Source organism: Eschrichtius robustus, chromosome 1, assembly GCF_028021215.1.
Source record: "Eschrichtius robustus isolate mEscRob2 chromosome 1, mEscRob2.pri, whole genome shotgun sequence".
In the NCBI taxonomy this organism is placed as follows: Eukaryota; Metazoa; Chordata; class Mammalia; order Artiodactyla; family Eschrichtiidae; genus Eschrichtius; species Eschrichtius robustus.
In genome coordinates, this window is record NC_090824.1 from 194,387,729 (window position 1) to 194,531,907 (window position 144,179).

Genomic DNA, 144,179 nt, shown 5'->3' on the forward strand with positions numbered 1-144,179 from the left:
CACCCACTTTCCACAGCCTGCACCTAGACATCTAGGCACCAGGCCTCTACTCCTCAGTACACGTATCTACACCCAAGTCCCTGGTGCTTCTGTTCCAGAATTATTATATACCGCCTCTATGGCCAAACCAAAGCTACTATTCCCTCAAGGTTTGGCTCTGTATTAGGAGAGAGACAGAGCCCTTTCCACCTAAAGCCGTCTTTCTTAGCCCAGTGCCTGAGGTGTTTACCTAATCTTATAACCGACTCTATTTCAAATTTCATCCATCAAGATTCATTTGGGTTACCCAGTATCCTCATTTATTGGAGTATGGGATCTGCAGATAATGTGTTACTTTAGTCCATATTCATCTCTTATCCTAGTTGTACTAGGTATTACATTTACTGAGGACAAGTGGAGGAAAGTTTTAGAACACCAGCAGTTTAAGAGAAAAATAAGATCATGACATTTCACTTCCTCAAATGAGTGAAGATTGTAATGGATTGCAAATAGCTATTATATTGAATAACAATTCAACATACCACTCTGAAGTCTCAACTGTGTTCCATAAACTGTTACTAGAATTACAGATATGAATAAGATCTGGTTGCTGCCTCTGAAAAGCTGAAAACTTATTGCAGTGATGATTAACATTGTAAGTGGGGTCTCAAGCCCAATTCTGCTGAAAACTGTTGCCCCATCCCACAAAACGTTGAATTGTTTGAAAGCTTGAACATTTTAAATGTAGTTATATTTTTCTATTGCCAATTGATTTGTGTACCGTCTCCTTTATAAAGTTAGTATTTTTGGTTGATCAGGATCCTGACTCATTTGCTGGCAAGTGAGGAAGCTGATAATCAGTAATAATGATTAGAATACCCACCACTGGGAATTCCCTGGCGGTCCAGTGGTTAGGACTCGGCGCTTTCACTGCTGGGGCCCAGGTTGAATCCCTGGTCAGGGAGCTAAGATCCTGTAAGTCGCTGGGCATGGCCGGAAAAAAAAACAAAAAACAAAAGAATACTCACTATTTATTTACTTTGCACCAGAAAATTTATGCATAATATTTAGTATTCTTACAACCCACTTCTCGGGTGAAGAAAACAATATAGAAACCAAGGAACTGATTCAAGGATTCGTAGTGAGTGGTGGGACGTGTGTCAGGGGTCTACCCTGCCTTCAGAAACATCCATTATGTCATCTTCTGGCTCCAGCTTCTTGCAAGGAAATAATCTGTGTTTCAGTTAGAATTTTGGAATTTTGCCATGGGAAAAAAATGGTACTCACTTTCTAGGATTTGTAAAAGTAAGTAGATAAGAAGTGTGACAGAAAACAAATAAGACCACATAAGAAATGTAGTAAATAAAGAGAAACTTTTCTTTTTCCAGAGCAATGTGATTTTGACATGGCGTATTTCCCCTATTAAATTTTAACAAGATTATATGTGTATTTATAGGCAAAATGTTTTAATTTAACTCTACATGACAGCTGGAAATTGCTCACATTTGCTCTTTTGCTCAAAATATTTGTTTAGAATTAGTCAATTGATTTAATATGTAACATCAGTTAGTGTGAACAAGAAAAATAGTGCAGTCGACAGGGAAGAAAATATTATTGTGTAATGTGACCATTGTGTTGATAGAATGAGTTAGTGTTCTTCAGTAGAGACGTTTCGTGTTAACTCTGATGTGGAATATAGTGAAAAACATTGTACTGTCAATCTTATACTCAGATAAAAAAACCTTTGTAGCATAACAGGTTTTTTTAATTCGTGCTTAGAAAATTAAGTCACATACCTTGATATGATACATACTATGTTACATTACAGTGAGTCATGTAATGTATTTTCTTCTTATGGTTACAAATTCTGGGCTGGTATAGACTTGGTTGTGTGGTGCAGGTGCCTTCCAGGTGCATAAAGGAATTCCGTCATCTTCATGAGGAAGCAGTGGGCAGAAAAGAACAAACGTTAACTTGATCATCTAGTATGATCAAAAGCTAGATATAAAGCTAGAAGGCTTTATATTTAAGATCTTATTTAGTATGTACAGTAATGCTTCCTAAGGTCTTGTGAATGAAAATGAGTATCATTTTCATCTCCATTTTACATATCAAATGCATATAACATATTTAAGTAAATTGTCCAAAGACATGCTGGGAGCAAATATTCGAAGTAAGACCGGGTTCCTCTTGTGTCTCACTGTACTGAGTGTGCAAGCTCATCCCTATTTGCAGGTGTAGGTGACCTTGACTGTTCTCTGGGCTTCGTGCCACTGTGGTTCGCTGGCATTCAGGAACAGGGTCACCAGAGATGGTTAAGCCTGCCTTGTGCCTCAACCCTGCCATGTTCTGACTGTGTGGTTACGGGCAGTAAGTTCGTCTCTAAACCTCAGGAACTGAACCTATACAACAGGGAAACTTACACCATAGGGTTGTTGAAAGGTCACAGCTGATTCAGAGACACTGTAAAAAATGGTTCCTGTAATTATAACGTAAAGACATTGAGAAAATGATACTGGGCACATGGTAAGAACTAATGAAAACTTTACCCACAGTGTGACTAATTTTTTCTAATTGCCCTCTTCTTGTTTTTTTTTTCCTGATTATTACCGATAATCTTTATTCTGGGGACTTAAGCAAGTGAAAATGTTTTCAGTCAACTATTATTGAGTGTACCTCACTTTGCGAGGTAGGTATAATTATTCCCATTTTATAGCAGAGGAATTAGGATTCAAAACATTGAGTGGACTGGAGAGAGTCGATAAATGCTTGATCAATGAATAAATAAGTGAAGTAAGGGACAGAGCCAGGATTTAAAACCAGATTTTATAAGCTTAAGTCCAGTGTTCTTTTTGCCTTATTGTTTGTCTTCCTGGAAAGGATTGGGTGAGCCTAAGCCACCAATGGTATCCTGTGCTATTTATTCAACAATTAATGCTTGATTTTGAAAGAAGAGAATTATGTTGGTTTCATTAGCCTTTATTTAATGATAGATAAAGGATGAGTGTACCTTTTGCTTAGCCTATCATTTATAGGCTATCCTTAAAATTATTCCCCTATCCTTCAGATTATTTTTAGATATAACTGACGTAACATTGGATTAGTTTTAGGGATACAAAATAATGATTCCATATATGTGTATATTGCAAAGTGATTACCACAATAAGTTAACATTAATCACCATGCATAGTTATAAATTTTGTTGTTCTTGTGATAAATTTTACCTCTTAGCAACTTGCCAATATTACAATACAGTATTATTAACTATAGTCATCATCCGGTATGTTACCTCATCAGGACTTACTTATCTATTAATGAGAAGTTTGTACCTTTTGACCCCATTCACCCATTTCACCCACTCCCCACCTCTGGCAACCACCAATCTGTTCTCTATATCTATGAGGTTTTTTCCCCTCCAGATTCCGCTTATAAGTAAGATCATACGGTATATGTCTTTCTCGGTGTCACTTATTTCACTTAGCGTAATGTCCTCTAAGTTCATGCATATTATTGCAGATGGCAAGATTTCCTTCTTTTTCATGGCGGAATAATATTCTTTTATGTAATACCACATTTAAACAATTCATTTATCTGTCAGTGGACACGTAGGTTGTTTCCCTGTCTTGGCTTTTGTAAGTAATGGCGCAGTAACATGGGAATGCAGATACCTTTTTGAGAGAGAGATGAAATTTCCTTCGAATACATACCCAGAAGAATTAGTGGATCATAAGGTAGTTCTATTTTTAGTATTTTGTGGCACCTCCATACTGTTTTCCATAGTGGCTGTATCAATTTACATTCCCACCAACAGTGCCCAAGGGTTTCCTTTTGTCCATATCATCTGCAACATTTGCTGTTCGTTGTATTTTGATAATAGCCATTCTAACAGGTGTGAGGTGATACCTCACTGTGGTTTTGATTTACATTTCCCTGATGATTAGTGATGTTGACCACCTTTTCATGTACCTGGTGGTATTTGTATGTCTCTTGCAAAAATGTTTATTCAGATCCTCTGCTCATATTTTATTTATTTATTTTTTTGGGGGGCTGTGTTGGGTCTTCGTTTCTGTGCGAGGGCTTTCTCTAGTTGCGGCAAGTGGGGGCCACTCTTCTTCATCGCGGTGCGCGGGCCTCTCACTGTCGTGGCCTCTCTTGTGGGGAGCACAGGCTCCAGACGCGCAGGCTCAGTAGTTGTGGCTCACGGGCCTAGTTGCTGCGCGGCATGTGGGATCCTCCCAGACCAGGGCTCGAACCTGTGTCCCCTGCATTGGCAGGCAGACTCTCAACCACTGCGCCACCAGGGAAGCCTCTCTGCCCATGTTTTAATCAGACTTTATTTTAGGTGCATGAGATCTTTATATATATATATATATATATATAGGTTGAACCCTTATCAGATATACAATTTGCAAATATTTTCTCTCATTGCCTTTTTGTTTTGTTGATGGTTTCCTTTTCTGTACAGAAGCTTTTTAGTTTGATGTAGTCCCACCTTGTCTATTTTAGGTTTTGTTGCCCTTGCTTTTGCTGTCAAATCCAAAATATCATCACCAAGACTGATGTCAAGGAGCTTACCACCTATTTTCTTCTAGGAGTTTTACGGTTTCAGGTCTTACATACAAGTCTTTAATCCATTTTTTAAAAATATTTATTTATTTATGGCTGTGTTGGGTCTTCGTTTCTGTGCGAAGGCTTTCTCTAGTTGTGGCAAGCGGGGGCCACTCTTCATCGCGGTGCGCGGGCCTCTCACTATCGTGGCCTCTCTTGTTGCAGAGCACAGGCTCCAGACGCGCAGGCTCAGTAATTGTGGCTCACAGGCCCAGTTGCTCCGCGGCATGTGGGATCTTCCCAGACCAGGGCTCAAACCCCTGTCCCCTGCATTGGCAGGCAGACTCTCAACCACTGCGCCACCAGGGAAGCCCTTTAATCCATTTTTGAGTTAATTTTTGTTTCTGGTGTAAGGTAGTGGTCCAGTTTCATTCTTTTGCATGTGAGCTGTCCAGTGTTCCCAGAACCTTTTACTGACAAGACTGTCCTTTCCCCACTGTATATTCTTGGCCTCTTTGTTGTAATTAACTGACCATAGATTGTATAGATTTGTTTCTGAGCTCTCTATTCTGTTCCATTGATCTGTGTATCTGTTTGTAAGCAAATACCATATTGTTTTGATTACTATAGCTTTGTAATATAATCGGAAACCAGGAAGCATGAAGCCTCCAGCTTTGTTAAGATTGCTTTGGCTATTTGGGGTCTTTTATGGTTCCATATACATTTGAGGATAGTTTCTTCTATTTCTCTGAAAACTTCCATTGGAATTTTGATAGGAATTACATGAAGTGTAGATTGCTTTGTGTAGTATGAAATGTTGAATGTTATTAATTGTTACAATTTGTGAGCCTAGAACATCTTTCCATTAATTTGTGTCTTCAATATCTGTCATCAATGTCTAAAGTTTTCGGTGTACAAGTCTTTCACCTCCTTGGTTAAATTTGTTCCTGGGTATTTTATTATTTCTGATGTGATTGTAAATGGGATTGTTTTCTTAATTTCTCTTTCTGTAGTTTATTAGTATATAAAAATGCAACAGATTTTTGCATATCAATTTTGTATCCTGCAACTCTACTGAATTTATAAGTTCTATCCGTTTTTTGGTGGAGTCTTTAGGGTTTTCTATATATATCATCTGCAAATAGTGACAATTTTACTACTTCCTTTACAGTTTGGATGCCATTTATTTATTTATTGCCTAATTGCTCTGGCTAGGACTTCCATTGCCATGTTGAATAAAAGTGGCAAGAGTGGGTATTCTTGTCTTGTTCCTGATCTTAGAGGAAAAGCTATTAATTTTTTTTTACCAATGAGTATGATATTAGCTGTGGGCTTGTCATGTATGGTCTTTATTATATTGAGGCATGTTGTTCCCTCTATACCCAGTCTGTTGAGAGTTTTTTTTTTTTTACCATAAATGTATGTTGAATTTTGTCATTTGCTTTTTCTGCCTCTATTGATTTTTGATTATTGTTTCAATCTCCCTGCTAGTAATGAGCCTGTTCAGATTTTCTCTTTCCTCATGATTCAGTCTTGATAGGTTGTATCTTTCTAGGAATTTCCATTTCTTCTAGGTTGTCCAATTTGTTGGCATACAATTGTTCATAGCAACCTCTTATGATTCTTTGTATTTCTTGGTACAGTTGTGTCTCCTTTTTCATTTCTGATTTTTTTTTTTTTTAGTCATCAATTTTATACACATCAGTGTATACACGTCAATCCCAATCACCCAATTCATCACCCCCCCCCCCCCCCCCGCTGCTTTCCCCCCCTGGTGTCCATACATTTGTTTTCTACATCTGTGTCTCAACTTCTACCCTGCAAACCGGTTCATCTGTACCATTTTTCTAGGTTCCACATATATGCGTTAATATATGATATTTGTTTTTCTCTTTCTGACTTACTTCACTCGGTATGACAGTCTCTAGATCCATCCACGTCTCAACAAATGATCCAATTTCGTTCCTTCTTATGCCTGAGTAATATTCCATTGTATATATGTACCACAACATCTTTATCCATTCATATGTCGATGGACATTTAGGTTGTTTCCATGACCTGGCTATTGTAAATAGTGCTGCAGTGAACATTGGGGTGCATGTGTCTTTTTGAATTGTGGTTTTCTCTGGGTATATGCCCAGTAGTGGGATTGCTGGATCATATGGTAATTCTATTTTTAGTTTTTTAAGGAACCTCCATACCGTTCTCCATAGTGGCTGTATCAGTTTACATTCCCACCAACAGTGCAAGAGGGTTCCCTTTTCTCCACATCCTCTCCAGCATTTGTTGTTTGTAGATTTTCTGATGAAGCCCATTCTAACTGGTGTGAGGTGATACCTCATTGTAGTTTTGATTTGCATTTCTCTAATGATTAGTGATGTTGAGCATCTTTTCATGTGCTTCGTGGCCGTCTGTATGTCTTCTTTGGAGAAATGTCTATTTAGGTCTTCTGCCCATTTTTGGATTGGGTTGTTTGTTCTTTTAATGTTAAGCTTCATGTGCTGTTTATATATTTTGGAGATTAATCCTTTGTCCATTGATTCGTTTGCAAATATTTTCTCCCATTCTGAGGGTTCTCTTTTTGTCTTGTTTATGGTTTCCTTTGCTGTGCAAAAGCTTTGAAGTTTCACTAGGTCCCATTTGTTTATTTTTGTTTTTATTTCCATTACTCTAGGAGGTGAATCAAAAAAGATCTTGCTGTGATTTATCTCAAAGAGGGTTCTTCCTATGTTTTCCTCTAAGAGTTTTATAACGTCAGGTCTTACATTTAGGTCTCTAATCCATTTTGAGTTTATTTTTGTGTATGGAGTTAGGGAGTATTCTAATTTCATTCTTTCACATGTAGCTGTCCAGTTTTCCCAGCACCACTTATTGAAGAGACTGTCTTTTCTCCATTGTATATCCTTGCCTCCTTTGTCATAGATTAGTTGACCATAGGTGCATGGGTTTACCTCTGAGCTTTCTATCTTGTTCCATTGATCTATGTTTCTGTTTTTGTGCCACTACCATATTGTCTTGATTACTGTAGCTTTGCAGTATAGTCTGAAGTCAGGGAGTCTGATTCCTCAAGCTCCGTTTTTTTCCCTCAAGACTGCTTTGGCTATTCAGGGTCTTTTGTGTCTCCATACAAATTTTAAGATTTTTTATTCTAGTTCTGTAAAAAATGCCATTGGTAATTTGATAGGGATTGCATTGAATCTGTAGATTCCTTTGGGTAGTATAGGCACTTTCACAATATTGATTCTTCCAATCCAAGAACATGGTATATCTCTCCCTCTGTTGGTATCATCTTTAATTTCTTTCATCAGTGTCTTATAGTTTTCTATATACAGGTCTTTTGTCTCCCTAGGTAGGTTTATTCCTAGGTATTTTATTCTTTTAGTTGCAGTGGTAAATGGGAGTGTTTCCTTAATTTCTCTTTCAGATTTTTCATCATTAGTGTATAGGAATCCAAGAGATTTCTGTGCATTAATTTTGTATCCTGCAACTTTACCAGATTCATTGATTAGCTCTAGTAGTTTTCTGGCAGCATCTTTAGGATTCTCTATGTATAGTATCATGTCATCTGCAAACAGTGACAGTTTTACTTCTTCTTTTCCAATTTGTATTCCTTTTATTTCTTATTCTTCTCTGATTGCTGTGGCTAGGACTTCCAAAACTATGTTGAATAATAGTGGGGAGAGTGGACATCCTTGTCTTGTTCCTGATCTTAGAGGAAATGCTTTCAGTTTTTCACCATTGAGAATGATGTTTGCTGTGGGTTTGTCATATATGGCCTTTATTATGTTGAGGTAGGTTCCCCTCTATGCCCACTTTCTGGAGAGTTTTTATCAGAAATGGGTGTTGAATTTTGTCAAAAGCTTTTTCTGCATCTATTGAGATGATCATATGGTTTTTATTCTTCAATTTGTTAATATGGTGTATCACATTGATTGATTTGCGTATATTGAAGAATCCTTGCATCCCTGGGATAAATCCCACTTGATCGTGGTGTATGATCCTTTTAATGTGTTGTTGGATTCTTTTTGCTAGTATTTTGTTGAGGATTTTTGCATCTATATTCATCAGTGATGTTGTTCTGTAATTTTCTTTTTTTGTAGTATCTTTGTCTGGTTTTGGTATCAGGGTGATGGTGGCCTCATAGAATGAGTTGGGGAGTGTTCCTTCCTCTGCAATTTTTTGGAAGAGTTTGAGAAGGATGGGTGTTAGCTCTTCTCTAAATGTTTGATAGAATTCACCTGTGAAGCCATGTGGTCCTGAACTTTCGTTTGTTGGAAGATTTTAATCACAGTTTCAATTTCATTACTTGTGATTGGTCTGTTCATATTTTCTGTTTCTTCCTGGTTCAGTCTTGGAAGGTTATACCTTTCTACGAATTTGTCCATTTCTTCCAGGTTGTCCATTTTATTGGCATAGAGTTGCTTGTAGTAGTCTCTTAGGATGCTTTGTATTTCTGTGGTGTCTGTTGTAACTTCTCCTTTTTCATTTCTAATTTTACTGATTTGAGTCTTCTCCCTTTTTTTCTTGATGAGTCTGGCTAATGGTTTATCAATTTTGTTTACCTTCTCAAAGAATCAGCTTTTAGTATTATTTATCTTTGCTATTGTTTTCTTTGTTTCTATTTCATTTATTTCCGCTCTGATCTTTATGATTTCTTCCCTTCTGCTAACTTTGGGTTTTGTTTGTTCTTCTTTCTCTAGGTCCTATAGGTGTAAGGTTAGATTATTTATTTGAGATTTTTCTTGTTTCTTGAGGTAGGCTTGTATAGCTATAAACTTCCCTCTTAGAACTGCTTTTGCTGCATCCCATAGGTTTTGGATTGTAGTGTTTTCTTTTGTCTTTTGTCCCTAGGTACTTTTTGATTTCCTCTTTGATTCTTCAGTGATCTCTTGGTTGTTTAGTAACATAGTGTTTAGCCTCCACGTGTTTGTGTTTTTTACGTTTTTTCCCCTGTAATTCATTTCTAATCTCATAGCGTTGGGGTCAGAAAAGGTGCTTGATACGATTTCAATTTTCTTAAATTTACTGAGGCTTGATTTGTGACCCAAGATGTGATCTATCCTGGAGAATGTTCCATGCGCACTTGAGGAGAAAGTGTAATCTACTATTGTTGGATGGAACGTCCTATAAATATCAATTAAATCTATCTGGTCTATTGTGTCATTTAAAGCTTCTGTTTCCTTATTTATTTTCATTTTGGATGATCTGTCCATTGGTGTAAGTGAGGTGTTAGTCTCCCACTATAATTGTGTTACTGTCGATTTCCTCTTTTACAGCTGTTAGCAGTTGCCTTACGTATTGAGATGCTGCTATGTTGGGTGCATATATATTTATAATTGTTATATCTTCTTCTTGGATTGATCCCTTGATCATTATGTAGTGTCTTTCCTTGTCTCTTGTAACATTCTTTATTTTAAAGTCTATTTTATCTGAGATGAGGATTGCTACTCCAGCTTTCTTTTTTTTTCCGTTTGCATGGAATATCTCTTTCCATTCCCTCATTTTCAGGCTGTATATGTCCCTAGATCTAAAGTGGGTCTCTTGTAGACAGCATATGTATGGGTCTTGTTTTTTGTATCCATCCAGCAAGCCTGTGTCTTTTGGTTGGAGCGTTTAATCCATTCACGTTTAAGGTAATTATCGATATGTATGTTCCTATGATCATTTTCTTAATTGTTTGGGTTTGTTTTTGTAGGTCCTTTTCTTCTCTTGTGTTTCCCACTTAGAGAAGTTCCTTTAGCATTTGTTGTAGAGCTGGTTTGGTGGTGCTGAATTCTCTTAGCTTTTGCTTGTCTGTAAAGCTTTTGATTTCTCCATCGAATCTGTATGAGATCCTTGCCGGGTAGAGTAATCTTGGTTGTAGGTTCTTCCCTTTCATCACTTTAAGTATATCATGCCACTCCCTTCTGGCTTGCAGAGTTTCTGCTGAGAAATCAGCTGTTAACCTTATGGGAGTTCCCTTGTATGTTATTTGTTGTTTCTCCTTTGCTGCTTTCAATAATTTTTCTGTGTCTTTAATTTTTGCCGATTTGATTACTATGTGTCTTGGCGTGTTTGTCCTGCATGGGACTCGCTGCGCTTCCTGGACTTGGGTGGCTATTTCCTTTCCCATGTTAGGGAAGTTTTCGACTATAATCTCTTCAAATATTTTCTCCGGTCCTTTCTCTCTCTCTTTTCCTTCTGGGACCCCTATAATGCGAATGTTGTTTGCATTTAATGTTGTCCCAGAGGTCTCTTAGGCTGTCTTCATTTCTTTTCATTCTTTTTTCCTTATTCTGTTCCGCGGCAGTGAATTCCACCATTCTGTCTTCCAGGGCACTTATCCGTTCTTCTGCCTCAGTTATTCTGCTATTGATTCCTTCTAGTGTAGTTTTCATTTCAGTTATTGTATTGTTCATCTCTGTTTGTTTGTTCTTTAATTCTTCTAGGTCTTTGATAAACATTTCTTGCATCTTCTCGATCTTTGCCTCCATTCTTTTTCCGAGGTCCTGGATCATCTTCACTATCATTATTCTGAATTCTTTTTCTGGAAGGTTGCCTATCTCCACTTCATTTAGTTGTTTTTCTGGGGTTTTATCTTGTTCCTTCATCTGGCACATAGCCCTCTGCCTTTTCATCTTGTCTATCTTTCTGTGAATGTGGTTTTTGTTCCACAGGCTGCAGGACTGTAGTAGGTCTTCTTGCTTCTGCTCTCATTTCTGATGTTTGAGTTCTCTTTTTCTTGGTGAGTCTAGCCAAATGTTGTCAATTTTGTGTATCTTCAAAAACTAGCTTAGTTTCAATGATCTTTTAATTGTCTTTTTAGTCTACTTTATTTCTGCTTGATCTGTTATTTCCTTCCTTCCACAAACTTGGGATTCATTTGTTTTTTTTGTCTTTGAGGTGTAAAGTCAGGTCGTTTATTTGAGATCTTTCTTGTTTCTTTACATCGGCATTTATCAGTATGAACTTCCCTCTTAGAACTGCTTCTGGTGTCCCATAAGTTTTTGTGTGTTGTATTTCCATTTTCACTTGTCTTAATTTTTTATTTCTCTTTTGTATTCTTCTTTGACCCATTGGTTGTTCAGTAGCATGCTGTTTAATATCCACATATTTGTGAATTTTCCAGTTTTCTTCTTGTAACTGATTTCTAGTTTCATACCGTTGTGGTCAGAAACAATGTTCGATATGATTTCAGTCTTATTAAATTTGTTAAGACTTGTTTTGTGGCCTAACATCATATATCCTGGAAAATGTTTCATGTTAGCTTGAGAAAAATGTGTATCCTGTTGCTTTTGGATGGAATGTTCTGTATATGTTAAGTCCATCTGGTCTAACATGCAGTTTAAGTCCAATGTTTCCTTTTTGATTTTATGTCTGGATGTTGTATCCATTTATGAAAGTGGATTATTAAAGTCCCCTACTGTTGTTATACTGATGTCTACTTCTCCCTTTAGGGCTGTTAATATTTGCTTTATATATTTAGGTGCTCCTATGCTGTGTGTAATTTACACATTATATCCTCTTGTTGGATTATCATTTTATAATTACCTCTTGTCTCTTATTACAGTCTTTGTCTGGAAGTCAGTTTTACCTGATCAACATTTAGTTACCCCAGGCTTTTTTTTGTTTTCCATTTGTGCAGAATATCATTTCACATCCCTTCACTTTTCAGTGTGTCCTTACAACTGAAGGGAGTCTGTTGCAGGCAGCATGTAGATGGGTCTTGTTTTTTGTTTGTTTTTAAACCTATTCAGCCATGATATGTATTCTGATTGGAGAACTTAGTCCATTTACATTTTAGGTAATTATTGATAGGTATGTACTTACTGCCATTTTGTTAATTGTTTTCTGGCTGTTTTGTAATTCGTTTTTTTCCTTCTCTTGATCTCTTCATTTGTGTTTTGATGATCTTCTGTAGTGATATGCCTAGATTCCTTTATCTTTTGTGTATCTATCTATTACAGGTTTTTGCTTTGTTGTTACCATGAGGTTTAAATTTATAACAAGTCTCTTTTACGGTAGTAACAACTTAAGTTTGAATGTACTCTAACTCCAGTCTTTTTAATATCTGGAGAATTTAAAGCAATGTTTCCCTTTTCTTTTTTGGTGTTAATAATTTATTTCTCATTTTGTTCTTGATCAGTTTTGTTAGGTGTTTTTATCCTTTTTTTATTAGTTCCCCCCACCCCCCCACCCCCCCACCCCCCGAGAACTAACTTCTGGTGTTACTGACGTTTTTTGTATTACATATCTGCTTTCTGTTTCATGGGTTTCTCGTTTTATCTTTTATTCTTACAATTCAGTGGTTTTTAGTATATTCTGTTGTGTAACCATCACCACTATCTATTCCAGAACATTCTTATCACCCCAAAAGAAACCCCTATACCTTGGCAGTCATTTCCCAATTCTGTTCCTCCACTCTGTCCCCATCCTAGGCTCTTGTGACTGCTAACCCCTTTTCTGTCTCTGTGGTTTGCCTATTCTGGACATTTCACATAAATGGAATCATAATGTGTGGTCTTCTGCAACAGGCTTCTTTCTCTTAGCATGTGTTCCAAGTTCATCCATGTGGTTGTACATATCAGTAATTCTTCTTAATTTTCAAATAATTTTTCATTGTATGTATATACTACATTTATCTATCCACCCATTGGTTAATGGACATTTAGGTCGTTTCCATTTTTGGCTAGGATGAATAACACCACTATAAATATTTAAAGAAAAAATTTTGTGTGTATATATGTTTTGCTTCTCTTGGGTGTATACCTAGGAGTGGAAATGCTGGGTCATATGCTCACCCTTGATTTAACTTTCTGAAGAACTGCACTACTGTTTTTCTAAAGTGACTTCACTATTTTATATCCCCACCAATTTAAGATTTCCATTTCCTCCACATCTTTGCCAACACTCGTTACTATCTAGCTTTCTGATTTTAGACATCCTAGGGTAGGTAAAGTGGTATCTCATAGCTTTTAATTTCCCTAATGACTAATTTTGTTAAGCATGTTTTTGTGTTTACTGGCCCTTTGTATATCATCTTTGGAGATATATCTCTTCAAATCATTTGCCCATTTAAAAATATTTTTAATTTATGTGTTGTATAAGATTTTTTTATATATTCTGGATACAAATTCCTTATGAGGTATGGTTTTCAGGTATTTTCTCCCATTCTGTGGGTTGTCATCTCACCTTCTTGACGGTGTCCTTTGATACACAAAGGTTTTAATTTTGATGAAGTTCAATTTATCTTTGCTGCTGCTGTTGTGTTTTTTGTATTCTAAGAAACCATCATCTAACCCATTGTGATGAGGATTGTTTTTTTCTTTTATAGTTTTAGCTCTTACAGTTAGATCTCTGATCATTTTAAGTTAACTCTTACACATGGTGTGTAAAGTCCAAATTTGTTGTTTTGCATGTCAGTATCTCTTTTTATCTCATTATTTACTTTACTTTCAGTTTCTTGTTTTTGAGATGAAAGCTTAGCTTTCTAATTTCCAAACTTTCTATTTTTCTGCTGTATTTAAAGTTATACATTTCCCTTTGAGCACTGCTTTACTTACATTCCACAATTTTTACTATGTACTATTTTCATTATCATTCAGTAAAAAATATGTTCTAATTCCCACTGCAATTCCACTTTGACCCTTGGGTTATTCAGAAGTGTGCTGCTTAATTTCTAGACTCTTGGGGACTTTCCAAGTTTGTTTTATGGTCCAGCATATAGTCTGTTTTGGTAAGTGTCCCACTTGGACGTGAAGAGAAAACGTTATCTGCATTGTTTGTTTGATGTCGTGTGTGAGTGAGATCAAGCTAAGGCCCCAGTCGTGCCAGTCATGTGAGTTAAGAAACCTACAGTTTCCCAGCTGGGCCTCCAGATTGAGAGGCAGATAAGCCATGCCCACTGTATTCTGTTCAAACTCCTGAGCCACAGGCTTTGTAAAATGATTATGTTGTGGAATTTTGGGATGGTTTGCTATGAAGCAACTCTAAGGAGAAATGACTATATTGTAGGCTCAATGTTTGAGAAGAATCTATGCTTTTTCATAATCCTTATGGAATTTAGGACCAGAGTTAGGGATTAATTCTAGTATAATGTGTTTTACAGCCATTTGGTAATAGGCAAGATGTACCAAAAATACATTTTACAGCTGTAATTGTAGTAGCTAGTATCACACTCCTGAACACAGTGCTACCAAAAGTTGTTGTATATAAAATTTTGTGCTTTTTTCCTATGCTAAAATCTAATCATTGTAATTGTTAATGTCTATAAAAATATAAATAAAACCCCCAAGAGACTTATAGAGGAAACACATATTCAACTATACTGTTGAAGGTAAAGTTCAGTTCTGAAATTCATAAGAGGATATCTTGTTGGCTTCTCAAGTGAAGGAAAGAAAGTATTTTCTGGCTATTCACATTTCAAATTGCTGGGCAACAAACCTATCAATCAATCAATCAACATATAGTAAATCTCTCTCAGAAATGAACAGGATGGGGCTTCTGCAACTTTGTCCGCTGATGCAGACAGCTGCCCGTCAGGTTCTGGTGCTCCTGGCTGTCTGAGTTACAGAGGTCCTCGGTAAGCATAAGGTTTGGTCTCCCTTTTGAGGGGTCGTGTGCGTCCAGTAGGCGTCTGTTCTATGCTGTGCTCTCAGGGTTACTGGGCAGAATCATTTAAAAGTATTTGTTTATTTTGAGCCATGAATGTGAAAAATCAAGGATATGGTTGAAGGAAAAAAAGTGTTTATTTAGACCATCCACTAGGATCATAATAAATAATGCAATATACTAATGTAATAACAGATGTTCTCATGCATTTATCACATTTAAAATATACAAGAAAGCTGGCTTACAGGGCTGTTGGGACAAATTTGGAAAAGTGTATTTGGCAATACAGTGAAAGCTGACAGTCTTAAGACTATATCAGATTCTCTTTCCTCTATATGTCTGTGAATAAATGGTAATGTTCCCTTATAGCTTCTACTTTTTATAAACATGCCAGAGCTAAGCCAATTGTCAAAGATCCAGGTTGACAATTCGTTATTTATCAATGTTTCTAATGGAAACCAGATTTTTAGAAAATAACAAAGATAAACTCTTTTGCATTTCAGTGTGGAGGCTGATATATTGCATGCCAGAATCATTTAAATAAACTGTGCCTGAATGAAATAAAACCCCAAAGTAGTTTATAAATAGTAACTTTGATACTCAGTATTAAAATGTTATAATATGATGTTTGATATATGACCAAATTATCTGACTGCAACAGTGATAAACTTTGATTACAGCTTAGTTTTGCTAGTAAATTTCACATAAAGAGTTTAAATAGGGTAACCTTTAACTTAAAGCTTTAAAACAAATAATTTAAACATATCTTAAACACTGAAAATGTGTTTTCAATTGTTATTTACAGTCAATCAATGATACCAGTGTATAGCTTAATTGAGCCAACTGCCAGTCTTTCATCCCTCTTTCAACATCTGCTATTACAATCTTCCTTATAAATACTTCGGCAAATCAGTTTAGTGAAGGAGACCGATCTGTGGTCCAGAGTAATTCAATGTATGGCCATTTGGTTTGGAGACAGCGTTTAATAGGAGTGTCATCTGTCTGTAGCATGGGATCTTCAAAACCCATAACAACTGCAGTTCCTTCCACATACATTACCTGTTGAACAAAATAAAGCCACCAAGGTCAATCAATCAATATTCTTAGCAAAGTCTTGTGAGGGATACAGAACTTTTCATAGGCTAGCAAACAGGGCACTGTGTACTGTTTCATATGGAACTTTATATCTAATTTTATTTTGATAGAAATTATAAGCTAGAATATCTGCTAATGTGAAAATAAATCTGGAAACGAGATGGTGAAACAATTTTAACTACTAGCTGAATTTAGACTGTAAGAAAGATCATGATTTATAAGAAGTGTATGCAAATCCCAAGAACATACTATTTCTGATAAAAGAAAAATCATTCTTCCAATAATATATACCCCTTGAATCAATTTACAATTTTCTTTTCCTATTGCTTTAATATGGAGGCACTCAGCTATATATTCTGAGAAGGACTTTATTTTCTACTTTCAATTTAAATGTTGAATTTCCAGAGCTGCAAGCAAACTGGATGTTTGTCAATGAAATTTTCCATTACTGTATTAAATACTTCTGAAATGCTGTTCATGAATGTACTTTGTTCTGCATGAAATATCATGGAGAAAAAAAATTAAAGGACATCAGGTCAGAAACAAAAATCTCTATATGTAATGGCAATGACTATTAAAAAGATACACTGGCAGGTGGATATCAGAAAAGTTTTACTCTGATTTCTTCAAACAACTTTTAGAAGTCATCTGTGAAGTAACATACTAACTAAAGCCCTAACTCATTATAAGCGCCCACTGTAGACATTAGAGCATTCAGTCATGAATTTCGCTTTGTACCAAGAGAAATTCTAACTAACTGCGTAATTTAAAAGGAACAGATACAGATGACTGCCCTCTTCCAAAGTATGTGTAATGATTTTTACACTCAGTGGCTGATACACATGATTGTAATTACATTCTTCCAAGATAAAAGCTATAAACTATTTGACCAAGGAGCCAAGAGAAACAACTTGATTAGCCTTAAGCTGGAGTCTCCTTAAATAACATTAAATATGGGAATATTTTCTATCACTAGGCCAGATAATTTGGTTTCATAAATCTCCTTTTTTAGGAGGCTCTAAAGACATACTTTAATGTGAAACGAATACTTTTACTTTTTTGCATCTTTACTTTGGTTGCTGTATTACTTTCTAGTTTCGATGGAATAAATTTACTATTAAAACTGTAAGTCATGCTTTTCAGCTCTCCAGAGCAAAACTTTTTTCTGAAAAATTGTCCACGAAGAACACCCCTTGCTCATGGTGTTAGAGCAGACCTGCTTGGGTGGAGTACCCCGACCTGCCTGTGTGGCCGCCCTGGCCTGTGGCCCCTGGTGGGTCACATTCCCCTCCGCTTGGCCAGCCTTCTCCTGTTGTCTGTTTCCTCAGATATTTTTAATAGTACCCTTACTCTGTGGTCTACCAGATTTCTAGCTCCTGAGTAACTTTATGTTATACCTCTGCAACTTAATGGCATACGTGCTTCGTGTTAAGAGTGCTTACGTACTACTGTCATGTTAATAGTTCATCTTTGATTTCTGACCTCTTTGTTAGTATGTCAGACGCTTGTCATGAGCACGACTTGAAAACTTACTATATACAGGTAGCGTGGCCAAGCAGACCAAGGACACGATTGGGAATCAGGAACTCAGTTCCAATCCCTGCTCTGCCAATGACTTGCTGTGTGACCCTGGGTGAGTCACTTAATCTCCCTGTCTCAGAGGCCTCATCTGGAAAATACGGATAATATTTGACTGACCTACCTTGCAGGGATTGTGTAGGCAAGTAACTAAGTAGTGACTATAAAGTACCTTCTGTTACAAGGCTACATAAAACTTCAAAATCTAGAGGAAGCACTCATTTACACATATTAGAACAGAGCATACAAGTTTGCTTATTGACAATTTGTATCTTGCTATAGATATCAGTAAATCATTTTACTATGAAAAAGATCTTCAAACCTAATGTAATAAAAGTTCTAATATATATTGTTATGAAAATAAAAGTAAATTTTAGTCACAGGTTTAGATCTGCTCTAACTAAAATTATGCATCTAATATACATTATGATCTATTATTTTCTCTAGCCATCCTCGATTTAGATACATATGAAACCAGCATGGGTATTTCAAATTAAAAAGGCACGTTAGCCACCAAATGTAAAATAGCTAGTGGGAAGCAGCCGCATAGCACAGGGAGATCAGCTCTGTGCTTTGTGACCACCTAGAGGGGTGGGATAGGGAGGGAGACGCAAGAGGGAGGAGATATGGGGATAATATGTATACGTATAGCTGATTCACTTTGTTATACAGCAGCAACTAACACAACACTGTAAAGCAATTATACTCCAATAAAGACGTTAATCGTTTAAGGTATTAAAAACGGAACCACTTGCTTCAGGACAGTGGGGCCAGCTGCTGGCACTGGAAGAAGACACCGCTACCACAGTATTTCAAGAGACTGGAGGCCATTCATGAGGGAAGTAAAATAGGGGTTCAGCACCAACGGTCTCTACGGTACCTTCCAACTCAAAAGCCAGTGGGCGCTCCCCACTGTGAGGAGTGAGTCTGTAGAGGCTACCGGGGGCGGCCCCGCTCTCTGGAACACAGCACACTCAATTACCACTTTCTCTCATCATTTGTTCAAGTCTTCCTTTACTCCCCTAGTACAGTTTTATAGTTTATTATTTATTTTATTTGTATAAATACTTGGTTTTTTTGTTTGGTTTCTGCTTTCTGAGATTTAAAAGTTATAGTAAAATAAAGGAATAACTTAAACTTCCGTATTCCCACACACACAAAAAAAAGGCATGTTAGGCTTTAGCTATATCTACTGTGACTGTTACTGGCATAAATGCACACATAGGAGCTATATCTTAGGTGTAGACAAGGCTCATTAATCAATCAAAGAGGGTGAATTGGCGAGACCAAAGTTTTGATTTAAAGCGGGTGAGTATATCTGGACGTGAAGCACTGATGTGCCTTTGTCCGTGGAGCAAAGCATAGAGGGTGAGCCGCGGGCTCTGAGGGGGACGCCCTCGGCTCCCGTCCCAGCTCCGCCGTTTCCCAGCTGCCTGACTGCGGCAAGCTGCTTACCTCTCCCATGCGTCAGTTTCCTCCACTTTGTAAAAGGGGGATATACAGGCAATACTTACTTCATGGGATGGTGTTCAACTTCAGATAAAACAAAGTGCTTAAGACAATTCCAGGTAAATGCTCAATAAATGCTAGGTGTTATGGATATTAATTTAAATCCTTTAAAATATTTTTCTAAATCAAAAATCTCACTCTTACCCCTTCTTCCTCCGTTTAAATGGATCAGTAACTTTCAGCACACTAAACTTGATTTAGTTAACATCTACAACACCCAAGGGTAACAACATGTATGTAGATGGAGTTATCCTGTCCCAGTGAAAGTACTGCCCCAAAATTCCAATGAAGATCTCACTGAGTCCAGGTCTAAAATATGCTCTGATTACTAGTAAAGAGACGCCTCGAATAATCTCCTTCCTTAGGTAGCAAGTTTTTGGGAATCAAACATTGTCATATACTCCTATATTTTATCAAGCCAGGTGAAGACAAATTACAACGTGCGTTATCATACCTTTTCATTGTAATTTGATTGCTTCAGTCCATTGTAGTGGTAGACAGTAAAAGACTCTGGACCACTGGAACCCTGTTATAAACAAAGAACAATTAAAACTTTAAATCTTTATATCAGGCAATTTCTAATTAGCAACTGAAAGTAAAATGGAAGTTTCTTAATTCCACATCCTTTGATTACGGAATCATCTGACAAAGCAAGATACTTAGACTTACGCAGTTAACTACCATAAAACCTAAAAGCTGAAATTTGCTTCTGGGGAAGAGACAGGAAATTGGGGGAGTGCTGATTTTTATCATAAGCCCTTCTACAGTTTATATTTTTAAATACGTGCATGTATTACTGTAATTTTTTTAAAAAAAGGACACGGTTCTAAAATGCAAAACAATTTCCTAAACTGTATCTCTGCTTTTTTTCTGCTTATAAATAATTTGTTCCTCTCAATAAATACAGAAAAGCAGTGATACCACTTTCACTCAGATTACAAACATATGCACCAATACTTCCAATTCGGTCCATAGTATCAAATTGGGGGTTTCCATCCCCACAAAAATATCTTCTGAATATTGTAAACTTTAACTGTGAAAAGGAAACATAGTGCTTAGAGACTTAAACAACATTCAATAGAGAAAGGAAACTGAATAAATCATTATACTAACAACTTCCAGAGAAAGTGATCATGTCGTTCCCACTGTTCTAACTTTGGTTCTCAGTTCGGTAAAGCTCACGTTCACCTCTCTGAACGTAGCCTTGAAGGCCGTTAACGGTCGGGCCCCTGCAGGTGCCTGACTCCCAGTGATTGATTCCCTTTAGTGCCTACGGCTGAGTCTCCCCGTGCCCATCCCCCTTAAGGATCCTCCTGGTCACATCTGATTGTGACAAAAGTTGGGCCAGTGTCCCTCCTTGGAATTTTTTCCAGTTGGAACCAAGAGAAGAAGCTCCTTTCCAACGGGCAGGGATGAGACTCCTTCCAGCCCCAGAGGCTCCTGGCACCACCTTCCAGGCGCTGCTTCCTCTGTCCTTCCGTTGCTCCGAGCTACTCCTCCCACTTCCTATCTTTCCGGCCCACGTCAGGCAGTTCAGGCTGGGATTTGCAACCAAGAATCCTAAACGACAGGACCTAACCTACCCTTCCAGTCTTATCTCCAACCTCTCACCTTCCTGAATTCTGCTTGAGACAAGCACATTCCTCATCTTCCCATGAAGAGACCTTTGGTTGTTGGCTCTTCGCACATCTGTGATTTTTTTAAAACTCTTTTCTCGTTTTTCAAGATCTGGGGTAAATCTTACTTTGTAAAGTTTGCCTTAAATACACTATTTGGGTTCCTTATTACTTTGGGATCTTTCTAACAATTGTCTCAATTAATTTGTGAATCATATACTACACTTTGCATTATCTCTTCAGTTGTTATTTTGAAAGACTGTTTACATTTTTAACTGTTTTCAACTTTTCATGTCTAAAATCTAAGCTCATAATTTTTTGTATCCCCTTCAAATGCTTTACAAAACAGAAAAATCTAGAATTTATTCAATCATCTTAATTGTATACATGAGTCAGTGCAATTAGTCACTTAGATAATTTGGCTGTTGATTTTCAGAGTTAGTTAATATACTTTAACTTACAAAATAAATATTTTACTACAACTGAATACAATTTACATCTCCAGTTCTAGTAACTAACAACTGATATAAAATAAATAGCAACAAAAGGTAGTGTAAAACGGTGGTTAAAGTACTTTGTCTCTTTGCTTAGATACCCTACACTGGATCCTGAACTGGCCTCGTGCTAGCAGTATGACGTTAAGCCATTTTCTTAAGTTCTCTAATCCTCCGTTTCCTCCCTGACAAAATGGGGGAAAAATAACACCTAACGTATAAGGCGCACGGTGCCCGGGTGCAGAGAACATGCTTAATAAGCGGTAGCTGCTCCTGCGAGCCTTCCCATAAACCGTGCTGGTATCTGATGAAATGATCACAGTACACCTGGCTAAATCATTTGGGTGAGTGGTAAAACCCTGCACTCAGATAGGAAGACAAGCCAGGTGCAGGCTGTAGAATTAGCCAATGACACAGACATAACTTGAGCATACTGGGACGGCTATAGATCCTTATAAGTCAGCTCCCGTCACAGCCAGTGGAAGGCACGTCCCAGCATGAAGCGGCACAGCTCCACTCCAGTAAAAGGCTTTCCTTTTACTCAACTAAAATCCTCCTCGAACTTAGGGGCACTGGTAGCAGTTCGCACTACATACAGGCTCCTTTACCTTCTTTGCTAGTGTTTAGAAAGTTCTAAAAAGATACATACCAATCTATTAACAGCAGTCACCCGAGAGAAGGAAAATAGGGGTGGGAGTGGTTTAAGAGAATCTTTCTCCTTTTACTCCACAAACTTCTGAATTTGAATCTTCCTTTAGAAAAATAATATCAATGTGTCTATATTGGTGTATATACTCTCTTCCACCACCCCTCTTCCCCAATCAAAGTTTTGCGTTGCTATATTGGAACACACAACTCTTCTATCCTCTCTGTTGGGAAAGTATTTGCATGATAATAGTGCTTTATTAGTCTAATATCTGCATGTTAGAACATTTTTAACTAGTAGAAAAAAAATGCTGAAACAATCATAATATGATCCTCCCAACAGAACAAAACAATAACTATATTTCTTCAGCTATGTTACCTGATCAGGAAAAAATTCTTGAAGAAATGGACCCAATAATATGATTCCTAATCCTTCTGGATCTAATTTATTCTTCATGAGATTTATACTACGGGGAGAGAAAAAAGAAAAACAGTGGATACCAATGAAAAAAAAAAGCTTATTTTTCTCCTTTCATGATTAAATTACTAGTACTGTAACACATTTGACTGCCAAAAATCCTGACAGCTGTTCTTTTTAGACCCTTAATGACAAATACACAGGATGACATCTAATTTGCCAAAACTTGGTTATTTTTAAACCAGAGTAATCTGTTACTATTTAGAATTTAAATTATGATGATGACTTTGGAATATTGTTCCTTATTAGGTAAAGTAACTTAAAAACCCAGGCTTGTAAAAACAGGCTTATAACCTCCCAAAGGCACATTCTCTTTGCTTCATAGCTATGCCTGAATTTAACTATCAAAGGAGCCATTTAACTTAAAATAAACTTTTTTTTTTTTTTAAGCCCAAAGAGAAAAAGAAACAGCATCAAAAGCAGTGGTACATCAGATAATCAAAAACATCTAAAAAGCTTACTATCAAGAACCAAATGAGGCGGAGGCATAAAATTCTTAGACAGTGTAAACTGAAGGTTAAAAAAGGTAAGATATCTTAATTGTCAAAGAGCTGAAGTATAGGTGTAGCCAAGGTTGCTGAAAGGTACTATGTGTGACTAGAAAGAAGGTGGAGAAAAGTGGACTGCAGTTTGAAGAGAGTTTTAAAAATGAAAATGGTCTTTTCAGAAAATTTTCATTCTCCATGTTATCTTTCAAACTATAAATGTCAGGTTAAATACAACTTATTATTGAGCCTTGAATAACATGGGTTTGAACTTTCAGCACAGGTCCACGTATACATGGATTTTTTTTTTTTCAATAAATACATGTACCATAAGTAAAATCTCTTCCTTATGATTTTCCTAATAATATTTTCTTTTCTTTAGCTTACTTTAAGAATACAGTAATAGAATATATATAACATACCAAATATATGTTATAGACTGTTTATGTTACTGGTAAGGTTTCCAGTCAACAGTAGGCTATTAGTAGTTGAGTTTTGGGGAAGTCAAAAGTTACACAGGGATCTTCACCTGCGCGGGGGTCAGTGCCCCTAACCCCTGTGTTGTTCAAGGGTCAACTGTACAACATGCAAAGGATATGACGCTTTAATGGGTCTGAGTAATGCCAGGAGGTTATGACATGAAACAGAGGAAGGCAAGGTCATATTATATTTAATATAATTTATTAATCCTTGATAAGGCCCTGTTAGTTTATGGGCCATCACATATTATAAATGTGACTAGACCAAAGGACCGAATAAATAACTCAGTGCAATCTTTCAGCTACTTCTAGAAAAACAATTTGACTCTACTGTGCTAACTTTAAAATTCAGGGTATGTTATGTATTCTGATGAAACAAGGAAAATTAAGTAGATGACATATAGGCATCTACGTAAGAATCTGAAACAAAAAAACCAACTTTGCCTTTTTTTTCCTCCTTCCCATCTTAAGAATTGTTAGTAACCAAAATGACCTCAGTTCAATTCCCTTTTGCATATTAGAGCAATGTAAACAAGGTCTCCACTTGGTAATCAGTTGAGAAGAAATATGGTAGTTACTATTATACCATTTATTGGACTAGTTCAACTGTCTCTGAATTTCTCCTCTTTAAGTTAAGTTGGAATCAACAATTATGTCTACTAAGTAAGGGTAACATCACAGTGCTAGGTACTGACATTCAGACATACTAATTCAGATGTGATTAGTTTGCAAATGTTTATATGTATTTCTTACTTTCGAAGAAAACACACCCTAACTATTTATTTAAAAACAAACAGAACAGGATCAAGTTCTAAAAACTGTGTAACAATATGTTTTATGCTGCTTTTGCTGAATCCTTTCCTTAAATGTTTGTAAGCGAAAGTTTGTTCATTGTCAGATACATTTTCAGAAGGGGGAAATAACAAAACAAAACAACAACTGTGCAGAAAAAGGAAAAGTTAGTGTAGATCAAACGTGATTTTTAAATCACCTATATTTGATCAATCTATTATATATTTGATTACCAGATTTGATTAAAAGATCTATCCACTTAACCAGAGAGATATTTTCCCATGGATAATAAAGATCCCAAATTTATGCAAGAAGTTATAGATGTAATAATGTACATTAACGAAGACAACGACTGATATTAGTGTTAGGCAATACTGAAAATTATATTCTGTAACATACTGGGGCCACTTACAAAGGTTTCAGATCATTTAGAATGTTCAGGGTCTTTAAGACTGAATGTCAGAGGCCTGCTGGTTATTTAAGCAGGATGACTAGCAATATAGACATTCTACATAACTGTCACTACTTTAGCTGAAGGTACTAAAGACATGCACAAAATTTCAAAATATGGAAAAAGTTTCAGTGAGAAAAAACATATTTAATATGGAGAAAGGCATTTATATTTTTAGGACCCTTTTTTTAAAAACTAGACCATAAGTGCAGAGTGGGAAAGGAAGCTCATTTTAGGTAAGTCAAGTCTCTGCTATAATACTGATTGGTCTGACTGCTTCCTAAATCGTTGCTTAATATAAAGTGCTATGCTTCATATATACATAAACGCTTAGATTTTTTTAAAAAAGAGGCAATAATGTGTGTATAATGTTTTACACTTAACAGAATCAGAGTTGGTTAAATAATACTTTGTATGTAGCTTACTATTCAGGATCTGAAACAAGGTCCAATGCTTTCATCACATCTTCTAGAAGTGAATCAGGTATGAATCCATTATCTGGAAAAGAATTACAGAAACAATTTGGATTAAGTTTACTTCAAGAAATGCTATTATTGCTGCTCAGACAGACTCCAGCGAAGAATCACATAAGAGGGATACAAAGAATTAAGAAACAGCATATTAAGTTTATTTTGGGCACAATATTGTTATTAGGTACTCTCTTAGTTTTCTTGGGCACATAGGCAAAGATTTATTTTCAAGGTTAGTTTTCTAATACAAAAATGAACCACATGACTTCTCCCTGAGAACTCCAAGGAAACCTGAAAGCCAAATTACTTCTTAAACAGGCTTACAAATTTAAATGATACAAATTTTTTTCTACTTAAGTTTCTAACAGTTAGTTATCCAATTAAAATAAACCTTTACCAGTAAATTCTTTTTTGTCGCAATGTTTGTTATTTTAGCTTCTTGCAAGAATGTTCATGATCCATTGTTATTTAGATCTCTGACAATATACGGTCAAGAAAAGATATCTCTCGACTTAAATCAACAGACCTGATTTAAATAAAAGCCATAGATTTAATAGGGAAAAAAATTCAAAGTTGGAATGCAGAGTAGAATCAAATGTTGATGCAGAGTAGTTTATGGAAAATATTCCTTTTCTTGGGCTCGATGAGGAAATAGCATTGGTAAATGGCCCAAACTCAGATGATGCAATAGAACGTGACACACACAAAAAGCTTGTAGGGCAGTTTGAAATCACAGTACTTATAAACAAGCGACTTGTTGATTCCCTTAAATGTACAATGCCTGACTTCCTCTACCCATTTATTCTTTCCTGAAGACTGTGTCAGCTTTAAATCAACTTCCAACACAATAACCTTTTCAGGGATTAGGATAATTAAAGAAAAAAGAAAAAAAATCTTGTCCTGGAGGAGGAGATGTCCAAAAGCCCTGCTTCTATAATCAAACTATAAAGTGTAGTTGCTCTTCCTGCACATAGTGTGTCCTCTACCAGCAAGGAAATAAAGAAGTTATGATTTTTTTAAAAGTCTTTTCTTAAACCTCATAAGCACATGCTTACCCATGTGAAGACAGATTGGCCTTGACTAAAAGGCTAAGAATCATTTAGGATAATTAAAAATTATCCTAAATATAATTTTAGAAAGTGAACATTTAGAATAATTCCAGTTTGTCAAGTTACCAATAATTGAAGGTACAGAGAATAAAAAAACTTGTTTGAAGGCACCTGTGAAAAATATTCAAGCTTTGTAAGCCTAAGTTTGATAAGTTTGAAAGGTAGAAAATTACTCATTTTGCTTAGTTAGGTCACAGCTAAAAGCTTAGCATTTCCAAGTGTAAAACAGGCTTGATCTGGCTACTGGTAACCAGGAACAGTTATCTGGATAGGTTTCTATGTTTATGGGCTATCATGTGTATCCACTTGACAGAAGCAGTGTGTATTACAATATTCTTCTGAAGCACTGAATGGCAGGCAGCCTTCTCTCTTCTTACTGTAACCCGAGACGCAGCTCCCATCCCCAGAAAGGGCTAATGGGCTGTATACAGACACAAACAACAACTAGGAAAACAACACAATGACCTCTTTAACTCAAACGTGATTAACCTCAAGCTTAAACATTCCAACACATTTTTAAGGGGTCTAAGAGATTTACAACCTGTAAACACAGACATTCTGGAGTACAGCAATGACTACACCAAGCCAGTGACTCTAGTTTTTGTACATACAGTATTTTATAACTGGAGACTGCAGAATCATTTTTTTCAATACCTCAAAGACTTTTAATACACCCAAGATTAGAAGAGGAGATTTGGAATTACTTACCTTTTTAAAACACTGATTTTGAAATTACTTTATTCTTTAATAATCATACCTGTCAAGACAAATTCTTTAGAAAAAGCAGCCTTAAGTCTAAGCAGATCGAAACTCAACGCCATCTAGTATTTAGTCAGCTGGTTCCTCAGAGAATATGGAAACAGAGACACAGTGATAAGAAGACCTCAATACCAAGAGCAGAGGAAATCTGAGCGTACAATTTGTTGATTGCTCAAGCCGACCTAAGAAGCACCAAAGGAAAAAGTAGAACTTGAATGCATCGGTAATTTAACCACATGAATATAAAATGGACTTGTACAGGCTTTCAAGCTCAGAAGAATGGGGAGGATGGGCGGGGAGGGCAAGGGGGCATTGCCCGCGGTTGTGACGGAACGCAGCTACGGTGTCAATATTCACATACAGTTAAATTGTGTTTAAGACGTTTGAAAAGGAGGACAAAAGCTGTTCGTTTATAAATTTAAAAAAGAGGGGTTTTTTTTGTTTCTTTAAAACCCAGTAAACAGATGGCAAGAAGCGCCCAGCTCCTAGAGCTCGGGAAGAGGAACTCTGCGCAGAGCAGCGCTGGGTAGGGGTGCAACGGTGAAGTGAGTTAGCAGTTTGCTGGGTAGGGGGACCAGTTCAGAATGGTGAAGAAGTCGAGCTGGCCTCGAAGGAGAAGGAAGGACCCATCATGATTCCCGTTGGGAAAGACGGGGTGGGGGGAGACTGGCAGGCCTCCTAGCAGAGGCACCAGCTGAAGGGAGAGCTGCAGGAGATAGCAGGTGTCAGGAGGCCACAGCGGGACAAGAAACAGCGTGAGAGGAGATGGGGACCCAGCACTGGGGACAGTAACGTTTTCAAACCCCTGCAGGTGAGAAAGAGTACAGTTCCTTAGGAACAGAGGAGACAATCAAGATCAAGTTGAGGAGAATTTAAATGCTGTTGGTTTTAGTAAAAAATTAACAAATTATCTTATTTTTACTCAATGTTGTATCATACTTTACCTAGCTATTATTATTGACGCTTATAATAACATATCCCTACAATTTAATAGCACTCTTAGTGAAAAAATGTATGTGGCTTTTGCCCGGAGGCAAGGTTAGGACATTTTCGTAGTTGCGCTTGCACTGGTGTCTCCCTGCTGCTTCGTGCCTCTGGCCCCGTGAACGGAGGCCATGGACAGCAGGAATGCCATGACCCGGGGGCCGAGCACGGTGCTTGACACAAGTAGCTGCTCAATAACGTTTGTTACAATTATTCAAGCTAATCCTAACTTCAGATTTAAACAAACTGCTCTGTTCAGGCGCCATGGTTCAACCAAAAACAGCTTTGTGAATTGTACCTATGAAGTTTACAAAGAAATGAGTAGCTGCTTTATGGCCTGTCCTACAGAACCACTTCAATTATGTGATGGGAAAGTTGCAAACCAAACCAAACATGGTGCACAGGATACAAAAAAACTATGGCTGGGGCAGCAGGAAACAGTGAAGAGAATGGTACAGCAAGGCGAATGGCAGTGACGGAAGGGACGCAAAGGTAGAGAGAAGATGACGTGATTTAAAAGGAAGAGAAAAGACAGAATTAAACAAAAGGCAACTTCTAGATAATGTCTAAGGATGGGTGTATACTAAACTATCTACAACAAGTAAAATTAGTCTTAAAGAGTAAAAAAATGTACCACACTGAAATCATTCAGACAAAAGATGCTGTCAATATATTTTAGCAACCTAAAAAGAATACAAGGGCTCTTTAAAATCAAAATATATACTCCTTGTCCAAACAGGGTTGATGAAGTCTACAACGGGGCAGAGTGAAGAAAGAGAATAAGAGGGAGAGAGAGAGAAGAAAACAAAACAAACCTCATTACGGGTGATGCTAAAAATTTCAAATACCATCTGTGTAGAATTCAGTTCTTTGGAGATTACTGAATAAGCTCTATGCTACACAGTTTTGGATTTTTTTTCTTTTTTAAACAACAGTATGGTCAACTTATTGAGTACCTGAATAATGATGTAAAGTAGATACAAAGGCCATCTTACAGCTGAGGAAACTGAAGTTAAGGAACTTGCCCAACATCACACAGCTGAGTTTACAGAGGTGGGATTTAAATCCAGGTTGTCTGATACCCACTGGAATGCTTTTAGCATTTTAGAAAGCCATTTTCTGATACCTGGAGGCACTCCAAAGTTCCTCTCTTGTCCAGTATCTTTGATCACACTGATCAATTTACCTCTGTCCCTACTCTTTCATTATTTTTAAAAATTACTATAAAAAATGTATCTGAATACAAACCAAATATCCAAACTTTCCCCCACAAAAGAGATGTAAAAAACAAAATGAAACAAAACAAAACATAAAAACACCACCCCCCCCCCAACCCAAATCCCCAGGAAACAAAACTATGGACTTTCTCTGAAGCCCATACGTAACACTTTATAGAGGACCAGTACTTGATTCTCTTTAGGATCTGAGCACACACACTAGTGTTCATTTCCATTCCTGAATTTGGGATTCTTCATTAAAGGGACCACGTAATTAGAGATGGTATGTCAAGGTCCTGCTTGAAATTAAAATTCTGGAAGTATTACAAAGGAGAAACTAACAGCTAAAAATATATTTTTGAACTTATTTTATATGTATGCTTGGCATCAAAATAATTATTGAGCTCCTTAGATCCTAAAGACTCTGAAGTAGAGACTAACTGCTCAGTGGGAATGACAGTCAATATCATATCCGTATTCCAATAAATTAAAAATAGTTAAAAGTAGACAAAGACAAAAAGATACCCTCCTTGTACATTTCCTTTCTCAAGAAACTCATTCGCATCCAATTTCAATTTCAGTTCTAAAATTCTCACTAAAGAAACTAATGCAGAGGGATCCAAAAAGGCAGATTACAGAAAAGCCATACGTTTGGTTTGAGAATGGTCTGTAGTGGTTACACTGGGTGTAAAAGGATGCTTGATATCTTGGACAATCATTTCAAATCAAAATTAAGCAGCACTATAAAGACCTGACTGGAAACTCCGGAAAGATACCCAGTTTATCCATGTCATCTTACATACTTCATCCTATAATGTATTCCACTCTAGAAGGAATCCTCCTCTCATACAGTAACTATTATCAATATGGGTAGAAACATGTCACCTAATATATCTTGAAACAGAGCAGACATTTACACATGTATGTGTATACCACTTCACGACCACTCTCCACTGGGATATGAGGTATAGAAAAGGCAAACATCTAGAAGCGGGGTGAGAGATGGCAGGGGAAAAAAACCAAATACTTTAAATAAATCCTTAAGAGGCGGGTATGCCACAGGAAATCGCCCGACTCATTTTCTGAAATATATTTCTTTAAAATATAAATCCAAGCCTTGACCGTTAATTTCCTTGATTATTCCAATAACCACTTGCCTCTAAGCATCACTTCTCTTTAGTAAACGCTACCTAATTATTTTTCTTGTGTCCTGTCTTTCCATTCAAGTCAAACACTTTGCTGGCTATTCCTTGTATATAAATTTCTATCTCCTACCTCGTGTTCATGGGTATCATTTTCTCTTCTTTGTGCTTCCATTTGCCAACGTGATCGTACCTCCTCAGGTCTTCAATGATAGCTCTCTAGCTAATCTCAGTTCACTTTGATCACATTTCTTTTAATCTTATATTATTTATATCAATCTTATTTTCATTTTAACTTGCTACAGTTTCCAAAAACTGTACTTGATTAAGTTTGATCCTAACTCAAAATATATTAAAAGCATTTAGGAATAGAAATGATTTATTTCCTATCTTTTCCATCAGAGGATTCATATTGGTAAGAGAATGACTGTATTTGTCACCCTCCATGACATAGTTCAATGTGCTGCATATCCCAATGATTCCAGCTGAAGTTGTTAACTTACTATAAGACGAATTTCGTTCAGTGGTGGGAAAATATAAAGAAGTAAATTACTTTTACTTCTAAAGACTTAGAATGAAATGTTATTGGAATGAAATGTTATTGGAAGTTTAAAAGATTATTAATTCCAAGAAGAAAGCAACATTTATTTTTCTTAAGGTAGGGAAAAGGCACAGTGGTAGAAGCTAACTGAAGGTTAACTCACCAATACCAGCACCAATTAACTTGAGGTGTAGAGAGAGAGGAACTCACATTTATAAAGTACCTACTATGTGTTAAGGACTGGGCAGGTGCTTTCTACAATGCTATTCATTTAATCTTCATAAGGACTCTCAAGAAACAGGTGGTTATTATCATCTGATATATAAGAAAACAGATTTATAGACTGAAAAGTAACTAAAGTTATATGGTTACTAAGATTCCGAGAATTTGTATGACTGAAATTTTCAGAGATGGAAAGAGTAGATCTCCAAGAGTTAAAAATTTCAAGACAGAAGAAAGTGTATTTATAAAGATAACTGAGTCCATTCAGGAGTTGATAAGGATTAACCCAACAACGTAGGCTCCTTCATGGTAATTTACAGTGGAACGTAAGGCATGGCTCAGTTTTAAAGTTATACTGGAAAAGTCAGTGAGCTAGCTATCATAGTTTAGTCATAACCATTATCGAAGTACATAAATGCAAAGACGATTAAAATAACCTAGCTAACAATGACAGAGTTGACATTACAGTGACATATATGTGAACTTTTAAGACAACCTTTGTTAGTGCGGTAGAGAAGCTAATAAGCTCAGGCTCAAAAGAGCATCCTAAAGATGATTTTTCTTATCCTCCTTCTGTATTTTCTTCTGGCACAATCAATTATACAGAAATATTCTGGGGAGTGACGTCAGCAAGATGGAGGGCTAGGAGACCCCAGCTCATGTCTCCCACACAAGAAACCAACAAAAACAATAAACAAACAGCACAAACTGAAGAAAACAGCCCAGGGAAAGTACTGGGCTAGAAAGCAGCAGCAAAAAACCCTGTGGAGCTCCAAAATAAATCAAGGATAACTGCACAGGACAGTACAGAAGTGTACTACCTGAGTCAAGCCATTACCCAGTCAAGAGCAGCCTGGCACCCGGAGGGATGGCCTCAGAGGAAGTTCACCACACGGGGAAAAGGAGAACCCCTGCAGGCCTCTCCACTGGGGACATGTGCAGCCTTTGCTGCAGTGGTCTCCTACCAACATCGCTCCCAGCTGACGGAGCTGCCCACAGTGCTCCCCAGGCCCTGCACCTACTCCCAGAGGCTAGAGCCGTCGCTGCAGGAGACCTGCCCTCAGGGACCCCAGTCTCTCTGGAATGAGGTGCGCCTCAGCACCTCACCATATGCAGGACTGGAGCTCTGGGCCTCACCCATGGTTTCAGGGTCATGGCTTTGTCCCACCATTACCAGCACAGTGTCTGCTGCCCTGGGCCCCGCCTACTGGACACCAGGTTACAGCTCTGACCCGTCATCCTCAAGGATGCTCCATCACCCCCCATCCCAGGTTGAGGCTCTGACACGTCACTGCTAAGACCAGGCTGCAATGCCCTGAGCCCCGCTCCTGATGCTCGGCTTTAACACATCAGCATTGCAGCCGTGCTGCTGCTGCTGCCTCGTGACTGCCGCAGGGGGCCAAAAGTGAGACTCTGACCCACCATGCCCAGTCTATGCTGCTACTGCAGCCTGGGCCCAAGCCACCAGCACAGCTTGTCATCCCAGGGCCTGTGCCGCTGTCGCACACCCCCACGCCAGCGAGCCGCTATGGGGAGCCCCTGAAACTCAGGTCCCAGGTCCACGGAAGAGCTGTACGTATGTATACCGCAGACATCAGTGCCACATCTGCAGCAAGTGCACCTGTACCTCAGGACTACTGTGGTAGCTCTGTATGCACCAGAGCCTAGGACCCTGGCTCTGATACTATACTGCTCCACAAAGGACCCCGAATGAATAGCCAAAACGATCTTGAGAAAAAAAGAACAAAGCTGGAGGTAGCACACCTCCTGATTTCAAACTATATTACCAAACTATAGTCATCAAAACAGTATGGTATTGACCTAAGAACAGTCACACAGATCAAAGGAACAGAACAGAGAGCCCAGAGATAAACGTGCACTTAAATGGTCAATTAATTTACAACACAGGAGCCATGATGTACAATGGAGAAAGGCCAGTCTCTTCAATAAGTGGTACTGGGCAAACTGGACCACTATCTTACACCACACACAAAATATGATCTATTTTGAGTTAAGACTTGAATGTAAGACCAGAAACATTAAAATTCGTATTATGTAGCAAACACAGGTGGTAAGCTCCATGACATCACTCTTGGCAATGACTTTTTGGATTTAACACCAAAAGTGGGGGAGTAGGTGAAATGAGTGAAAGGTGTCAGAGGTACAAGCTTTCAGTTATAAAATAAGTGAGTCATGGGGATGTAAGGTACAGCATGGTGACTATAGTTAATAATACTCTATTGATTATTTGCAAGTCTCTAAGAGAACAAATCTTAAAAGTTCTCATCACACACATAAAAAAATTTGTAATTAGGTATGGTGATCAATGTTAATAGGCCTACTGAGGTGATCATTTTGCAATACATAAAAATACCAAATCATTATGTTGTGCACGTGAAAGTAATATAATATTAAACATCACTTACACCTGAAAAAAATAAAAATCCTGTAGTGGTGGTGTGTAAATCACTTTGAACTCTACCATACAGGCCAAGAGACAAGGGTTAAAAATAACTCTATCTACAATATTATGTTAATGGATACACAATAGAAAGAGATGTATACTGGGACATCAAAATAAATTATGGAGGTCACGTAAATGCATTGAACTTTCTTATGTAATTGAAGTTAAGTTGTTGTTAGCTTAAAATAATTATAAGACTAAGATGTGTTACAAAAGCCTCATGATAACCAAAGAGCAAAAACCTATAATAGACAGACAAACCATAAAGAGAAGAGAATCAAAGCATACTACTATAAAAAAATCAAGTCACAAAGAAACCAAAAGAAGAAGAAAGAAACTACAGAACCACAAAACAATTAATTAATTAATTAACAAAGTGGCAATAGTAATAAGTCCTTACCTATCAACATTTACTCTAAATGTAAATGGTTTTATTTCTCCAGTCAAAAGACACAGAGCGGCTGAATGGATAAAAGAACAAAACCCAACTATATGTGAGTCTATAAAGACTCACTTAAGCTTAAAGGACATGGACAGGCTGAAAGTGATGAGACGAAAAAGATATTGCATACAAATGGAAAACAAAAGAGAACTGGGGTAGCCATCCTTATGTCAGACAAAATATCTTCTAATCAAAAACTGTAACAAGAGACAAAGAAGGTCATTATGTAATGATAAAGGGATGAATGTATCAGGAGGATATAACAACTATAAACATATATGCACCATATATTGTAGCTCCTAAATGTATTAAATGATTATTAACAAATCTGAAGGGAGAACAGAGAGCAATGAAATAAAGTAGGGGACTTCAATACCCCACTTTCAACAACAGTTTGATCATGCAGACAGAAAATCAGTAAGGAAATAATGGATGTGAATTACACTTCAGACTGCATGTACCTAACAGACATATACAGAACACTCCATATACCAGCAGCAGAATATGCATTTCTTCTCAAGTGTACATAAAAGATTCTCCAGGATAGATCACATGATAAGGCATAAAACATGTCTTAGCAAATTTAAAAGGACTGAAATCACACCAAGTATTTTTTCCTACCACAATGACAGGAAACCAGAAATAAACAACAGGAAGAAAATGCAAAATATATGCAGATTAAACAACATGCTCCTGAACAACCAATGGGTCAAAGAAGAAATCAAAAGGGAAACCAAGAAATATCTTGAAACAAATGAAAATGGAAGTACAATGTATCAAAACCTAGGGATGCTGCAAAAGCAGTTTTAAGAAGTTTATACTGATAAATGCCTACATTAAGAAACAAAAAAGACCTCAAATAAACAACCTCACGTTACACCTTAAGGAACTAAAAAAAGAAAAACTACAACGGAGATATATGAAATAGAGAACAGAAATATAGAAAAAAGCAATAAAACTAACAGCTGACTTTGACAAGATAAACAAAACAGAGAGAATTAAAGAGGAGACATTATAACTGTTACCACAGAAACACAAAGAGTCAGAAGAGACTGCTATGAACAATAACACCAACAAATTGGACAACTGAGAAGAAACTGATTAATTTCTAGAAACATAAAACCTACTAAAACTGACTCATGAGGACAAAGAAAATCTTAATAGAGCAGTAACAAAAAGGAGACTGACAGTGTAATCCAAAACCTTCCAACAAAGAAAAGTCCAGGAACAGATGGTTTCACTGGTGAATCTACGAAACAACTAAAGAGGAATTAATGCCAATCCTTCTAAAAATCATCCAAAAAATTAAAGATGAGGGGATACTTCCAAATTCACTTTGAGACCAGCATTACTCTGATACCAAAGCCAAATATGGACACTACAAGAAAAGAAAACTGCAGATCATAATCCCTGATAAATACAGATACAAAATATTAGCAAACTGAATTCAACAGCAGATTAAAAGGACCATACACTATGAGCAAGTGGGATTTATTCCAGGTATGCAAGGATGGTTCAACATATGCAAATCAACAGATCTGATATACCACATTTATAAAAGAAAAAAATTGTATGATCATGTCAATATGCAGAAAAGGCACTTGATATAATACAAAATCCTTTCATAATAAAAACACTAAAAAATATGGTACAGAAGGAATGTTCCTCAGTGTAATATACAACAAACCTACAGCTAATATCATACTCAATGGTGAAAAGTTAAAATCCTTTCCTATGAGAACAGGAAACAGACAGGATTGCTCACTTTTGCCATTTCTATTCAGCATATTATTGGAAGTCCTAGCCATAGCAATTCGGCACAAAAAAGAAATAAAAGGCGTTCATACTGGAAAGGTAAAAGTAAAATGATCTCTGTTTGTGGATAACTTGGTCTTATATATAAACCCTAAAGACTCCACTAAAAGCCTGTTAGAAAAAATGATTTCAGTAAATTTGGAGGATACAAAATCAACATATTGTTATCAGTTGCATTTCTATACACCGACAAGAACTATCTGAAGTGAAATTAAAAAAGCAATTGCATTTACGATAGCATCAAAAACAATGAAACGCTCAGGCACACGTTTAACCAAAGAGGTATAAGACACTGAAAACTGTAAGACACCGATGAAAGAGATTGAAGAAAACAGAAATAAATGGAAGGATACACTGTGCTCATGGATTATATCAAGAATTAACAGTGTTAAAATGTCCACACTACCCAAAGTGATCTACACAGTCAATGCAATCCTTACCAATATTCCAATGACATTTTTCACAGAAATAGAAAAAACTATTCTAAACTTTATTTGGAACTGCAAAAGATACTGCACCGCCAAAGCCATCTTGAGAAAGAAGAACAAAGCCAGAGGCATCATGTTACCTGATTTCAAGCTATATTGCAAAGCTCTAATAATGAAAAGAATGTGCTACTGGCATAAAAACAAGCACATAGCCCAGTGTAACAGAATAGTAAGCCCTGACATAAATTCATGAATATATGGTCAGCTAATTTTTGATCAGAGTGCCACGAACATACAATTGGGAAAGGATAGTCTCTTCAATAAATGGAGTTGGGAAAAAATGGATATCCACATGCAAAAGAATGAAACTGGACCCCTATCTTACAGTATTCACAAAAAACAATTTGAAATGGATCAAAGACTTAAATGTAAGACTTGACACTGTAAAGCTACGAAAAGAAAATGTAGGGACAAAGGTCCTTGCCATTGGTCTTGGCAGTGATTTCCTGGATAAGACAGCAAAAGAACAGGCAGCAAAACTAAAATAAACAAGTGGGACTGCATTAAACTAAAGAGCTTCTGCACAGCAAAGGAAATAATAAAATTGAAAAAGCAACCTATAGAGTGGAAGAAAATATTTGCAAGCCATATATCTGATAAAAGGTTAATACACAAAATATATATAAAGCAAAATAGATAAAGACCTCAAGAGCAAAAACATAAATAATTCAATTAAAAAGTTAGCAATGGACCTGAATAGACATTTTTCTAAAGAAGACATACAAATATGGCCAATAGGTATATGAAAAAATGTTCAATATCACAAATCATCAGGAAAATGCAAATCAAAATCACAATGAGGTATCACCTCACACCTGTTAGGATGACCTTTATCAAAAAGACAAGAGACTGGACTTCGCTGGCGGTCCAGTGGTTAGGACTACGTGCTCCCAATGCAGGGGGCACGGGTTTGATCCCCGGTCAGGGAAGATCCCACATGCCACATGGCATGGCCAAAAAAAAAAAAAAAGACGAGATTAAATGTTGGTGAGTTCGTGGAGAAAGGGGAAACCTTATGCACTGTTGGTGAAAATATAAAACGGTATCTCTATTAAAGAAAACAGTACAGAGATTCTTCAAACAATTAAAAACAGAACTACCATATGATTCAGCAGTTCCACTCCTCGGTATATATCTGAAGGTAGTGAAATCAGTAGTTCAAAGAGATATCTGCACAACCACAATCACTGCAATATTATTCACAACAGCCAAGCTATGGAAACAGCCTAAGTGTTTGTCAATGGATAAAGATTACAGTGTGTATGCTTGTGTACACACACACAATGAGATATTATTTAGCCATGACAAAGAGGGAAATCCTACCTTTTGTGACAACATGGATAAACCTTGAGGACATTATGCTAAGTGAAGTAAATCAGACGTAGAAAGACAAATACTGTATGATATCACTTATATGTGGAATCTAGAAAAGCTGAATTTGTAAAAACAGAGTAGAGTGGTGGTTACCAGGGGCCTGAGGTAGGTTAATTGGGGAGATGTTGTTTAAAGGTAGAAACTTGCAACTAGTAGATAAATAAGTTCTGGAGAACTAATGAACAGCAATGGTGATTATAGTCAACAATACTGTATTATAAACTTCAAAATTGTTAACAGACCAGATCTTAACTGTTTTCACCACAAAAAAGAAGTAATTATGTGATGTGATAGAGGTGTTATACCTAATGCTAAAATAGTAATCATTTTGCAATATATAAATATATCAAAGCAACATGTTGTGTACCTTAAAACTTCCAGAATGTTATATGTCAATTATATCTCAATTATTAAAAAAAGAAATATTCTGAAATATTTATTCATTTGAATAAATAAATAAATGACTTAAGCTCTTTGAAAAGTTATTCAAGAGGTGGTATTTTTCCCTGTTTAACACCATCAGAGGTCAAGATTCAAGTAATCATAACTTTAGTACGACAAGAAACACAAAACCCTTATACCATGTGAAAATATGATCACTGAATTTTCCTATTTCTTTTGGTTCCCGTTTTCACCATTTCCTATTTAAAATTTTCAAGAAATACAAGCTACATTTCTTTCAATAATCCCATAACTCTTTAAAAATAAAACTCAGGGAAGTATCAATATATTTCAAACATATGAAGATATAAAACACAGAGTCAATGTTAATAAAAAATAAAATCTTTTACCTTCGGGATCGTAAGTTTGAAAAACTCTTCTGGCTTGTTCTGAAGGAGCCTCAGGGGCAACTAAAGCCATATCCTGAAAACATGAAAAAGCATGCTATCAACGAGCTACAATATCATGGCATTGAAAATAATGACTGATAGTTTTGCTTTATATTACTGTCCAAGTAAAAAATCTAACTGGAAGCATACTCTAGTTTTCAAATATTTAAAAGTTAAATCCAGAGATATGACAGCAAACAATTACATAGGAATGCATTTGAAATTTACTACTTTAGGAAGTATGTTACATCAATACCTAGGCACAGATCAATAATCAAGTTCTGCATGTTCAGAATTTTAACTTTTATTGAAGGAAATATCCAAAAGGCGGATTTCTTTTTCCCATAAAACTAACTCTCTATCATGACTAGTTTCTTTACAAAGTAAGCAATATTACAATTTACCAAAAATAAGCACAAAATTCACTGTTATCTTGGACTCTTCACAAACCTTTACTCCACATATATTAACTATTATGAAACTCTACACTTGACTGACATGAAACTAGAATCTAGGTTCTAACTGTTTTCCTCTATTCATAAATCTGGTCCAAGCATCTGCCTGGAATTGTGTTCACTCACACACACCTCATCAGAGAACAAGTTTCCAAGCATCCCTTTTTACCATCTTGAATCCTTTTTAAGAAGCGGGTATAAATGGAACATATCTCAACATGATAAAAACTATTTATGACAAATCCACAGCCAACATAATACTCAATGGTGAAAAGCTGAAAGCCTTCCCGCATATAAATTAATGCACTTAGAACACTCCCTCAACACCATACACAAAAATAAACTCAAAATGGCTTAAAGACTTTAATATAAGACATGACACTATAAAACTCCTAGAAGAGAACATAGGCAAAACATTCTGACATAAACCATAGCAATGTTTTCTTAGGTCAGTCTCCCAAGGCAATAGAAATAAAAGCAAAAATAAACAAATGGGACCTAATCAAACTTATAAGCTTTTGCACAGCAAAGGAAACCATAAAGAAAACAAAAAGACAACCTACAGAATGGGAAAAAATATTTGCAAATGATGCAACTGACAAGGGCTCAATTTCCAAAATATACAAACAGCTCATACAACTCAGTAACAGAAAAACAAACAACCCACTCAAAAAATGGGCAGAAGACCTAAATAGACATTTCTCCAAAGAAAACATACAGATGGCCAACAGGCACATGGAAACCTGCTCATCGCTAATTATCAGAGAAATGGATTCAGAACTACAATGAGGTACCACCTCACACTGGTCAGAATGGCCACATCATTAAAAAGTCTACAAATAATAAATGCTGGAGAGGGTGTGGAGAAAAGGGAACCCTCCTGCACTGTTGGTGGGAATGTAAGTTGGTACAGCCACTATGGAGAACAGTATGGAGGTTCCTTAAAAAAACTAAAAATAGAGCTACCATATGATCCAGCAATCCCACTCCTGGGCATGGATCTGGGGAAACCCATGGTTTGAAAGGATACATGCACCCCAATGTTCATAGCAGCACTGTTTACAATAGCCAAGACATGGAAGAAACCTAAATGCCCATTCACAGATGAATGGATATATATATATATACACACACACACACATACACACAATGGAATACTACTTAGCCATAAAAAAAGAATGAAATAATGCCGTTTGCAGTAACCTGGATGCACCTACAGATTATCATACTAAATTAAGCCAGAAAGAGAAAGTCAAATACTGTATGATATCACTTACATGTGCAATCTAAAATATGATACAAATGAACTTATTTCAGAACAGAAACAGACTCACAGACACAGAAAACAAACTTATGGTTACCAAAGGGGAAAGGGGGTGCGGGAGGGATAAATTCAGAGTTTCGGATTAGCTGATACAAACAACTATATATAAAATAGATAAACAACATGGTCTTCTGTATAGCATGGAGAACTATATTCAATATCCTGTAATAAACCATAATGGAAAAGAATATGAAAAAGAGTATATATATTTGTATAACTGAATCACTTTGCTGTACACCAGAAACTAACTCAATATTGTAAATCAACTATACTTCAATAAAAAAAAAAAAAAGAAGTCGTGGGGTATAAAAGTTAAAAAGTATTTAAACTGCTGTTTCTCTGTGGGAATACATTTTTGTAAGAAATGTACTAATTAACTTTTGTCCTAATCATCCCACCCTTACCTCAAAGATGAAGGAATAAACTCTAAGAGTCGATTAGAGTAGTTCCTTTTTAAAACTTAATTAATTAATTAATTAATTTTTGTCTGCGTTGGGTCTTCGTTGCTGCATGCAGGCTTTCTCTAGCTGTGGTGAGTGGGGGCTACTCTTCCCTGTGGTGCGCGGGCTTCTCTTGTTGCAGAGCATGGGCTCTAGGTGCGTGGGCTTCAGTAGTTGTGGCACACGGGCCAGTAGTTGTGGCTCATGGGCTCGGCAGTTGTGGCTCGCGGGCTCTAGAGCGCAGGCTCAGTAGTTGTGGCACACAGGCTTAGTTGCTCTGCGGCATGTGGGATCTTCCCGGACCAGGGCTTGAACCCATGTCCCCTGCGTTGGCAGGCAGATTCTTAACCACTGCGCCACCAGGGAAGCCCCTAGAGTAGTTCTTACTGGGCCATGCCTGAACACCTCAATAGTATGTTCGGTTCATATAGGAGTAGAAATCAAATGGGTACGGGAATCAAAACAATGGAATATATACAAGCTCCTACACAGTTTTAATGTGTTAAAATAAATGATAAAATACTTTTTAAAATGTTATTTTATGGGCTTCCCTGGTGGTGCAGTGCTTAAGAATCTGCGTGCCAATGCAGTGGACACGGGTTCGAGCCCTGGTCTGGGAAGATCCCACATGCCGCGGAGCAACTGGGCCCGTGAACCACAACTACTGAGCCTGCGCATCTGGAACCTGTGCTCCGCAACAAGAGAGGCCATGACAGTGAGAGGCCTGCGCACTGCGATGAAGAGTGGCCCCCACCCGCCGCAACTAGAGAAAGCCCTCGCGCAGAAACGAAGACCCAACACGGCCAAAAATAAATAAATAAATAAATTAATTAATTAAAAAAAATAGAACCATCTTTAAAAAAAAATCTGTTATTTTATAACAGTAAAATTTGGTAATGTACAATTATTTCCCTTTTACCATCCCGTGTTAGCAACTTTTAGGGTCTCCTTTTCGTGCATTTTCAATGTTATTTTGTAGCTAATACACATGTCAAGGGACATGCTTTCATCTGGTTCAACCTTCAATGCCTTTCTGATTTTATGATCCAGTCCTTTATTGCTGGACACTTGGATTGTGTCTAATCTTTTGCCATAACCAATGCTGCACCAAATAAACTTGAACATGTAATTTCATACATGAACAGTAGTATCTGCAGGACAGAGTTCCAGAGTAGGATTGCTGGGCCAAAGAAAGAAGGCATTTAAAATTCTCGTAGAATACTGCCAGATTCTTGGGTTAAATTTGTTCATTTAACCTATTTTTAACAATATTTCTTAAAGCGCTTTTCTTTGTCCAATACATCACCAGGACAGTCTTAGCTCTATAATTACCTTTATACCAAGGCTAGGATTGCAGCGTCAGCTCTCAGATTTAGGGAGCAATTACTAGCACAGGACTATCGTTATTATTACTCCTTAGCTTCTTTTACCACTCCCAAACCTGAACTGCAAACATTTCTACATGTATTCCAGAATAAGCTTTAGCCCCATGAACTATTTCCAACTCTCCTTTCTTTTTTCAATTCTTCCCTTTAGAATGGCTGTTGGAACTTGTGGATGAGTACTGTCACTGAAATTCTCATGGAGGAGAAGATATACAGCTGTAAATGAGATTTTACGCAAGGGGGAACACTTGGAGACACAAGATGAAGATATAGTCATTCTTCCTATTCACCATCTGCTGCATTTCAACCTTTATTACTAGTAAGTGATGAGGCACAGTTTGAAATGAGTTTTAAAACACTACTTCAAAATTTCTAAATATTAAGTAAAAGTATGATCTAAACAGAAGGAAAGGGAATATTGTTTTTCTTGGTCAAAATAAAACAAACACTCTTTTGGGGGAAGAGGTGGCAGAGAATATAAATGAAGCATCATTTTAATCTTCCTACAAAGTGAAGTTTTGGAAAATTACTACCATTTATAAAGTTGGGGGAACAAGGAAGATTCCATTTTTAGCCAGAGAAAAAGGTCCGCATCAAATTCTCCAGCATTAAAGATTTCAGAAAACGCAAAAAAAAAAAAAAAAAATTAACGTGAACGACCTGATGCCTCATCTCTAAGTTCCAAGTGCTACAAATAAAAAATATACTATGCTTCTGTAGAAAAAAATTAAACTTAATAAAATGTTTACTGCTTATCATCTGCCTCTGGTTATGAACATATAAAAAAATCAGGCTTCAGAGAATGTGTTCTTAGCTCTTGTTTGAATAGGCCTGGCCTGATATAGAAAGATCAGATGAAGCCTAGGGAAAACTCCTGGCATACTCTGGTTTAACAGGTGTTCATTTAGAGTAAGGGTTGCCAGATGTTTTCTGTAATGGGCCAAAAAGTAAATATTTTTGGCTTTGCAGGCCATAACATAGCATGATAATACAATGCATAGGCAGCAAGATGGTACAATATATAAACAAATGCACATGGCTGTGTTCCAATAAATTACAAAATAGGTGGTAGGGCTTGATTTGGCCTGTGGGCCATAGTTTGCTGACCCATGATTTAGAGAATATATTATATTTTTTCCCCAAATGCTCTAACACTTAGTAAACATGCCTTCTTTTGACACATCTGCAGATATAATGATATCTTAATCACCTTACTAGGTTTTACAAAGATGATATTTTAGGTCTCATCTGAGAGAGAAAAGAGGGTAGGACGTTCTAGCTGGCAGGAACAGAATCATGAGAGGCAGAAAGATGTGAATTAGCGTAGCACAAGGGGAACTGAAAGAGCTGAAGAGGACTGAGAACTGTGAGAGGCAAGGAGTAGTTAGGCAGGGAAATCAGCTTTGATGGGAGAATGAACTGACTCTGAACATGCAGAGTTTGGAGGTGATGCACACGTCTGTCTGGATACCTAGAAAGATGACTGACGTTGCAGTCCACACAACACTGGTCATCTAAGCTTGGTAGGCTTGGATTAGTATAAATGCAAAGTGAGGGACCTCCCTGACCCTACATTCCCCCAAATCCTACCTCCTTTCCTACTATTTTAAACAAGGTTTGACTGTGAAAAATAGTGAAAATATTCAATTTTTAATACTCTTAAGTTTTATCAAGCTTCACAGAGAAGTTCTTACTGTTCATTAAGTAACTGTTCTACTTCCACGAATAGGCTTTACATTCATGACTTGAATGTTCATGTTTAGCCTTTCATATCAAGATAAGCATGCAAACATAGTATAGTGAAGATGGTCTGGGGAGAAATGATTATTTCAGCTGGTACTGTACCTGATCCCAATTTCTGCTTCCATCTTAATCTCCTAGCACAACGAGTATGGTTCAGCCATACTGAACCAATTACTGTTCTCCAAATATAGCACGAAGTTTCCCATCCCACATCTCTTGCCTTTTTGCTTACTCTTTTCCCAAGACTAGACTACATTCTTCATTTCATCTAAGTCTAATACACATCATGTCCTTTAATTCAAGTATCATCCCTCTGCACACCCCTCCCCTCTTTCAGTCTGTTTCACACTAGAATAATAATTTGTTTGTTTTCCTAAGGGACAGAAGTAGCTAAAAGCTCGGGAGACAGAATCCTTGCTTTAGCCAGTAGGTGTTATTTTTCTCTGGCCCCAGAGTATAAAATGTAGATGAAAACGGAACGTATTTTACAGGGTTGCATTGAGGATTGAATGACAAATGCATGTAAGATGCTTATCATAGTGCCTGATACGTAGCAAACACTCAGTAGAATTACCTAGTAAACTATTATAATGTATTATTATTATTATTATTTTTGGCCGCACGGCGTGGCATTCGGGATCTTAGTTCCCCGACCAGGGATTGAACCCGTACCCCCTGCAGTGGAAGCGTGGAGTCTTAACCACTGGACTGCCAGGGAAGTCCCTATAATGTATTATTAATCCTTGCATTTCAACAGTACTTAGCACCATGCCCAGTGTTTGCTCTACTAGGTACTGGGGGAAAGCAGATAAATCCGGTAGTACCCCTGATCACAAGAAGGTAGAAAGTTTAAAGAAATTACAGGAGCATAAGGGAGTAAGAGAATCAGCAATCACATCACAAAAGATGTCAAGCAAGGCTGGACCATGAATGCTGAGCAGGATTTTGATCACAATCTGGGCAGATGATAACATAAACAACAGCACAGGAAAACAAACAAAATCATAAACTTGTTAATACTTACTATCATACATTAAGTATATGCTATAAGGCCTTTTCTGCTACCCACTCCATTTGCTACAATTATTTTCATCAATTCTAGACGGCCAGGTAGAGATGTGGACTCCTCAATGCTGATTCTAATGAAAACTCATGGACTTGACTCATAACAGAACGCCTTTAGGCCTTTATATCAGCGATACTTTATCTTGTTTGGACAATTATTTGGGTTCTACTGTAACAAAAAGTTATAAGAAACAAATTCAAATGGAAAGAGGGACTAATTTCAGTAAGCTGGGTGACATCACTGACATGACTGAGATAACTAAGAGAAAAAAATTCATAAAAACCAATACAGAAACATGACAAGTTATGAAAATTAATACTTTAGCTCTTAAATCCATTTCCTTTCTGTAGCAGATAAGGCATGAAATTTAAACAAATGCACAAACTCTAAAATTTACTTCGGATAAATGGCTGGGATGACTAAACCGCATTAATACATAGGAAAACCCTCCTATTTTACAAAATGCCCAACTGTGAATCTAATGATATTCCAACTCCCAAGACTTTTACACAGTAATTAAAGATACAAAGAAGTGAATTTTCTTTATAATAAATAAGATCTATAAAGCATCATTTTACTTCGTTTCCTTAAAACTGTGTGGATACATGTAGAGGAATGCATTAATGGTAAAGCTGAGCTGTCCAACTTTTGAACACCCTAAAAAAGGGCTCTATCGTGTAACTGCAGTCGTCTTGCTAAAGTTACGCCGAGGAGTGACACACAAAGGAGCTTGCTCTGTAGACAGAATCCCGTCTAGATTCCCAGGAGCAGATACCGCTGTAAAAGCAGTCTGCTCATGCAGCAACAGTTAAAAGTTTTGTTTCTCCTTTGCACTGAATTCAGTTTCTCTATATACTGTGCCTTTAAACAGAAGTGTGTTTTCATGTGTTCTTATCTAAAAGGAAAACTGCTTTGTCATAGGAAAGGTCAAAGGTGACACTCTGTATACACATGCAAAGAGTCCTTTCATAACCATAAAAGAGAACAAAAAGGAATGTAAAACTCATCTTCCCAACTTCAAAAGAAAGTCTGAAACGGATTACCAAGGAAATCAGTCACTGATCTTCTGAAGATGAAATGAGATGTTACAGGTAGGTTCCAACTACCTTTATGTTGGATCAGCAGCTGTCCTCCCAGAGATTCAAATGCACAAAACCAAAAACGACAAATTTATTTGTCTAACATTTTATATATATAATTCCAATAATATTAAAGTATCATATTTTCAAATTTAAAGGCCTCGTCTTGAATTTGCATTGAAAATTAATTCCGTAATTAGTTCCAATTCAAGGGGAAAATATGAAAGTGACCCAAGTAATTTAATCTTAGGCCCCAAATATAAAAAAGGAAGTCAATGAGGCAAAGGAAAAAATGATGATTAGAGAGAAGAAAAACATAACAGGACAAATGTCCAAATGTTCTATCAGGTAATATTTGAGCATTTAAAGTATATTAACATGTCTCAGTATGAAAAGGCCTGGCTTCTAAAAGGAGAAAAGATTTAATATATTATAAAACAAATGTTACACCATCTTGTTTTAACAATAAAGTTCTAAATTCCTTAAGCATCAACTATTCAAAATCATTTCTTTTACCTGTGCAGGAGATCTGCAAGTTTTCAACTAACTCATGAAGAGTACCATGGTATATCTGCATACCCTGCCCATGCACACAGGGCTCGCTCCCTCACAAGGTACAGATCCAAAGGTTTTATTCTGCCATAGTTCAGAAGGCCTGCTTGGAACACCCTCTATCCTACTTAATAGAAATTGTTTCCTTCTTTGAAGAAGTCCGTTTATGTACACTGTACTACAATTCACCTCACCGACATCCTTTCCCCCCAACAAAGGTCGTTTTATTGTAAGACCATAAATACAACACTGAGATGAAATCATTTAAGCAACTGATCCTCCCTAACCATTAAAAGGATGTCTTTTTGCCTTGGCATCAACCAACTGGGAAATAATGTTGCAAGAATTCGGAGGCTAGGGGGTGCTGAATTTCGGGCAGGGGCTTTTGGCGATTTAAGGAACCAAGTGGAACCTTCCTCTTCTCCCTGGGAATGTCCCACTTTTGGACAAGAACAGACAGGTAAAAAGAACAACATTTAAACAGCTCAGTTTTAGATTTTATTACTTCGTAAAAATGTTTTTTTTTTTTCTGTTCCTTCCCTCCATTTGTAAAAATCTTTTTTTTTTTTTTTCTGTTCCTTCCCTCCATTTGACATCAGTAAAAGTTTTAAACACCACAAAACTGATTTGGCTGTAAATGGCAAACGGTACCAAAACGAAATGAAACCAAAAATCCAAAGGACAAACAGAAAAAAAGCCTAAATAAACCCTCAAGTTTGGTCTTGGGGGTTTACATATCACAAGAACCGTCAACTCAACCCCCATGCAACGTGACTCCTTGGATAACTGCTGGGTCCACACCAATGACACAGGAGACCAGAAACAACGTCTTTTGTTAATTAACACAGCAAGGGTGACACTAGGTAACTTTTTTTCTTAAATACAGTACACTGTACACAGGTCCCAAGAAAACCCTGCATAAGCCCCTTGTGGAGACTTGAGCCAAAGCACTGGCTGTTTATAAAAATATTGTGTTGCTACAGAAGTATAAATTAATGCTACTGGTATTAAGAAATATCAAACACATAAAACTTATAACGATTAAGAAAAATATTTATTAGTACCTGTAGAAAACTCTGGCCTAAAAAAGATTTTTTTGTGTGTGTTTTGTTTTTTTGTAAATTTTTTTTTGTATTTTTTTAAGATGACTTGAGTTTCTTGCACTCAGAGAGAGACACAGTCAGCTGTGCCTATGGCATTGCCTAGAACGTCTTAACTGCTGAGAAAGGCTGGGGGTGCACACGCATGGGTACTGAGTGGGGCCCGGGAGGGAGGGGCACCAAGGCTTTCCCAAGATTCACCTGATGTGAAAGAATCACTGGTGCGAAGTCACGGGGAAAAGAAAACGGCAGGATCATCACAGAACAACTGAGAATAATTTATGCTTTTTAAATAATATCTCTGCTTCAGGTGGTTGCACAAAATGATTTCCTGATGCTTGGCATCTGAATGGCCCTGGACACACTGCCCGGCGGGGCTGGGAGCCTCCAGCCCCGTGCCAGTCCGCGAGCTCGCTCACCGCTTTGGAACCCGGCCCCCCGGCTGGGTGGGAGGGAAGGGTCCCAGGTAGGGACCGGCTGGCACCTGGGTTGCTGGAGGAGCCCCCCTTCCGGCTGGCCTCAGACCCCATGGTCTCTTGCCAACCTGGACTTCAGGAAGCGCCACAGGGGTCCCAGGCCCCTGAGGTTGAGGACCAGGCCGGGCTGTGCCCCTTTCAGGAACTTTGGTTCGAAGAGTCAAGGTGCCCGGTGGGATGCGTGGGTGGGGAGGACCCCCATGGGTCCTGATGCTGACACCCAACTGCAAACTTAGCAAATCCTTCTCTGTACAGGAGCTGAACCTTTAAAGCATCGCCCGTGGTGGTGGAGGGGCATGAATATAACAAACGGCAACCCGCTGCCCTTCACCCTCATCAAAGCGGGAGCAGGTGCCTCTTCGCACAGAAACCACAGCGTCCCTCCAGGGGATGGCGGGGCTCCACTGACCACGATTCTCAAACGCAAATGAGAGAGGAAGAGAAACAACAACAACAAAATCCTCCAGAAACCCTGAAAAGGGGAAACTAGGAGGGAAACAAGAGGGAACACACTGCATCACTGGTGCACCGTAACTGGCCTAGCAAACACTAGCCACAGTGAAGAGGGGGCAGGCCCCTTCCCAGTTCTCCCACTGGCCCGGCTGGATACAGGGGGCTGAGGCGGGGCTGGCGGCGCTGAGACAGGAGCCCCCCAGCCACTGTCTCCAGCGGACAGCCTGAGCCTTACTTAGCCTCCTGGTTTCATCTAAACCAGCAGCCTTTCTAGAGGCCCTCCCTCACGTACGTCCCAGGGACAGAGGCGCTGCCGCTGTGCCCAAGGCAAGGGCAGAGCTATGAACTTGTGCGGCTCAGTGGGCAGGAGGAGACCGCCGGCCGAGCTTCGGGTGCCTCCTCTTCCCGCCTCTGCAGGCACATCCATCGTCACGGCAACACCCAAGTACGGTCCCCTTCTGGGCCATGGCTCACAGGACCTCCCTTCTCCTTCTGCAGCCCAGGTTCATTCCAAACCTTTCTTGTGAACCTGTGCCCCCAAGAGTGCATGCTGCATCCCTGACGGCTCTTCAGGTGCCCACTTTCCAAGGGGTCTAGTCCAAGTCCAGGCGCAAGCCTAGGGGACCCCTGAAGGCAGAGGGTCTGCTTCACAGTGGAAAACACGCCTTGCAGAGTTTTTCTCTGGTGCTTCTCGAAAGTGCAGGAGAGAAAGGAGCAAACTGAAGGAGAAGACGCTTGCCAGCCTACAGAGCTGGTGTCAAAAAAGTCCTTCCCAGAAATCTGGAGATGCAGAACGTCTCTACTGTGTCATTGGACTGTCCTCTCTTCACCAGGAAACCTTCTATTGCGGGTTTTGTGAAACCCCTGCTGCTTGATGACTGAGTTCCTAAAAGGTCCCTGCAGTTAGATTCTGTGCTTTTCCCCCTCAATATTAAGTAGAAAACTCCTATTTACATAGGATAGCAAGCTACATTTTTTTCAACCACATTCTCTAAAATACATCAGAACACAATATCATATTTTTTGCTTCACACAGATGTTAAGATTAAAAAGATGACCGTGTCTACATTGGATAGAAAAGTTGATTTATAAAACATGGCAGAGTTCAATTTAAAACTTTAAAGATTACATAGAGAAGATGGTCATAAATTATCTGAAGTTTTACAACCTGTTCATAAAGGTTATTAAATTTATTTTCAACATTGACATTCAAATAAAACTCAATTGTGAAAAGTCTCTCCCAGTCCTACAAAATGTGTTCAGTGATTCTCTATGGGTCAAGAAGACGGTTCCAATGATATAAAAATAAGTTCTGGGCCATTGGACATCTCAAATATCAAGTGATTTTATTAAGTAAACACATTGGCACTGAAATTTAAAATGACAAACTTATACCTCTTTTTAAAAAATTGTAATTACTTAGACTCCTAAAGATAAACTGTTCATCTCAAAAAGAAAAACCAAAACAGTTATTTCACTGAATAGAAACAATTTTCTTACCCATCCTCAAACCATGAAGGCAAATTTTAAATATGATGGCGTATATAATGTGACAATGTCTACTTACAAATACTCATCAAAATTGTTTTTATTCACTAATCTGGAAAAAGAATCTGTGTATGTTATATGTATTTAAGTTGATCAGGCAGAAGAATAAAAGCAAGTTATTCTGTTTTTGTCTCCATATAGGATACTGCATGCATTAACTGTTATTTCTTGATTTATAAGATTAGGGATCTATTGAATAATTTTTTTTTAACAACTTTATGGGAGTATAATTGCTTTACAATGGTATGTTAATTTCTGCTTTTATAACAAAGTGAAACAGCTATACATATACATATATCCCCATATCTCCTCTCTCTTCCGTCTCCCTCCCACCCTCCCTATCCCATACCTCTAGGTGGTTGTCTCCCTCCCACCCTCCCTATTCCATCCCTCTAGGTGGTCACAAAGCACCGAGCTGATCTCCCTGTGCTACGCGGCTGCTTCCCACTAGCTATCTAGTTTACATTTGGTAGTGTATATATGTCCATGCCACTCTCTCACTTCGTCCCAGCTTACCCTTCCCCCTCCCCGTGTCAAGTCCATTCTCTATGACTGTGTCTTTATTCCTGTCCTGGCCCTAGGTTCATCAGAACCATTTTTTTTTTTTTTAGATTCCAGATATATGCGTTAGCACACGGTATTTGTTTTTCTCTTTCTGACTTACTTCACTCTGTATGACAGACTCTAGGTCCATCCACCTCACTACAAATAACTCAATTGCGTTTCTTTTTATGGCTGAGTAATATTCCGTTGTATATATGAGCCACATCTTCTTTATCCATTCATCTGTTGATGGACACTTACATTGCTTCCATGTCCTGGCTATTGTAAATAGAGCTGCAATGAACATTGTGGTACATGACTCTTTTTGAATTACGGTTTTCTCAGGGTATATGTCCATCAGTGGGATTGCTGGGTCATATGGTAGTTCTATTTGTAGTTTTTTAAGGAACCTCCATACTGTTCTCCATAGTGGCTGTATCAATTTACATTCCCACCAACAGTGCAAGAGGGTTCCCTTTTCCCTACACCCTCTCCAGCATTTATTGTTTGTAGATTTTTTGATGATGCCCATTCTGACTGGTGTTAGTTGATACCTCACTGTAGTTTTGATTTGCATTTCTCTAATGATTAGTGATGTTGAGCATCCTTTCATGTGTTTGTTGGCCATCTGTACATCTTCTTTGGAGAAATGTCTGTTTAGGTCTTCTGCCCATTTTTGGATTGGGTTGTTTGTTTTTTTGATTTTCAGCTGCATGAGCTGTTTTGAAATTTTGGAGATTAATCCTTTGTCAGTTGCTTCATTTGCAAATATTCTCTCCCATTCTGAGGGTCCTCTTCTGTATTGTTTATGGTTTCCTTTGCTGTGCAAAAGCTTTTAAGTTTCATTAGGTCCCATTTGTTTATTTTTATTTCCATTTCTCTAGGAGGTGGGTCAAAAAGGATCTTGCTGTGATTTCTGTCATAGAGTGTTCTGCCTATGTTTTCCTCTAAGAGTTTTATAGTGTCTGGCCTTACATTTAGCTCTTTAATCTCTTTTGAGTTTATTTTTGTGTCTGGTGTTAGGGAGTGTACTAATTTCATTATTTTACATGTAGCTGTCCAGTATTCCCAGCACCACTGATTGAAGAGGATGTCTTTTCTCCACTGTATATTCTTGCCTCCTTTATCAAAAATAAGGTGACCATAGGTGCGTGGGTTTATCTCTGGACTTTCTATCCTTTGACATATGTTTCTGTTTTTGTGCCAGTACCATACTGTCTTGATTACTGTAGCTCTGTAGTACAGTCTGAAGTCTGGGAGCCTGATTCCTCCAGCTCCATTTTTCTTTCTCAAGATTGCTTTGGCTATTTGGGGTCTTTTGTGTTTCCGTACAAATTGTGAAACTTATTGTTCCAGTTCTCTGAAAAATGCCATTGGTAGTTTGATAGGGATTGCATTGAACCTGTAGATTGCTTTGGGTAGTAGAGTCATTTTCACAATGTTGATTCTTCCAATCCAAGACCATGGTATATCTCTCCATCTGTTAGTATCATCTTTAATTTCTTTCATCAGTGTCTTATAGTTTCCTGCATACAGGTCTTTTGTCTCCTTAGGTAGGTTTATTCCTAGGCATTTTATTCTTTTTGTTGCAGTGGTAAATGGGAGTGTTTCCTTAATTTCTCTTTCAGATTTTTCATCATTTGTGTATAGGAATGCAAGAGACTTCTGTGCATTAATTTTGTATCCTGCTACTTTACCAAATTCATTGATTAGCTCTGGTAGTTTTCTGGTAGCATCTCTAGGATTCTCTATGTATAGTATCATGTCATCTGCAAACAGTGACAGTTTTACTTCTTCTTTTCTGATTTGGATTCCTTTTGTTTTTCACCAGTGAGAACGATGTTGTCTGTGGGTTTGTCACATGTGGCCTTTATTATGTCAAGGTAGGTTCCCTCTATGCCTACTTTCTGGAGAGTTTTTTAAAATCATAAATGGGTGTTGAATTTTGTCAAAAGCTTTTTCTGCATCTATTGAGATGCTCATATGGTTTGTATTCCTTAATTTGTTAATATGGTGTATCACACTGACTGATTTGCATATATTGAAGAATCCTTGCATTCCTGGGATAATCCCCGCTTGATCATGGTGTATGATTCTTTGGATTAATGTGCTGTTGGATTCTGTTTGCTAGTATTTTGTGGAGGATTTCTGCATCTATGTTCATCAGTGATACTGGCCTGTAGTTTTCTTTCTTTGTGACATCTTTGTCTGGTTTCGCTATCAGGGTGATGGTGGCCTCGTAGAATGAGTTGGGGAGTGTTCCTCCCTCTGCTATATTTTGGAAGAGTTGGAGAAGGATAGGTGTTAGCTCTTCTCGAAATGTTTGATAGAATTCACCTGTGAAGCCATCTGGTCCTGGGCTTTTGCTTGTTGGAAGACTTTTAACCCCAGTCTCAATTTCAGTGCTTGTGATTGGTCTGTTTATATTTTCTGTTTCTTCCTGGTTCAGTCTCAGAAGGTTGTCCTTTTCTAAGAAATTGTCCATTTCTTCCAGGTTGTCCATTTTATTGGCATAGAGTTGCCTGTGTAATCTTTCATGATCCTTTGTATTTCTGCATTGTCAGTTGTTACTTCTCCTTTTTCATTTCTAATTCTGTTGATTTGAGTCTTCTGCATTTTTTTCCTGATGAGTCTGGCTAACAGTATATCAATTTTTTTAATCTTCTCAATGAAACAGCTGTTAGTTTTATTGATCTTTGCTATTGTTTCCTTCATTTATTTTTCATTTATTTCTGATCTGATCTTTATGATTTCTTTCCTTCTGTTAATTTTGGGGGTTTCTTGTTTTTCTTTCTCTAAATGCTTTAGGTGAAAGGTTAGGTTATTTGAGATTTCCTTGTTTCTTGACGTAGGATTGTATTGCTATAAACTTCCCTCTTAGAACTGCTTTTGCTGCATCCCATAGGTTTTCGGTGGTTGTGTTTTCATTGTCATTTGTCTCTAGGTATTTTTTTGAGTTCTTCAGTGATCTCTTGGTTATTTAGTAGCGTATTGTTTAGCGGCCATGTGTTTGTATTTTTTACAGTTTTTTTCTTGTAATTGATAGCTAGTCTCACAGCATTGTGGTCGGAAAAGATACTTGATATGATTTCAGTAGTCTTAAATTTACCAAGGCTTCATTTGTGACCCAAATATGATCTATCCTGGAGAATGTTCCATGAGCACTTGAGAAGAAAGTGTATTCTGCTGTTTTTGGATGGAATGTCCTATAAATATCAACTAAGTCCATCTTGTTTAATGTATCATTTAAAGCTTGTGTTTCCTTATTTATTTTCATTTTGGATGATCTGTCCATTGGTGAAAGTGGGGTGTTAAAGTCCCCTACTATGATTGTGTTACTGTCAGTTTCCCCTTTTATGGCTGTTAGCATTAGCCTTATGTATTGAGGTGCTCCTATGTTGGGTGCATAAATATTTATAATTGTTATATCTTCTTCTTGGATTGATCCCTTGATCATTATGTAATATCCTTCTCTGTCTCTTGTAAAAGTCTTTACTTTAAAGTCTATTTTGTCCGATAAGAGAATTGCTACTCCAGCTTTCTTTTCATTTCCATTTGCATGGAATATCTTTTTCCATCCCCTCACTTTCAGTCTGTACGTGTCCCTAGGTCTGAAGTGGGTCTCTTGTAGACAGCAGATATACAGGTCTTGTTTTTGTATCCATTCAGCCAGTCTATGTCTTTTGGTTGGAGCATTTAATCCATTTACATTTAAGGTAGTTATTGATATATATGTTCCTATTACCATTTTCTTAATCGTTTTGTGTTTGTTATTGTAGGTCTTTTCGTTCTCTTGTGGTTTCCTGCCTAGAGAAGTTCCTTTAGCATCTGTTGTAAAGCTGGTTTGGTGGTGCTGAATTCTCTTAGCTTTTGCTTATCTGTAAAGGTTTTGATTTCTCCTTCGAATCTGAATGAGATCCTTGCTGCATACAGTAATCTTGGTTGTAGGTTTTTCCCTTTCATCACTTTAAATATGTCCTGCCACTCCCTTCTGGCTTGCAGAGTTTCTGCTGAAAGATTAGCTGTTAACCTTATATGGATTCCCTTCTATGTTATTTGTTGTTTTTCCCTTGCTGCTTTTAATATTTTTTCTTTGTATTTAATTTTTGATAGTTTAATATATGTCTTGGCGTATTTCTCCTTGGATTTATCCTGTGTGGGACTCTGCGCTTCCTGGCCTTGATTGACTATTTCCTTCCCCATATTAGGGAAGTTTTCAACGATAATCTCTTCAAATATTTCCTCAGTCCCTTCATCTTTCTCTTCTTCTTCTGGGATCCCTATAATTTGAATGTTGGTGCGTTTAATGTTGTTCCAGAGGTCTCTGAGACTGTCCTCAATTCTTTTCATTCTTTTTTCTTTATTCTGCTCTGTGGTATTATTTCCACTATTTTATCTTCCAGGTCACTTATCCGTTCTTCTGCTTCAGTTATTCTGCTACTGATTCCTTCTAGAGAACTTTTAATTTCATTTATTGTGTTGTTCATCATTGTTTGTTTGCTCTTTAGTTCTTCTAGGTCCTTGTTAAACGTTTCTCGTATGTTCTCCATTCTATTTCCAAGATTTTGGATCATCTTTACTATCATTACTCTGAATTCTTTTTCAGGTAGACTGCTTATTTCCTCTTCATTTGTTTGGTCCGGTGGGTTTTTACCTTGCTCCTTCATCTGCTGTGTGTTTCTCTACCTTCTCATTTTGCTTAACTTACTGTGTTTAGGGTCTCCTTTTCGCAGGTTCGTAGTTCCCATTGTTTTTGGTGTCTGCCCCCAGTGGGTAAGGGTGGTTCAGTGGGTTGTGTAGGCTTCCTGGTGGAGGGTACTGGTGCCTGTGTTCTGGTGGATGAGGCTGGATCTTGTCTTTCTGGTGGGCAGGACCACATCCAGTGGTGTGTTTTGAGGTGTCTGTGAACTTAGTATGATTTTAGGCAGCCTCTGTGCTAATGGGTGGGGTTGTGTTCCTGTCTTGCTAGTTGTTTGGCATAGGGTGCCCAGCACTGTAGCCTGCTGGTCGTTGAATGGAGCTGGGTCTTAGCGTTGAGATGGAGATCTCTGGGAGAGCTTTTGCCGTTTGATATTACGTGGAGCTGGGAGGTCACTGGTGGACCAATGTCCTGAACTCGGCTCTCCCACCTCAGAGCCACAGGCCTGACACCCGGCCGGATCCCTGACACCTGTCAGCCACATGGCCGGGATCAGCTCCACGGACCGTGGGGGCCTTCAGGGGCACCCAGGCACCAGGGGCGGACCATCCTCCCACAGCAGCCTCCAGGGTATGGCCCATGTCAGACCACCGGGATCTACTGAATTCTTGTGATCGAAGACAACTTGGCACACTTAAGTCCCCTTTTCCCCCTTTATCAAGTACCAACATGCTTATATCACAATGTGAAATAAATCTTCAGTGTTTTCTGCTAATTTATTTCTTTAACAGCAATCTATAGAGCACGAGCACTGTGCCTGACACTGTTCTTGGTGTTAGGAAACAGAAACAAAACAGACCAAAATCCTGCTGTCATAAAGCTTACTAGTGAGACAGGTAATACATAAAACAAATAAGTAAGATATATAGTATGTGCCTAGTAACCAGGATTTATTAAAATCTTACATTTCAATAAAAAGACAAACAACCCAATTCGAAAATACACAAGGGACCTGAATAGACAATTCTCCAAAGAAGATACACAAATGGCCAAAAAGACATAAAAAGATGATCAACATCATCAGTCATGAGGAAAATGTAAATCAAACCACAATGACCACTTAGCTGCAACTAAGAGTCCACATGCCGCAACTAAGAAGTCTACATGCTGCAAATAAGAGCCTGCAGGCCGCAACCAACACCCAGTGCAGCCAAAATGAATAAATATGTAAATATTTTTTTTAAAAATCTATTTTTGAGGGAATTCCCTGGTGGTGCAGTGGTTGGGACTCCGCACTTTCACTGCCAATGGTGTGGGCTCAATCCCTGGGCAGGGAACCAAAATCCTGCAAGCTGCCTGGTGCAGCATGGCCCCCCCCAACCCCGCCAAAAAATCTATTTTCGAGAATGAGTGCGAGAGAGAATGTTAATGAAAAGGGGGAAAGGATGGAGTTGAACTTTTAGAAAAGGTGGCCAGAGAAGGCCTCACTAAGGAGGTGACACTTGAATGCTGACCTGAAGGTAGGAAGGAATCCTTCATACAGACATCTGATGCAAGATCCTAAAGGGAAGAGCAGGGGCAGAGGGCTTGCCTCACTTTTGAGGCAGAGGAAAGGCCACCGTGGCCAAGCAAGACAGGAGGGGAGAGTAGCAGGAAATGGGATTAGAGGGCAACAGGGAATCTGATTAGTGGAGGAAGGGCCTAGGGGGTCATTCTAAGGACTTTGACTTTTACTTTTAGTGAAAAGGGAGCCAATGACGTGAAGTGACTTACATTTTAATGGGCTCATTTTAGTCATGAATTGAGAAGCTACTACAGACCCATGAAGGGCCACAGCATGGTCTAGTCATCAGTTAGGAAGCTACAGCAATGATGGAGGAAAGAGAATTCTCCAATTTGTCTTTCAATTCTTTCAGTAAGTTTTCAGTTTCTCTTTCGTCCTTCAAATGTTCTGTCCTCATGGCCTCCATAGTTTCATGGATATAATAACTTCTCTTATGGTTTTTGGTTTTCTGAAGTTTTGTTTTGATGCCTTCACTGTCTCTTAATCTTTTCGGTTGCTTTTTCCTTATTTGCTCTTATTTCTGTTTTTCTTTTTCTTTTTTTTGGCCAAGCCACTTGGTTTGTGGGATCTTAGTTCCCCAACCAGGGACTGAACCCGTGCCCCCTGCAGGAAGAGCGTGGGGTTCTAACCACTGGACCACCAGGGAAGTCCCTGATTTCTGTTTTTCACGTTAGCATTCCTCAAATGTCTGATGATCCTTGGTGGTCTGCTAATATGTGGAAAAACTAAAAAGCACTGTCTGTCTGGGCAGGACTTGGAAACCTCACTGTGGGATTATTTGGTTGGGCCGTTTCATTGCAGTATCTTGACCTGGTCAATTTGGCCAAAGAAAAATAAATTGCTTTAATCATGAGTGGGTACATTCAACAAGTGCAAAGCTGCTGAGATCTAATCATTAAAAACACACATCTCATGAGGTTTCTCACCCATCATCTATCCGAGCCAATCTATCACCAAGTCCTGTTAGCTTAACTGAGGTATAAATCTCTCAAATTTATATACAGTCGATCCTTGAACAATGCAGGGGTTAGGGGCGCTGACCCTCAGCACCATCGAAAACTCACATTTGTAACTTATAATCGGTCCTATGTATCCATGGTTCCTCTGTATCTGTGGTTCTGCATCCATGGATTCAACCACCTGGGGATTCAACCAACTGGGAATTGTGTAGGATTTACTATGGAAAAATAATCCGTGTGTAAGTGGACCCGCTCAGTTCAAACCTGGTGTTGTTCAAGGGTCAGTTGTACTTCTATCCATCTCTATCATCATTCCCCTGGACCAAACTACACTCTTTGCTCACCAGGAAGACTACCGGAGTCTTGTTCACCTACTCCTAGGATATCCTTCAGTGTGTGTCTTCCACAATTGGCCAGAGTGATCTTTACAAAATGCATTTTTAGTCCTGTTCCCTTCCTTCATTATCTTCCCCCGCAAACTACTCCCACCGATTTTTAAAGTCTAGTGGCGGTCCTTACTCTTAGAAGAGAGTCGCACGCGCTGCCTACCTTTGCGCAGCCTCCTCTTGCCCCCTGCCCCGCCCCCAGTTCTCAGCGCTCCCGCTCTTCTCTCAGTTGTTCACACCACAGTCCTTTCTTCTACGGCTGTTTGCTTGCTCCAACTGTTTCTTTAGGCGGGAATGCTCTTTTTTCCCTCCCCCTGTAGTTTCATCTTACTGATGCCTCAGGGCTCATTTTCAACATCAATTCCTCAAGGAGACGTTCCTGATCTTCCTTAAAGCTTTACAGACCTGTGTTTTGTTAGCATCCATCACAGCTGTAATTTTATAAGTGTGACTCTTTGATTAACGCCTCCCCCATTAAAATGCACACTTCCATAAAAACAGGTGCCTAATCCTTTCCCTTACCATGTATTCACAGCACCCTGCATAATGCCAGGCGCGTATTATACGCCCTGTAAATATCTGACAAGTGGGTATATCATGAAGGAAGAGAACTGCAGCTATTACCACCTCCAGTGTGTAAGTCACATGAAGAAGGCGATTGCTTTTCAAAGGCATCTTACAATGCCAAATTACAGACTGCCTTGAAAACTGTGACCTTAAAACATGTTTTTTTACTTCATCATAATCAGTACAAAGAAATCAGCACACAAAATACATTTCCAGACAAACAAACACACCAGTTTTATAGAAAAAGATATAAACATTCACATTAAGGTCTGGGGCAGGTGGGGGGCCGGGAACAAAACTCTGTTGTTCATTTCAGGCCAAGAACATAAAGTGAACCTACCTACCAGAAACAAAGAAACCAAAAATCAAACAGAATAACAAAAACAAAGCCACAGCCAAAATTACTTGTGCAAATACATAAATATCCAAGAAAGAGTGACCAAATAATGGATCTTGTTGTAACATAAAGAAAAGCAAAATTTACAGTATTTTCTATATGGTAAAAACTATATAAATACTGCTTCATTTAAAAAAATTTAAAATTGGACCTAGTAAATGCTATCAAGTATCATCAATGTTATTTACCATTTACATGTTCTTCCAGCTTTAGAATACTTTATTTCAAAGGGAAAAATTATTTACCTGTAACTCTATAAAGATAACATGTTCAAGCAATCCAAATTCAATTGTGCTAAAATTCACGGAAAAGGAAGTACCCGTGCTTTTAAGAAGCTTCAGAGTGAGTCATGAGGAAATATTTTTAGAAGATATAAATGTCACTGGAACCCAACTGTAGAAAATTCGTGCAAAGGCTTTATTCATTAAACTAATGAGTTCTCTACACTATGTGCCAGTCTATATACCAGATGGGGAAAACACAAAGGTAAGTATCAAAACAATCAGTACAAAATTTAAGAGTTCTAAAAGAGAGATAAGGTATTTGAAATACCTGGTTTTTATGATTTATAACAGTAGAAGAACCTGAAATCTTAACGTTAAGCTTTTCTATAATCACTTTATGTGTGTGTGCACTTTCCTATCAGGATTATTAGTAGCTTCAAGGATGCAAATACATGAAGACAGATTTAAAAACCTTGACTGACGTCCACGGTGTACGCTGAGTGTGTTTTGTCAGGTCCACAACTGGTGTGGCAGGGTTTTTAAAGTTTTTCTATGTACTTCATGGCTCAATTCCACTTTTCAATGCAGTGGCTGAGGCCTACGGATAAGAAGATGAAAGAGAGAGTCCCTGCCCCACACAAGGCTCACTGCTGACCACGGGCCACGCAAAGAAAGGCGCAGGAAGTAGCAACGGTGCATCATGTGATAAATGCAACAGCACAATGGACCCACTGCTATGGGAACAACAAAGAATACCAGGACAGGTAGGTAAGGAGTGTCTACTCCACAGAAAGGCGGGTATCGTTCACTCCCATGACTCTCTCAACATACCTAACATTTCGATGTTTGAAAACAAAATGTCTGCATATTTACATAGCGCAAGTGACACTGTTCCTTCTATTAACCTCCCGCGAAACCTCTTCTGCTGTTTTGACAACAAAATCATTCCTTAAATATCAATCATAAAATTTAAGGTTTAAAATATTTTTATCTTACTATCTTTTATATTTGACACATATAGTTTGATAGAATTTATTAGTTTTCCTAATGTTAAAGAATAGGGTTGGTGATAAAAATAATAATTGGCTTGAAAATACATTTCTGTATGTGAATTGGAACTGATTTCCTTTTCTGGAAATTTATAACACTTGACACTAAAATGAGTCAAATGATGAAATCCTCAGGCAGGAATCAGTTGTTTAGGTTCTGTCGTTTACATTTGCTTTTAACTTCTTCCTCTCTACTTCAGGAGGAAAATATATAGCAAAAGCTGTCAGACGAAATGTAACCAATCAGTACGGTCTGTACTCTTACAGTTGTATTTTATAGCTTTCCCTGTTTAAGGAAAGGTAAGTATGTATCTTTCACTAAATCCACTAGCTGGACGTTTGCCAGCACAATAAAAATGAATACAGTAATAAATAATGAAATAGATCCACAAAACTTAGCACTGTCAGTTCAGTCTTTGGTACAATTTATACAATTCATATACTTCTTACAGACACAAATAAAGTACTCTAACAAGTACAAGCTGAAAAAGCACGTTGAGTAATCAGGAAAGTGCAACAGAATTAAGAAACGTCAAAAATATAATTATATATTTTCTTCCTTTAGTCCAACATCTAGCAACTCTACGTAGGCGTACCAGAAATGTTTAGTAAATGCAGAATAATGAAAACGGCAATGATGATGGTGACAACAGCTAAGATTTGCTGGGCATTTAACTTGTACTAGGTACTGCTAATTGTTTAATATTTAAGCCTGACAACAGTCCTAAGAGCAAGGCACTATTATTAATCCCTATTTTAAAGACATGGGGGAAGAGGCTGCCCCGTGTTAGGAAGTGGCATGGCTGGGATTCTAACTTCAAGGTTCTTAACCACTCGACTGTGGAAAAAGAAATATTATAAAGGCTGGGATTTAGCAACAGTTTTGTTGCAAGAATTTTATAACAAACATATGCAAATGTATTTAATCTATTTCAATACTGTAATATTGTATCTACTAAAACTGTAGGAAATATTCCATCCTGAAAGAGCAACTGACTTCTATACCACTGAACTATTAATAGATTTTCAAATGCTTTTTCCTAGATGTTATAACTAAAACTGTTTTATGTCGCGTAAGTTAGATTTTTATCCTCTCTACAAAAGAGTAACCCAAAACATTTAATTTCAATGATTTTCACCATAACACAAATGATTTCTGAAAAAAATCAAAAGCCAAAGTTCTAAAGTTGGAAAAGATAAAGAAATTATAACTAAATCATGACTGATTTTACTGAAATGATTCCAAAACCAAAGCAGTACAACAGTATGTCCTTTAGTATTAATTTTTTAGATTTTGAAACAATCCACTTCACAGTGGGAATACACTGAAGTCTGTACAAAGATCCAAACTAAACATGGACTTATATTACTTGTTTGCCTGATGTCATACTAACAAAAAAAACCAAAAAAAATCCTGCTATAAGCATACCTTGGCAAAAAATACGGTGAGGTGAGTTTCACTGCCAACAATCCAAATAGGGAATTTTGGAGATTTCAAGTAAGAACCAACCTAGAACAAATGTAGCAAAATAAATAAACAAATGAAAATTTTATACTGCCTGTTAAATACCTGCCAACGAATATCTGAAGCATAACTGAAGTGTCTAATTCATATTTAACGGGAATAATGGATTGTGCCAGAATGCCTTACCCATAATGGTCAAATGCTAAGTGTAAAAATGCATGTTATAAAGACTGTCAGGGCTAAGTTTGTACTGCACCTTTCCACTAGAAGAATAACACAGATTTAACACAGCTAAAAAGAATTAGTTTAGCTCTAACAATCATTCTCAGGTTTCACTAAAGATCCTAGATAAAATGACCACTTCTAGAATTTCAGCTTGGTATCTCAAACCCTAAAACTATAAACTTGACAACAATTACTTTATCAGGAAAATAATTATAAATTAACAAGTGAGTAGATATATGAATAAATAAGGGGAAAAACCTTAAGAACATTCTGTCTCCAAAGAACCTGGGGCAACACAGTAATCTCTCTAAAGCAAAACACACACTCCCAAACATTTAAGAATATAAAAGAATCCTGTCATTTGATTCTTCATGATAGGAAGTAAATTCAAAGTTTTACAGTATTACGTCTCTTTAAAATACGCAAGAAGTTATACTTTATAGCCTGCCTTCGAGGTTATATATTTAATATAAAAATGACAGTACCCAAAATTTGAGAGTATCATTTTTTTGTGCGTGACAGAGGAAAAAAAAAGCTTAAAATTCAACAGACTTGTGAAACCCGACCATGTTCACATTAACCATCCACACTCTTAGATGGACAAAGACTGACTGCAAAACAACTAACCTTACCAATCACATTTGCTGACTTTTCTTTTCTCACACAGACTCCCTAGAACGGGAGAATTCCAAGTGGCTGCCCGCAGCGGTCAGGGCCAACTGTTCGCCCCTAAGCAGCCAAAAGCCCTGCTCTGGTACCCGGCTTTCAACCACCCTTTCGACCTGCCTGCTATCATGAGGAGGGAAGTGGGAAAGAGGCAGGTACTCTTTTGTATTCGGGATCGTAAAGCTAGTATCTCTGACCTGCGATGGGAGGGATGAGCGCTGTGCTAACGGCAGTGGTGACCCAGCAGAGGAGGAAGGATGGTTTGCGGACAACAGAAAAGTGTTAGCAGCAAAAGGACAAAGACACAGGAGAAGCTCTGGGCACAGTTCAGAGTGAAGGGATTTTAGAGGTGTTCAGTGCAAGGCCTTCCACTTTACATAAGGAAGCTGCGAACTCCGCAGGACCTGTGCTTGGCCTCAATTCAGACAGCTAACTAGTACAGAGCTGGGGTTAAAGCTCAGGTTGTATAACTCCTCATGTGGCAGCTTTCTATTACATCACGCTGCCTCTTGTGGTGAAAAGTTTAGGTGCTGTTTAACTTCTCTTTTCGAAAAAGTGTGTGTGTATATATATGTGTGTGAGTTTAAGGTAGAAGTAAAACATGAGGATAAAATGACAAACAGTGGGATCAAAGGGTAAATGAGTGCCGAGCTCACAAAGTGTTTGTAATAAGGAAAATAAATAAAAGGCAGCATAAATGGAGCAACCACTTTGGAAAACAGCTTGACAGTTCCTCCAAAAGCTACGTACATAATTACCATATGACCAAGTAATTTCATTCCTGGGTATACACTCAAGACAAATAAAAACATGCTCACAAAAGACTTATACATTAATGTTCACAGCAGTATTATGCATAATAGCCAAAAATCAGAAACAAGCCAAATGTCCATCAACTGATAAATAGAAAAATGAAACTGATATAAACTGATATATCATACAATAGAATATTATTTGGTCATACAAAGGAATGAAGTACTCATACATGTTAAAACATGAATGAACACTGAGAACATTATGCTAAGTGAAAGAAGCCAGACACTAAAGGCCACATACTGCAGGATTCCATTTAAATGAAATGTCCAAAACAGGCAAAACTGCAGAGACAGAAAGTTGCCAGGGGCTGGGGAGGAAGGAGGAGGTGACAGCTAAAGGGTTTAGAGCAGCGGTCCCCAACCTTTCTGGCACCAGGGAGCGGTTACGTGGAAGACAGTTTTTTCCATGGACCGGGGCTGCAGGGCAGTGGTGGGGGGCGGGGGGGTGGGGCGGGTGGCTCAGGCGGTAATGCGAGCGATGGGGAGCAGCGGGGAGCCGCAGATGAAGCCTCGCTCGCTCTTCCGCCCGCCCGCCCGCCGCTTACTTCCTGCCGTGCGGCCTGGGGGTTGGGGACCCCTGGTTTACAGGATCTTTTTGGAGCGAGTAAAACATACTGAAATTAGATAGTGGTCATGATGGCACAGCCCTATGAATGTACGAAAAACCACTCAATAACAAACTTTAAAATGGTGAATTTTATGCATGAGTTATATATGAGTTTTTTAAAAGGTGCACAGCCAAAAGCACTCAAGTCACCTTTTATCTCGCGCGCGCACGCATACAGGGGCAGGAGAGGGAAAGAGAGAGAGAGAGAGACCTAGAGAGCCAGTGAGAGAGACTGTTTCATTTGTCTTAATGAACATATATGATCAAAATGATATGAAAATGTTAATTTCAATTCTAAAGGCCAATTTGCTACACTACCAAAGAACAGGGAGATGTTCAGATTCACACAACTAATTACAAACACAATTATTCCCTTAACGCCATTTCTCTAAATGTCTGATGATAAGTGAACGTATATATATTTTCAGAAGGATATCTACAGTTATATACAGATGAGCACCAGAGTGTAAGAGAGAGTGTTTTTTTGTTTTTGTTTTGTTTCTTTAACGCTGTCTTAACTCAGCTTTGAGGCCCTGACTGGGGGCTGGTCAATTCCCTTAAAAAAGACAGCTCGTAAGTAAGTCCAAACCCCAGCCACCTCCCAACATGTCTCCCCACCCCAGGCCACTCTGCATGGCCCTAATCGCTCTGGAGCCAGGCCCCAGACAACAAGGGACAACGCCCAAGCCCAGAGCTCACCCAGACTATTCAAACCAGCCAGGTCACAGGGAGCCCAGGCAACCCAGCTAACTCCATCCCAATTTCCGCACGTAAGCTGCTCCCTAGGGCTGCAGCTGTTGCCTTGTCCCCAGGTATAATTCTCTTCTTGGCCCTGCCTGGTAGCATTCTCTTGTTTGGAGCTGTAGGTCACAGAGTTCTGCCTTTCATCTATCTGAGTATCAGCGTGCTGTATCCCACCATTAAAAATATCTTTAAACCTAGAAAACACCATAGTTACTCCTAGAACACTACAGCAGTAACACTAGGTTGGCACTAGAGCAATAATACTGGAGTAACAGGAGAATATACGGCAGCTAATGACTTCCCACTAAGATCTAGGGGATAAAACAGACATTCCTCTGTTCTAACAGTTACAGAAAAGCAAATGCACATATTTTGAAAATTACAATTCTGGTGAAATTGTCTGCTCATTCATTCAACAAATATTGACTGGGCATCTAATATGTACCCAGAAAGACAATGTGCCTGCCTTCAAAGAGTTTATATGCCATTAGGGACAACAGAAAAACAAATTCAAGATTAGAAAAAGATAACTAAATCAATAAAAAAGATCATTGCAAAGTGATTATTCTTATGAAATAATGTGAAAAAGAGTCACTGAGGGAATGGTCCAGGAAAGGGTCTTCGAGGCACAGTCTGAAGTAGAGTCTGAAGGAGAGAGTGAGCCGTCCATTTAAGAGCTGGAGTATTCCAGGCAGATATGAAGGAAGTACGAAGGCTCATCAGGCAGGAAAGGGCCTGGCGTGTATGAAAAACTGACAGGAGACCAGCAATGGCGAGAGTGCAACGCAACTCCGCAAGGACAGACAGAATCCAGACCATCAGGGCCTTAAGGCCACAGGGTGAAGATTTCAAAATATACCATCTTCACACCCTATCTGCCTGCAAACCACACACCACACACTTTTTAGAAAACAGCTTCACTGATGTATCTTTGACATACAAAAATTGTATGTATTTAAGGTGCACAACTTGATACTTTGATATATGTATACACCGTAAAAAGATCACCACAATCAAGCTAAGTAACAAATCCATCGTCTCTATGTGGTTACCATTTTTTAATGTGCACACACACTTTTAGGAATGTGAACGTCTGTGGGTGTGTTGGGGAGGAGGAGACGCAGTTTGATTCTCTGGTCGCTAGGCTGCCTCAGAATAGCTTTAACTTGTGTAATTAAAGTCACTGAAAATATGAGTTGCTACTGTTTGACTGTACAATTACTACTAATGAATAAGGGCAGGATGACACCTATTTGATTATCATATCCGTGTCACCCCTGTCCAAGTGTTGTCATGAAAGAGGAATGCTGTCTGGTAAAAAAGAAAGGGAGGGAAGGAAGGAAGAAAGGAAAAAAGAAAGAAAGGCACTGTTATTGTTACTAAAAATAATCACCACCAGAACCACTGCTATGGAACCACCATTCTAAAATGGAAAAGAATATGAGATCTACTTCTTTCTTTCCCCAAAATCAGCACATCTTATTAAGCGCAAATCATTAACGATTTAAACTCCATCTAAAACTATTTGGAATATCCAATAGTTATTTCAGTTTGTGCAGGAAAGCTATGAAATATATATCAAAAAACGAGAGTTTCATGGCAGTTCCTAATTCTAGCACACGTGTTAAAGAGTTTAATGCCGTGAAATGCTTGGATTTTGTTTTTTAGTGCGAAATCAGTTTTCAGATGAAAAAGACAAGTTAGAATTTCAGGCATTTAGCAAATTCTTTTTCTTTGCCTGATAAAGTATTATCAGTTGTTTCAGCTAAGCATACTGTTAGTGAGGAACAAACACGGCATTCCTTCCCCTCAGTTTACCCAAAACTATATTTATATTCGATGATGGATATCTGTTTTTATAAATTATTTCATGCTGGGTTCTGCCCCCGACCCTCAAAAAGGAACAAGCCTCAAAAAATAAGGAGACTCAGCATGGTCAGCCAGCTTAACTCCATCCTTGATAAGCCTGTCAGTTCAGGAAGGGAGGTCAGAAAAGAACTGAGAGTACACACTGTCAGTAGTAAGCTAAAATATGTTGTCACGGGAGAAAAATGCTCTCTGCAACAGTGGACATGTGAATAAAAACCATTCAAAGTACCTTAAAAATCAACTTACCTTACAGTATCTCAACGCTTCCATTAGTGTTAAGAATCCTACAGCTGCTTGTTCATGTATACCAAGAAGTTCTGCAACAAAAAAGTTAGCATTGCATTAGCATATAAATCTGAGAAGCACTTCAATGTAAATATATATGTACACATATATATATTCTACACCAGAACTTTTTCTTTTACCCAAAACTTTAAAGCCCAGCATATAGTTATTAAGAGTTCACATCAAGTCATCATGACAGTACTACTCACTATAAAATACCATTAAATTAGGTAGTGGGTAATGTGATCCTTCAGATGCACATTAAATATATTTATAAAACTTTATATTCAACGTTAACTTTTGATGGACATTTGATACCATTCCTCTCTTCTATAAACAAACACAAGCAGCATGCTTAAGACTGGGGAAATAAAGATGAACAGAACACAGTAACTGCTTTACAAAGGCTAAGAGCTTATCAAAGGAGACAGATGGAAAACCCTGTGCTCTCTGTTTACATGAACACACACATCTTACAGTAGTATTAAAGCATCTGCTTACTGTGTTAGGGAAGGTGTACACAAGTGGTAACATCTGAGTTGAATCTTGTAGCATATGTAGGAATTTTCCAGGCCAAGAAGAGGATAAGAAGAAAATTCAAAGCAGAAGAAATGGCAAAGAAGTATGATAAATCAATGTATCTTCCTTGAAAGGAAGGAATGTATCTTCCTTGAAACCTTCCTTAAAGGTTTCTAGCCTGGGGAACCTGATAAATGGTGATTAACTAAGAGAAAGAATTAAGAAGAAGTAGGTTCTAAAGTGGCGTGAAGAGAGAACATGAGTTTGGTTTTAGACAAGCTAGGATTGAGGCGCCATTAGGACTTCCAGCTAGAGAACCACTATAATAGTAATTTGGGTCCACACATATTTCTAAAAAGCATGTTTTTTTCCGGTTAAAAATTATGTCCACTGTAAACACAGTGTATATATAACTCTACATCCTTTTTACCATCTGGTTATAGATCATCCATTTTCCTATTAGGATATTACGTTTTTCTTATCAATTAATGTAATAATATCAACTTATTTGCTTTTGTTGTAAATATTTTACTGTGTATCCTGAAGTACAACATCCAGATGGTGTAAACCAAGAACTTGTTGTTTAAGCTTTAAGATTTGTAAATTCAAAATTAATAGAAGGCACGTATATATATAGTTTGTATTTTTTCACAAACTTCTTACAGGCAGAGAAGACACAGCAATAGTTCCCAGATTTTGGGTGCGATCCTTAGGGATGCCTAAGTCCCTTTTAGAGACGACATGAAACCGAAATGATTTACATGAGAAGACGTTAATTGTCTTTTTCACTCTTACTCTCTTGTGAGTGTATAGTGGGGTTTTCCAGAGGCTAACGGATACGTTATTTCCCAACAGACTGAATCTATAAACAGATTATGAGAATCCAGCTGTCTGCTAATAAAACTAGACATTAAAGGGACTGGCAAAATTTTAAAACAATGTCACTCTTCTTACTAAATTTTTTTCTTATTTGGGAAGATAGCTTAATTAAAAATATTTATATTTAAAGTAATTTTAAAATGAATACATCTTTTAAAATTTCTGTCTTAATTTTTAACAAAAAACCCAGTGATTATTATTTTCTTATAAACCAAATAAGCGAAAGCTTCTTGGGATCCTCACTATATTTAATAGTGTAAAGGTCATGAGACCAAAAAAATCTGAGAATCGTCGAATTATAGCATTCAAAGGAAAAAGAGGAAGTGAGGGTGAGCAGCCCAAATAGGCAGAGATGGTACTCCACAGCCTTTCAAATTGTTTCCTCCTCTTCCTTCCGAAATGTAAGCAGCACTAAATATTTTCAAGTTCAAAGAATACATGTTAAGAAACATTTTCACACTTTAATTTCTAAAATCAGTTACCACCACCTAGTGTTACAACTTGATACTACATCATCTATTTCCTTAGAATTGTAAACAAATGTCTAGACTAGTATATTTATAATAATATCATGCTACTGAATATAGCAAATCAGCTGTTCATAATTCTTGAATAATGAATTGTTCAGATTAGGTCGGTAATCACATGTGTAGGTATGTTGTTTGAATGGTAGCATTTTTAAAATGTGTTAACTCCTATTTCCTTGAACAGGACATGTACTTACAACTTTTATCTTCTTTTGATGGCTAAAGTGCATCATTAAGAATATTTATTATTGTACAAAGTTGTAATTATAGTGAGGATATACTATCCTCATATTAAAACTTACAGAATTTAGTTATAAGAGACTTAATAAGTCTCAAAGAAGTCCGCTTACATTTGCAGAAAATTCTAATAATCATGTCATTACCTTTCAGAATTTTCTAACTTCGTTTTCTTAGCCTAGCGTTTAAGACTAATCCTGGTGAGTGTCTATCAACCCTGCTGTTCAGTCAGTGGCACTGTACCGAAATGCAGAGTTTCATATTCCTGAGTTTGCTTTTTTATACCCTTCTCCTCCACTCCCAACTACCACTTCTCACTACTGTCAGGGTGTCTACAGAGGTCCTTCTTGGGCCTTTCAAACTTGACGCTGACTTGGAAAGCAGAAAACTGCACTACATTTATTTAACAAACATGCCCTGGGTGCCAAGTATGGAAAAGAACAATGCTAAGCACAGTGCAGGAATACAAAGGTACCACTGGGAATATGAAGACGAAGAAGCAAAGAGCCTCTCTGCAAACCAGGTATCTGATGAGGGGTTAATATCCACAATATATAAGGAACTCCTACATCTCAGCTGCAAAAGACCAAATCACCCAGAAAGCAAAACAAGACGCCAACACAAAAAAATCTGGGCAAAGGACTTAGACATTTCCCTAAAGGATACACAAAACGGCCAACGGTATATGGAAAGATGCTGAACATCACTGATCGTCAGAGAGGTGCAAACTGAAACCACAATGTTAGGCTAAGCATTCTCAAGAACACAAAAGATAAATGCTGGGGAGGGTGAGTAGAATCTGAATCCTTGTACACTGTTGGTGGGGATCTAAAACGGAAAACAGGATGGAGGGTCCTCAAAAAATTAAAAATAGAACCACCGTACGATCCAACAGTTCCACTTCGGTGTATTTAGTCCAAAAGAATGAAATCAGGATCTCAAAGAGATATCTGCATTCCCATGCTCACTGCAGCGCTGTTCACAATAGCTGAGAAGCTGAAACAACCTAAATGTCTAGCAACAAATAAATGGATAAAGAAACTGCGCAATATCCATACAATGGAATATTATTCAGGCTTACAAAAGAAGGAAATCTTATTATATGTGCACATGTATGAACCTCGAGGACCTTATGCTAAGTGACATATGCCAGTCACAGGAGGAGAAATACTGCATGATTCCACTTAGACGAGGTTTCTAAAATAGTCAAACTCATAGAAGCCAAGAGTACAATGGTGGTTGCCAGGAGCTGGGAGGAGGAGGAGATAGGGAGCTGCTATTCCACAGACAGAAAGTTTCAGTTACGTAAGATGAATAAGTCGTAAAGATCTGCTGCACAATCTTGTACCTATAGTTAATACCATACTTAAAAATTCGTTACAGGATAGATCTCATGTTAAATGTTCTTGCTACAGTTAAAAAAATTCAACCCCTCCCCCACCCCCCCACCAAAAAAACCAAAGTAGAATGTGGTAAGTGCCATGAAGGCAAAGTGCTCAGAGGCAGGATGGATGACCTGCAGCTGTGGGAATCAGGAAGTGCCCCGGGGAAGGGAGGGCCCATGAAGTGCGAGCTGAAGGACTGGACAAGCACAGATTCGAGGGATACAGGTCTTCAGGCACAGGGAGGGGCATGAACAAAGAAATGAAAGCAAGCAGCATGATTCTGTTCAAGCACAGGTTCATGATGGCTGAAAAATTAAGCTGGGGTGAGATTATGTAGGGTCCTTGAGTAAGTAAGGTAAAGAATCTATAGTTAAAAATATGGAAAAAAAAAAAAAAAAAGGACTTTAAGGACGTTAGAATACCTCAAATAAAAAACAATAAAATACAGAAAAAGGCTTGGTTGTCTCACTTATAGGTAAAGGTACATGCAATTTGAGCCATAAACTTTGTGAAATCTATTTTTAAAGTGAGGAGCTTTTTAAAACCCCCTTATTAGCTGTCTGTCATATTCCTGAGAAGTCAGGTTGCTAGAGAGTTGGCATCTAGCCAGGGTTGCCAGATCTAGCAAATAAAAACACAAGATGTCCAGTTAAATATAAATTTCAGATACAAAATATAATTTTTCAGTATAAGTATATTCCAAATACTGAATGGGACATACACTAAAAATGATTGTTTATTTGAAATTCAAATTTAAACGGGAGTCCTGCATTTTGTCTGGCAACTTAGTTCCAGCTAACTTAATATATTTTTACAACTAATAGAATTTGGAGAAAAGGAGCACTTCTGATCTTTCCTCACATAAATTCTGATAAACCAAATACGTTTCAAATTTGTATAGCACCTGGCCACTAATTGCAATTCACATTAATTACTTAAAAATATGAAAATTTTAGGGCTTCCCTGGTGGCGCAGTGGTTGAGAATCTGCCTGCCAATGCAGGGGACACGGGTTCGAGCCCTGGTCTGGGAAGATCTCACATGCCGCGGAGCAACTAGGCCCGTGAGCCACAGCTACTGAGCCTGCGCGTCTGGAGCCTGTGCTCCGCAACAAGAGAGGCCGCGATAGTGAGAGGCTCGTGCACCGCGATGAAGAGTGGCCCCCGCTCGCCGCAACTAGAGAAAGCCCTCGCACAGAAACGAAGACCCAACACAGCCATAAATAAATAAATAATAAATAAATAAACCCAAAGTTAAAAAAAAAAAAAAATGAAAATTTCAAAATGATCTTAATCTTCAGAGTTTAGATTCTCTTACTGTCTATGTATCATGAGTCTATCAGCTTTCAATTAACTATGCCTGGAAGGACTGCCATAGTGATTTCTATCAAAAGAAAAACGAAACGAAGAATGTGGGTTTCTGATTTATAAGACCTGACTCTATTTCAATCCCATAAAATGAAGAAAACATTAAAATAAAAATAATCATCAAATAAACATACGAAAGCAATAAATGTACAATACATAAAAAAAAGAGAGGGTACGCAAATGCTGAGGGATTTGTTTAAGAAAGAAAGGAGGCCATGGGAAGACTGATCTATGGGAAAATAAAATCAAAGAAAACCTCAGCTCAAAATACAGCCAACAGTAAAAATGAAGATATCTGGCAGGTTAATAGGGGCCAGACCACAAAAGGATTTTAAGACCTTGCTAAGAAGTTTGGATTTTCTTTTAAGTGCATGGGGAAGCCAGCTATTGAATGGTTTTAAGTGAGAGAATATCATGATCTGATTTAGTGTTTAAAATACCAGGCTAGTTACTGTGAAGGACTGAGGCGTGGGCAAGAATGAATTCAGTGATTAGTTCTATTGCAGTTTTATTTGTACTCTATGGCAGAAGCAAAAGCTAGTTTTAACAACTGAGGTAGAATAATGTACATGAATTCAAGAACTATATGATCAACAATATATACTTTCATTTAAAGATATAAAAAACTATCTAGATGGGAAGACCTAATATTGTAAAGATGTCAGTTCTCTAAAATAATATACAAATTTACTGTAACCTCAAGCAAAATGTTTATAGAGATTTCTTAAAACTAGAAATTAAAAAGCTGGAAAAGCATTTAATTGGAATAGATAGTATGGAAAGGACCATGATAAATTTGAAAAAGTACAATATTAGGGAATGTGCTAATAAATATCAAAGTGTATTATGTAACTATGTAATGGTGTAGTTTTGGCAGAAGAACTCACAAACAGATTAGTGGAATAGAAGACTCCAAAAAATGACTCATACCTATGGGAAAATCTGTTATTTGATAAAGCAGGTGTTTCGTATCTGTGGAGAATTGACTGGAATTAGGATATTAGGAAATTCTTTGGGAAAAAGTAAAAAGGTAGATCCCTACTTCATACCACTCATAAATAAATAATCAGATGGATTAATGAGCTAAACACTTAAAAAAAAATAACGTCTACAAAAGCATTTTAAGAAAATACTAGAGTATTGGTTTTAATCTTGGGTAGGAGAAACATAAAACAGATACAAGGAAAAAATTTAAAAACAAAAGCCATAACGGAAGAGATCAAATGATTTAATCTCATAAAAATGAAAAGCTTTGGTATATAAAAGATACCAGTGGCAAAGTTAAAGGAGACAGAAAAGGCTGAGAGAAAATATTTGCAACACAGATTTAACACACAAAGAACAAAGAATTTATAAAGCATCCCTAGAAATTGTAAATAAAAGAAAATAAATAACCTCTCCCCTGAAAATGCCAAAAGATAGAAAGAGACAATTCCCAGAAGAAGAAACCCTGCAAGTTGAGAAACATATGAAAAGATGATCAAGTGCAGCCTCACTAGGAATCAGAGAAACGTGAATCAAAATAGGCTACCAGGTGTCAATAAACTGATGGACAAAATATTAAAGAGGGAGAGCTCTGAGTGTTGGCCAGTATGCAGAAAAACAGGGAACTCTCCTACATGCTGGAAGCATAAGTTTATACTTCTCTAGTTGGTAAAGCAAATTTTAGAAGGTAATTTGGCATTATTTATCAAAGTTTAACAGGTGTTCCTTAAAAGGTTAAGTAAACACAGAATTATCATATGACCCAGGATTTTCACTCCTGGGAAGAGGCTAAAGAAAAATAAAAACATATTCTCACAAACATTTGTACATAAATCTTCCTAACCACATTACTCATCACAACCAAGTGGAAACAAGCCAAATGTCCATCAACTGATGAACGAAAAAAGAAAATGTGGTATAAACCATACAATGAAATATTGTTCAATAAAATTGAGTGCTGGTACATGCTAAAACATGGATGAACCTTGAAAACATTATGCTAAGTGAAATAAGCTGGTACAGAAGACCAGATATTGAAGACATGAGTCTGTTACCAGAAATGTCCAGAACAGGCAAACCTACAGAGACAGGAAGTAGATTAATGGCTGCTAAGGGTTTTGGGGAAGTGACTGCTAATGGGTTCAAGGCTTATTGCGGAGATAATACAAACGAACGTTCTAAAATTGATGTGGTGATGGCTGTGCAACACTTAAGAACACACTAAAACCAGTGGCTTGCACATTTTAAATGGGAGACGTGTAAGGTATGTGAATTACATCTCAATAATCCATTTAGTTAAAAAAAAAAAAACAAAAAAAAACCCAGAAGCCTAAATTTTTTTTAACATACGTTCTGCTTTTAGGAATCTATCCTACAGGAATACTTGAATTTGAACAGAGAGATATATACAAAAATGTTCATTGCAGAATTGTTTGTAACAGCCCAAAATGGTAGTACCATCTAAACGTTCATAAAAAATAAACTAGGGGCAAAAGACAAACTGGGGAAAAAATGTTTACTACGTATATGACAGATCAAGCATTGATATCCTTTACAAATAAAGGTGAGAAAACTGCCCATTTATCTTTCATTGAAACTTCTTGGCCTTTCCTGGATAAACACGTAATGTCCATTTTCTTTCCCACCGCCAGATTGATGATTATTGCTAGGAAAAAGCCTAATTATAAGCTTTACTGGTTAGATCCACTCTAAATAATTCTACGTAACCTCATCTCAGCTCTTAATTCTGATTGCACTTTTAAAAACTTCTTTCATAATCCATCTTTATATTCCTTCTTAAAGCAGTTGATTCAAACTCTTTCTCTCCTTTATATGCCTCTAACTTTCTCTGTCCACTCATTCTCAGCTACTTCAAACTCTCAAGAGTTCTCCCAATTCAAATCTTGCATATTTCAAAATGCCTTTTTCTTTCCTCAACACATTCTTTCTTCCCGTTTTAGAAGAACTGTGCATCTTTCCAAGGTCACTGTTACTCTTGACTCCATTTACTATCTCTTCTATTAAAAGCAGTTCCCTTCCTAACAAACAATTTAGGTGACTTCCATCCCTTAAAACAATACCTGTGTATACCATCTCTTGGCCTTATTTTGACCAGGCAATGAACTCCTGTTTCCATCCTTTCACCAGCAAAGTTTCCTTGCTTACACTGCTAAAATACTGACTCCCTATGATACGGCTTCTATCTCAACTGCTCTTTTAAAGGAAAGAGCTAAATTGCTCTTTTAATTGCTAAATTCATACATAGCCTACTCCTAGCCCTCATTCACCTTGATTGAGAGATACAGCACAGCTCATTCACTAACTCTGTATCATGGACAAAAATCTTTGGATTAAATTCTCAATCTCAGCTTCTCTCTATAAATGAGGCAAATAACTACCTCTCAGGGCTACTGTGAAACTTAATAAAATAAACTTCGTCCACATCATCCTACATATTTATTTTCACACTGAAGACTCTGTTAAGTATAGTTTAAGAGGCTGTATATATCATGATGATTAAGTATGCTGGTTGCAGGGAACCAGACTACTGTGGTTGAAATCCCAACTCTGCTGTTTACTAAACTGTATGGATGAAGCAAGATACTTAATTTGGTGCCTTACTTTCCTTTATTCTATGACCTTCATAGAGTAGTTATAAGAACGAAGTGAGAAAATGGGAAAAAAAAAAAAAAAAAGACAGTCATTAAATACTAAGAACAGAGCTTGGCATTGTTAAAATACTGTTTGTCACTGCTGCATAATGGGCATTCTTAACAATCGTCAACAGTTGTAACTGCTCTTGAAAGAAAATGAAATACTTGAGGAAAAGGATTGTTTTCTGTCACCAAAACATACACAGTGACTTAAAGCTGACTTCCCATGATGTTTCTTTCACGTGTTCATTTATTCATAAACTTTATTTGAAAACCTATTGGTTATTTGTACCTTACCCTCATCTGTCTAGTTCATAGCTGAATTCTACAAATTCTACTTTCCCACAGGCTCTTTCACAGAGGAAGAGTGGTCCAGGAGGAGAATGTGCTACGGGGGACTGAGCGCAGGCCTTGGCTGTGGTCAAAAGCTGTGTATGCCTGCCGTTGGACACTGGGCAAATTACTAAATTTCTCTGAGCCTCAGTTTTCTTACCTGTATATATTGAGGTTGAGAAGATACATATCCAAAACATACTGCTTAGCACAAAGTACCCAAATCCTAGTGGCTCTGTTTCTCTTCCTTTGCCATGCCTATTGCATCTCGTTACCTCCCAGCTGTCTTGACTATGTGCTATAGCTTTCAACTTGTCATCCCATCCCATTCCAATGCATTCTACAAGCTGACAGATTAGTGTTCTTATCTTGTGTCTTACGTTATTGCTCTGTTTAAATGCCTTCAATGACTCTCTTCCTAACGTTTGCCAGCTAATGTTTAAACTTCTTCCAATCAAGATCCTCTGGGTTCTTACCCAGCCCTACGTTTATGATCTTCCCTCCCACTGTCTCCTTCACAGAAGCCAATGCTCTTGTCGCCTCAAAACTGGCTGCACATTAAAACCATCTAGGGGTAATTTTAAAATGATCCATGTCCAGACCCCACTACCTAGGAATTCTAATTTGTTTGTTTACTCTCAGCTGGGGCCTGAGCACTGACTTACTCTTAGGCACCCTGAGTGATAACGCAGAGTCGGGATTAAGATACACTGTTCTAATCAGACTCATCTGTCTCCCTGTCCCTGTAGACACAACCTATATTTTTCCCTCTCTCTCATTCCACGTGGCCCCATTAAAAGGGTAACTCTTACTTTATGGCTCTCCACCTATCCCAAAGGTTTTCTCCTTCCCCTGAATTCTGTAACACTTTATTTCAACATGCTTCATTTTACCTCGCATTATAGTCATTTGTGTGCATGTTCTTGTTTTCCTCTTTTGAGGGAAAGCCAAGTTCTTCCCATGGGCCAGGTGAGGCATTTTAGAAATTTAATCTAACAACCCTTTGAGGAAGATATTACCTCCCTACTAGCCAAGAGAAGTAAAGCAGCTTGCCTAAAGATTTATAAAACTAGTAACTCTTTAATTATAATTTTTCTTTGTATATTACATATATCACAACCTCCTCCCATGTTGTCAGAAAAATATCCAATAAATGCTGAATGAATGTATGGGTTTTTATTTTAAGTTTGGTGACTGAAAACAGATTCAACCTCAAGTCAACATTTCTAACGATTAAGGGAAAATGCACGAAATATACCCTGCCTATTTTCTTTTCCAAGATAATTATTTCAAAGTCATTGCTTAGTTTTGATATTTAAACTATACTTAAAAAAAAATCCACAGCAAGACAACAGCTTTGAAAGCTAATATTTCAAGAAACAGAAAAGGATGAATTAGTACACATCAAGACGCTAAACTGGAATAATTGACCAATATCCTGTAAAGGAAGTACACAGCATGAAGAAGAGCCTATGGCAGACTTGAGAGACTGACATGCCTTTAACCAGCAGGATTAAATACTTTCAGCTATCAATCAGAATGAGGGCTCAAGAATAGGATGGGCTCAATTACCAAAAAAAAAAAAAAAAAAATAGAGCAAGAAAACCTGGCTACTTTTTTTGTCAGTGAATTTTACTGCTTAAATTTTGACCTTTACCAGAAATCACCTAAATTAGGTTCTCATCCTAACCTCAACACTCAGATAATTTTGCATATATTATCTAACGTAGGAAGGAAGGGTAGCTCTTAAATTTCTTAAACAGTAAAATGAAGGGTTGGATTGTGTTAAGGTGCTTTTTAATTTTGAAATTCATTAATTTTTACTGATTTTTTTCCCTTAATATTGTATTCTTTCATGTTTCTGTTAATTAACTTTGTGTCTTTCTAAAATTTGAGAGAACTTCAAATTTAAGATCAAGATTCACTCACTTAAATGGGAGCAAAAAGCAGTAACTATTATTTTCTCAATCATAATCTTTGCTTCTGTCATTTGGTGACAGTTTTATCTAATTATAGAAGAAAAAATAAATTTCCCTGTGAACCATAGGAGCCATGATGCTTTCTGTTCTGTACCACATACTTCAAGAGGAGGTACACGGCAGTTATTCAGTAGAAATGAAAGCAGGCTGACTGAGTAAGAACAAACCAAAGGGAATCTCTTCGGGGCTGTGTGTCAGCCCTGCCTACTGGATGGCCTGGTCAAAGGGGTTTCATGCCAACATCCCTGGCAACAACATGAAGCTACAGGCAAGAAATGACGAAGGCCAGAAATGGAGGCGATCGATGGTGGTTTAAAATGCTCGGATAACCTTAAATGTGCCCCACGTTTTAAAGGAAATTACGAACATTAAAAGTAATACAGGAAAAAAACCACTAGCCTCTTAAAGCAAATATTTCAAATCACAATACTTGTAATTCTCAATTTCAAGCAAAATGCAATAGTGTTCCAGACTCACAGATACCACTGGATAAATATGTACTAACTTTACGTATATTAAGAGGACTACCTATTACTTTTTCAAAGAAGTTAGTCCTACAATCCTAGTTTTATACTAGAGAAAACTAAAGGCTTGAGAAGTAACTTGACTCAAGTCATACACTTGGGATTTGAACCCAAGTTTGTCTGCCTCCAAAGTCTACGCTCTTCACGTTACAGCACCTTGAAAACTGTAAGGGATTCTCCTATAACAAAGCATTTATCTTAACCTCTAAGTAACGCAGAGCCACTAAACAGATTAATTAACCATCAACTGTATTCTAGTGAAATATTAATCATAAACAAGATAAACACAATGAAGAACATACTTACTCATTCCTGAGCATTCTCTATCACCGTCCCATACGTTAGAAACTGCGTGTCCCGTTAGAAGGAGGTTAATTAAACTTTGGCTATTAATAAAAATTAAAAAGTAATTAAAATACGAATACACTAATTTTCAAAACAAATGATTCCTAAGGTAAGGCATAAAATAATGACTTTTTACATTCAATTATATTGTTTAGAAAACCAAGTTAGAGAGAAACCTTATAGTTCTCATTTTATGTACTTTGCTGAACAACCACCTTGCTAAATGTGTCACTTGCTGTTATCACCGCAATGGTATCTATTGTTCTACATGTGCATAATAAACTTAACAACTTTATCCAAGACATCGTATTTAAATGGATGAAAAAAAATGATACTTAGACTAACACTTTACTAAATATTTATAATCGTCTTAAAAAATACATATGTAATTGTAAAATTCGTGTTTGATGGAAGATACGTGAATTTTAACCTCTGAGGCAGAAAGATCTAAAGAAAAGGACTTATGTTTTAGAGTGAGTTAACAATCGATCACTGTGTTATTAATTTTACTAGAAATAGCTATAAAGAGCTTGAGAGGGAGGGTATTCTCAGAGAAAAATAAATAAAAATTTTTTTTCACCCAAGCAGGAAAGCATTTACAAATAAGGGTATACTTATTTCTAAGTCGAAATGAGTAAATTTCATCTATTAGAAAATTTCATGAACAGAATATCAAGCAGAATTTGTTAAAATATCCCCAGTGTCATCTTAAAACAAAATATTTCCTATAATAAATCCAATGCACATAAACCTAAAGTGGAAATTAACACTTCATACCTAAAGCAAACACTGCATAAAGCATAAGACTGCTCAAGTTCATAGACTTTATGCTGTTAGCACTGACAGACAAAATTATTTGACCCAGTAGTGTTTTATCTTAGGTCAAGTCCCTAAAAACAAAAGTCCCTATGAGGAAATAATAGATTTTAGTTAATTACCTGCCATGTCCATACACAGGATCTATCAAAGGTTCACTTGAATCTTCAATTTCATTTTTTATGTTTTCAATGCCCTAAAGAAACCAAGAATTCATTGGCTTATTTTAAAAACTAAAAATGAAAATTATGGCAGTTTAAAAACTGATCAATTTATACTATAAATTAATAAAACACAATTACTTAATTAACTTTTCTCCCAAAGAATTACCCAGATCTGAAATGGGGGGTGCATTTGAGATGATAATGGTGAGCAGTAGTCACTCAAGAGTCTTTTATTTTCTTCCATGGGCTCTACATAAGAACACAGGTAACAGATCCAATGTTGGTATGTGGGTTAAAGGGATAGAGAGAGAAAAAGAATGTTTAAGCTTCAAAAGGAGGGAGGAGAAAATTATTGTATCCGAAAGTTAATACTCACTTAACTTCAGGTGAAACTGTATTCAAACCTAATATTCCTGCTAAGGCGTCTGATGTATTTTCTTAGATCACTAAAAAAACTTATTGGTACTAAATACATACACACATGAGTGCTGATAAAGATATGAATTTAAATACACAAAAGGTATATCTGGTACATAAGAAAACGGAAGGTTTGCTTCTGATTGTGTGTTCTTACATATTGGTAATTCAAACGTGCACTGACAAAATAAAATGTAGACTGGGGGCAGGAAGATTCCTATTTTCCTGAAAGCCAATTTTCAGATATTTTTAATCCCCCAAAAGAGCATCCAAATCCCTGAAGTCTAGATACTGGATAAGTACAAGAAGAACTAGGCATTTTAACTCCATCAATTCCAAAATGACAAAGATAAACTGCCATTCGTTGTGCTATTCACCTAACTTTAACCATTGGTTCTATCTGATAACAGGCCATTTCTAAGAACTAAAGAGATGATAATCAATAATCAAAATAGTAATGATTGTGTAAATATTATAGAAGGATACAAACAAGTGTGAGATCTTGCACTGGCCTTCTTTGTAAACAACTATACAAAACAGACTATGATACAGCCATGATGAATAATATGAACAAATGACATAATCACTGGGGAGAGAGGGCTCATCATTTTAAAGACCAGCTCAAGGAAGAACAACTAGACATGATGGTTTTATTGGCTGTAAAGGACAAGAGACAGAGGAGGTATCAAAATTTTTGAGCATAAAAAACTGGGAGAATACTGAACGGTCACGACGAACTCATAAGAAACCAGTCATCTTAGATACCTCCATCACTGCCATTCCCCACTGCTAACGAACTACCAAGTACTTTAAGTTCTTTCTCTTAAATATTCTCCTAAATGTGTTAAAATTTCTACGTTTAAAACATGCTTCTAAACATGCTCCTTTTCTTTTCCATGGTCACGGCTCTGGCTTAGGTTCACCTATTTCAGTAACTACTTTTCCATTTTTTCCTGACTCTAGTCTTGTACCCCACACACCAACCCCCTCCAGTACAACTCTGATACCAATTTAAAGAATCTTTTATCAACCAAAAGATCTCGTTACCCCATTGTTCACAATTTTTGTTTTGTTCTAAGTTTGGCCACATGAAAGGAAATCTTAAGTATTTCTGCACAGTATACAAGGATCTTCATATTCTGAGTCTTTTCTACGTAAATGCCCAGTCTCGTCTTCCACAACTGCCTTTCTGGTACATCATGCTACACTAATACTGAACTACTCAGAGTTTCCCAAATGTGTGTTACATCCCCAATTATAAAGGCATAATCATATGCCTTTATACTTGCAGTTCCCACAGCTTGGAATATCCTCCCACAGCTATTCCATCCAAAAAACTTCTCCTCATCCATCAAATGATCCCTACAATATAAGGTCTGCCCTTGACTTCACCAAATGAACTTTGGCATTCCTTCTCCTATTTCCCACCATGCTTTGTGCATGCAACAAACAACTAAACACCAAAACACACTGCCACGATGGAAGTAACTATTAATGTGTCCACTTTTTTTTGTTTGTTTACAACACTGAAGAGGAATGATTTTAAAAAACTGTATCCCATATTATAAGTTTAGTTCCTAGCACAGCGTCAATGCCCAATAAACATTTGTCAAATGAATGAAGTCTGATTTCAGATACGGCAAATCTAGCAGGATAACTGAGACTTAACAGGCTGCAAGAGATGTGAGGTTGGCACTTGGGGAAAAGGGTAGGACTGGAAGTGCACATGTTGGAATTAACCACATAAAGGTAAGCTGAGAGAATAAAAGACGTAAACAACAGGAAAAGATGGAAATGAAGCTATAAGCAAAAATGTAATTATGAGGCATTACAGAAAGAGAACTAGTGATGTATCAGGCAAGTTAAGAAGGGAGTGGGGTTTAGAAAGAGCTTCCGGAAGGGGTTAAGGGGTCAAGTGCCAGACACTGCTAATATCAAAGAAAATAAAATTCCAAAGAACTGACTGTTCTTCATAATTAGAACATTACTGATAATCTCTGCAGTCCAGAAGATCATGGGTGAAAGCTGGAACAGATGAGTGAAGAAACAGAAGTCAATTCTTCATTATCAGCATAAGAGATTTTAATTCTGAGATTTAGAAACAACATGAAGAATAAAATTTCTCTTCGCCTCAGGAAAAATACTAAATTCAAACTAATAAAAAACAGAAGAAGTATCTTCTTGAACAAACCTTTGTCAGTAACACAGAATACAGAAAAAGCAATACTCCAAATTTGTTTCCCCACACTGAATACTGGTCGAAGACAGCATCTTTTAATTCTGATAAACTTCTGAATGATCTTTTTCTGGGGAGGCGGAAAAGAATTAAGTATTAACACCATGATGAGACTGACTACATTCATAAATAGGAAAAATTTTTAATTGTTTTCTACATTAAAATGCATACATACAAACAGGAGATTTTTGTAAGCGTATCAAATTTTAAAATACAAATTTAGCCATTAAAGGCAAAAGCTACTGCTGACAACTGTCCCTATCTATAATAGATACCATTAAAGTAGAATGCCTACGTAGTAGGGACCTCTTCACCTCTTAGGTGAACTATCTGGCATCAACAACTTCTTCAATGATCATACAGTTATTTAAGGAATGAGGTGGCCCTCTTCTAGGATATGGTTAAGAACAAAGAAAACTTGACTTTCTAAAGCCTGAAAGTTATTTAACAAATATCTGAACACCAAAGATAAGGTGTACATTTGTGGCTTCTTTTAACATAATGTTATATTTCAAATCAAATGCCACCCGTAATTCTATCGATATAGCTATCCTTACCTTTTATTTTATAACAAAAAATTTAAATACTCTGATGAAAATATGGCGCTTTTAATGAAAATTATAGAAAGCATATTTTGGCAAACAATAAATAATAATGCAAATATTTATCACAGTAGAAATCTTTATATTCACTCAGACAGAAACATTAAGCTAAAATGATTTTTTCATTATAATGATGAAAAAGCTTTTAATGTTATGAAAGGGTATATTTCCATAGTTAATTTGGGAATCAGAATATTTTAAGTACACATTTACAAATTATTCTTTTTTTGAAATCTGAAAACAAATTAATCTTCAAGCATGCAAATCTAACTACCTTTCCGCAGTATGAACAGACTTAAAATGGCAATGTGTCCACAAGGTAAGTATTTTAAATGTTCCAATGTTACTTACTGAATTAATGCATGAAATCGCTCAAAGCCAAGCTCTTCGACAGCCAAGGCAGCTATACATAAAAGACACTTTTCAGCACTACACATGGCAAATAAATGACACAAGATACACACAGCAGGCTGTAAATACTTTCAAGCAGTTAAAAGTTTCCCTCTTTCCTTACTCCCTTAAAATTCTCAGTTTATTTTCAACTTTACTGTAACATAAATTTATATTTCAACATCTTAGTTACCATGAGTATAACTAAAATGGATTTAATACTGAGAATGGAGAAGGGTGATTAATTAATAAACATTTCTTTTTTCATTCAGTTGTGCTGAAATCATTAAAATATGAGAAATTATTGACAATCACAGTGCTTCACACATAGTTGTAATGTGTCCTGCACTTTAAATAATCCTTCAATTCATAGCGCCAAGTAAAATCCTCATAGCTAACCTTCCTCCTACATAATATAAAATCTTTAGGCTTGATGCTTAATTATTAAACAGATATATATAAAAAGGCAGAGCACTCTGAAAGTACACAGGTTCAACGACAGCTTTAAGTTTGTTTCCGCGTTTATTTGTATAACCGTTGGGAAGTTTTCAGTAACTTATTTTGATTACGTTTATTAATACAGTACAATTATAAATGTTTAAGAAATCAAAGGTAAAGCTTACTGAACACTTTTCTAAGTGCCAGGCCCCTTTCTAAGTGCTCTACGGGCCTTAACCTCATTTAATCCTCAAACAACACTATTACCCCATTTTACAGAGGAGGAACCTGAAGCCCAGAGAAGAATCCTCCCAAGAGCACAAAGCAACAAACAGCAGAGCTGAGACCCGAACCCAGATAGTCGCGGCTGCCCAAGGATGAAGTCTTTAAAGATATCCTACACGGATCAAAATGCCTACTCTCATTTATCACAATGAACAATTTCATATATAATTTATAAAGTAAATCTTAGTACTTTCAAATATTAATTCTCACTAGAGAACTGAATTGATTCGTTATGAAATCAAAATTAAAATTTTGATTTACAATGTAAAATGTCACATTATTCTACCCTTCCAAAGTCCAGTTTTAATTTTCAAACGTTTCAGATTACTTTTTTAAATCTTTAAAAGTCCAAAAGGATTAATTTAAATAATCTTTTGATTTGTGTGTGGGAAACAAACTGAAATTGAACCTGAATATTCACTACTGCAAACAAGTGTGCATTACCAAAAGCCAAAACTACACACCACACAAGCCAATGAAATTAACGTTTGTACAGAATGTAATACTGACAAGGAGGAAAACAGTTCATGTTTAAAATTTCAGGATAAAATAAAAATCCTACCTAATCTTTTCCAAACTGTAATTGTTCTGCAGTGCCTGATTATCTAAATCATTTTACTGGGTATATACTATGAAAGTTGACATCAAGATAGTAATTTAGAGAAAAGAGGCAAGCAAAATAAAAAGCTTAGCAGGCAGGATGGTGGAAAGATATAACATGAAAAAAAGAACATAGCTGGGAATAAAGGAAGGAACAGGTAAAACAGATTGTTATATGGAATAAAAATTTTAATATAAGTTCATTTCATTGTCAACATCTAAGGTGAATTTTCAAATTTTCAGTTACCAAAACTTTTCAAATTTATACCACATTAAAAACGAATATAGTTTCATTTCATGTCCATTTTTAAAATGAGACAAAGTAAATTGGAAAATTACTAAACTATGTTTTTTGGAGGGGAATTCAATATAATATGCCCACCTAAATTAATTACTGAAGTGCCAAAGTTAATGAATCATGAGGCCATTTAACCTAAAGCGATTTAACCTATCAACATAGAAATGTACAGCACATCCCAGGGAGCACACGGTATACTAAGATACTAATGAAAAATGTTACAAGAAAAGATCTCACTATTTTCTTACCTATTAATACGCAGACCAGTTTTAAGCGCATATTCTTTAAAACAACTTCTAACTAGTTCAACTATTCCTATGAAAATTTTAGTATCTTAAACAACACTATTAACCATGCTTACATGCAACCCAGTAAAACCTGGAAAGTGTTTTAAAACCAGTGCCAATGACACATTTTTTGACTATCAACCTTGTGAAAACTTTCCACTTGTTTTCTTCAACTGTCATTATCAACTCTAAAAATATATTAAATTCTCTTTGAAAGGCCTGAAAAGGAAATGCCATTCAACTGTTTAAATTTTAAAAATTATTCCTTGCAAATGCACTATTAGTAGAATCTGCCACTGTAACTGCAAAGGTGAGAGAGAGAAGGCGCTGACATCACAGAGATGGTTCAGCTCAAGGAGGCAATATGCCTCACAGACAATCCCACCGGGAAAGCCAGGCGTGTGTCTCAAGCAACTGAAATCTACTTTCTAGAAACTGGGTGTCTAGTTTCTCTAAAAACAAGTTCCGCAGAGATGATAGTTAATGGATTGCACCACAGGTAGATTAAGTCACTTATTCAATATAAGCACCTGGAACTACCAATTATCAAAAGCAACCTACTGGCAAGTTAATTCCTGCAAAGAAAACCAGAAAAGCAACTCTTTTTATCTAGTTTCTGTACCATCAGAAGGCTCCATTTTACTAGCTCATTCTGGCAGTTTTTAGGTCAACTATGTAAGAATTTTCAAATACTAAAGACCATAGAATCCTTGTGAATGAGAACAGCTGTTATTTAATTTATCTTAGAGAGAAATCTTCAAAGTATGAAAAACTTAAATGAATGCAAAATTAATACTCATAATTAAAACTATCTTAAAATAATTCATCCATAGTAACCACGTCCAAAAAGTTCAGGAGGAAAAGAAACATGTAGTGAAGAAAAATGTCCCCTTCTTTACTTTAGGAAACAACTAAAGATATTTATTAAGACATTTTCTAATGTTAAAAAAAAACAACAACTCCTTTTTCCCCAATACCACAGAAAACATTAAGGTATTTGAAATGAAAGAATATAGAAACATGTTATTTAAGCTTTCTAAATGAGAGTTCCAAAGCTCAAAAGAGATTGTCATCAAGCAGAAATTAACTAGAACTTTTACCTAAGTTTATTTTTAGAGATGCATTTCCTGTTTTTTTCAAAAATGAAAGAAAAAATAAACAATGTAATATCCTCTAGTTAATTAAAATAATCAAAAGGGAAATGAAAAATACTAACAAAGCTCATGAATTAAGCTTAGGCTGAAAAAGAGACCTTATAAAATGTTTAAAGCTTTTTTCCTTTAAAATTTTCAATAGTTTTATTTAAACACACATACAAGAAATTACTTCAGGAAATCAAAGTGTATCTTACAGGAATGGTCCACTTGGCAGCTGGACTGTGCAGGACTCCCAGGAAGACCAGCAGCCTCCTCCGCTGTCTTTCCTCTTAGCCATGAAGCCAAGCAGTACGGTCCAGAGTCGCTACAACAAGCACTTTCTAAAATAGCACATAAGGTGTGACAAAGGAGTTCCTTCCGCTCTCCCTCTAAAAATAACCACAAGGTAAGTAAGTTATAATGGTCGTCAGTAGGGAAGAAAATCCTGTCATAAATAACAATATTAAGAATGCATTAATTTAATGATGAAAATCAAGCATTTTTAGTGGGGGAAAAATCCGTAAACCACTGATCTTAAACTACAGTTCAGAAAAGCTATGTGCTTGAGGGTTAAAATGTCACCTCTGTTAAATATTTCCATTAATGAGAAAAAGAATCCTGGAAAATGCAGAATTAAACATCAGAAGAAAGAATATGCTACGTGGAATAACCTGATACTGATCGCCCCTTTCTTAGGCTGCAAACGGAGCCTTTCAGCCATGAGGATTCCTCTGTTGTAGAACCAGGCCAGCGTATGGGCCTGCTGAGACCTCTGATTTTCCCCATTTCTGAATTAGTCTAACGTCTTTAATCTCCCAGTCCCACAGGGGTAAGGATAATAAGATAACACACCGTCAGCACATACAATACCACCATCCCTTACATTAGCGGAGCCCACAGCGATTATGCTGCATGATACAGAAACCACCGATACTGGATTGCAGTGATTTGAGCACTAGACGTTTATAGAAAATAGCACAAATGCGCAATTTCTTCCTGAACCTTAGCCACCCTCCCCCTTTCAAGCAGTATTAATCTCCAGAAGTAGTACCATTTTCTGAAACTTTCAAACAAAGGGGATAAGATGTATACACATCTTATGTAAAATTTTATGCCGGAACAAGCTTTCTTTCTCTCCTAATTAAAAGTCCTTTAAAGGCAGGAACTGTGCCATTCACCCTCTAGCCACCACAGTGTTTACGACATTTACGACAATCCTACATAAACTTTTTTATCCATATGAATATATTTCTGTGCAAGGAATATTATAAATTTTATTAATAAAATGCCCATGTTAATAATAGTATTTTTTGAATAGTTTCTTCTCTCCTCAAATTTATTTTGCATTTCGGCTATTAATTAATTAAAAATACATGACAGTGACACTTTTAACTCAAGTTCACAACCACCAGTAGAGTCTACACGCATGGTTTGGAATGGAAGCTGTTTTGCCCTTATATACAAAACCACAATAATATCCTACCTTCTTTCAGCAGTTACTGTGAGTTCACATAAAACTGTGCAAGTGAAGGAAATATCTTTGTAAACTGTCAAGCAGGATGCAAATGTTTGTTATTATCAGGTAGCACATACAGCTCTCTGACTTAATCATATTGCAGAAGCCATGAGAGCTTCATTTGCGATTTAATTCAGAATTACCTGAGGTATTATCTGAATTGTGTAAGGCGTTATACTAAAAGATGCAGGAATACAAAGGTACTTCTGACTTTTTGCTCAAAGCTAAGTAAGACAAAACAAACATACATGACTATCCTTATAGTGTGCTATCATTTAACAGTTCAGGGAAATGCCCCAAAGGATTTTTCCCTTAGTGTAATATCCTGTCTTATACCTCTTGGGAAAGACAAATTTGGAAATACACATTTTAAAATTCGGAGTCATCCGTGAAACTTTCTGAAACATTTAAAAAGTAAATCTCAGGGAAAAGTAACCCATTGATAGTTCACTTTTGAAGACAGATAATTTCAACTGAATTACTGCCAATGAAATACGACTGCATGGATCATCCATAAAACAGAAGATGGAGTAGAAGTTGATAAACGACAGCTATCATACCTTGGCAGTCCCTCCAAGAAGACTTCTCAGAAGAAAACAGGAGCTTCTTCAAAAGAAATGCCTTTATACAATTGAAGCAATACTTATTAGAATGCATGATAAACATACCTTATATCATTCTTTTATTTTAAAATGGAAAAAAAAAACTAACTTGTACCTCCTTTCTGAGCTTTTGAATAGTGCTATAAAAATTTCAAATGGCTTCCCTTCACGTTCAACAGTAACTGAGCATAATTACTTACTCAGAATATACTACTATAAGCGTGATTCTAGAGCCATACAATTCTTCCTCCTTTATAATGCATATTTTCTGTCACAGAGAAAAACTGACTCAAAATAATAACCACACAACTAGAAAACTAAAGAAATTTACCGCTCCATTCACAGAGTGAAGGCCCTTTAGACCAGGAAAAATCTATATTTCTCTTTGATTCCTTCGGGGAAAAGAAATCTAAATACAAAAGTGGTTCTGCTCTACCAGCTCTGATTTATGACACAAGATGACCACGGTGTGGGTCATCACTTTATTATAAGGAGCTCCTAACTTGCTGGTTTAACTCATAAAGCTTTAAGATTCCAAAGAAAAAACAAACTCATTTCTAACATTTCCTTAAGTGAGCCAACGATGTTACATTGGTGATTTGATAGATAACAGTTCAGTGTGTAACAGTGTTTCCTTCTCAAAGTGTAGCTCAAGGGCTATTTGCATCCTAGTCACCTGACTTGTTTCTTTAAAAGGCAGATTCTGACACTCCACCTATTTTATCTCTAGGGGGCAGATTCAAGAAAAAAGAGGTTACTATGGTGATTCTTACTCACAGGTGTTTGAAAACAGTAGTATTCAGATAAGAGGACTGCTTATAGTCAGACAGACCTAGATTTGAATCCTGGTTTCATTACTTTACTAATTTAAAATAATAATAGCACAAACATTAAAAGGTTGTAGTGAGGATTATATGAGATAAACTATTAATACACTTAGCACAGTACCTGGTACCTAATAAGCAATCAATTCAAAGTATTTTAACAAAAAAAATAAGTAACATTCTATAATATTCACATTGAAATAAAATCTACAAATACTACAACCAAGTGCTTCTGATTCCCCCCCACCCCCAATAACAAAAACCATAAAATATAACTACACCTCAAAACTTTGGAATGGTGAGGTGGGACAAGCATTATTTCACCACTAATAGAACCACCATTAGCATTTTGATATACTTCCTTCCAGTCTTCCTTTCATACCTGTTTTAAATTTTAAGTGAGAAGCATAATGGGTACGTGATTGTTTTCCACTTTTCTGTTTTCCCACACAATTCATAACTTTAACTCTTAATCTCTAAATGTCTATTCAAGCTATTAAAATTTATTTAAACGTTAGTCCATGTTTAAACTACATTACTGTGCATTAGGTTGTTTGCAATTTTTTTATACTATAAAATATATAATATATATATAAATATATGTTTTATATATATATATATAAATACATATAAAATATATCTGGACTTGCTCTAAAAAAAGCTCCTTCTTGAATACAACCTTTTCCATATTAAGGATTATTTCTTTAGGAAAGAGCCACAGAAGTACAATTATTCTCATCAAAGAATCTGCATTATCATGGTTCCAATTAATAACGTAAAATTCCTTCCCTAGGTCAAAGTACCAATTTGTACTACATAGAGATATCTGAGTATGCCAGCATCACCCTACCCTTACATGCACCGGCAATTATTTTATATCTAAAGATTAGAAAGAGTAAGCAATAGAATCTAGTTAAAGTTTTAATTGTACTTTCTTGGATTCCTAGTGAGGCTGGACATCTCGATTCTTTGGTTGTCCAGCATCATACCACCTGTCATGATTGCATACACTTGCCCGTTTCACCGCTGAGGTTTTAGTGTTTTTCTAACCAGTTTGTAGGAGTTCTCTGTATAAGAAAGACACTGATTTATTGCTAATATTACCTCACATTTTTTTTCTGAGCCTGGAACTCATCTTTTTATCTTAGTTGGTAATGCATTATTTTCAGCTTTCTGTGCTTAAGTATTATATCAAGAATAAACTTGGTATATGCTATGAGATGACCTAAATTCAGTTTTTCCCCTCAAATTATCAACCAGTCATATCAGTGACACTTACTAAACATTTTATTCCACCACTGATTTATACTCCTTCTTATCATGGTATGTGATTAATTCTTGGTAAATTATTGTATGTAATGTGGTCTACTACTGTATTATCTATCTGGTTCCATAATATGCCTATTCTTCTAGCAAAAGTGTCATGTTCTAGTTTATATAGTTTAAAAAAGTTTTAATATCTGGACTCGCACATTTCTCTTCATTACTCTTAGTAATTTAGTTTTGACTTTTATATTGAAATATTAATATAAACAAAATTCTTCTATGATTGAAAACATTTATGTGACTATGAAGCTAAATTACTACCTCAAAGATACATCACGGTTTTGAACACTACAATTATCCCTTGTTACATAGCAACCCCACTTGTAAAAATAACTACCATTTTGGAAATATACTAAATTTTATAAACATGAAACTGCTGTGGTTTACTTTGATTTAACTATATTCAAAGACTTGCAATAAAGACCCTAAGGGTTTTATTATGGTCCAAGAGGGTCTATGTTAATATAATCTAACATGCATATGAACAGGACAAGTAATCTTCAAATTCAGGTAAGATTCCTACTAGCAACCAAAATCTGTCTCAATTACTCGACATAACAGCCTCATAACTAATTTATAGTTAAATTTTATTTTTTATACTCTGTAATCCCCAGGCAAAGCTCAAACATTCAAGTTTTTCTTAAATTTTTTTTGTAAATCTACTAATGAAAAAAATGTATGAACTTTATTCTTCAAAGAAATAAAATAATTACCTACAAAGGGTATATCTTAGAATGAACCATAAAGGAAAAATTTTTTTCTCCTTCAGAAAATACATTTTAAATTTAATAATGTAAGTGTATGGAGTATAAGGTTTGAGAGACAAATTTACTTTGCAGCTAACAGTTCAGGAATGCATTCTTTATGCCCAATAAATAATAAATACCACATTAAATATGTATTTTCAAAATGTGCTGATTAAAACAAACAATAAATTCAAGCTTCTTTTATAACGGTTCTGAAGTTATACTCCTGTTTAGACATTGTAAATATTACAGCAAACTGAAAATTCAATTCTCCGTTTCAATAATGTAATGGTTTATAGCAAATCAGCCTTTGAATTTCAAACAATGCAACACATAAAGATTCAAAATCAAATACATACACTGAGATTCACTCTACCTTTTGCTCAAAGAAAAAAATCTCTTTTTATTTTGGGGATTCTGTTTGAAATTGGTTGCTACTAATTTTATTTTAAAGACCAAAGCTAGAGCCTAAAACAGTATATATTGTCAACTTATTTTAAAATTTGATGAAGTTTTAGGCCATGAAAATATTAACAATCTTCAACTTTTTAGAAAAATCGTTTTTAAAGATAGAACAAATGTAAATAGTACCACTGCTATGGTGTCACTATCTTTGGCATAAAATGTTATTACTCAATAGATTACTGCATAAGAAAGATGTCATGATCATTAACTCCAAATTTTCTGAAAGTCAGAGAACATCTACTATGTTTTCTTGAAAATAACGACAGCCAAATGGCTACTGCTGTGTAACCTACTCATGTTCTGAAATCATTTTTATTTTGGATATTTAAAGCAATTTACATGAACAAAAGTTAAGAGGTAACTGATCATGCCTCATGATTACAGAGTACAGGTATTAGAAAACAGAAAGTAAAGCATGAAACGTTTGAACACGTCCCTCTAAGGAGTTGGTAAAGTAGTCTATGTTACCTGAACGGGTGCAATAACAGCACAGGGGCCACCTTCAAACTGTTCTAATGCAGATCCCTCTGATTCACTAAACACAAACCCTAAAAATGAAAGCAAGTAGCAAAGATTAAAAATGTAATTCAAGTAGTAGCTAAAAGAATTTTTAATGTACTTTGCTTTGAGAAAGATCACTTATCACAACAGCAAAATATCCTCAAGTCAGTCAAGTGCAGTGGTTCTTAACTTTTTGGAGGATAAAGGAACCCTTTGAAAAAAGATACGGAACCTAGGCTCCCTGCCAAATGCACATAAACACACACACACACACAATTTTGCATCCAGGGACCCCTCTAAGTGGACCCGAGAGATGAAGTGTGGCCTTCAGTAAAAGGACACTAAATCTGATTTTTAAATAATTTACTGAAAGGAAGACTAGACAGTCTACCTACTGAATTTAAACAGGTATTTTAGGACCCTTTTCAGAGAGAGTCTTTTTCAGTTTCAATCTTTGAGTCACATTCTCTAAGCTAAAAATTAAAGAACATCATACACAGTGAATGTGGCCACATTGGTTCTATCTTAATTTAAACACCACCCAACTAGCACTGACTGAGAGTATCTAGTACAAGTTCTCACAGAGAGCACTGGCACACTGCAGAGAGCGTGGGGCCGGAAGTCAGGAGAAGTGAGTTACTATCTGTATAACCTTCAGGAAATCATTTCACCTCCCTAGGCCTCAGTGCACTTAGCTTTAAAATGATCACTTCCAATTCCAACATGCTAGGAGTATGTGAAATTTCACTAATGGTCATAATTCTGTCATTTATTTAACAAACATTTAATGGCCCTGAGATACTATACCAAGCATCTACGATATATAAATGACGTGAACGACAAAGTCCCTAGTCTGGAGAAGCCAACAGTCCAGGTGAAGACAGACATATGAACAAATAATTACTAAAATGAAGGGATAAATGAATGTTATAACAGAAATACGAAGTGTTGCGGATACAGAAAGTAGTGACTTGGTCTGAGTCAAGTCATACGAGCTAACTTTAAGGCTGACCTTGAACAGAAATTTATCAGAGAGGCAAGGGTGGGAGAATGACTCTCAGGTAAAGAAAATACCTTTATTAAAGGAAAGAGATTTCGTAAGAGCAGGACAAGTTTATGGATCAGAGGGAACGTTAATGCAGCCAAAGGGCAGTATGGAGGCGGACGGGAGAGATGGGAAAGGGGAGGAGGGAGAGATGACAGGATGTTAATACTGGGAAGGGCCACACCATGACAAGTACTAATTAAAGCAGTAATACAATCATACTGGTATTTTTTTCTTTTTTCAAGGACCAGAATGGGGAAGAGGCCGTTTCAACAGACCTATGCAGTGCCAAACTAATAAAAGAAACTTGTGTGTGGAGGGAAGACACTAGATCCAAACAGTATTTCTAAGGTTAAAATTAATATTTGATGAATATGTGCAAGTGGGGCAAGGCTTGGGACATAAGAAATTAGAACTGACTGAAGTTTCTAGCTTGAGACACTAGATAGCAGGACAGAGAAGAAACAGTATGGAGCTTGCCATTCCATCCCACCTCCTCTCTCTTTACCCTTCAATCTCTCTTTCAAACAGTATTTAAACGTATCTCACGTATTTAAAAACAAAAAAAAATTCTCTTCAAGATTCTACCGAAAGGTCCTTGGTATTTACCCAAACGAGTTGAAAACTTATGTCCACACACAAAAACCTGCACACATTGTTTACTGCACCTTTATTCCTAATTGCCAAAACGTGCAAGCAGCCAAGGTGTCCTTCAGTAGGTGAATGGATAAATAGTACATACTATTCAGCATTTAAAAAATATTAGCTTGCAAGTTGTGAAAAGACATGGAGGAACCTTAATTACATATTACTAAGTGAAAGAAACCAATCTGAAAAGGCTACATACCATATGATTCCAACCATATGACAGTCTGAAAAAGGCAAAACTATGCAGACAGTAAAAAGATCGGTGGCTGACAAGAGGAGGGGAGTGAGCGAAGGGTTGAACAGACAAGGCACAGAGGATTTTTAGGGCAGTGAAAATACTCTATGATCTTGTAATGATGGATACGTTCCATTACACATTTGTCTCGACCCATAGGATGTGCCACACCAAGAATGAAAACTGTGGACTTTGGGTGATAATGATGAGTCCACGCAGGTTCAGAACTGTAACCAACGTACCACTCTGGTGGGGGACACTGACAGTGGGGTGGGGGGCTGTGCATGTTGAGGGAGCAGGAGGTATGTGGGGAATCTCCGTATCTTGCCCACAGTTTTGCTGTGAACCTAAGATTGTTCTAAAAAGTAAAGTCTTAATTTAAAAAACCATTTGACCATAAAAACAACAACAACAACCTTCCACCCAAAACTCCAAACACCACTCTCTCAAAGCCCACCTAATTGTCTACATGCACTGTCTCAATTTCCTTACCTCCTAATTTACCCAACCCACAATAATTTGGTTTTCAACCTGTGACTGCACCAAACTCATTCTCACCAAATTCATCAATGACCAGACAGGCTATTTCTCAAGTCTTTCTTATTTCAGATGAATCTCCCAGAGAATCATCTGAAATGCTGACCACTGGCTTCTGAAAATCTTTTGGCCCTTGGTTCTAGTGGTCCATCTTGTTCCAAATTTTCCTTTTCTGTTTCTTCTCAGTATCAGCGGTGATCAACTCCTTCTAAATGCTCATGTTCCTCAGGTCTTGGCTTTAGAATCTTTTTTCTTTGCATTCTACATGTTCTCCCTGTGTAACTCATCTACTCCCAAGGTTTCCATTATGGGTGATAATCAGGTAAATCCCAAATACAGCTCAGATGAGAACTCCAGGCACAGACAGAATCCAAATTCCTCAACATGGTCTTGCATGGTCCGGCTTCTGCCTATATCTCCTCCCTCATCCTTTGCTACTCTACTTCTTTAGGCTCTAGGCATGCTGAACTTCTTTCAGGCCCTCAAATATCCATTTTCTCTCTGGTTTCTTACACTTTGAACACGTTGTTCCCTCCGCATGAAACACTTGCTAACACTTTCTCTGAAAAAATCTGACTTACCTTTAAGGCTTCACCTTAAGCTAAGGCCCTCTTGGTTCAAGGACCCAAAACAGAGCTCTACCCCATTTCTAGTCCACCTTCAGGTTCAAACCACCATCATCTTTCACTTAGAACACTGTTAAGAGTTTCCAACCAGGTCCCCCCATTCTGCCCACATTCCCACTCCCACCACACCCCTTATTTATTCACCATAGTTACCAGAGAAATATTTTAGAAATGGACATCAGGTTTTGTCACACCCTGCAATGGCTTCTCATTGCAATTACAATAAAACTCATGGCCTAAGAGACACTGTATGATCTATCAACCCCACCTTCCCTCAGTTCACTCTTACCTTCATCATCTACAGTGATCTTAGGCCCTCAGAACATCCCAAGGTCTTTACCTGGGGCCTTGATGCTTGCTGTTCCCTCTGCATGAAATGCTCTTTTTCCTTCTCTTGTCATATAGCTGAATCCTTCTCATCCTTAAAGACCCAGTTTAGGTGTTAACTCCTCAGAGAGATATTCCCTGATAGGCCTATCTAAGTCGATCTTTCTTTCCATCCCTCAGCACAACCAGTACTTATCATCATCTGTAATTATATGTTTGTTCACTTGTTTATTGTTTGTCTTGCCTAACAGGTATCTTGCCTGCTCTATTAACTACTGTTTTCCTAGTACGTTATATAGTTAATACTCAATAAATGCTTGCTGAAGTTTTGGGAGTGAAGATAATGGGGGTGTTTGCTTCTAAATTCAGTCTCTAAAATGTGAAACAACAATTTGGTTGGGGAAACATGGGTCTGGAGCCCAGGGCAGGGTTTAGGATTAGAGATAGCAAGTTGAATCACCCTAAACATGGCAGTTAAAGTGAATGAGAACATGTAGAACAAAGATAATGAAACCGGTTAACATTAAAAAAAAAAAAAAAAAAAAAAAAAAGTGAGCAGACGCTGAGTCAGCAAAGGAGATTGATAAAGACTTGAAAGGTAAGAGAAAAAACACTGAGGTCCTAGAAAGGAAAAATCAGCAGTCACCTGTTACAAATGTTGAGTGGAATAAAAACATAAATGAAAATACTGGATTAAGCATGTCATTGGGAATACTAAAAAAAGAAATTTAGAATGCTGGGAAGAGCAGCCAAATTTTAAAGGGTTGAGGCGTGATTCAGAATACAAGGAGAAAGAGAAAATGCAAAGTATTTGTTAAGCAAGTGAAGGGGAAAAGGATGATGGCTTGAAGGGTAGTTGGATAAGGAATTATTATTTTACAGAGGGAAGGGCATGAGTTTAAAAGAAGGAAAAGAGTGATTAAATGGGAAAGAGAGAGTTTAAGGACTCCAAGTCCTGAAAGAACTGAGACAGTGCGGTGTGGTAGTGGTGGTGGTGGTGGACGGAATAAAGATAGGTTCTCAAGGTGTGGCCTACAGACCCCAGGAAGTTCCAGAGACCCTTTAGGGGACCTGCTAGAGGTGAAAATCATTTTTATTATAATACTAACATATTTGCCCTTTTCACTGTGTTGATATTCACAGCGATAGTACAAAATGAATAGCAGGTTACGTTACTGGTGCCTTAACACACATTAAGTGACATTAAGCTGACCAGCAGTCACTGTACTAGGAAACACCACAATATGCTCTCAAACACACAAAAAAGCCAATTTAACTTAAAAAAGCCCTTACTAATGCTAATCTTATTAAATCTTGACTTTGAATACAATGTACTTTAAAAAAACAGTCTGTGTGACAAAATGGAAACTACCCATAAAGCACCTCTGCTACATACCTTGTGCAATGATAGACAGATTCTCAAAGCACATGTGTAATTCTCTGAACTGTGAGCTGAACTAACAGCTTTTCTGTGGAATGCTGTTTTTACTTTGAAGAGCTACTAACAAATTATGATTATTTAGACTTTTTCTCAGAAGTGAATGAAGTGAGCCTGATACTTCAAGAAAAATAACTTGACAGTATTTCTGCCAGTGATAAAATCTCAAGCTTTCAAGTAACAACTAAACTTCTGGAAAACTCAAGTCCAGCACTGTAGCCTGACAGCTTCTCAACACTCAGAGATTTTTCTGACAAGATCAGAAATAATAAATGTGACTTTTGATATTGTATAACAATATGTGTTAACATTTAGAAGATCTGCATAAACCAGCAGACCGATAACTTCCAAATGACCAATGCATGCTGTTACAAATTAATGCATGGGTAAAAGATCCAGTCAAAGTACAAGACAAACCAATGGATTTCAATTTAACAGAGGACGAAAAGTTCATTGATGTGGCTTCAGATTCTTTATTTCATGTAACCGCTAAGAACTACCACTTGTTGAGTTTTGGTGTAGTATCAAAAAAGAATATCCACAATTATCTGAAAAGGCTATTACAAGACTCCTATATTACCAACTGCATATCTGTGAGACGCTGGATTTTCCGCAGATACTTCAACCGAAACAACATATTGTAACAGATGGAATGGAGAAGCAAGTGGGAGAGTCCACCTGTCTTCCTATGAGTTAGACACTGAAGAGATTTTTTAAAATGCAAAATAATGCCACAGGCCTCATTAATTTTTTTTTATTTTTCACACTGAAGCCTGTAATAGTTTTTAAGAGTGTAACAGGACCCTGAGTTTAACAAACTTGAGAAAAAGGAAATCTTAGCAGGCTTCCAAGTTAGACATGCAGGCAAAGAGGAAGGGAAGAGATGCTGTTGATTGCGAGTGGGGGGCATGAAGGCATAGAAGATTGAGGAGAATGTTAATTCCAAAACACATAAGAAAAGCAGACAGGATAAAGAACTAAGAGAAATACTGGGGACTCGGCTAAGGTTTAATTACTACATGTGCATTGACGCTGACCACAATTTTCCCCAGCAACACACACCACCACCTTGGGAAGAACAGAATAGAGGAGAAGAAAAATGCAGGATAAGAAATAAGTATGGTGGATGGGGCAAATTTAATAAGGACAAATGAGAACTGAGGGTGCTGGTTATCGCATCAAGACAACCAAATCTGAGAGCCAATCTAGAAACAAGGTGAAGGCAAGGGGCCTCTGCTCTTCGTCTACCTCTTCTCCTACTGGGAAGAAAGGGTTACTGGTGTTGGGCCTAAGTGCAGAGGTGAAACTAGGCTCTTTCAAACTTTCAGCGTATGTGATAAACAGGTCTCAGTAATGGATTCTTGCCTTCCTTAAAATGACTAATACTGTAACTCAATTTTCAAGATCCATGGGTGGGGCTTTTAGATGGAAACGCATTCTGATAAACTGCTTTTGTACTTTAGAGATAAAAACCCCAGGGAGAGAATTCTAGGCAGATCTGCTTTATGCCAAGTTCCGTTTAATTACAGTATATATGCTTGAGTGTGTTATTTGGTAATGAACAAAGGCTCTTAGAGCTTAAAAATGAAATAAAATTAGACAAATGGAAATTAACTATTCTATCCTAAAACAGGATTATGCTAAGTAGGCACCCCCTTTTATAATAAGGTTTCACTTGAGTTTGAATTGTTTAGGATATAGAGTTATTTTTCTTGTCAAGTGTTCTCATATTCATCTTATTTCCTAGTTTTAAGAGGAATTAACTTATCACAAAATGGCTGATTTACTAATTAGATCTGAAATAGGCCATCTAAAGCATCTGATCCTAAATATACGATTTTGTATCACATTCCACAGCACTACAGACATAGAAGTCTTTCTCAGTTCTACAGCTCATAACTAATTTAAACCTGAGCCATGAACCTCTTTGCAATTTCCCAGTCTTTTATTTTCATATGACTGACTGACATTATTCAAACCAGTTTGACAACTACTGCCTCTATAGTTCTAGCCTTCCATGTTAACAAAAGGCCACAGAAAGACTTCATTTGTCATTATAAGTCAGATAATACTGGTTGAGTGGAATCTGAACTGAGCCTTAGTTTCCTCACCTACAAAAAGGAGGGTAACTATTGATACATTTATCCTTTGCTATCTCTTGGGGTTGCTGTAAGGATTAAGTAAGATTTTCAAAACCTGTAAAGCCTAATACAGACGTAAGGTATTATAATAGATGCGTTGAGCTGAAAAACACATTATGTACTCAAAAGTACCAAGAAATTAACTTCGTCACATAAGCTTCCAAATTGTGAGTTTAAAAAAATTGGTTTTTAAGTGACATATTATGTAGGTAGGTGGGAGAAAGTAAAACCTATATTTGAAATAAAAGGCTTCCATCAACAACAAAAATCTCTGAAATGATATGATCCACAATATTAATTGACCTTCACTTTGGAAGACAAATTAATGATACTGGCGTATCATTTTAGTACTTTGGTAAAATGTTAAATCACATTATAATAGACATCATACTTTTGGACTTCAATCCAAACACTTTAACTCCTGCATACATTTTATGCTTACATTTTAACTGATCCCTCACTTTTCCAAAGTTACTTAGAATCTTTTTTTTTCATATTACATAACAAAAATTGTCCTATATCGGAAAGTCCGAAACTCTAATTTCAATCCACTACAGTTCCCTCCCCATCTCTACCCCAAAACACCACTGAACTGCTATAAACTGCCAAATTGGGTTTCTCTTCTAGCTAATCTTTAGGTGAAACAACGAAGTAACTTAAAACTTGAAGGAAGGGGGCCAAGAAAAGGAAAAAATGGGTTCTCAGAGTTTATAATGTAGATCAGGGTTGGCCTGCTTTTTAAATGCAGTTTTGGAACACAGCCATGCCCTTATTATCCAGGGCTGCTTTTGCTGCAATGGCAGAGATGAGACAGAGACAATAGAGGTACTGGCCCTTTAAAGAAAACATTTGCCAAACACTGGCTAGACAATCAGTAATGAAAAGAAAACAAATTCTCAATAAGTCAAAATGTCTGCCTTTATAATAAGATTAACACTTACTTTTGTTAGATCTAGATGACTCTTGTTTTGCTTCTGCTGGATGAGGTCAACGTGACCACCTCCTACTCTCCTGGCCTAAGCCATGGTCTTTTACCCTCGGACTACTGCAACTGTCTCTCATTTGGTCTTGCTGTCTCACTCAATACACTACTGTCTATCCTCAAACTTAGCAGTCAGATCAGCCCTTTAAAAACCTGTCCTGTCGTGTCTCTCCTCTGCTCCAAACCTTCCAATGACCTCTCATCTCATTTAGAATAAAAACCAAAGTCCTTACAATGGCCTATAAAATCTTAGTGATTTGGGCCATATTATTTCTTACATCATCTTTATCACTGACCCGTTCCCTCATTCCCTCTCCAGCCAAACTAACCTCCTTCCCGTTCCTTGAACAAAAAGCCAGACGTATTCTGCATTAAGTCATTAAATCTTTTACAACGGCCATCCTCACTGCCTGGAACACTCTTCAGATACCTGCATGACTAACTCAGTTACTTCAACAGTCTGCTCAAATCTCACCTTAAAATGAGGCCTGTCCAGGCTACTTTATCCTATAATTCCTTATTTCTCTACCTTCTAGTATATATGCTTAACTTATGCTATATTATATTTATCATTTGTCTTCCCTCCCACCCTATCAAGTCTAGGTCTGGAACACTGGTCAGTTTGTGGGAGAAGGGAAAGAAGGATAAATGTGCTTACAAATAAGGAGGTAGAAAATATACGCTTTTCTTTAAAAAGTATTATAGGCAATTGAGCAGGAGGGAAGCAGGCAGGAGTAGGGAGTAAATTTCCAAGTTAAAAAACAAAACAACTTCAAAGCTTTAAATAATGTGACTTATTGCCTTTAAAACAAAAACTGTTAAAACAAAAAAACAAAAAAAAACCCCCAAACCAAAACCCTACTTCTTTTTCTTAAGAAAAAGTATTTGCAGAAGAGAATTATCTAAAACTGCCAAATGAATTTTAAACGAACAAAAAAATACTATGTGCCACTCCTGCACTTACTGCTTTAACATATTATCTAAAACTGCCATATCAATTAAAAGAGAGAGAAAAAAAAAAAACCCAACTGCTGCAGCTGTTCAACATATCAAAGGAATTTAACATGACCAATCAATACAGTTTCATAAATGGAATATCCCTGGACATAGTTCTATGTTCTCTTTACCCCAAGCACCTCACACCTATAACTTGTTTCCAAAAGACTAATGAGATTACAGCTGTCAATTCAAAGCACAGATATAGATGATGAAATAAAGCCAAAGCTGATGTCACATTACGAATGCAGTAAGGCAAGCGCAGCAAAGCAGTGTCCTGTGCCCGTTCCCACAATCCCAAGTCACTGCCACAGCAATCGTCAGCAATGGTCTCTGCCTCCTCTAAGAATGGATAAATGAATACAAAGTTAACACAGCAAGACCGATGACAACATCCCTCTGAGTCAGAGGTGACAACTTAAAAGTACATATTTGGTTGCCTTAAAAATCATGATCAGTTTAAGACCTTGAAGAATTACATAGCCACAATATAACCACACTCTCTATAGAGCAATAAATAAATAAATAATCCTTTATTTTGAAAAGGTATTGATTGAACAAATCTTATAAAGGAACTTCTGTATGACTACAAGGTGGCAGAGCATTCTAATATGTCATTACGAAGTTCTCTTTTAGTGATTATCCATCAAATTAACAACAACTTCTTGCAATTGTCAGGGCATGGCCAGACTGCGATCTTCGGCTTGGTTTACAATTAAAACACTTTTTAAATCAAGCTACCCTTTTCTGAGCGTTTACTCCACGTCAGATATTGTGCTAAGTGCCTAAACGAATTCACCTGCCTTTAATCCTCACAACAACCCTGTAAGATTGGCACTACTATTATCTGCACTCCACAGAGAAGGAAACTGAGGCTTAAATAAGCTAAAAACCTTGAACCTAGAACCCAAGTATGCCTATTCCAAAGCCTGTTCTTAACCATCATTAGAACTGCCTCTCTGAATTCTCCTTGCCTCTGCATCACAGTACTAAAATAAATGAGGCTGAATATCACCTTATCCTGTGTTGTATTACTAATTAATTAACAGGAAGTAAAACTTTTCTCAATCCTTCACAGTCTTGTGTACTTTAGGGCTGGCTGTTCACTATTAGGATAAATAAGACAAACTGGAAAATAAATTTTAAAGTCTGCAAATGTGGATGTCCAACATTTCAGAAAATACTAGTTAAGCGACATAATTAAATCTGTAAAAAAAAAAAAAAAGCCAAACTAATTACATGCCTGGTTGAGCAACACAAAGGAAAACAACAAAGACAGAGCTGAATTAGGAGATGCGAGAGTTGGAATTCGTTCCCAGTTCTATCAATTTGTGCAACTTTGGCCTGGTCATTTAACCCTTCACAACTCATTTTTCTCATCTTCAGAACAAGAGTAATGGACTAAATAACCTACCTGACTGTAATATATTACGATTCTAATTTTACCAGCTCTTACAAGTATCTGGGAGGAAGGAAGGGATTACTTAAACCCTGAATTTTTGTTACTAAATACGCATTACGAAGTAAGGACTTAGATTTACTATGCTAAATTTCCCCCAAACCCTCTGAGAATCGGTATTTTCTAAATAAATATTTTAATAACAAAATGTTTTAGTAACAGTACTAAAGAGCTATTATTTGTGTGCTTGTGATGTTTTACCTACAGCCATCACCCATCCTCCTGACTCCAAACACTACGCTCTTAACCTCAACCTCACCATTGTCCCTTTTAAGTCACCTGAAGTAATGTGCCCGTTGTGTTTTAATATTAAAACTTACGAGTTAGGGATGATGGCTAATAAATATCAATAGACGGTGTTTTCTCATTTCACAATTACTCGTAGTATTAACAAAACTTCTTATATAACTCAAAAGCCTGTCTGGGTAATTAGATCGGCACAGGAAGTCCTATGGGCCGTATTCCTTTGAACTGGAACAGATCCTACACCACCTCAAAACCGGGGACACTTCGGGTCAAGGGATCAAACACTCTGCAGCCGCAACATTCCATTTCTGCACCGAGTACCACGCCTAACCCCGCCTTACTGAAATACAAGCAACACAATCGCTTTCTGGAATTAACCACTGCGACTTTCACGTGGACTTCCCTCTCTCCAAAATGAGACCAAACGACCAGACTCGCTAGGGGGTAAAGATCCAGGCGGCCGGAGCCCTGCTGGAGGAACGGACGCCGGGGCACAGGGCACACCTTCCGTGTCACCCGCTGCAGCCCGGCAGCCGCCCCCTCCTCCTCTCCAGCCCAAAGGCAGCCCAGGGAGTGGCACGGGCGCCTCGGGTCTTTGGCGGCCCACTGGCACCGTTCCCCTACTCAGCCTCTAACCCTCAGGGCAGGCAGGGCTTTTCTAGGAAGTCCCGTTTCTGAGCTGAGCAGGGGAACCGGGGCGGAGCGCGGGGCACGCGAGCCGGCTGGCGCGAGAGGCGTCACGGCTCGACTCTCGCGGGGCCAAAGGGAGCGGCGGCCGGAAGCCAGAGTCCAGCCAGGGTACCTTGCGTCCAGCGGCAGAAGATGGTGTCAGAGAGACCGGGGCTGCTCTTGGCGCCCCACACCAGCTCCATCAGCTCTTTAGTCAGTTCGGACATGATGGGGTACCGGCGAGCGGGCCTTGGCTTTCCGGACTCCTGCCCCGGCACATGGGGAAGGGGCGGCTTCGGAGACCGGCGTGGCGGGACGGCAGCGGCAAACGAGCTGGAAGGCTAGACGGGAGGAAGGCAACAGGAGAGAGACCTACTTCCAGGGACCGCGCCTGTCAAGCCCGCTCGGAGCGGCAGCGAGTTTCCCGCACCGGAAGTACTGGGGCCGCTTCCGGCTTCTCTTTCACTACCGCCCCCAAGGCCGGAGGGGCAGGCGGCGCCTCCCCGGAAGCGGAAGTGGGGGGGTTGGGAAGAGCCGAGGGCGGCTTGGCGAGCACCTGGCGGTTTCCGAGCTCAGTCCCAGGGCCCGGTGGTGCGGTGGCGTCTTTTGTGTTGGGAGGAGCATCGCGTCCCGTGGGCGTTGGCATATTTCTACCCCTGGAATACCTCCTTCCTGTCCGCACTGCTTTGGACTTAGCTGGGGTGTCTGAGGCCCAAGCCCTAGGGCCCAGAAACGTGGCCTATACCTTAAAATGTGAAATATTAATTCTGCCAAACCAGAGCTTTGAGAACGATGGTTGAATCTCCATGAGGAAACATCCGTGTCTGTGTCGAGGAGCCGCCGATAAATTGAAGGCTGTCAGTCTCTTGATCAGTCATATAAAGTCAAACCAACTATTAACAGAACCGAAAAATGTCGCGTAATGGGCACTGGAAATGTCTCTCCCAGGTGTCTAACGCAGAATTACAAAGCTACTTAGAGGAAAACAGATTCAAAGCGGCCTGTTTGTAAATGGTAGAGCAATTTCATCTACAGTTTTCTAGACTGTAGGGTGTGTGGGCTAAAGACCAGGTTATAAATCATTGACAAGCATTCAGTTAAATTTAGTTTGGGTGAAAACTTCTATCTGTGCTGCTTCAAAAGAAGGGAATTTATTCTGGCTGACCTTTGAATTTACAACGAAAAGGCAAACCCTGATGGGTTTCTTTCAGGTAGCAAGTAAGAAGGTTTGCTAATTTATACTTTATTTCCGACTTAAGCAACCTTTGCTGTAGTTAAAAGGAACTGTTCAAAGTGCCTGAACCATATCCATAGCCTTCCTCCTAGTTGTTATTCCCTTCGGAATATCCTTTAGCTTACTATTTTTTCAAACCAAATCTTACCCATTCTTCAGGACGTAGTGTAAGTGGCACATTGTAGTAAAGCTTTCTCCAGTTATTACAACGTAAAGGAAAAATTGTAGCTTCTGAAATTTCATAGTACCTTATCTATTACTGGCTTATATTTGCAAAGAATTATTTACTCCTCTCATGCGGTATACGTTTATGGAAGCCAAGGACCTGTCTTATTCATAGTACCTAATACAGAGCCTTGAATATACCTGGGTCTCAGTAGCTGTTAGATGACAGAATGAAACTTGTCTTTATTGGAACTTAAGAATTCACTATCTTTCAGTAAGTGAGGGAACCAGGGGAAGTACCATTGACTGGTCCAATTAAATATCTAATATTTGCATGGGTGATTTACAATTTGCATAATTATTTCACTTCCTGAAAGACAGAGAAGGGTCAATGTTCATAGATCCTGTAAGTGGCAGAACTCTAAGTTCAGAGCTGTTTGCCACATTTGGTTTCCTTCCATTAATATACAGATAGTAGTTATAGATTTGATTAACTGTCCATAGATAGAAAGAAAAAGCTATACTTTCAAAATGTATTTTTGAAAATGAATTCTTTCTTGATCTGTGATTTTTCTTAGTTTCCGGCTGTGGGGAAGCTGGCAGAATCTTGGGTAGACATTGATACGTATGTTCTTTCCACCTTTAGATTATAGTCTTTATTTGCAGTGTTCTACATTTTTTAATTAGCAGGACATATTTTTAAGGAGGAATATTTGACTAATGTTAAATTATTTATGTTCCTTAATTATTCATTACTTACTACATTTAAATCGTGAACTTAAATTAGAGTAAAAATGCAAATTGATTGTCATTTAAAATGTTCTTATTCAGTAATTACATAGGAAAATAAAAATTGCAAACAGTCAAGTTTGTTGCATATATTTCTGGTACAGGACAATACAGCCTTTTTCTTTTTTATAATGACTTGGAAATTATGTAAATTTCCTTCGGAGTATTTATCTTACTCCATACTTTAGCATACTATTATTTTTTTTCCTTAGGACCATCAATGGTTTTGATTAAATTGATGTGTCTCATTAAGATGCACATAGGTTGCATAAAAGATCTTTAATCCTAAAAGAGAGTTTTAAAATATCAGAAACTTCCTGTTCACACATTAAGTTTTATTTGTGGTATTTCTCTTTCTTTCAAATTCAAGTCAGGGCACTTCCATAAAACTGGGCTTAGATTTCCATAATAATTAATTCTCTTTAGCCATCTTTACTACTTCACAGAAGCAGTATTAATTACTCATTATCAAACACTAACTCTGTGCTTAATTATCTTCTTGTCTTTCCCCAAATTTCCCTGTCAACTAAAAGCAAAACAGCTTGATTACCAGGTTCTTAGCAAGTATCATGAAAAGAACAATTCTCTAACTAGAAGCCCTCGACTCCTAATTTAGTGTATTTGCACTACCACTTATTTAGGAGAAATCAATCTTTCAAAAAACCTACCCTACAATAAGATTAATACGTTCTAGGCAGGTTGATAAGACAATCCCCTACTCATTTATTAATAAAACTATTTAATTTATATGCCCTATGTCTTCCAATAACAGTGTAAATCTATCAAGCAAATGAAACTCTTTCCTTTGCATGACCCTAACCTCATCTCAGCAGGATAATTTTCCTATCAAGCATACCAAGTTCCTTTTAAACCCACCATTGTCATACTCAAGTATAACACAGTGTATCATTTCCCAAAGCATTTCCTACGAACATTAATACCTGGTGGAAAAGGGGTTCTATCATTAAATGTGGGGCTAAATAAAGTTAAACAAGAGATGGGATTATATTCAGGGTTAAAAGACACATTTGAATCATTTTGTTCACTGACCTTCTCACAGTTTATGTTCTGCAGAATACTGTTTGGGAATCACTGATATAATGGAATAGACTTTTGATAGGAATTAGAAAACTGAATGTTAGTTTTTATTTGGGTACTGTGACCTTGGATGAGTCACTTAACTCGCTATACCGTGCTTTCTTCATCTATAGAGAGGACTAACTTTGATCATCTCTTAATATCCCATTTACTTTAGATCCTGCTCAACTTCTATGATTTAAAAAATTGGCTGTTTAGAAGTTTAAATGTATGGAAGGAGTGAGAAGGAAAAGAATGTTGAGCAAGCATAAAGAGTAAACAAATAATTTAACATTATTCTTCACTAACACAGAATAAAAGAGGTTAGTCATTTGCCACTGATCACTTACTTGTGCTAACATATTAACTAAGATCAAATCCAAACTTGCGTATTAATCCAGAACTAGCTATATTAGATGAGTACATAATATATGCACACTTGCCTGTGTCATAGGTGCTTCAAGCTCAGTATGTGCCAAATCAAACATCTTTCCCCATAAAACCTGCTCCCCTTTCAATGTTTCATAATCAGTGAATGGTGCCATTATCCATAAAAAAGCATATTTTTAAAAACATCTCTATTGGAGTATAATTGTTTTACAATGTTGTGTTAGTTTCTGCTATATAACAAAGGGAATCAGCCATACATATACATATATCCCCATATCCCCTCCCTCTTGCATCTCCCTCCCTCCCACCCTCCCTTATCCCACCCCTCTAGGTGGTCACAAAGCACCGAGCTGATCTCCCCGTGCGATGCAGCAAAAGCACATTTTCTAATGGCACCAATAAATAACTTCTTTGAGCCTCAGTTGCCACATACATAAAATAAGCTTATTAATAAGAATTACATCGTACAATGATTATGGAATTTAACAGAGTACGTTGTATGTAAAAGAAATATGCACAATGAAAAACCCTATTCTTATATTAGCTATATTAATGGTTTGAACAAGGAAGCGTAGGAGGAAAGGTGGAAGATGAACTATTCCTGCATTTGAGCTGGAGAAGGCATCAGAGAAGTTTGAACTGGATAGAATTTTGACTAGAGAAGAAAGGGAGGATGTACATTTAGGCATGAAATAACCCATTGTGGCAGGAGCCTGGTATTTGTGTCACTAGAGAGAGATGAGTGAAGAATGTCAGGTTAAGGAGGGTTCCATAGACTGAATTGTGTCTCTTCTGAATTCATATGTTGAAGCTCTCACCTCAATGGGACTGAATTTGGAGATAGTGCCTTTAAAGAGGTAATTAAGGTTAAATGAGGTCATAAAAATGGGGCCCTAATCCAATAGAACTGGTGTCCTAATAAGAAGAGGAAGAGACACCAGGTCTCTCCCTCTCTCTACTTCTCTCTCTCTCTCTGTCTGTCTCCATATATACACAGACAAAAGGCCATGTGAGGGCACAGTAAAAAGGCAGCATTCTCTAAGCCAGGAAGAGAGGCTTTACCATTAACCAATGCTGACAGCACCTTGGTCTTGTACTTGCAGCTTCCAGAACTGTGAGAACATTAATTTCTATTGTTTAGACCACTCAATTTCTGGCATTTTGTTAGGGCAGTCTGAATAGAATATCGAGAGCCAGAATCTTAAGAATATTGAATACTATCTTACACAGTTATAGAAGCAAATATTGATTGAGCACAAATTGCCAGTTACTGTACTAAGCTCCTTACATGTATTACAGTACAAAACCCTCAAAACTCAGTGAAGTACTACAATGATCTCCTAGAAGGATAAGGACTTTGCCCTGAATCATGCAGTAAATGGAAAAACCAGGATGTAAACCTAGGTTTTTCTGACCTAGAATCTGTGCTGAAACAAGGTTCAGAACACAGGTGATTTGATTCCAGGGTCTATGGCCTTGGTCCTTAATAAACAAACTTTATTCTAAATATAACAGGAGCTAGTTAAGATTTTTTAATAGGGGAGTGATAACATCATCTTTCAATTTTATAATGCTACCTGGAAGAATGCAGTGAGATGAGAAAGCCTGGAAACATCTAAACCAGTTAGGAAGGAAGTTATTGGAATAAATGCAATCATGAAGAGATGCTTAGCACTTGACTAGAGAAGTCCATGGAGATTTCAACGAGGGGCAAATTCCGTGGACATTTTAGAAGCACAACAGATAAAACTTGGTGATCTACTAAGAAAAGACGGTGCTATTAAAAAGTTAATAAAACACAACTCTGCGTCAATACAAAATTAGCATTTCTGTTGACCAGAAACATACTAGAAACACGAATGGGGATTAAAGCTGTAGGTTCCAGGTGTGGGAGTAGGACTAGATGAACAAGAGTTTGACTTCTGAAGGCTGAAGTTGACTGAAGCCAGTACATGAGAACTGGAGTTGTTCCAGTTCCACCTTTAAGGACTCATGATTACATTGAGTTGTTCCTCTTCCACTTTTAAGGACTCATGATTACCTTGAGCCCACCCAGCTACTCTGGGATAATCTCTTTATTTTAAGGTCAGCTAATCAGCAATCTTAATTTTATCTGAAGCCTGATTCCCCAATTACATAGGTTATATTCCCAAATTGCAGGGATTAGGACATGAGCATCTTTGGAGGGGTGCACCCCTCTGCCTATCGCAGGGCATGGGAGATAATGACTGATCAGTGTCTTGGAAGCAATGAGATGAAGATATTCATTAGGCAATTAAAATCTGGGGTCATTCACCCAATAACTATATATATATATATATATACATATATATATATATATATATATATATATATATATGGGATCAAGCAGTTTAAAAAAATGGACAAATATCCTTGCCCTCATTGAATTTACACTCTAATGTGAATGACATGGAGAAAAACATATAAATGAAGTATATAGTGTGTTACATTAAATTCTCTGGGAAAAAATAAAGCAGAGAAAGAAGAATAGAGTGGTGGGTGAGGAGTAGGGGACTGCAATATTAAATAGCGCCCATCCCTGACTCACAATAAAGTGGTGTGTAAGCAGAGACGTGTAAGCATGAGCCAAGATGTGTGATGAAGGGGTATTTCAGGCAGAGGAAATAGCAAGTACGAAGAAAAATCGAGAGTTTGCCAGGACAGTTGGCAAAGCTGCAAGGAGAATCCTGAAGTTGGGGACAAGTGAGGAACTGGCCTTTGTTCTGTGCTGCAAATTTCCTACTGGGGTGCATTGCGGGTCCACCCAGCTTTTTTCTTCCCCACAGATATGTTATCTTGGGAACCACAAGGGCTGTAAGATTATATGGAGGAAGGGGCAGAGTTGCTTTAACTGTAGCCTGACCTTGCAGCAAGGTGTCTTCTTGCTCTAGGCTCCACTCAAAACTTCTGTTTCACATGATGAATGAGACTGAACACTATACTCAAGTATGGAATGTATTGCTTCTGAAGCATAAAGCAAGCTACGCAGCATTGTTCCTTCTCAGTGGCAGGAGGTGCAAGGTACAATAACTTGTCCTTTATTTTGGAGGGATGTCTTGAAATGCCCAGACAGTGGAACCCAATAAGATTTCACTGATTTGGTAGGCCCTTGAATCTTTGTAGAGTTTATCTCTTACCCTCTTCAGGCATCCAGAGTACTTGCCACTTCTTAGTTAACAGGTCCAGTTAACAAGGTGTCCTGTGCAGTAGCCAGCCTCCAAGGATGTCCCCAGTGGTTCTCTCCTCCTGCTACTCCTGCATTTGTGTATTCCCTTTTCACAATGAATAGAGCTATCGTTCCCAAGTCAAGGTCATGAAAGTTTCTTCCTTACTTTCTTAGGGGATGCGAGCTGCCATGTTATAAAGACACTCAAGTAGCCCTAAGGAGAGATCCATGTGATGAGGAACTGGGGTTTTCTGTCTATAGCTAGCACCCACTCACCAGTCATGTGTGTGAGCCTAGGTGAAAGTGGGACCTCTACCACCAGGCAGGACATCAGATGACTGCCGTCCTGACCAACACCTTGACTGTAAACTCATCAGAGACCTTGAGCCACAACCTCTGAGCTAAGTTGCTCCCAAATTCCTGACCAACAGAAACTACGTGAGATAATAAATATTTATTGTCATTTTAAGTCACTAAGCTTTGGGGCCCTTTGTTACGCAGCAATAGATAATGCACCATCGATATACTGTATCCATGTGCTGTTCTGTGCAATTTCTAGATAGTCCCAATCTCTTGGGGTATACAGTAACAGAGAGCAGCAAAATAAATACAAATCTGGGGCCAGACGGTGCATATGTACTGTTGTCCATCCTGTGTGAACGAGAACTCTCTCCGATCCTCCTTCCAGATAGGCAATGACAAGACACATTCATCACGTCAATAGCCATATTCCATGTACCCAAAGTCGTTTTAATCAACTGTGGTAAAGATACCACAGCCTGTGCAGCAGCTGCAATCAGGGCCACTCTTTAGCTAAGTTTGTAGTAATCTGCTGACATCCACCTTTACCCATCCAGTTTCGGGAGGGGCCAGACTGGTGAATTAAATGGAGAACATGCTGGCCACCATTACCCCAGCATCCTTTAAGTCTTCTAGTGTGGCACTAATCTTTGACATTCCCCTCAGGATGCCATGTTGTACTTGATGTTCTGTCTCAGCTGGAGGAGCAGTCCCAGGGGCTTCCACTTGACCTTTCCTACTTCCTACTCTTATTCTTTGAATAGAAATCCAAATATGAAAAGTCTGATGAATGTCAAGAATGTCTGGGGTGGCCAGCCTCCAAGAGGGCTCCCAGTGACCCTTATCTCCTGCTGTTCATGTCCTGCGTAGTCCCTTCCAAGAAGTGACCAATAAGATATTGCACAAGTGACACTGTGTGATTTCTGCAGCTAAGTCATAAAGGGGACTGCAGTTTCCGCGTTTGTTCGTTAGGATCCCCCCCCTCAGGGAGAAGCCAGCTGCTGTGTCATAAGCATGTGGATAGTCCAGTGGAAAGGCTCACATACAGAAGAACTAAAACGTTCCCCCAGCAGCCAAACACCTCGACAGCCATGTGAGTGAGTCACCTTGACATGGGTGCCCCAGTCCCACTCCTGCCCTTAGATCACTGCAGCCCCAGCTGACATCTGACTGAACCTCATGAGAACCGCTCAGCCAGAACTGCCCAGCCAAGCTGCACCCAAATTCCTGCCTAAAGAAGCTAGGAGGTGATACATGTTTATTTTTATTCTAAATCACGAAATTTGAAGGTAATTGGTTATGTGGCAATAGATAATTAGTACAGGTTTTGATACTGGGAGTGTGGTGCTACTCTAAAAATCTAGGAATTGCTTTGAGTCTAGGCAGTGGGTAAAAGCAGAAGGCCTTTTTTATTTATTTTTTTCACATCTTTATTGGAGTATAAATGCTTTACAACGTTGTGTTAGTTTCTGCTGTACAACAGTGTGTATCAACTCAATGTATACATATATCCCCATATCTCCTCCTGCTTGTGTCTCCCTCCCACCCTCCCTATCTCACCCCTCTAGGGGGTCACAAAGCACCGAGCTGATCTCCCTGTGCTATGCTGCTGCTTTCCACTAGCCATCCATTTTACATTTGGTAGTGTGTATACGTCAATGCTACTCTCACTTCATCCCAGCTTCCCCTTCCTGCACACCCCATGCCCTCAATTCTGTTCTCTACGTCTGCGTCTTTTTTCCTGCCTTGCCGCTAGGTTCATCAGTACCGCTTCTTAAAATTCCATATATATGCGTTAGCATACAGTATTTGTTTTTCTCTTTCTGACTTACTTCACTCTGTATGACAGATTCTAGGTCCATCCACCTCACTACAAATAACTCAATTTCATTCCTTTTTATGGCTGAGTAATATTCCATTGTATATATGTGCCACATAGAAGGTCTTTAAAAGGAATGTTAGTGAAAGCCTAAATGGCAGCAAAGAGACTATTAGTGGAAGCCTGGTGGTTCCAAGGAGACCAACAGTGAGGAAAGTGAGAAAAGGAAAGTGAGAAAAATATTGGAAACTACAGAGGAAGGGATCCCTGTGTAACATGCTATCTCCTGCAGTAATGCAGAAAGTAGAAAATTTCCGTAGTGAACCAGGTGATCTAGCTTAGAAGATTTCCAGGCACAGTCTTGAATGTGCCAGCTGGCTTCTTCTTGTCACCTGTAGTAAAATGCAAGAGGAGAGCAACATGCTCCGGAAATAACGGTTAAGCATAAAAGAGCTAGGCCTTGCTGGTTTGGAGAATCCCTAGACTTTCCGTATGACAAATGATGTAAAAGTTAAGAAATGGCTTCCAGGGGAAGATTAAATACAGGGAAATGTAAAAAAACATGATCTAAAGATGAAAAGAAGAATGTGACTGTAAAAACCTTAGAAAAATCAAGCAAACAAAAGACGCTCTAAAGATTTTAAGGGTGTGTGTCTCATGGATCTTCTACTTTAAACAGAAGGGCTTCTAAGAATCTAAAGTATGTTATACTTCAGCAGCCTCACTGGGAAGTCCAATTAGAAAAAGGCTTATCTCAAAGAGAGCCATAGTGTGGCTATTTTCCAATAGATTAAATTCTGATAAGATTCACAGGAGACCCACAAAGTTTAAAAAATAATCATACTTATAGAAACAGCACCAGTTTGGACAGAAAGGATTAGAGACAATAAAAATAAAACTTGGACTTTGAACCCTTAAATTTATATAGGAAGAAGGCTGAGAAAACTACCTAGCTGTAAACATGAGATACCTTTCACGGTAAAAGGAAGGGTGACTAAAAAAACCAAGAGCTCAGAGAGCAGACCCAAAACTACAGTGAATCATCCCCAGGACTTAAGTCCTAAATCGAGGAACTATCAACACATGTCCCATTGTGTCCTTCTATATTTCAGAAATGTTAGGGACCCATAACTCCTGTACACCTCCTCTTTTACCAGTTTTGGATGGAAGATACTATTGTGATTATCCTATCCTGCCCCACCATTGTGATGGGTGTATGGACCAGGCAACTTGTCTCAGCTCCCAAGTCTTCAGAAACTACAGGCAAGGAAGCTCATACCCACCTAATTTAGATAAGGTTCATGGAGTTCAAGCTGATGCTATAATGGTATGAGACTCTTAGGGCCTTTAGGCAGGGAATAAATAGATGTTACATGTAGGAGAGACTTATTATTAGAGGACAAAGGTTGGTCTGTGGGACCTCCAAGACGGCAACCATGATCCCTGCCCTTGAGTAGTCCCCTCCTACACTGAATGGGGCTGAACTGTGTGACCCACACAATATTGTGGAAGTAACGATACGTGATTTCTAAAACTCAGTCATGAAAGGTATTGCAGTTCTGCCTGATCTCTTAGAGATTCCACTTTGTGGGAAACCAACTGCCATAATGTGAGGATACTCAAGCTGTCTGTGAACCGGCACACGTATTGAGAAACCGAGGCTAGATACGTCCTTCCCAAATCTCTGAATCCCACTTCTTTATGATCAGGGCCCTGACTTGGACAAGGAGAAGTTGGTCTTCTCTGAAGTTCTGCTACTCTCACAAATAAATTGTATATCTGGCCTTCAGGTTTGTTTGTTCCCTCATTGCAGAAAATGAGTTTTTGGTTTTTTTTTTTTAAAATGCTGCCTAGGAGAATTTTTGAGTTGCATACTTTGTCTTAGATTGCTGATTAATGAACATGAGCCTACATGTCCTTCAGTGTCTCATTGGTATTTACAAAGTGTTCAGTCTTTGCAATCCCGTGTGTGTCAGTCATTCGACACTGGTTGCCCCAGGAGCTCCAGTTCGGTCAAGGGTAACTTTTTGTAGAAAGGGGCAACTGTAAACTTTAACTGACGATAATTTCCAGTAGCTGGGGAATGACTACACTGACCGGTTCAATGAAAGGAATCTGGGTAGAGACTAATAGCATCCATTACAGGTACCAAAAACAAAAAAGCCTTTGGCAACATCATACTTAGTGGAGGAACTAGAACATTTTCCCTTTTAGACTGGCAACAAATTATGGATGCCTACTATCATGACTTTTATTCAACACAAAAAGGAGGTCCTAGTCAGCAAGGCAAGAAAAAGAAATGAAAGGATTGATAAAGTGGAAAAAAAACCATCATTATTCATAGCCTGCCTCATGTTTTATTCTATAGATAGCGCTTTTTCTGGAGTTCTATAGCACAGTTTGCCTTTAATGCTCAAGACCTTTCTTTCCCACTGTTACTAGTGATTTCTTCTAGGGCTTGCCTGAGTCCCTCACAGCATTTACTGAATCCCCTTTGGGCAGGTTGAGACTGTAATAAATGAATATGGAATTGAGCTGCTTAATTTTTTGCCCGTCTAATATCTAATTCTTCATCTATATTCTGGAAGAAGAATGGCAATTTCTGTTGGGTAAAGCTCAGAAACTGGATAGAACGGGACAGCCAGAAAAGAACATGCTACTGGTTTTAAACGAAGTCAGCAGTGGTAAAACTGGATAGGAAAATTGGTTCCCTGAGTTGAAGCTGCTTTGAATTTTATCCTGGACTGTCTCCACAGCTTTTCTGGATATCTTCAGTGGGAGCTGTCCAAGTCTGCTTGACTCAGAGTTGACATTGGAATGCTGTGTACAAAACCAGAGGAGGAAAAGGTGTATGATCATCACCTCTCTGGTTCATTTAGCGTCAGGAATCGACTAGCAGGGCTTCTGCTCAGGCAGAATGCCACACCCGCTGAAGGATGAATGACGTCTGCTCCTGAATCTTTTGGTGCTACACGTTCTGCAACATTGGGAGGCAGCCATAGGTGAGACTGGAGTCTAGACAGACAGAGGTCTGGTTCACATTAACCCCTTCTAAAGCAAACAATAGTAGAGCCCCAAGGCTGCTTCTATTTTCTTTGGTTTTCACTTGTGAAACTTGTTATTATAAAAAAGATTTTAAACATACAAAAAAAATAAAAAGAGGAGAGGATTATAAATATCTCTGTCCTAGATTTAACAATGAAGTCATTTGTTTCATCTATTTTTGGTAAATTTTTGAATATAAATTACAGATATCGTAACAAGATACCTGTAATTATTTCAGTATGCATCTCTAAATTTAAGATACTTTTCTACATAATCATAACAGCATGATCACGTCTAACAAAATTAATAATAGTTCCCTAAAATAATATTATTTCACATTACTCAGATGTCTCCAGTAGTTCATACAATGCTCTTTAAAGCTAGTTGCTTCAGACCATGGTTCAATCAATGACAATATGTGGCGTTTCTCTAAAGAATATGTTAATATACAACATTCCTCTTCTCTCTCCTCTTTCCATGACATTAATTTTTTGAAGAGACTGGATCAATTTTACTTTAGAATATCTGATTTTTTAAAATGTGTATGATTGTTTCCTTGTGGGGATTATTTGACTTGTACCTTACTATACATTTTGGTACTTCCTGTAAATTGAAAGTTTAGGGGTAAATATTTTATTTGATTAATTTGAATAAATTAATTCGACGGCAAAACACTTCTTTGTAAGAACACTTTAAGAATAAAGCTATGTATTTCTCATTGTATCACATCAAAGGGCTGGGTGTCTAATTATTGTTGTTAAAATTGATCACTTGAGGAAGGTGTCACCAGTGGGTAATCTGTAGGCTCTACTTTAGCTCTGTGTCCATTCAATTTTCTGTCAACCTTTTATCTAATGGTTAAGCATCCATTGAAAATCCTTGCCTGAGTCAATTAATTCATTAGGAGTTGCAAAATGATCATGTTCTGGTTTTTTGTTGTTCTTTTTCCTAACTTCTTGAGTTGAATGGTTAGTTCACTATTTTTCAATCTTTTTAATGTAGCATTTAGTGCTACAAAATTACTATCTAAGAATTATACAAGTTTTGATATATAGCATGTTCATAATTATCATTCAGTTCAAATATTTAATGATTCCCATGATTTTTCTTTCTTAACTCATTGGTTATTTCCAAGTAAATTTTAAATCTTCAAATATTTCTTAGAGGAATCTATTTATTATTAACTTCTGGTTTAATTATATTCTGTTCAGCAGACACACATTTTTGTGATTCTGATACTCTGGTATTTGGTGAGACTTGCTTTCAGGCTTAGTTCATGGTGAATTTTTATAAAAGTTTTGTGCATGATTGAGAAGAATATCTGCTCTCTGATTTTTTGGTACAAGCTTCTGTGTATTACTAGTAAATTAAAATGTCAGTTCATTGTTTTATCCATCCACAGCCTTAAAACTTTAAAAAAAATCTAGTTCATTAGTCATCTGGGGAGGAGAATGTTAGATCTCCCATGGTTAGTACAGATTTGCCAGTATTTTTTCTTGTGCCAAGCATTGCTTTATATATATATTCCTATATTATATATTAGGTGTTTACACATTTGGAATTGTTATATCTATCTGGAAAATTATCCTTTTTTCTGTAAGTAATAAACTGAATAAGTAGTGGTGGTGTCCAATACTTAGTTTTCCCATGTTTAAGTCATCTATAAATTATGTTTCTCTTTTTTATACTTAAGGTTTATTTTTGTTTACCATCCCTTCTTTTAGGATTTAACTTCTTACTTCCTAAAGCATATCTTTTCTGAATTCTGCTAATGAGAAGCTTTTTGTGGTCACTATATATTTGTTTGTAAGAATGTCTTATTCTTCAGTGATAGTTTCGTTAGGTACAAAATACAAGTTCAGGTTCTTCCTTGCTATATGTCTTTGAGAATACTACTTTACCTCAATGTTCCTCAATTTTCTTATCAGTGAAATGAAAGTTTAAAATTGTACCTACATTATGGGCTTATGAGGCTTAAATTATGTCAGTTAAATGGGTTAACATTTGTAAGGTCCTAAAGAGTGCTGGCTCATGGTAAGTGCCATGTAAATGTTTGTTAAATAAAAATAAAATGTATGAATAAGGTGGGAGTTGTTTTCTCTTACTCCTTAAAGATAACATTCTACAGTTGTCTGTAGTTTATTGTTACTTTTGAGAAGTCTTTAGTTTATCTAATGGTCATTTGTTTTTAGGAAATCTGTCTTGTCTCTCTGTTTGCATTTGAGAACATGTCTTTATCTTTGGTTTTCTATTGTGTTATCTCGGTATGGTTCACTTCTATTTATCCTGCTTGGTGTTTGTTGTACATTTTCAAATTGGAAAATCAGGTCTTTCATCAATTTGGAAAAGGTTTCAGCCATTTAATTTTTAATATTTTCACTCAGCCATTATTTATTTATTTATTTTAAAAATTTATTTATTTTTGGCTGTGTTGGGTCTTTGTTCTGCACGCGGGCTTTCTCTAGCTGCGACTACTCTTTGTTGCGGTGCACGGGCTTCCTATTGCAGTGGCTTCTCTTGTTGTGGAGCAAGGGCTGTAGGCGTGTGAGCTTCAGTAGTTGGGGCACGTGGGCTCAGTAGTTGTGGTGCACGGGCTTAGCTGCTCTGCGGCATGTGGGATATTCCCGGACCAGGGATTGAACCCGTGTTCCCTGCATTGGCAGGCGGATTCTTAACCACTGTGCCACCAGGGAAGTCCCTCTCTCAGTCATTATTGTCTGTCTCTGGAAATCTGAAGAGACATACGTTGGGTTTAGTCATTCCATCTTCTATGCCTCAACTTGTCTTCTGTATTTTCTGTTTATTTTTCTCTACAAAATTATATATAATTTTGTGAAATAAAGTCTTCTATTTATTAATCTCTGCTTACCTCTGTCTTTCCTGCTTTTAGCCAACTTAACTGAATTTTAAATCAGTTATTTTATTTTTATTTACACAAATCAAAACCTTTGATTGTTTTCCAGATTTTCCAGAACTTTTATAATAGTATTTTCTGACTCACTTATGAGGCAAAGTTTTCTTGTTAGTTTTATGATTTGGATTATGAGGACTTTTTTTTTGGCCACGCTGTGTGGCTTATGGTATCTCAGGTCCCTGACCAGGTATTGACCCCAGGCCACAGCAGTGAAAGCCCAGAATCCTAACCACTAGGACACCAGGGAACTCCCAAGCTTATTTTCAATTAAGTTTTATTTGTGGGAACCGTGTATGGCTGTAATATCTAGATCGAATATTTGTCCCCCAAAGAGATTTTGAATTTGGAGTATTGTGCAGCCATAGACCAATTTTAAGATGCTTTCTGAGCTGAAATATTCCTGGACCACATAGAGAGTGGAAATAAGAACTTCATCCTATGTGAGGAAAACCCCTTATCACAAATTCTCAAATCTGACTTTTTATTGATCCATCTAGATTCTGTGTCAAGACAGACAAGCTTACTTATTTGTTTTTTGAGTGTTGGGCATATTTTCTTTTTATTCTATGCTTTCACTAAAGGTACAGCCATTTGAAAGTCTCAGTTTCAATTAGTGACATCACACAAGTTCAAGTTACCATCTTTTGACTTGATGCCTTAAAAACCCAAGAATTTTGTTTTTGTATCTTTATTGGAGTATAATTACTTCACAATGGTGTGTTAGTTTCTGCTGTACAACAAAGCGAATCAGCTATATATATACATATATCCCCGTATCCCCTCGCTCTTGAGCCTCCCTCCGACCCTCCCTATCCCACCCCTCTAGGTCATCACAAAGCATCGAACTGATTTCCCTGTGCTATGCAGCAGCTTTCCACTAGCCATCCATTTTACATTTGGTAGTGTATGTATGTCAATGCTACTCTCTCACTTCGTCCCTGCTTCCCCTTCCCCCCGTGTTTTCAAGTCCATTCTCTATGTCTGTGTCTTTATTCCTGCCCTGCCACTAGGTTTATCAGTACCGTTTTTTAAGATTCCATATATGTGCATTAGCATACAGTATTTGTCTTTCTCTTTCTGACTTACTTCACTCTGTATGACAGACTCTAGGTCCATCCACCTCATTACAAATAACTCAGTTTCATTCTTTCATATGGCTGAGTAATATTCCACTGTATATATGTGCCACATCTTCTTTATCCATTCATCTGTCGATGGACACTTAGGTTGCTTCCATGTCCTGGCTATTGTAAATAGTGCTGTAATGAACATTGAGGTACATGACTCTTTCTGAATTATGAAAACCCAAGAATTTTGAAAGCAAACCCCAACCCCCAACACACACATGCCTTCCTCCAGGACAGCTGGGGAATATCCAACTCATTGGATTATTGGTCTTTTTTTGGAGCTCTTCTTTAGGTTTGGTCCATGGGGTTATCTCTTATTTTCTTGCAAGTACTAGTATGCTGCTGAGAGTATGTTCTATAAAGTTATTTTTAAACATTCTGTAGATTCCGAATGTTCAATCCAATGTCACTATGTGTTATGTAAAAAATCAATCTTACAGTATTTTTCCTCTAAAATTTGCTTTAAAATTTATATAAGGAAACTAATCTTGAGTTATTTGTAGTGACGTTGATGGACCTAGAGTCTGTCGTACAGAGTGAAGTAAGTCAGAAAGAGAAAAACAAATACCATATGCTAACGCATATATATGGAATCTAAAAAAAAAAAAAATGGTACTGATGAACCTACTGGCAGGGCAGGAATAAAGACGTAGACATAGAGAATGGATTGAGGACATGGGGTGGGGGAGGTGGAAGCTGGGGCGAAGTGAGAGTAGCAGCGACATATATACACTACCAAATGTAAAACAGTTAGCTAGTGTGAAGCAGCAGCATAGCACAGGGAAATCAATTCGATATTTTCTGACAACCTAGAGGGGTGGGGTAGGGAGGGTGGGAGGGAGATGCAAAAGGGAGGGGATATGGGAATAGATGTATGCATATGGCTGATTTACTCTGTTGTACAACAGAAACTAACTCAGTATTGTGAAGCAATTATACTCCAATAAAGATCTATTAAAAAAATAGAAAACTAATCTTACATCACAACAAAGTAGGATTCATCCCAGGTTCACAAGGATGCTTCAACATATGCACATGAATCAATGTGATGCACCACATAAACAAAAGAAAAGATAAAAACCACATGATCATTTCAATAAATGCAGAAAAAGCATCTGACAAAATTGAACACCCATTCATGATTAAAAATTCTTACCAAAGTGGGTGTAGAGGGAACATATCTCAATATAATAAAAGCTACTTATGACAAACCCACATCCAACATAATACTCAATGGTGAAAAGCTGAAGACCTTCTCACTAAAATCTGGAACAAGATAAGGATGCCCACTCTCACCTCTTCTAGTCAACACAGTATTGCAAGTCCTAGCCACAGCAATCAGACAAGAAAAAGAAATAAATGGTATCCAAATTGGAAAGGAAGAAGTAAAATTTTCATTATATGCAGATGATATGATACTATATATAGAAAGCCCTAAAGACTCCACACAAAAACTACTAGAACTGATAAATGATTTCAGCAAGTTAGCAGGATACAAGATTAGCATACAGAAATTGGTTGCATTTTTTTACACCAAAAATGAAATATCAGAAACGGAATGTAAAAAAAAAAAACCTTTTAAAATCACACCCCCAAAAATAAAATACTTAGGAATAAACCTGACCAAGGAGGTGAAAAACTTATACACTGAGAACTATAGAACATTAATAAAGGAAATGGAAGATGATTCAAAGAAATGGAAAGATATTCCATGCTCTTGCATTGTAAGAATTAATACTATTAAAATGGCCATACTACCCAAAGTAATCTACAGATTTAACGCAATCCTTCTCAAATTACCTAAGACATTTTTCACAGAACTAGAACAAATAATCCAAAAATTCATGTGGAACCATAAAAGACCGAGAATTGCCAAAGTAATCCTGAAGAAAAAGAACAAAGCAGGAGGCATAACCCTCCCAGACTTCAGACAATCCTGCAAAGCTACAGTAATCAAAACAGCGTGGTGCTGGCACAAAAACAGACATATAAATCAATGGAACAGAATAGAGAGCCCATAAGTACACCCACACACCTACGGCCAATGAATCTTCAACACAGGAGGCAAGAATATACCACGGGAAATAGGCAGTCCCTTCAGCAAGTGGTGTTGGGAAAGTTGGACAGCTGTATGTAAATCAATGAAGTTAGAACACACCCTCTCACCATACTCAAAAATAAACTCAACATGGCTTAAAGACCTAAACATAAGACATGAAACCAAAAAACTCCTAGAAGAGATCATAGGCAAAACATTCTCTGACATAAATTGTACCAATGTTTTCTTAGGTCAGTTTCCCAAGGCAATACAAATAAAAACAAAAATAAACAAATGAGACCCAATCAAACTTATAAGCTTTTGCACAGCAAAGGAAACCATAAACAAAACAAAAAGACAACCTACAGAATGGGAAAAAATATTTGCAAATGATGCAACTGACAAGGGCTTAATTTCCAAAATAGATGAACAGCTCATACAACTCAACAACAAAAAAATAAACAACCCACTCAAAAAATGGGCAGAAGACCTAAATAGACATTTCTCCAAAGAAGAAATACACATGGCCAATAGACACATGAAACGATGCTCAACATCGCTAATTATTAGAGAAATGCAAATTAAAATTACAGTGTGGTACCACCTCATACCGGTCAGAATGGCTATCATTAAAAAGTCTACAAATAACAAACTCTGGAGAGGGTGTGGCAAAAAGGGAACCCTCCTACACTGTTGGTGGGAGTGTAAGTTGGTGTAACAACTTACATTCTGAAAAACAGTATGGAGGTTCCTCAGAAAACTAAAATAGAATTACCATATGATCCAGCAACCCTACTCCTGGGTATATATCCAGACAAAACTATAACTCAAAAAGATACATGCACCCCTATGCTCATAGCAGCACTATTCACAATGGCCAAGACATGGAAACAACCTAAATGTCCATCAACAGATGAATGGATAAAGAAGATGTGGTACATATATACAATGGAATACTACTCAGCCATAAAGTATGAAATACGGCCATTTGCAGCAAAATGGATGCAACTAGAGATTATCATACTAAGTGAATTAAGTCAGAAGGAGAAAGACAAATATCATATGATATCACTTAGATATGACACAAATGAACCTACCTATGAAACAAAAACAGAATAACAGACTGGTGGTTGCCAAGGGGGAGGGGGTTGGGGGAGGGATGGAGTGGGAGGTTGGGGTGAGCAGATGTAAGCTTTTACATATAGAATGGATAAACAACAAGGTCCTACTGTATAGCACAGGGAACTATATTCAATATCCCATGATAAACCATAATGGAAAATAATATATAAAAAAAGAATATATATATATATGTGTATGTATAACTGAATTACTTTGCTATAAAACAGAACTTAACACAACACTGTGAATCAACTATACTTCAGTTTAAAAATATTGAAAACTGATCTTAATCATATATTTTCTGTTTAAAATTTAATTAAATTAATTTATTTTTAACATCTTTATTGGAGTATAATTGCTTTATAATGGTGTGTTAGTTTCTGCTTTATAACAAAGTGAATCAGCTATACGTATACATATATCCCCGTATCCCCTCCCTCTTGTGTCTCCCTCCCAACCTCCCTATCCCACCCCTCTAGGTGGTCACAAAGCACCGAGCTGATCTCCCTGTGCTATGCGGCTGCTTCCCACTAGCTATCTATTTTACATTTGGTAGTTATATATTTTCTTATGTTCAAGAAATGATTAGCCCTTGAAGAAATGCTGTGCCATATCACAGAATGCCAGAAAGTCAAAGAACAATTGATGTAAGCAAATCAGTTACCACCTAACTATCTCACTGATAGATGTCATCTAATCACTGATCAGTGATGTATGTTCTATAACTTGATTTATACGTCCAATAAATATTTGATATTGTGTTGTTTGTAATTTTAGGATTTCAATTCTGCCATTCCATCAACAGGTGGTGCCATTGTATTATAGTTTGACTTCTGTGGGGGGCAGGGGAAACCCTTTTGGACTAGTTGTACCTGTAAGTATCTCCCCTTTTCTAGAGGCTTCTGTCATTGCTTATGTACCTTAAGAACTTTGATTTTATGGTTTCTTTTAAAAAAATTTATATTGTTAAAATTATCTTGTGTAATAAACTTGGCTGGATTCTTCTAATATATATTATACTTCTAGAAATTGCAGGACATATGTGTGCTGTTTTGTTTACAAAGCAATTAATAACCAAAAATAATAGCTATGTATTCTGATATCTACAGGACCAATGAATGCTTTCTAATTTTAGATTATCACAAGCTCTCATTTTATAAAGAAAGCTACAAGCCAATATCCCTGACTAATATAGATGCAAAAACACTCAATAAAATACTAGCCAACAGAATTCAGAAGCACATTAAAAGAATCAATCACCACGAGCAAGTGAGATTTATCCCTGGGATGCAAGGATGGTTCAACATACACAAATCAATCAATGTGATCCATCACATTAATAGAATAAAAAAAAAAGAATCATATGATCATCTCAATAGGCACAGAAAAATCATGTGACAAAATTCAACATCGATTCATGATAAAAACTCTTAAATTAGGCATAGAAGGAACATATTTCAACATAAAAGGCCATATATGACAAGGCCACAGATAATTTTATAATATTTAAAATACTCCTTTGTATTTGTAACAAAAAACTCTTAATTTTTTTTATACTGAGAAAAGCAAGTCAATACCCAATGCCTATTTGTGTGTGTGTGTTTTTTTAAAGATGCTATTAAATATTACATTGGTCTCAGCTCTGTCAAAAGATCTGTTTCTAGTTAAGTGTTCCCAGAAATAACACCACTGGGAAGATTCCTTCATGTTGCAGCAAGTCATGCACGGTCAGCTTGGAATGGAATGGGCAACCCCATATGCACTGGCATAAAGAGAATGAAAGGCTTTATCCCTTTTCGAATTCTGCCTTTGGTTCACTATGTAAACTGACAAAGCTATTTCCTCAAGGGTGCTTGTCAAAGTCACAGCATGATCACAGAAGGTGGTAATAACGCGTTGGGACTCACTGACAGAGAGATTACTTTGAGGCTTCTTGTGATTCTCCTCAGTGATTTCAGGAACAGCTAGCTCTTCTTTTTTTTTTTAATATAAATTTATTTATTTATTTATTTTTGGCTGTGTTGGGTCTTCATTGCTGCGTGTGAGCTTTCTCTAGTTGTGGTGAGTGGGGGCTACTCTTCGTTGCAGTGCGCCGGCTTCTCATTGCAGTGGCTTCTCTTGTTGCAGAACACGGGCTCTAGGCGCACGGGCTTCAGTAGTTGTGGCACATGGGTTCAGTAGTTGTGGCTCGTGGGCTCTAGAGTGAAGGCTCAGAAGTTGTGGCACACAGGCTTATTTGCTCCACGGCCTGTGGGATCTTCAGGGCTCAAACCCGTGTCTCCTGCATTGGCAGGTGGATTCTTAACCACTGCACCACCAGGGAAGTCCCAGGAACAGCTACCTCCTTAGAGGCCCCATCTCCAAATAGGCCTGGTTCTTTCTAGTAGATTCAAGCTGTATCTTGCAGCTCATTCAAAGCACAGGCCTTTTCTTCCTTTATCAGACCCAGCACTTTCCTGACTGTGTTATATTGTGACTTATCCTTGTTATAGGCCTGGACACCTGAGAGGAGGTGGGACAGATCTTGGGAAGGCACTAAAAAACTTAGTAACTAAGGAAGGAATAAAATGACCCTCATGTGAACAAATACTCTACTGCTCTAGAGATCAAAGGACTACACCATAAAATAAGATACTGTCTTCCTTCCTACTGACAATAATTTTAAATCTTTATAGCTATTCTGATGAATTGTTACACATTTCTTTGGACAATTTGTCAACATGCCTCAAAAGTCTTACAAGAAGTACCTACTCTTTGATCCAGCATGTGTGCTACTATAAGTTTATCCTAAGGAAATTATCAAATAATTGATAATTATTTAGTGTGCAAAAATATATATGTAAGGATTTTTTTGAGTGCAAAAACTGTACAAAAATAGAAATTGGTTGAATAAATTATGGAGCATTTATTAACACAAAACTATGCAGTAACTAATGTAGATGAAGTAAAAGTATATTTATTAATATAAAGATATTCTTGGTATTACTGAAAGAGAAAGGGTAGGTTATTAAATGTGTGTGTGCGCATATGCATGTGTGCATGTATTTGCACAGGAAAGAAACCAAGCTGAGCTAGCTAAAGCAAAAGAAAGGGAATTTATCATAAATAAAGGGATGTCTCCAAGATTCCAAAGCTACTTTTTAGGAGAAACTTCTTAGGAAAAGACTAAACCACATATTAAAAACTTATAAGCATTCTTCATCTCTCTTCTCTGTTTCTCTATTCCTACGTGCTTACTCTATGATCCATGTGATGAATTTGTTTATCCTAGAACTCCCAATTTTATATATTAAAGTCCAGCTATACCTAGAAACTGCCTGGTGTTCTGTAAATTCCAGCTCCAAATTCCTAGAGAGATTTTGGTCTAAGAATACATGAATATATGATGTCATTCCTTAGTGTATTAAGTATGGCCAGAGGAATAAAATTGTGTCAGAAAAATGTGGCTGCCAGGAACCCACTAGGTTTAGAAAGTTGATGTCATCACTTGAAAAAGGGGAATTATTATGGGTGGGCAGAAAACCCACAGGAGGTATCATAAAATATGTAGATGTATTATTCATAAAAAGCTGAATCACCTATTGGTCTTTATTCAAATAAATGGCACTATAAAATTCTCCAACAATTTGAAAATACATTTTAAAGTTTGTAGTGACATACTCAGCACACATTTCTTAAAGTTCCCCCCACCATATATACACCCCACACCTGATACTAAAAACTTTATCTTTCCTCTTTCCAGATCACCTAAATTCTCTCTCTTTACAATCTTCTTTTTCTCTTCCTTCCATATCCCAGATCTACTTCATTCTCTTTCAATGCCCTTTCCGATGTAAATCATTCAAATCAGTCTTGCTTCTTTTTAAAAAAAATTGTGGTAAGAACACGACACTAGATCTACTCTCAACACTTCAAATGTTTAGGTGCACAATGTAGTATTGTCCACTATGGGTATGGTGTTGTACAGCAGATCTCTAGAACTTATTCCTCTTATGTAACTGAAATTTTATACCCATTAAACGGCAACCCCTCATTATCTTTTCCCCGCAGCCCCTGGCTACCACCATTCTACTCTTTGTTACTGAGTTTGACTATTTCAGATACCTCATATAAGTGGAATCATGCAATATTTCTCCTTCTGTGACTGGCTAATAAACGGAAAGACATCCCATGGTTGTGGATTAGAACACTTAATATTGTTAAAATGTCCATACTACCCAGAGAGATCTACAGATTCAATACAATCACTATCAAAATCTCAATGGCATTTTTTACAGAAACAGAAAAAAACCCCTAACAAAACTCTAAAATTTATATGGAACCACAAAAGACACTGAATAGCCAAAACAATCTTGAAAAAGAAGAACAAACCTGGAGGGATCACATTTCCTGATTTCAAAATACATTAGAAAGCTACAGTAATTAAAACAGTATGGTACTGGAATAAAAATAGACTTATCAGCCAATAGAATAGAATGCATATACAGTCAACTGATTTTCCACAAGGTACCAAGAATACAATTGGAAAAGGATAGTCTCCTGAACAAATAATGTTGAGGAAACTGGACATCCACTTGCAAAAGAATGAAACTGGGCCCTTACACCATATACAAAAACAATTCAAAATGGTTTAAAGATTAAATGTAAGACCTGAATCTATAAAACTCCTAGAAAAAAACATAGGGGAAAAGCTTCGTGATATTGGGCTAAGGCAATGATTTTTTTGAATATGATACCAAAAGCACAAGAAACAAAAGGAGACAAGAGGTAAGTGATATTACCATCTTGCTTCCTTCATGTCTCCTGTCTCCTATGACTGTACCCTGCACCAAGGAGTTCCTCTGACACAGTACCATTCTGAGCCAGCACAGAACTACTGATGTTTTATTTTTTCCCTGCCACATATGTAGGGGAAAAAATGGAAAGATATAAAATAAAGCCTTACTACTGTTTATCACCAGAATATGAAATTACAGATAATTAAAAAATGTATTTTATTTTTCTTATCTGTTTTTATACTTTCTTAAAATGATAAGTATGCATTAGTTGTAAAATAAATTAAAATCCATGTATGGAAAATAAACATATAGATACTTATCTTGTGCCAATGATTCTCATTAATATTGCTAACCTATTTTAATTTCATCTCTATTTTATCCCAAGCAGATCAAAGCCTTCAAATCAAATACCTAGTAAAACTCCTTACTTATAATAGTGGTTTAATAAATAATTATTTTAAAAATGAACAAGTACATACACAAATGCATAAAATAAAACTTAATCCTATAGTTTACATGGCAGCCAAAACAGAAATACCTATAGAAATCATGTAACCAGGGCTAATATTGTTTTAAGTCACAAAAAGACCTAATGTAACCATTACATAAAATTGATTTCCACCAAGAAGTAACTCCATCATTTTGCAAAATGTTGTCAAAAATTAATACCCTATACTCAGCTGGAGTTGGATAAGAGTTAAACAAAATCCACTATTAGAAATAATATAATGTACCAAGCTAGAAGCTATCCACTTACTGTGGGGTTCTGTTGTTGTATGTTGTTAAAAAGTTGATTTTTCTATTTTGTTTTAGGACTTTACTTTCAATATATTTTTTAACATTGTGAGAAATCCTGGAATGAAACTGGACACTTATCTTACACCATGTGCAAAAATCAACCCAAAATGGATTTGAGACTTGGGAATTTTCCACTGGTACATCCACCTGTCTGTCCCTGGCAGCTGTCCCTCCCCCTTCTGTTTTATTTGACTTTACCCAGTAACTATTCCTCTCCATTCCTCCTGATAGAATCAAGCTGTGTGAACAATGGCTGCTAATATGCAGGAACAATTCCTCCACTCCCAGCACTAGCTGACTTTGGTGATGTTCTCCCCCTAGATCTCTGTAAAACATCCTGCCCTTCTTTCCAAGAGAAGACACCTCTTGGAAGCCTTCTCTTGCCAGGCATTGGTGAACAAAGGCTTAGGCTAAGAGTGTTCTGGTAGAGTTTCTTCCAAAATATGAATAATGATTAATATTAGGGGAATTCAGTTAAAAGAGTATATTCTTAAAATATTTGCTGATAGAACAAGGCTTCTATCTGATTTCAAGGAGTGGGTCTTAGAGCAGTAGAACCGGCTCAGTATAGGCATGATATCATTACTTTCAATATGCCTATATTGCATGCAAAATGTAAGATTAGGTACTCAACACCAAGAAAATCACTCATAAACCATCTCCCATCGCTCTTGGTAGCAAGAGTAGAAACTATTTGCCAGACAGCAGACGTCCAACCAAAGATAGGTGTTCTAGTTTGCACTAAACTTTTGTGAATTTGGACCTTGTTGGTAGCTTAAATGAATTGAATTTTACTCTTGAAGTGGGGAAGGGTGTAGTGAACTGTGTTGGTGATTAAAAGGACAATTACATAAATAATTTGAGTACAGAAAAGAAGGGGCTAAGGGCTCTAAGAAAGGCAAAAATCAATCAGATTCCTCAGAGGAGGAAGATTTAGTATGTGGTTGGGAAGATCATTTCATTCACAAGAGCCAAGATATGGAAACAACCTCAACTGATGAAGATAAAGAAGATGTGGTATACACATGTACACAATGGAAAATTATTTAGCCGTGAGAAAGAAGGAAATACTTTCAACTACATGGGTGGACATTGGAGGTATTATACTAAGTGAAATAAGTCAGACAGAGCAGGACAAATATTGTATGATTTCAATAAAAAAGCTGAAATCATAGGAAGAGAGAGTAGAATGGTGGTTACCAGGGGCTGGGGGTGTGGGAAATGGGACATGTTGGTCAAAGAATACAAACTTCCAGTTATAAGATGAATAAGTTCTGGGGGTCTAAAGTACAGCATGGTGATTATAGTTAATAATAATGTTTTATATGTGTGAAAGTTGGTAAGAAAATAAATCTTAAATGTTCTCACCATAAAACAAAACAATTATATGATGTGATGGAGGTGTTACCTAACACCATGGTGGTAATCATTTTGCAATATGTAAGTGTATCACATCAACACGTTGTACACTTTACATTTACACAATACTGTATGCCAGCTATATCTCAATAAAGCTGAAACAAAATGAAAAAGCAAAAATAAAATTTTTAAAAAAGCTTCCCATGGTGGGTTGGCAATTGAAGGTTGAATAGAACTCCTAACACTCTATTCTAAAATAAAATCTGACAAGGTGGCTTGTTCTCTATTGTATTTCCCATGCCTAGTATAATACTGTCACACAGTAGGTCCTCAGAAAATATTTTTGGTTGAATAAAATAAAATATATTTTGAGAAATTTAGATATTTCAGAAGGTAAGTTTTAGAAACTCTAAAATTTCCCATTACCTTGTAGCAATATGAATTTCTGAAATTATATCTACAGGGAAGATGACATTATGCTTCTTTAAATTTTTACTAATACTTTGACTTTTGATCTTTCCTATTTAAAAATGTTCACCTATCTTTTTGTAAGTCAGGAAGCTTGAATGCTCAGGCTCCTTTATTTCTCTACCTCATGGATTTTGACGATAAACTCCATTCTGGGGAAAGAATAGTTGAGCTTAAACTTCAAATAGAATCTCATGAGTCATACTCATGTCTGCTAACAGGAGGGAGACAAGGAGAGATGTACAAGTACAGAAGATAATGGGAAGGGAGTTGCTTACTTTATTTTCTTCTCCTCTTAATCAGGAAGTAGTTGTTCCTTCCCCACTTTTATTTTTTTGAACAATATATTTCACCGACAAGAAGAAACTTAATGATGAGTCAATTTCAGGAAGCAGGAATTTGATTTTTTAAATACTTAATTCTTTATAGTTAGAAGGGATCCAATGGTGACATTTAAAAATGATTCTGTTTCTGGAACTTGGCTACTCTTTAAAATAAAAGGCCGATGTATGTGGAATGGTGTACACCTACACGATAATTCATGTCAACCATGCACTTACTACAAACTCTCAAACACTTCCTCACATAAATCAGTTCTGAGACCTAAGAATCTCACTCATTAAAATTTACTTGAGGTTCCTGTAACCTTTTCTCAGGAAGCAACAGCAGGTATAAAATGTGCAGATTTTTTTTTTTTTTAAATGTGTGCAAAGCTTTAATTCCAGTCTATAAAAGAAAACATTTTCTGATGGGTAGTTGAAAGCCTGGCAGAGGGTGGGGCGGAAAGTCATGGAATTTTGGAAGTATGACATGGTAGATTATGGCAAATTAGAAATTTGTCAAAGAATACTGATGGAGGAGATGCCAGGCTGAGTCAGATTTTCCCAGTGCTTGGGCAATGATCTGGTTATAACTTAGGCTCCTTTGAAAACTGCACTAACATATTTGGTCCCTAGGTTATTAGAATTCATTTCTCCCAAATGCAGCAATGATAATAGTCAGTTTGCATATGGTGTAGCTGGTGTTATACTATTTATTGCTAGTGATAATTTCATAAACTGGGTGTCAAGTGTTTGGAAGAATCTCATATCATTCTTTTGTTTAGTAACTACCAATGACTCTGCTTCAGCTACAGAATAAAGTAAAAATTCTGAAGCATGACATGCAAATCCCCCTGGGGTCTGGTATGTTGCTTAGATCTTATCACCTCGTTCTACTACTCACCTAGCTCCTACATCAAGATTCAGATCCATGTCTCCCTTCTTTTTTCCACTGCTGTACCTTTAGAGTCACTGTTACTGCATTCATCACAGTAAATACTTATTCAGAAGTTAACCTCCCTGAGGGAAGGAGCTATGGTTTACTAATCTTTGTATCAACAGCACCCAGTACATAGTTGGAGTGTCATAAATGTTTGTTCAGTTAATAAATTTATTCTCAGTCTTTAAAAAAAATAAAGCATAATTTGACACATGAGGTCGGCAAAATCTAAGAAGGACCCTAATAATCCTCACCTTTGTGTACTCCCCTCCCCTTTAAATGTGGTCACACCTCTGCATGTCATGAGATACCACTCCCATGATTATATTATCATGATTATGTTACATGGCAAAAGGGAGATGATCTGGTTGGGCCTAATCTAATTTCACAAGCTCTTTAAAAGCAGAGTGTCAACTGACTGGTGGGAGAAAAGGAAGTCAGAGATCCCGAGTTTGAGGGACATTGGATGCATCATTATTGGTTTTGAAGATGGAGGGGACCCCATGCCAAGGAATGCTGGTGACCTTGGGGAGCTAATGGTGGCTCCCAGCTGACAGCCAGCCAGGAAACGGGGACCTCAGTCCTACACCCACAGAGGAACTGGATTCCGCCAACAACCTGAATGAACTGGGAAGTGGATTCTCCTAGATCCTTCAGATAATGGACCAGCCTGCTGATACCTGGATTTCAGCCTTGTGAGAACCTAAGTACACAATCCAGTCACGTCGTCCCAGACTTCTGACCTACCCAACCAGGAGATAACCAATGGGTACTGTCGAAAGCCAGTAAGTTTGTAGTAATTTGCTTTGCAGCAACAGAAAACGAGTAGAGCTAGTGTGCAACCTCATCAGACAAACTAGATACATATACTCTCCTCCGTTTTGGTTTATTAATTTAATTAATGGAAAATAGCTGTACCCACATCCAGCTTATGCTGGTTAACTAGGTAACAATGCTTAGTCCAAGGCAGTTTGGTCATTTCAAATAAAGTAACAAACTGTTATCAAATATACTCCACATTTCATGCACTAGGTGGGGTTCTGGCTGAAATTCAGTTCTAAATATAATATTCAGAGTCAGAACAGCTTGACGTTCTAGCTCATGATAGCAGGGACATCACTGCAGACAAACATTTTATGTCAAAGAAGTCAACACGATAGCCTTTAAGTTTGAATATTCAGGGGGCTTCTGCTGTAGCAAGTACATTTGTTTTATAATTACTGAAGTTCTGTTTGGTTCTGTGTCAAATACGCCTGGCATTTAAAATTTTTAAAAAATTTTGGAAAATATCTTCTCTTATTTTTAAGAAATAGACCTAAATGTTTCTAATACTAAAAAAACAAACAAAAAACCCTCCATTTATGATGATTATGAGATAATTGGAAATTTGAATACTGGGTATTTAATAATATCAAGGAATGTTTTATATGTAATGTTGTATTTGGTTTTGTTAAAAGAAGAAAGTCATTCCTTTTAGAAATTCATATGTAAATACATATGGATGATATAAGGGATTTGCTTTCAAATAATAGTGGCTGGAGGGAAGTGGATGGCAGTTTGGATAAGGCCATGGGTTGGCTATAGGTTGATGATTGTTGGGCTAAGTGATGGGTACATGGGAGGTTATTTTTTAAAATGTTGTCTTTGATACATCCAAAAGGATATTTGCTAATTTTTACATAGCACTTATAATGCTTTAGTGTTGGTATTTTCAGGTTAACTGGTTAGTTGTATAGCTAGGAATGAAAGTATTAATGAATTCTTTAGGTTTGGAATTGGTGAAGAAGTGACTTTATGTTAAGTAAAGTACGCTTCTATTGAAGCCATATATATATATATGCACTGTACCCTAGCAGCCTGAAAACATTCATATGATATTATCAAAATGCTGAATTTATAGTCCCTTTAATATCTTTGGACTAGAAATAGTAGGCAACAGATGATGATCGCTCATGACTGTGGTAAACTCCTCCAGTATTTATCACAGAGCTTTAGAGTACACTGAATCATGATAGGTCCCATGGCGTACACAGAAGTTAAAATACCTGGACATTTCAGTTGGGTAGCCAAGACCTACCTCTAATACACATAGCACTGGCCATGAGCTAGGCTGGCCCCACCTGCACTCTTACATCTGTAGGGTGTGCTGAGCATCAGAAGAAAATTACTAAGACTGAGAAGATCTTATTACAAAGATTTTTCTAAGAATATGCTCTGTGTGTGGTTGGAATAAGTATTTTTTTTTTTTTCACACACACACACACTGTATTTTATTTTTACAAGAGATAAATAGACTGACACCAAGCATTGTACATGGATGACCACAACAAAAGCAACGATGATTGCAATTACCAAACATGAAACACACTCATACTATGTCATAATATTGACATGGAATAAGTATTTTTGAGTAACTCCTTGATGGTGAGAACAGTGGTGAGACCCCCTAGTGGGCATGCCATACTGCAGGGCTTGTGTTTTGGGGAGCGGGGTAGGACAGTTTGGGGAATAGTGGAACAGTGGCTAAGCTCTGTGGTCCTCCTGTGTTCTTCTCCTGTAACACATCAGTCTCTCCTTTACAAAGTGGTTGAACTAATATTTAACTAGTATGATTTAGAAGGCTGCCAAATTGTTAGCCTGCCAGGGGTGCGCACATACACGTTGGCCCATAAATTGATAAGAAACCAGTAAATACTCTACGGCATTTGGGAGCAGGACTAAAACATGAAGAACATATAGGATTCAGAGAGTTAAGACCATAGTAAGCCATAAAAGTCAGTACAGGAGGTGTTGAGACTTGAGGCAGACATCAGAAGAAGTGGAGAACTAACATTTTCCTGCAGGGGTCATTGTTCTGCGGGGAGATGCATGGCAGGGTGGGGACCAATGAAAGAGAAGCCCAGCTGGCATCGGGGCCTTGGATGGGGATGTGAGCAAATGTGATGAGACCAGCTGGTGGAGAGCCTGAACTCCTGCCAGAGGGAGGTTTTAGAGTTGATCTAATAGACAATAGGGAGCCGCTTGCTTTTGTTAAACAGGTGGTGCTAATTAATTGAGGATAATCAGGAGTCAGCTGTTCAGCAGCAAGTTAGTAGCTGAAGAGTTTTAGTTTATTAAAGAAGATTTGCACTGGAGAAGTGTTTCCCAAACTGGTCTGAGAAGAATCCCTCGGGGACAACGGTTAAAAGCGCACATTGGCAAGTCCCTCTCCTAGTGCTGGTGTTTTAGTGGATTTGGGATAAAAACAGGGTTTTTTTTTTTTTTTTTTTTTTAAACATCTTTATTGAAGTATAATTGCCTTACAATGGTGTGTTAGCTTCTGCTTTATAACAAAGTGAATCAGTTATACATATACAATATGTTCCCATTTCTCTTCCCTCTTGCATCTCCCTCCCTCCCACCCTCCCCATCCCACCCCTCTAGGTGGTCAAAAAGCACCGAGCTGATCTCCCTGTGCTATGCGGCTGCTTCCCACTAGTTATCTATTTTACATTTGGTAGTGTATATATGTCCATGACACTCTCTTACCCTGTCACATCTCACCCCACCCCCTCCCCATATCCTCAAGTCCATTCTCTAGTAGGTCTGTGTCTTTATTCCCGTCTTGCCACTAGGTTCTTCATGGCCTTTTTTTTTTTTTTTTTTTTTTTTCCTTAGATTCCGTATATATGTGTTAGCATACTGTATTTGTTTTTCTCTTTCTGACTTACTTCACTCTGTATGACAGACTCTAACTCCATCCACCTCATTACAAATACCTCCATTTCATTTCTTTTTATGGCTGAGTAATATTCCATTGTATATATGTGCCACATCTTCTTTATCCATTCATCTGTCGATGGACATTTAGGTTGCTTCCATGTCCTGGCTATTGTAAATAGAGCTGCAATGAACATTTTGGTACATGACTCTTTTTGACCTATGGTTTTCTCAGGGTATATGCCCAGTATTGGGATTGCTGGGTTGTATGGTAGTTCTATTTGTAGTTTTTTCAGGAACCTCCATACTGTTCTCCATAGTGGCTGTATCAATTTACATTCCCACCAACAGTGCAAGAGTGTTCCCTTTCCTCCACACCCTCTCCAGCATTTATTGTTTCTAGATTTTTTGATGATGGCCATTCTGACCGGCGTGAGATGATATCTCATTGTAGTTTTGATTTGCATTTCTCTAATGATTAATGATGTTGAGCATTCTTTCATGTGTCTGTAGGCCATCTGTATATCTTCTTTGGAGAAATGTCTATTTAGGTCTTCTGCCCATTTTTGGATTGGGTTGTTGGTTTTTTTGTTATTGAGCTGCATGAGCTGCTTGTAAATCTTGGAGATTAATCCTTTGTCAGTTGCTTCATTTGCAAATATTTTCTCCCATTCTGATGGTTGTCTTTTGGTCTTGTTTATGGTTTCCTTTGCTGTGCAAAAGCTTTTAAGTTTCATTAGGTCCCATTTGTTTATTTGTGTTCTTATTTCCATTTCTCTGGGAGCTGGGTCAAAAAGAATCTTGCTGTGATGTATGTCATAGAGTGTTCTGCCTATGTTTTCCTCCAAGAGTTTGATAGTGTCTGCCCTTACACTTAGGTCTTTAATCCATTTTGAGTTTATTTTTGTGCATGGTGTCAGGGAGTGTTCTAATTTCATACTTTTACATGTACCTGTCCAATTTTCCCAGCACCACTTATTGAAGAGGCTGTCTTTTCTCCACTGTATATTCTTGCCACCTTTATCAAAGATAAGGTGACCATATGTGTGTGGGTTTATCTCTGGGCTTTCTATCCTGTTCCATTGATCTATATTTCTGTTTTTGTGCCAGTACCAAACTGTCTTGATTACTGAAGCTTTGTAATATAGTCTGAAGTCAGGGAGCCTGATTCCCCCAGCTCCATTTTTCGTTCTCAAGATTGCTTTGGCTATTCGGGGTCTTTTGTGTTTCCATACAAATTGTGAAATTTTTTGTTCTAGTTCTGTGAAAAATGCCAGTGGTAGTTTGATAGGGACTGCATTGAATCTGTAGATTGCTTTGGGTAGTAGAGTCATTTTCACAATGTTGATTCTTCCAATCCAGGAACATGGTATATCTCTCCATCTATTTGTATCATCTTTAATTTCTTTCATCAGTGTCTTATAATTTTCTGCATACAGGTCTTTTGTCTCCTTAGGTAGGTTTATTCCTAGATATTTTATTCTTTTTGTTGCAATGGTAAATGGGAGTGTTTTCTTAATTTCACTTTCAGATTTTTCGTCATTAGTGTATAGAAATGCAAGAGATTTCTGTGCATTTATTTTGTATCCTGCTACTTTACCAAATTCATTGATTAGCTCTAGGAGTTTTCTGGTAGCATCTTTAGGATTCTCTATGTACAGTATCATGTCATCTGCAAATAGTGACAGCTTTACTTCTTCTTTTCCGATTTGGATTCCTTTTATTTCTTTGTCTTCTCTGATTGCTGTGGCTAGCACTTCCAAAACTATGTTGAATAATAGTGGTGAGAGTGGGCAACCTTGTCTTGTTCCTGATCTTAGTGGAAATGGTTTCAGTTTTTCACCACTGAGGACAATGTTGGCTGTGGGTTTGTCATATATGGCCTTTATTATGTTGAGGAAAGTTCCCTCTATGCCTGCTTTCTGCAGGGCTTTTATCATAAATGGATGTTGAATTTTGTCGAAAGCTTTCTCTGCATCTATTGAGATGATCATATGGTTTTTCTCCTTCAATTTGTTAATATGGTGTATCACATTGATTGATTTGCGTATATTGAAGAATCCTTGCATTCCTGGGATAAACCCCACTTGATCATGGTGTATGATCCTTTTAATGTGCTGTTGGATTCTGTTTGCTAGTATTTTGTTGAGGATTTTTGCATCTATGTTCATCAGTGATATTGGCCTGTAGTTTTCTTTCTTTGTGACATCTTTGTCTGGTTTTGGTATCAGGGTGATGGTGGCCTCGTAGAATGAGTTTGGGAGTGTTCCTCCCTCTGCAATATTTTGGAAGAGTTTGAGAAGGATAGGTGTTAGCTCGTCTCTAAATGAAAAACAGGGTTTTTTAATAAGCTCTCAGAGTGAGTCATTTATGCATAACTCTCTTCTAGGTAGTTAGAAAATGAATTTAATAACAGATTTAGGGTTTGCTGTGACTATCAGTGGGATTAGGCAGAAAAGGCAAGGGTGGTGAGGAAGAAAGAACTTTGGTGAGCTTCATTTAACCACTTTGACATTTTCCAATTAATGGCTTTAAATGCTTCCCCTGACTTTTTGAGTCTTTTCTCTTACTAACAAGTTTCTGAATTGTGGTATATAGAAAAAAAGAAAATGTTATGTTTAGCTTAAAAGAATATATTCCAAGATATTGCTATTATTATCAGGCAGTTCATAATGAAATATCCAGTCTTTGTTCTAACCCATTACGTTTATTTCTGAAATCAACTGAGGATTTTCTAGTTTCGACCAGTAGAGAGAGCTATAACTCTTGCTATAAATAGCAGTCTTTTTTTCTAGGCAGAAATAACCACCACCAACCTATAGTATATTACTGAACTATTATACTCTAGAATTTATAATAAATATCCTAGAAGTGAACTGTGGTACATCCTTCATAATTTATAACTTGGGTCTTGTACATACATTGTTCATGATGCTCCTTTTTACGTATCTCCCAGTATGAACTCCTTTGCTAGTCAAAATGGACTACATTACCAGGATATTTTTGGCCCTTTCTTTCCCATCCACATTTATGTAGGCTTTCCCCCTTTTCTGGAACAAAAATGGTTATCATTTGTCTAAATTTGACTTGTTTGCTTGAGACCAAATTCAGAAACAACTCTTTAATGAATCCTTCTCTGATCTCCCACCTCTCAACTTGTATTACACGGTATCTCGTAACCTGAATCATAAGCACTTTCACTGCAAAGTTTTTGTCTTGTTCATATTCATAACCATAGAACACAGTGTCAACTTATAGTGGTTGTTCAATCAATGAAATGGTCAAAATGTAATATGTGGTTAAATTATTATAATACAAAGGATTACTACTTTTAAACACAGTAATAAATTATCTACATCAGTATTGCACTAATGTGTTGACAGTGAATTTTTAGTCATTCTAAAAAAGAAAATAGTTGTAAGAAAGAACTCTGTGCTAATTAGAAACCTAAGGATTTAAAAATGAAAATTGGAGGGAACATTTGAAAGATATTCAAGTGTCTTAAAATAACTCTTTCAGTGGTTAAGAAACATTATGTGGTTAAGAAACTTCTCTTGCAGAATGATTATGGATTTCTTTCAAGAAAAAAAGTGTATTGTACAAGATGCATTGTGTTGAATCAAGAAATAAGTTATACAAAGACGGTACCTATGCTACTCATTGTACTTTGCCTTTGAAAAGGACAGAAAAAGTGTTGTATAAGAACTACTCTGTTTAAAGAAATAAATTCTGTGTACTTAATCTTAAATATCTATAAGACTGGTTGCCTTAAACCAAACCTAGGGTATTTCTCTACCAATTTCTTAAGCTTTTTGACTTACTAACCTAGAAAAGATAGAGCAAACATTCATAATTTTTCTCTATCAAAATGTAAATACTGTATAGTTTTAAAAACCTCCTTTAAACAGTTGAAAGTCATATGTTGGAAAATCTTATGACCAAGTTCCATTATACTCAGTGTGAAATGACATTAGTATGTAGAGAGATGAAATTACACTGATACAGCCAATTTAAAAGCATAGTAGTCTAAAACAATTGATTCACACACACACACACACAGACACTCACAAGTGACAGAAAGGTGAAAACAATTTAAATCTCATTAGTAGCAAATTCACTTTATAATAACAATGTGATAAAATTCTTCACCTATCAGCTACAATGAAAAAAAAAGATACTGCTCACTATTGGCAATACTTATAGACTGTTGGTGGGTGTGAGAACTGGTACACTCTCTCTAGGAAGGATTTTGGTTACGGGTATGTATATTACAGACCTTAAAAAATTCTACACTTTACCTAGTAAGAGCCCTTTAATAAATTCTTGCTAACAAGATATACAGAAAATCATACAAAGGCCAACGTGCAGATAATCCCATTACATTTTGAGGAAGGAAGGGGTGTTCACGGTTCTTGATGACGGGGCCGGAAGTCACTCTCGGAGCCCCCTTACTGGCCTCTTCTGCTCTTGGTCAACAGGCAATATGGGCCCAAGGTATGCCTTTTCACATGGGATTCTTCATTTCTGGCCCTGCTGTTGCCTCCCATTGAGATCTACTCCCCCGGCCCCCCTTCCCTTGTATCTTAAATCCCCAGCCCTCCTGTGTGGATGACATTATGGGGGTCATAGCACTCCTGGGTGGCTTATAAACAAGATATACTTATTTTTCACAGTTCCGGAGGCTGTAAGGCTGAGATCAAGGCACCTGCAGATTCTGTGTCTGGTGAGGGCCCTCTTCTTCATAGACGGCATCTTCTCACTGTGTCCTCACATGGTAGAATGGGTGAGGGGGAGCCATGAAGTCTGGAGTCTCTTCTTTTTTGGGGGACGGGGGGGCGTGTCTCGTGGCATGCGGGATCTTAGTTCCCTGACCAGGGACTGAACTCACGCCCCCTGCAGTGGAAGTGCGGAGTCTTACCACTGGACCTCTAGGGAAGTCTCTATGGAGTCTCTTCTTAAAAGGGCATGATTTGACTCATGTGGGTTCCACCTTCATGACCTAATCACCTCCCAAATGCCCCACCTCCAAATGCCATCACATTGGGGATTAGGTTTCAACATGTGACTTCTGGGTGGACACCAATATTCAGTCTCTAGTGCACTTGGGAGGGAGTGGCATAGAGGCCGACTTTGCTCCTATTCTTGTGGCCTGGGCAGAGGGACGCTTTCCTCCATCCCTTTTCAGGGTGACAACTGAGACAGGTTGGAGGTGTCAAGATTAGGAATTACATGTCCATCTGTACTGACCCCTACAGTGGATTGGAGGAAGCACAAAGGGCTGGTGGAAAAGTGGACATCCGGGTAGATTTTCCCAGTGTTCAGGATGGATGGCAGTAGATTCAACTTGGTGCCTCTGACAACTCTTACACTCCTCGTTCCTTACCCTCCTAGTTCCTTGATCTAAGGGAGGCTGTAATTGAAGGCTTTTCCATAATTATATTTTTCTCTGAGAATAAGGTCCACTCCACCCCTTTGTCAACCATATTATATGCATACTGTCTAATTTGTAGACATTCAAATTTGAAATGCGGGCTTCCCTGGTGGTGCAGTGGTTAAAAATCCACCTGCCAATGAAGGAGACACAGGTTCGAGCCCTGGTCCGGGAAGATCCCACATGCCGTGGAGCAACTATGCCCGTGCGCCACAACTATTGAGCCTGTGCTCTAGAGCCCATGTGTCACAACTACTGAGCCTGTGCTCTAGAGCCTGCGAGCCACAACTACTGAGCCTGCGTGCCACAACTACTGAAGCCCATGCGCCTAGAGCCCGTGCTCCGCCAGAAGAGAAGCCACTGCAGTGAGAAGCCTGCGCACCGCAACGAAGTGTAGCCCCTGCTCGCCGCAACTAGAGAAAGCCCACGCACAGCAATGGAGACCCAACGCAGCCAAAAATAAATAAATAATTTTTAAAAATTTGAAATGCATTTTCACGAGAAACTTTAAAATTACTAATCTTTCAATTTATAAATTGGGGACTAGGAATCCTAAATTGAACAATTTTTCCCCCCATAGCCTGCTGTTTTACAAATAAATCTTCCAAATTGTATTCAGCAATTTTGTAGACCTTTTGGAATTCCAACCACTTTCAGCATTCTTCCAATATATATTTAATTAATTTTTTCTGCTGTGTTACAATAGAATAATTTATTTCCACATTGTTCCTTACGGTCATTAAAAATTTAAAATATCAGGTATCTGGTTCTTACCTGTTCAAAATGAATCCAGATGTTCAACTACTGAAAGGGTGCCAGTTTTTTGTTTTCTATCCTACATTTAACTTTGGAGAATAAATTTGGAACCGTTCTGTAGGGACTATTGGTCGCAGATGGCTGAGTGATAATAAATCCTCAGGTTGAGATACAGTCCTTCTGGATTGCAGCACTTGAACTGTTTTAATAATTCAGAGTACTCTTCATCATCCAAGTAAACAAAAGGTATCTCTTAAGTATTTCATTTTTTTTAAAGATATGTAATTAGCTTATGACACCTTAATTTTTTTCTTACTCTTAATTTCTTTCTTACTTTTAATTCAGCACTCTGACGTTTCCTCCAGGATTGTTGCTCCTTTCTTCCAGGCCATAAAAGAGTTCAATTTATTCCATGTTAAAAAAAAAAAAAAAAAAAATCCCTCTTCCTGCAGGAAGCTTTCACTTGTATCCCAGGCTGAGTTTTTATAATTCTTTCTCTCTTACTTATCATCATATTTGCCACACGACTTACGCATCTGAGCTCCTTAGAGGCGGGGACTGTTTCTTATCAATTTTTGCATCTCCACAGCTTAGCAGCGTGCCTGGTATACAGTAGATGCTCAATAAAGAATGAAGGATAGTCCTTTAAGTCAGAGGTTGATATCGAATCACTGATACTGTCCAGTGAAGGACCTAATCACGTCCCCAAAAGTCCTACCTAATACCATCACCTTTGGGGGTTAGGATTTCAACATATGAATTTTGGAGGGGGGGGCCCATAAACATTCAGACCATAGAATTAACAGATTATGTAACTGATGACCCTGTACCTCTAAAGAAAAGTACTAATATTAAAGCCTTGACTTCTTGATCTATCTCTGTGTAGCTTTGGGATATATTTTGCCCCACTTACATAGCTTTTGCTGGTCAATTTCCACTATAATATATAGCCTTTGAGGATAAGTACCATGTTCCTTTTATTCTTTGTATTCTCAGCTTCTAACACAGTGTGTGGCAAGTAGTTAAAGCTCACTATGTATTTGTTGACTAGATGAGGTTACTATGGCTGGGGAAAAGATAGGTTTCACATCTCATTATTGACTAGATCCTATTCTAAGTGTTTCCATTCCTCCTCTTATGATCTTCCCTTTCAATGACAACTAAGCAGAATTCTGATTTGTAAGAACTTGTAACCTGATGAAAACATGTCATGCAACAGTGCTTTTCTGTTGCAGTGGCAGTAAATGTGATGCTTATTCTCCATGTTTTGATTAGAGTAAGAGATACAGAATAAGCCATTAGACATGTCACCTAGTGGACTTCTTTGGGTCGCCTTTGTTATTTAAGGCAGATTCAATGTCAAGTCATAAAATGATGAGCATATGGTCTTATTAGTTTTCTCTGGAATCCAGTCTCTTTATATATGACAAAAATCTGTTACTAATATTTTTTGAGCCAAAGAGTCTCTATAACCTATAAATTTAAATCTGATCTTGACTGCAATATATGCCTCCTGTAGGTAGAAAAGATGTTCCTATTAACACTGGTACAGTTCCTTTGGATTATGATTTTCAGTGTCATGTTTTTTCAAATAAAGCGTTTTAATTTTCTTTCATCTGAGCACTGCGAGCTTTATTTTTAGGACCAAAGATTTAATTCCAACAGGATATGTTTAGAACTCTCATGTACTGGCTTTCTGAAAACACTGAGTTTCATCTTATTATGAAACGTGTAAACAGGTTATAGCTCAGAAACAGGTGCTAGAACCCTCAGCTCTTTGAACTTCATAGGGATGTCTTCCAGCAGAGCACAGCAGACTGTTCACATGTGATTTCAAAGAGCACTGCATTTAAATCTCACATCTTTCTATCGTTTTCCACCCTTTGTTTGTTAGCTGGCAATACACAACGTAAACTTCATTCATATGTTAAATAAAAAAGCATCCCCTTCCCGATTTTGTCAACATACTTCCAGAGGAGACCACTTGTCAAACTAAGCAAAGGAAATCTTCAAAGGAAAATTTTCACAAACAATTGTGATTTAGTACAAGTGTGCCCCCCCCCCCTTTTTGACATGTAACCATGTTTACTGAGCATCCACTAAGTGCCATGTATTCTTCGAAGGTGAAGGGTACAATTGTAAATATGACAGGCAAGATCCCACATCTCATAGAACTTGCATTTTGAAGGAAGGAGTTGAGTGAGCAACCAATCAACCAAATAATGAAACAACCAAACAACCAAGACTTTACAGCTAATGACAACTATCATGGAGAAAATAACACAACACTTGCTAGAGAGTGACCTAGGACTGGGTGCCTGGGAGGGTGTGGGGCAGTTAGAATAAGGACACTCTTTTTTTTTTTTTTTTTTTTTTTTTTTTTTTTTTTTTATGGCTGTGTTGGGTCTTCGTTTCTGTGCGAGGGCTTTCTCTATTTGCGGCAAGTGGGGGCCACTCTTCATCGCGGTGCGC

The 144,179-nt window shown here is 37.5% G+C and overlaps 1 protein-coding gene across 3 annotated transcripts; it reads right to left on the reverse strand.

Annotated features, from left to right (window-relative positions):
- Positions 1 to 15,235: 15,235 nt before the first annotated feature.
- Positions 15,236 to 104,412, reverse strand: MINDY3 (MINDY lysine 48 deubiquitinase 3). 3 transcript variants are annotated; one of them, XM_068561970.1, is made up of 15 exons: positions 104,085 to 104,412; positions 92,570 to 92,649; positions 88,699 to 88,759; positions 86,838 to 87,011; positions 83,540 to 83,591; positions 82,542 to 82,656; positions 79,892 to 79,965; positions 78,915 to 78,994; positions 67,183 to 67,253; positions 61,975 to 62,055; positions 38,558 to 38,630; positions 25,165 to 25,237; positions 22,434 to 22,521; positions 19,754 to 19,825; positions 15,236 to 16,176 (listed from the first exon to the last, which is right to left on the reverse strand). In XM_068561970.1, the coding sequence occupies exons 1-15, from the start codon at positions 104,176 to 104,178 to the stop codon at positions 16,027 to 16,029; spliced, it is 1,338 nt and encodes a 445-aa protein (XP_068418071.1). In that variant the 5' UTR covers positions 104,179 to 104,412; the 3' UTR covers positions 15,236 to 16,026. The 3 variants fall into 3 exon arrangements, with proteins under 3 accessions (XP_068418071.1, XP_068418075.1, XP_068418081.1); XM_068561974.1 differs by lacking the exon at positions 104,085 to 104,412 and having other exon boundaries at positions 83,540 to 83,617; positions 92,570 to 92,651; XM_068561980.1 differs by lacking the exons at positions 83,540 to 83,591; positions 104,085 to 104,412 and having other exon boundaries at positions 92,570 to 92,651.
- Positions 104,413 to 144,179: the final 39,767 nt, after the last annotated feature.

What these genes read in the sequence shown, in the direction of transcription:
- MINDY3 (XM_068561970.1), bottom strand. Translation starts at nt 104,178, where the DNA reads ATGTCCGAACTGACTAAAGAGCTGATGGAGCTGGTGTGGGGCGCCAAG. An exon ending in CCTGTGTATGGACATGGCAG is followed by an intron (nt 78,995 to 79,891) that starts GTAATTAACTAA and finishes TTTTATTAATAG; the next exon opens with CCAAAGTTTAATTAACCTCC. An exon ending in AAGAATTTTTTCCTGATCAG is followed by an intron (nt 19,826 to 22,433) that starts GTAACATAGCTG and finishes TGTTTATAACAG; the next exon opens with GGTTCCAGTGGTCCAGAGTC.